This window comes from Sphaeramia orbicularis, chromosome 8 (assembly GCF_902148855.1).
Source record: "Sphaeramia orbicularis chromosome 8, fSphaOr1.1, whole genome shotgun sequence".
NCBI classification, from domain to species: Eukaryota; Metazoa; Chordata; class Actinopteri; order Kurtiformes; family Apogonidae; genus Sphaeramia; species Sphaeramia orbicularis.
The window spans coordinates 22,579,019-22,712,126 of NC_043964.1; the positions used below are offsets into that span (position 1 = coordinate 22,579,019).

A 133,108-nucleotide genomic window follows, 5' to 3' on the forward strand; every position below is an offset into this window, starting at 1 on the left:
CATATTCATAGGCCAACTCTTCACACAAACGTCTTACTGCTGTGTACCGCTGTGTGTTGGAGTGCGCGTTTGTGTGCAGAGAAGGGTTACTCGGGATGAGCGCTCTCGTTTTTAAACGTCCTGGATAATGAACAGATGCTGCAAAAATTAGGAAAGAAACATCGACTCCTCCCAGCAGTGCCACTTTGGCCCGGTGAACTGGCACACTGGCGCACACACTGGGTTGTCCTCTCCGGAGCTCCTGGTGCTGCTGCTGGGGAACATTAAGGGACTTGGCACGGCTCTCCTCCGCCAGTCTGCCAGCCTTTCTCTCTCTCTCTCTCTCTCTCTCTCTCTCTCTCTCTCTCTCTCTCTCTCTCTCTCTCTCTCTCTCTCTCTCTCTCTCTCTCCGGACTGTGGAGGAAGAGGAGGTGGTGGTGGTGCTGATGGTGGTGGTGTGGGGGGTCGGGGAGTATTTTGATAGATGCCCTCTCCCAGTGCTGGCTGGCTTCACTTTTGGACCGGCTCCTTCAGAAATGCAAGCAACTTTTTTTTTTTTTTTTTTTTTTTTTGCCTTTGCTGATGAGGCCAAAAAAGAATATAGAGGCCTAAAACTACCACAAAAGTGTAACACAGGAGCAGAGTGGGCCTCGGGGTTTCTTCGACGGTTCACTGGTCGGTATGAAACCCGCAGTCTGCACTAAACCCTGGAAGGCTGCAGGTTTGATTCCCACCAGGGACTCTCAGATTAAATGAGTGCACTTACAGGTAGCAGCGTTTGCCAAAAGAAACATGTTGTGCGTAATATATGATAGTGGTTTTATATTAAACCTGAAGGACTGGGACCCCGAGAGCTGTCAAATGGGGAAAAAAAACAGCACTTTGTTAAATTAGGTAGCATTTCGAAATATACCAATAATAATTAAATTACAATAAATATTCAAGTTTATCGCCAAATTTCCGTCATGACCCACCTGTATTGGATATTGTATCCAAAAAACGCACAGTTTTTTCAAGCGTACAACGAAAAATTGCATTATCCTAAACTTACAAATGACTCTTTTTCTTAAAAATTAATTAGAAAAAAATTAAATCTTACTTTTTTGAGAACAAGCAATAATTAAAAGACGTATTAATTACATCTTTCAGTCGTATTAAATATTATTCCAGTCACTTTGCAGTACTTTTAAAAAAAAATATATATATATATATATAAATCTTGCCCTGCAATTCCGTCGAAACATCTAATCATGCTGTTTCAATTATTGAAATGATCTTCGATTTCTATCTAAAAAATAACTTTTTAGCGTATTATAATGTATGCTCAAATCGTTAATTTAAAACTGAAACACTGAGACTCAATTATAGGGGATAAACTGTAAAAAAGAAAAAAAAAAATTGATTTCACACTTTTATCCCAGTGTTCGCGTGACTATTGTTGGCAGTTTCTGCACTTTTAATTAAATGATTGTCTCCGTGATTTATCAAACGATAAAGTTGTGGCTGTTGTTATTTGGAGTAAAGCTTATGAGATATAAAAAGTAAATAATACTAGTGTGTGAAGCGTGTATTGATGTTATTAGTGTTGATTGTAGTATTTCTATTGGTCTCATCAGTCTTCGCCCAGATCCTGTAAAGCCTGTGTGTGTCCTTACAGCAGAGAGCACCCAGGACATTTTGGGAAACATATGGGTCCCGGGGCAGCGCTCCAAACCCAGCCGGGGTGGCAACGGCTGCCCCTTACACCGAATGTGTGTGTGTGTGTCAGTGTGTGTGAGTGTGTGTATCCAGATTTTACTGACATCTGAAATGTTAAAACCCACTGTCCGTTTTAATATTACGCATGTCTCCAGTTAAGTGCGTGAGTCTGAAGTTCATAGAAACCTGCAAAACATAAAGATTTAATTCATCTAAGCAGAGCACGGTGAAAATATGAATGCGTTTTTAAAAAATGTATTGCATGAATATGAAATGTGCGTTTAGGGTTATAAGAGGTCAAGCAACGAATGGAGAAACTTCATAATTTATATGTGATGTTTAATGCATAGTTGTGCATAAAGATATACTTTCTTGTTTGTGTTTGCATTTTTTTGCAAATATCAAAGCTGAATTCTATTTTTATGTTAATTCTGATGAATTACTTATTGTATTTGCAGCTAAGAAATTATAAAATTGGAGTATTTTCGTGTATCTTTGTGACATTTTCAACAAGTAGGCCTCCTCTTAAATGATCACAGATTTTTAGGAAGAAACATAGGAAGCAGAGAAAAAAATAAATGAACTTCTAAAGGTAAAGGTGTGTTCGTGTAATTCTACATTTTTGGTACTTTAAAAAAATTAATAAGGTTTCATGATGTTGCTGGTGCATTAAGGATAACTTATAAAAAATAAAATAAAATACAGACCTGAGAAACGTGTTTGGCTTTGATAGAAATCTACAAAAACACCTCTAAATGTGTTCATCAGTTTCTAAATCACTGTGAGTTTAATGAAAAGCTCATTTTGTATTGCAGTACTGTGATATTGCCAGCAGCATGTGGGGATTATTTGGATTTTAACCAAACTTTAAAGTCAAAGCTTTTAGAAACACACCGCCAGAACCAAACAACATGGCAGATGAAGGAACTGTCCACGGTGCTGAAGGAAAACCTCACCCTCATTTCGAGTCTTAATGGTCAAGAAATGAAGCAGACCTTTATGACTCACTCTGATGACCTTGAATGAATAAAATCCTTGGCATTGGGGTGATGTGCGTTATTTGTATTTGCTAAGTGGGGTCCAGGACTTAATCAGCCGGGACATCCGCCAAATGTCCGCACCAAATCGGTTTCATCCGCAAGTGTGCGTTCCTTCTGCAACATTTCTAAACATTTTTTAACGGCTGGTTTGCAAAACTGAGCAGTGTGCCAAGATAAAAACGAAACTTTGGCCCCGTTTACTTTATAGGAAAAAAAAATGACAGCACTGCCCTCTCTCTCTTGTTGCCTGTTTAGTGAATGGAGGCCTATTGGCTCTGCAGGGAGCTGCTGCAGGTGGTGGCACTGGGCCTGGTCAGCCTCATATTATCCACAAACAACCCAGAGATGATTAAATCACACCTTAACATAGCTCCATATGAATGAAAACCACTTGGCTATTAAGTCTAAAAACGAATTTTGGATGTGAAGGCAAATCAGTAGATGATGCTTGAGGTTTTAAAGCCACGACTGTCTGATGAGAGGAAAGGAAAATCCAATTGCACAGTTAGTCTCATTTATTGTCATTTTATTTTTACCACACAGTTGGTTGAATACAAAGTTGAAAGACTTGAATTTTATGAAAAAATGCTCAGCAACACATGGGATCCCTTCAGTTCCATAGACTATTAACATTAATTACAAAAACAACACAATAAATACGTGCAATAATAATAATAATAATAATAATAATAATAATAATAATAATAATAATAATAATAATATAACTCATTTAACATGGCAGATTGCAAATCAGAAGGAAAATACAAAAGTTTAATTTAAAAAGAAAAAAAAAACAGTGCAATGGCTCACTTTAAAGAATAGGACTAATATGAATAAATAAGAGTTAAAAAAAAAAAATAAATAAGAAAAACAAATCTGATTTGTTGTATTTTGCTTCTTTCAAAAGTTAAAACATTTTGGCCAGCCCAGCCAGTGTGTGTCCATGTATGTGTGTGTGTGTATGTGTGTGCGTGTGTGTGACAGTGCTGATGAAACATACAGTGACAGTCTTTCTGGGCCTTGTTGCCTCGCACTGTGGTCTGGTTGAGTTTTGCATAGATGCGAAACGATTGATTTGCTGGAGAACAGATTCTTTTCGAACAACCCAAGCACATTTTTTTTCTACCTCTCTCTCTCTCTCTTTTTTCAGTTTATCATTTCCTGGTTTTCCTCTTAAGATTTCATCCCTTCTGAAAATCACCCCCCCCCCAACCCCAAATCTCGCGCGTAAAGGCGAGAAAATGTGATGTGTATTTGATTCCTAAATTCATAAAACCACTGATGTCAGCTGTAGGCAGCGATGTAGTGGTAAATGAAGTGGGTAAACTTTGACTTCCAGGCATCAAAATGCAAACAACCACACATAAAAACACAAATAGGATTTTTAGAAAACATTTATAGTTGGAAATTCCCTTTTCCTCATAGGTCATGATATGATTTGTTCATCACATTTTCTCTTATTGATTTCAGCCTAAAACGCTGGATAGATTCTATTGCGCAAAAATAAGACAGGTGGATTGTCCTCCACTACATCCCTGACTATAGCAAACCAAAAAAAAATATCAACTGAGTAAATTTAATGGCTAATGACAACGAGTGAAACGTTTCTCCAGGATGCCTCCGTCCTGACGGGTAAGCTTGTCAAAAAGTGTGCCGTGGATTGGTTGTTGATTGCAAGGGGACGCACTACAGGCTTTTTCTTTTCTTTTCTTTTTTTTTTTAATTGTGAAAAAACGCGTTCAGTTCATCATACATGGGGGCCCGTTCATGGTGTAAGTGCATGTCGTGGTAAGGCAGGACGTTTTCAGAGTGAATGCCGCTCCGGGCCCCTGAAGAGCCAAACACCAGGTTGTGCGCCCCGGTGGGTCTGGAGCCAGGCAGGCCGGAATAATGCATAGAGTAGTGGTACCCCTTTTCGTTGTCGGGGGACGCAGAGCCTTGGTGCTTCAGGGAAAAGTTGCCATTGATGCACAGGGGTGGGCTGAGGGGCCCCTCGTATTCGGGGCTGTTATACTCCGGGGATCCGCTCCCGCCATACAGGGAGTCATAAGCCGAACAGTAGCCGTGCGTCCTCAGCGGGTGCGAGTTCGAGCCCGGTTGGCAGTGGGGACTGGAGAGACGCGCGCACTGGTAGGGGTAGGAATGCATGGAGAAGGAGCCGGAGCCGTACCTGCCCCCGTCCTGACACTGCTGCTCAGTTAAGAAGTTACGGGAGTTCAGCTGCAGGCATCCAGCCACCAGGTTGGTCGTGGGCTGGGAGAGTCCCTTACACAAGGTCTGGACGTAGGACACAAGGTCAGGCCTTTTCCCAGAGCGCAATATCTCCGACAGGGCCCAGATATAGTTTTTGGCCAATCGCAGCGTCTCGATTTTGGACAGTTTTTGCGTTTTGGAGTAACATGGCACCACTTTACGCAGATTGTCGAGCGCAGAGTTCAGGTCGTGCATGCGGGTCCGCTCCCTTGCGTTCGCCTTTATTCGCCGCATCTTGGAGCGCTCGATCCGGGCCTGGGTCATTTTGCGCTTCTTGGGGCCCCTTTTCTTGGGCCTGTCCCCTTCTGTATCCTCTCCGTCGTCTTCCTCTTCCACCTCGTCATCGTCGTCGTCTTCCCCGGCGTGTTCGGAGTGCGTCCGGCTGCCTCCTCTCAGGTCAGACGCGTCCATGTCGTCCTGGGGGTCCTGATCCTCGTCTTTGATCTTGTTGTCCTCGTCTTCGCTGTCCTCCGCCCAGCCGGAGTATTTCTGCACGTCGGGAAGCAGCGAGGGATCACTGAAAAGCCTCGTCAACATTGTGGCTCTGTGGAAGAAAAAAGCAATAGAGGAATTAAAAGAATAGGCCTCTTGAAGCGCAGGAGACGCACATGTTGCCGTTAATAAGAAACAAAGATATTTCTTATATCAGGGAAAAAAAGCAAAACAGGTTCAACTCACTGCTGTCAGCAAACACAAGCGATGAAGATGTATTAATTTATAGGTGAAAGGTCATTAAATCTCAGTAGTTGTATTAACCAGCTGCCACCCCCACGAACGATTTTTGGATTTGAATATTATTACATCGACTGAAAACAAAAAATAATCAGAATTTTCTTCAGGATAAATAGTGTAAATATGGATGATATAAAAAATGGAGAAAGAAATCAACCCTAAAGCTGTGCTCTGGGCTACAGCCAGACGGATCCCCTTTTAATTCCCTGCTGTCATCCGTGTGCCCTGTCGCGTCCTTTCGCAGCGGGTCCCAGCGGCAGGGGCCACATTACAGGTCCCATGGGGGCCCCCACTTTCACTCCTCCTGACGCCCATATACACTTCCTGGCTACATTCCAGCACTATTCATCCACACCATACACCTCTCGTCAGAGGAGGAGGCGAAAAGGATTTTTTTTTTGTTTTTGTTTTAATGATTAAATTTATAGGCTGGAGCTGGGTTTTAAAGTCGCGCTGATTATTAAATTAAGTCTCATTGACGTATCTTTATTCATACCATAAAACAAATATCGAGGAACTATTTTAAAGGCACGTCCTGGAAGCCTGGAATCAAAATGAAAATATCAAAAACGTAAAAAAAATAAAAATAAAAAAAAAACATCAGTTGGATTAGATATACTAATGATTTAAAAAAAAAAAAATCTACAAAAAACAGCACAAAAATATTAAATGATGATAATGTTTTTAAAGATTGCGTATATTTTATGTTAAAATAGGCACATTTTTAAATATATTGCACAAAAATACCTAAAAATCACCTATAATGAGTCATATTCATATACTACATAAAAATACTAATAAAGCAATCCAAAAATAAACTGATCAGCCTACCACTTGATAAGTAAATGCAGTTCCATTCCAGAAAAAAAAGGCTACAGAGAGAGACGAGGTGATCTTTGACAGCTTCAATAAGCCTCCATTGGCTTCCTCCCTAACATGTTTCACATCCCATCTATTATTATAGTGGAGCAGGAGATAGACTCGCAGCCCATGGTTAAGGTAGGCTGTGATGGTTGGTTAATTATCTCGGGGGGTGTGCCAGGGGCAAAATCTAGTTTTTAAATCTCAGGCTCAGGAGGTTTGCTCAATTAGAAGCAAAAAAAAAAAAAAAAAAAAAAACACACACAACAACGTTTAATTAACAGACCATGCAGTTACACGAAATAGATTTCACACATAATTCAGTATGCAAGAGTGCATGATTTCAAAGCACTTTTAGCCAGCGATAACCCTTTACAGATGGAAATCGCTTGTATCCTTTTAGCCCTCGTTAAATATAAAAACACATTTCTGGAAACACAAATATCCTTTCTGGCAAATAACATCCCCCCACCACCACCACCACCACCATCACCATCAACCAAAACCATCGCGTTTGCATCACTGTCTCTGCAAGGTATATATATATTTAAAAACAAAAAAAAACATCTTATACCCAGATAGATTGTTGAAGATTAAAAAAACGCACAGAGATAAATCGTGGTGCACACTGCCTGTCACACTCAATGGCGTTGTCCCACCCTTTCATTTGCTCCGAGATTGAACGTGCAAATCATCGACAAAATCATCAATAAATCTCCCATTAAGCTCGAGGACGTCCTTCGCGCAGGCACCGGAGCTCAGATCGCAATCTTCCACCGAAATTCCCATCTGATGCTCATTGTCTTTTGTTTCTCTGAATCAAGGTCCAGACACAGGAATCTCTAAATCTAATTAGTGTCCGATATGATCTATTTACAGCTTGCTGCTGTTATAAGAGGCTACTCCACGGATCAGGTCTGCCCCCCTGTAAATTCTCCTGGAAAAGAAAACACACACACACAAATAACACACCAGCGCGAGGGGCACGCATGGCTGTTTTTGTGACTCGTGGGTAATATTTGATCTTTTTTCTTTTTTTTCAATCCAGGTAGCGTTGGATGTCAAAAGTTGAAGGGCACGACGGGAAACAGAGGGGGCGAGAGAGAGAGAGAGAGATAGAGAGAGAGAGAGGAGGGAGAGGAGACGCGTAAATCCAATAAACTGACAAAACATGGAAACACAGTAAATGTCCACGAATGACATTTTTCTCAGAGTGGGTTTCAAAGTGTGCCATCACCGGATTTAGACACTGTAAACATCCTACATGTCGTGGATCGATCCGAACATATACCCAAAGTCACAAACCCAAACAGTGGGAGTCTAAGCTATAGATTTCCATATGGATTCCTGCCAGTGCGCTTTCATTTTTACAACTATAGGCCCGTGCGTAAAAATGAGCCATAATTAAAGATCTTATTAATCTGCTTCATTAGATTAAATTTCTCCTCCATTTTGGACCTCAGCATCCACATTTTCTTTCTTTTTTTTTTTTTTTTTTTGTTGTTGTGTGTGTCTTTTCTTTTTGTGGCTGCAAGTGTTGTTTATGTTCCAACTTACCTTGGCTCGAGCTCTTCACAAGGGATGGGAGGAAGGAAGAAAAAAAAAAAGTCGCTTGAGTTTCAGACCATCTTCAGGGACCGTACCAGAGCGAACCAACGCTCCTCGTCAGCGTGTAGGTGCAGGCAAGGAAGGCAATGTAAGATGCAAAGGCAGTGCGTGGCTTCTTTTCTTTTGCTGATGGGTTTGTTTCAGTGTGGTTTCTCCGCCAGAGCGCGCGCAGGACTAACCGGAGCCTGCGAACGGTCGTGCGTCTTCTTGAGCGTCTGTGTGTATATGTGTGTGAGATGGAGTGAGTGAGTGAGTGAGTGAGAGTGGATGTAACGTATGTATGTGTGTATGTGTGTGTGTGTGTGTGTGTGTGTGTGTGTGTACGCGCGTGTGGTAAAACTGTGTGAGCTACCGGGGACGAGGGTTACATACCAGCTACGGCTGTGATGCCAGCGCCCATATGGCTGGCACGTCACCGGCAAGAGCCATCACATGAGAGCCCGGTGATTGACATGCGCCCGCATTCGGAGAGATTTGCCCTCCCGGGGGATGAGAGAGAGAGAGAGAGAGAGAGAGAGAGAGAGAGAGAGAGAGAGAGAGAGAGAGGAGGAGGTAGAGGAGGAGGTAGAGGAGGAGGAGGAGGAGGAGGAGGGCCGCGCCATCTGTCACCGTGCTAGCGCTCACACACCCAGAAAAAAAGGAGGAAAAAACAGAAGAGAGGGAGAAAATAAAATGGTGGAACAACAAAACTCATCAGTGTTGACCTGTGCTGTTGCTTCAAGGGATGCGGGGCTATTTTCTTATCAAACCTGAGAATTTCCCCAGTCATCTGCCAAAGTCACTTGTCAGCGTGTAATGCAATTTAGAAACACAGATATCCCTGCAACCACCGGGAGACCGATTGTAGTGATATTAAGTGACAAAAATAAAATTAGGAAGCCCATATGGAAATGTAATATGTGACACATACGCCCCTGCAGTAAGAGTGACGCCATATGTGATCTATAGAGGAAATACTCATAGTGGAAATTGTAATTGGTGTGACTTGAATGAATTTGTACATGTTATGTATTATACAGAAAAGAAATGGACATACACACACGTTTTATGGGCTATGCTTTATAATATATGGAATCTTTACGAGTCCTTTTAGGTTTCAGATTGAGTTTATGCACATATGTTTCATATTTGGGTACATTGTTTTATAGTATTATTTCTACAGTATTTATTTATGTGTCCATATTTACATTGACTCTGTTTTTATCCCATGACTGACGATGTTGGACGATTACATGTGTTTTCACTGAGGAGGGTGAAAAACTGATTGATTGTGATGATTGTATGCAAGACATATGGTAGAGATATTGTGTTAGTTTTGAATAGAAAATATTACAAAGGTAATATAACGCCTGTACTCAAACAATACTAATTTACAGTCATGGAAAAAATTATTAGACCACCATTGTTTTCTTCGATTTCTTGTTCATTTTAATGCCTGGTACAACTAAAGGTACATTAGTTTGGACAAATATAATGATAACAACAAAAATAGTTCATAAGAGTTTAATTTAAGAGCTGATCTATATCCATTTTCCATGGTTTTCTTGATAATAACCAAAATCACTTCAGTTCTTACATCAGTAGCTATGGCATTGTACTGCCAAAAACAGTGCTTTTAGGCATTCCATGTTTTCTTTTCTGTCTGTTTTAGTCACATGATACACACAGGAGTTAGTACTTGATTGCATAACCATTGTTTTTGATGACTTTTGATGACTGTTTCTGTAGTATTTATTTATGTGTCAATAGGTGAAATTATTACAATTTCTAATAGACTAGGGTTTTATTTTTTGTCTTTGTAGATGTTGGCACTTATGTGGTTATATTAAAAATATATAGGCCTGTAGAATGTATTGGGTATTATATGTAAACATACAGATTTGACATATATTTTTGCAAGTGATATTTACATTAACACTTTGTCATTTCATTGTACACATATTTCATGTAAGGGTATTCAATATGTGTACATTTACTGCATTTATAATAATAAAATCCATGTTAATAATATAGTGATTACCCCTTAGGCCAGCCATAAAGTGTCTAAGGATTAAAATAATGTAGCATCATATACATTAAGTGGGATAAACACTGACCTCTGGCCATGCAAGCTCTGCTGTAAAATTATGTACACAAACAATTAATTATCATCTTTAATGCAGTGTATTCTCAAGTTATCAGTTTGAGAGGATAATACCATAACACTGTATACATTTTATAATGAAATTACACTAAATAACCCCTGTGCAAATGAAAGGTGCAGGATTTACCCTCCATCACATCTCCGGTTCAGGAGAAGGGTGGGCGGAGGGGGATGGGGATGCATTATAAGTGCATTAAGGCCATGGAACAGAAGGCATATTGTTTATTTATTTACCTAATTGGATCAAATTATGCTTCGATGTATTCAGAGGAACGACAACCTAAACCAATTGTGATTTGCTCTGACTCTTGTGGGCACAACACCGGGTGCAGATGACCCACTTGCCAAAGCTGCAAATGAGTCAGATTAAAAGGTATAATATTACATAGGCTTCTGCTGCATGTATGGTGTTTGTGTGTGTGGACCCGTGCTCATGTGGTGAAGTGTGAAGATCCAGCGTTAGTGGCTGAATGTGTGAGGAGTGCCAGGCTGCTGCTGCTGATGCTGCTGATGCTGCTGGTGTTTCCACTGAGCGAGGGGCACCCGCAGGGGCAAGCATCAGAGAGAGAGGGAAAGCGACATAGAGACACAGTGAGAGACACTGACAGGGAAATTGTGTGAGACCCAGGTGTGCCAGCCCACTAGGGATGTATGAAAAATGAGGAGGAAGGAGGGGTGTAGTGGGAGATGACAGGGAATTGGTGCTGGTAGGAGCTGGCAGAGGTGCCCAAGATTTAGAAGGAGGCATGTTGGCATATCAGGGGCACAGATATGAGAATTCCTCACCAGCAGGAACCTGCTTAGGGGTCGGATCATGTGGATTTTTTTTTTTTTTTTTTTTTTTTTTGAGGGTCAATGCAGACACTACTCATTTGTAATCAAGGAGACTAATGGCTGATTTGGAAATGACAATCCGATTATTAAGTGTTGTGCTTCTGAATTAAAATCTGTTCATTTTAACTCACCTGAAACACACATGAAATCAGGTAAATTTGGCAAAAATAACAAATAGTTTAATGGTTTGACATGTTAATTTACACCCAGTTAGTGGCACATGTTTTAAGGTCAGATAGAGCTGATGTATTTTATGTTTTGTTTTAGCCACATGCTTAACACAGAAACTAAAAGAACGTATTTGGTCTCAGACATCTTCTGCTATAACCCAAACCCAAAACTGAGCCACCTTAAAAGGATAAAGTGTGAGCATCAGAAAAATAAACTACAAAATGTAACTGAACACCAGTAGTGACAACAAGGACAGAAATACAAGGCAGATGTCTCATTTTTCTCTAGGAATGACCACATGACACAACGCAACAAATCACTGATGGACATACAGTGACTGATAATGTGTAACTAAGCAGGTTTCCAAATGTCCATTGTAAGCATAGCAAAAGTCACTTATTAGTCTGTACATTATAGCCTTAGAGTAAATTCAGCACAAACTAAATAAAGTACAATTCAGTGATAAATGAACGAATATTCTTTTTTCATTTCAGTGTTGACAGACTATCACTCATGACGTGTAACCATGCCCATTGATCCGTGGGTAGGATATTAATGGTGACCACCGTGAGAGAGGTGGTTGAATCCAAGCCAAACTAGCGCATTTTTAGATTAAAGCTTCGGGAGGCACTATATTTTTGCTGTCACTGGATAGAATAACCTTTTAGCATATTATAATTCAAGGGGTGTGAGAGGAAACAAGACTTCTGCACCTTCTCTGGACTCTGTTTTCATCTCATGACAGATGATTTTGGATGATTACATGTCTTTTCACTGAGGAGGATGAAAAACTGATTGATTGTGATGATTAAATGCTATAAAGATTCAACGATATGCAAGGTACGTGGTAGAGGTAGAGATATTGTTTTGATTTTGAATAAAAAATGTTTCTCAGGTAATATATATATATAGCACCTGTACTCAAACAATACTAACACACAGCCATGGAAAAAACTAGACCACCCTTATTTTCTTCACTTTCTTGTTCATTTTAATGCCTGGTACAAATAAAGGTACATTTGTTTGGACAAATATAATGATAACAATAAAAAATAGTTCATAAAAGGTTAATTTAAGAGCTGATATCTAGACATTTTCCATGGTTTTCTTGTTAATAACCAAAATCACTTCAGTTCTTCCATCAATATCTATGGCATTGTACTGACAAAAACAGTGTTTTTAGGCATTCCATGTTTTCTTTTCTGTCTGTTTTAGTCACATGATACACACAGGAGTTAGTACTTGATTGCATAGCTATTGTTTTTGATGACTTTTGGTGGTCTAACAATTTTTTTCCGTGACTGTATACAAAATTGAAAGCAGGAATTGAGGTAGTTATTAAGTTTTAGTGCTAAACCTTGTTCATTATAGTCGAATTATTCATGGAACATTTATCCCAGTGTCAAAGTGGCAAAAACCACTTCTTTGTGCTCAAAAATTTAATTCGCTGTGCTCAAAACAACATTCCATTGTCCATCTTTATATAAATTCACACACAGGAAATGCATGAGGAAGGTGTGTATTTTCAATGTAGGCATTTTCTCTAATTAATTGAACTGGTTAAGTGGTAAAGAAGATAATGATACCAATAATTGCAATACAGCTATTGGATCCGATAATCTGCCAGGCTGATAATCTGGCAACCCCTAATCCAAACCACTTTTGTGTGTCTGCTCGCCGCATTGTGTCCATCCCAGCTCAGAGATCTCTCTATTTAGCAGACATTAGTGGAGTTAATGTGGGAGAAATGAGCATGATGACCACCAAGTCCAACTTGGCACAAGGAGACCCATCAGACTGAGGGAACAGGGACCAGGAGGCTGAGAAATAGCTGATAGAAGCTCTTCATGTCCTTGGGCCTGGATCACCCCTACATCTCCTCCGCAACCACAACTGAGGGATCATTTGGGGGGTTGCGGGGTCATCCCTGGGGTCACCAGTAGTGTGGCAGCTGTGGCTAGGGAGCCGTGATGCTGCACATTCACTAATGTGCCTCATCCCTTATGGGACGAGGGGATGGTATCCTGGCACCACCCCAAACTATGGTGGGGTGATTGTGTTTGTGTATGTGTGTGTTGAAGGGGGAAGCAGCAGGGCATCAAGCTTCACCGCCAGCCAAATTGGTGCCCTATCCTACCTTGGCTGCACTGGGGAGCGAGGGAGATGCAAGGGCTGCAGCCACGGGAGCTGCTGCTTCTCAACAAGTCCCAACCAACCTTCAGGTCACCTTGCCAAAGTAAATGCTAAATGTCAACAGCATGGCTTTAGCCAGCACCGGGCTCAAGGCAACTCCAATTTGGGAGGCTTTGATGTAATATTGAAACGCTGGAGGAGAGCTTGTTTGGAATTATGATATTTAAGAATGACTTTGCATCCTGTTTGTATGCGGATTAGTCTTAAGTAAGGGCCACCTGCTTTGCTTTTTTTTTTCCACAGGCTAAATGCATGCAATCAAAATGCAAAACCGCACTCCTTCCCCTTTAAGAAATCAAATTCTCCATCACTCTTTTTTCCTCTACAGTCAAGTGACACCCAATAGCCTCTCAAAGTCATCAAGCCACACCTCTGTATCTTTGTCATCTCCCCCCCTCCCTTCCTCTTTTTCTCACTGTCAGACATGTGAGGTGATGACCTGCACTTCACTTGTCTTTCTGGAAGAATTGCAAACTTCTGCTGGCACAAATATGAAATACAGCACACACAAAAACACACACACACACACACACACACACACACACACACACACACACTCACACATGGACCCTCCCACCCCCACCAGACTCCCGGACCCCAGCTGCACTCTCCTCTCTCCAGCCCCCTAATTGCATATGCACAAATGCAAATGCCTATTAATTAATTACTTGACTAATTAGTGCAGTGGTATTTTAGAGCGATAAATCAAGTGGAGATGGGGCCGAGGACGGAGGGGCAGGAGGAGGGCTGCGTGGAGCATCAACAATGAACCCACACCAGAGGGAGTACTCCTACTGTATAAGTCCTATGTGTGTGACTGTGTGAGAGCATGCCGTGAAGAGGATGTGGAGCTTTCTGTGAAGTGAAGCACCATTTAAAGCTGCTGAAGAGAGACGAAGAAGAAGACTGAACAAGGTGAGTACTTTCTGTCTGGGAAGCACAGAAACAGAGCAGAAGAGGAGGTAGGTTGCATATGAGATATGACTTCTGCTCTGCCAACTGTGTTGTTTCCTGGCATGTGACCAAGCTTAGATGCTCATTGCACCTATTTCCACAAAGGAGAACCCATCAGATACATACTATGACTGCTCCTACTGATGCATATTTATACTGATATTGTAAACCGTGTACAATAGTTCAATGAGCATAACAGTTGGCATTGTTTACGCAGTGATACTGATGTGATAATTGTGGCATCTGTGATTGGGAGGTGAATAATTCTGGCAGCTCTGGAAAGCTGTGTATGAGTGTGTGCGTGGGTGTGTGTATTTGCGTGTGCCTGTAGGTGTGCCAGGCCCCCACCATAGGTACCCGTGGAGATCTCCGGACTGAAATATTCATTCTTGTTTGCTCGCCCAGACAGTGTGGTCCTAATTGCAGCATCAGAAAGCTCCACCTCTCCCTCTCGTCTAAGCTTGGCTGCAGCAGAGACGAACCTCATCTGGGAGCAGGATGCCTGTGTAAGTATGTGTGTTAACCATGTGTGTGTGTGTGTGTGTGTGTGCTTGTACATCCCATCCTAGGGAGTGGAACTGCAGTCGGATGGCTCACTTTTCCCTCACTTTCTCGCTCATTCACAAATAACAGCGCACAAAAGCTCATTTTCACGCAGTCAGTCTTTCAAATCCATTCATTTCATCTTCTGGAGCGTCACGTTTGTGTGTGTGTGTATTTCAGCTTCATGCCTCATTCACTCTGCTCGAGTTTGGGGCCACTATTGATCTCTCTGTCAACATGTCTGTCTGTCTGTCTGTCTGTCGGTGGGTCTGTCTGTTGATCTGTCAGTCCGTAGGGTGTGTGTATATATGTGTGTGTGTTGTGAGGCTCTAGAGTTTTTCATCAGTTCCCGTGCCAACCCAAGCCATGCCTGGCCAAGCTGAACCATCTTGTGGGATTTTTGGCTTTTAATTATAGTAAGAGAGGATTAATTATGGCAGTGGAAACAAGGGGCCATGCATTATTGATGCTATGAGTGAAGGGCTGGAGGGGGTAGAGGGTGCTAATTAAATCACTGCCCTACTGCCACGTCCTCCTCTGTCTCTGCCTCCACCATGTCTTCCACCTGCTACATCTCCAACACCTCACCCTACTTTACTCCACCCACCCATACATATATGTATACATAGACACTCATTGTATAGTCACACAAACACACTGATCCCCGTTGATTTTGATGTATGCCTCATTAAATTTGCAAAACAAAACTCAACCATCCTTACCTTCTCCATCATCTCCATCACTTCTCCTCTTCCCTGGCCCCTTTCTGGATCCTGGTCATGCATCCATCAGAAAAGTGTCCCCTTTTTATGAGTTCTCTCCACTTTTGTCTCAGTTCACATGCAGCCCCTTCCTCCACTTGAGAGCTATACTTCATCCATCTGTTGAACGTCCCTCTGCGGTGACAGGTTTTTATATTTGCTTTCATTCTAAATGAGCACCTCAGTTTCAATTTGAGCCCGCATCAGGGAAACTCTTCTCAAGGAACACTCAATGAGCCAGTGGTGGAGGCAAATGTGTCGAAAGGCTGCCATCTATTGGAAATTACATGCAACTTTTATTATTTTTACACAACTATCTGTGTTGAGAGCGTTTGTCAAGGCTGTCTGTTACTTTGCCTTATCAAAAAAGGTCACATAAGTTGAAGGTTTTGCAAAGTTCAGTCAAGTACAAATACAATTATGCAACATATAAGTAAGATTTTTGAAGAGGGGCAACCTAGAAACCTATCTAGAGCATGAGAACCAATACACCAAGAACATTTTTATCTATTTATTTATTTACTTAGAGTCCCTATTAGGTGTTTCCTCAGTAAAAATTATATTTCCTGGGATACACACAGAAACAAGCAAGTTATTCAGACATTATTAACAACAGTTGACAATAAATGATCAAATGTAAGAGCAATATTTAGGTCATACACAGATTAATAGCACAAAAAATTAAACAAGACGTTCAAACATTTCATTAAAGACAATAACCAATAGTAAATAAATTGACATAAGGTTAAACTATATATTTCGTGCACAGTTTATTGTCACATCAGTACAAGCTTCTTCAATGAAATAAGGAACTGATTCCTGGTTCAGTGATAGTAGTTTGCAGTATTTACTTAATAAAAATAACTTTTCCAGCACAATCATATGCATCCTAAACTGATTTATATATGAATATCAGCTCTTCTTAATTACAAAGCTGCTCTTGATATCAAGACGTACGTACATGATGCAAATAAAGTGTCAAGGATCAACAATGTAAAAATACTCATTAAAAGTACTAATGGAACGATGTGAAAACACTCCATTACAAATAAAAGTTCTGGATTTAAAGCCTTATTTAAGTAAAAGTATGTATTATCAGAAAAAGCTACTTGTGTGCTGTGTTTTTGGATTCATTTTATCAATACATTTATGTCTACGTTACATTTTGTTGATGTAGATGTTTAAAAGTTATTATAGGTGTGTATTGTTGCTGTCTATCTCTAAAAGGTCAACTTTTCAGAAAATAAAAAACAAAACAAAACAGTAACTCCAATTGTGTTTTTAAAGAGTTTATTATGCTTAAGAAGGCGTTGAATTTAAGGCCAATCCATAAAGTAAATATTTCATCCTTTATTTATCACAAGAAGACAAAGTCATTGAGAAAACTGTATCTTAGCTTTCAGACAATAGTTGTGGAGTAAAAAGTACAGTATTTGTCCCTGAGATATGATGGGGTAGAAGTAAAAAGCTGCAACAAAATGGAATGGTAAAAGATTGCACCTCTTCATATGTACACAGTCTAGCCAGAAAATGTATTTAACTGCACAAAATAAAAAAAATAAAAAATCCTTCTGTAAGATAAATACAGTAGTAATTACTATATTTCAATTCTTTAATCCAAACTGATGCAATGATAATCAACCATCAGTTTGATAGAGAGCATAAAGACTGGACTGTGTTTCAGTGGAAAAAGGTCATGTGGTCTGATAAGTACAGAATGACCCTCTTCCAGAGTGATGGACTCATCAGGGTGAGAACAGTAGCATATGAAGTGATTACCCATCATGCCTAGTGTCAACAATACAAGCCTGTGGGGGCAGTGTTATGATCTGGGGTTGCCTCAGGTGGTCAGATCTGGGTTCATTAAAGTTATATGTCCAAAAAATGATGGAAATAAATGTGATACTGTATAAACTTCCTGAAATTATGCCATGGTGTTATATATTAGAGTGGACAACACTGCTTTTAACTAACACAAATACAGAACTTCAGCAGGTAGTGTAGCAAAAATACATTTAAAGTAATAAGTAATGATATGAAGTATTTATTATACACATTGTATGGACAAAAATACCAGATCACATTATATATACAGCTTGTAGGACTTCCCATTCCTGCTAAATGAAAATATTTTCATGATAAAAATGTGAAGTTAATTATCACAGCTCATTATCACAACACACCGTTTTACCATGTTAAAGTCTAATTTATTTAGTGTTTTAATCTTTACATTGTGTTTAGTTGTCTGATATGAGTCACTATTAATTTATGGCATTTATTCATTGTTTACATTGTATTTTTATTGCATTTTATTGTATTAAGTATATTATTTAATAGTGTTCAGTATATTATTTTATAGTATTCAAAAGACCAGGGACAAAGACTGCAAATTAGCTGAAGCTAGATGTCTTATATGCATCACGTTTTCCCTTTGGTGGCAATGCTGTATGTACCATCCCTGTTTAAAAATAAATAAATAAATAAATAAATGTTCATGTCACTTGTTGTCAATAATTACCACCATAAATGTAAAAAATGATGTTATTTTTTAGGCCAAAGGCGTTTCTTCTATGACACAAGACAGCGACTTGTGGCTGAAAATGATTATTTACAGTCAGAACATGACAAATATTTCAGAAATCTAGAGACAGAAATTTTAAAATAATTATAATGGCACAAAAAAAAGTCAATATTGAGTAAAAAGTAAGTAAAAAATAAATGGTGTAGATGACATTATAGACAAAATTAACTATAAAGAATAACATTTTTATTGGAAATATATTTATTGCAATAGAAACAAAACATACCATAGTATTAGAGTATATATTTATTTGCTTAATATTCAACAATATCAGCTGGAGTGGGTATCTATAATCTATTCAGCTTAGTTCTAATTTGCTCTGTCTTGACTTCAGTGAATCACACAGGAAAACCCAGATGTAATTTCACTAAAATAACAGCAGATGGCGCACATGCATCCTTCTGAGGCTAAGCAAACACCTCACTTGTATTTTACACTACATTTGCCAAGAAGTAGAGCCTTTCAGGTGTGTGTGTGACTATAGATGTCCACACTGATCAGTCCCAGGTTACTGTGTGATAGTGTGTTATATAACGGGATGAAAAGTGATGAGTGACGACTGAAATAAGGCATTGAGTGACAGGCAGCGCCTCTCTTTACCCCCTCCGCAGACTTACCAGGACACGTGCTGTGATGGCACAAAGCCTCTCTGTGATCCTGATTAATGGAATGTTTCACCTTTTACAGCGATGTTTGTCCCTGAAATCCCCTGCAAAGGTATCGGCTTATTACAGACGCAGCACCTGGCAGGTAGAGAGAATTAGGTAGCCTGGAAGGGAGGGGTTTAATATTTATTTCAGTGCACACCCAGAATGCACTGGGCCTTTACAGCAGGTCAGGTGTCATCTGTAGGAGGTCTGTGAATAGACTCCATAACAGGGAGGTTTTTGTGAGGTCATGACCGATGTCCTGATTGGGACTGGATTAAATTACACACTTTTCTCCAGTCTTTCTTTGGCGCTGACATGGAGTGTCTCTAGTTTACGTATGTGGATGTATATAGACACACATTTTGTACACCACGTCCCTGCTTGGAGCTGAGGTTTTCACTGATCCATGTTGAGCTGTTTTTTTTCTCTACTTCTACTGACATGTGGATTTAATGACGCAACTGAAACTGAATCTATAAACACAGTGATGCAGAATAAAAATAGAGGTAGACACATGTGCACGTAGACATAGATAGGTAAATAAACATAGCCAGAGACAGATACATTGTAACTGTCATTGCACAGTCATACTTTGTACAATAATAAAATGAAATTGGAGAACTGTCCCATGTCAGTGCAGAAAATACAGGCATGCAATAATGGCAATATAAAAATATAGAGAAAGTAAAATATACGATTTGTACAGTGTACATTCATTTAAATTGCACATGGTTCACTGATGCTAAATAATCTGGTTACCTGGATATCTGGTTTGATTATAGATGTAAATAATGCAGATAGAGACGGGGAGAATATGCAAAAGATGTGTCAAAAATAATAAACTGAACACTGGAGACATCGTTATTACACTGCAAAAATCCAAATCTTACCAAGTGTATTTTTCTCATTTCATGTCAGAATATCTCACCACACTTAAAATAAGACATAATCACCTAAAGAGTAGCTTGTAACTGAGATATGAGAACTTATTTTTAGACAATAGATCTTGAAAATCTTATTTCAAGAAATCTCACCAAGATAATTTTCATTTGTTTCATTGGCAGATTTTTTTTGCTTGAATTAAGCAAAAAAAAAAAAATCTTGAATTAAGCAAAAAAAATCTGCCAATGCGACAAGTGAAAATGATCTTGGTAAGATTTCTTGAAATAAGATTTTCAAGATCTATAGTCTAAACATAAGTTCTTATATCTCACTGAAAAGTTACTCTTAAGGTGATTATGTCTTATTTTAAGTGTGGTGAGATATTTTGACTAGAATTTAGGAAAAATACACTTGGTAAGATTTGGATTTTTGCAGTTCTACCTGAAATGCACATGTAAAATTAAAGTAAAAGAATGAAAAACTTTGATATGATATGTTCTTCCTAGGTCTCTTTATTTAAGTGCAAATCACGCTCCGAATCACTCGTGCTAATTTATGTATTTCACTTGCACATTATACTTACATCCATTTGGATTTTGCAGCTTTAACATAAACAACTAATAATGTTAATGTGATGCATATTTATCAGACAGACTTTAATGGAACGAGCATTATGCGCACATCTAAGTTTATTTATGTATTGTCAATAAATTCAGTCTCACATGCATAAGAAAGAGGTTTAACGTAGAAATATGTAGTTCATTAAGTTATTGAACCGTTTAATCTAAATGAATGGAAACTATACATGCAATAAAGATACATAATAAACTATTTTTGATCTAAAAGTTCGAGTTAAAGGAGTTTGATGCAATTTTGTGAATAAGACCGTGTAAATTTTGTGTTTAACTATGTCTAGCTGCGCTTTGTCAAAGCTTTGTCAGTGTCATAATCCTCACAAACCAAAGACGAGACAATCCATGTCATGTCTGAGATGTGACATTTCTTGCATTTTCACCGTTAATTGCTTTCATTGCATTGTTTGTTAAAATATTCATCTTCTGCATACTTCAGGATGCTGTCCAAGTTCACTTTTTAATCCACCCTAACCTCCGGCTGATCCTTTTGGAGCTGTCGATGATGATGCCCAGACAAAACAACTCCCTGGAGCAAATATCGTTGGATTTACCCCAACAACAGAATGTGTTGTCTGAATTTTTTAAAATCTGATTTACTGGTGTCCTAAATCTGACTTTCTGGTGCTCTAATCTAGCCAGTATGTTTTATACAGCATGTTGTTTATGCTCTTAATAGAATGTAATGCAAAGGATTTGTAAAATTGTTTTATATGCTTTAATATGGATTAAATTTAACAACGTCCAGCGCCTTTTATGTAGGTTTTTTTTTTTTATTTATTTTTTTTTTAAATTGCAATTGAATGCATCATCCTATGTGATTATATGTTTACTGTGCAAACCTTGCATTTGCTGGACCAGAAGACAATACTGATGTTTAATTGTTTCTTTCTTTCGGTCATATTTGCAGCTTCTAAGTAAAAAAACTAATAGAAGAATGTGAAATTACTCTGCTACAAGTAAAAGTTCTGCATGCATAACCTTATAATAGTATGCATTGTCAAAAAATGTACTTAACCCTTTCATGCACGAATTATGAGAACCTTAATCAAAATTTTTTCCTGAGTGTTTTTATTCCTCTTTAGGCATGGAAAAAAAACAATGTGATAGAAAATTTTCTTCTGAAAAATAAATAAAAAAATAAAATGAAATAAATAAAATAAAAATAATTTATTTTTTTTAAATACATAAAAAAAAGTAATAATGACAAAAAAAAAATTCTTATTAACCTATTTTTCATGGAGTTGCAAAAATATCCGTTCAGCTGGACACCACACGTTTAATTTTTGACACACAGAAACATGTATTTACTGATAAACTGCGTGAAAACTGTGGGGAAGGCTTGTGATTCTGGGGGTTTATCCTCAGGAGAGATCTACACAATGTTACCAATTCATGTCAGAAAAGACATGTAGTGTCTTAAAACTTTAGTAAAGAAATGTGTAAAAAAAAAAAACAACAACAAAAAAACAAAAAAACAACGAAAAGAACAACAAAATCCATGAATATACAAGAGAACAGCTGTAGAATAGCTGTCCACTGTAGTGACCACTATGCATGAAAGGGTTAAAGTATTTCAACTTTGCATTTGCTTAAACAGAAGATGACATTTGTGCATAATCTTTACTTCATTTTGGTCATATTTGCAGCTTCCAAGTAAAAATACTAATTGAACAATGTAAAATTACTTTGCTACAAGTAAAAGTTCTGCGTTCATAACCTTAAAAAATGTACTTAAAGTATTCCAACCTTGCATTTGCTTAAACAGAAGATGACATTCACGCATAATCTTCGCTTCTTTTCGGTCATATTTGCAGCTTCCAAGTAAAAAAAAAATAATAGAACAATATGAAATTACTCTGCTACAAGTAAAAGTTCTGCATTCATAACCTTATAATAGTGTGTATTTTCAAAAAATGTACTACAAGTATTCCAACTTTGCATTTGCTCGAACAGAAGATGACATTTGTGCATAATCTTTACTTCTTTTTGGTCATATTTGCAGCTTCCAAGTAAAAAAAACTAATCGGCCTATGTAAAATTACTCTGCTACGAGTGAAAGTTCTGCATTCATAACCTTAAAAAAATCACTTAAAGTATTCCAACCTTGCATTTGCTTCAACAGAAGATAACGTTTGTGCATAATCTTTACTTCTTTTTGGTTATATTTGCAGCTGCCCACTCTCTTTTTGGATTCCTTTTCCTGCAGCCTGGAGAACAGAAGCAACAGCATCATATGAAACATATCTATTCAATGGAGAATAAAGAACAAACATCTCTGATTCATAAAAAGAAACTTTTCATCACCTCCCGGTCACGTCTTTTAACAGTCAGTCAATTGACAATAAAATTACTCAATCACTCCTTTAATTAATTAAACAGTGGAGTTCTGTGGCTTTCAGATCCAGCCTCATTAAACAGAGCTTATTACACATTCCTCGTGAAATATTGTGCAACTCCTTACGAATACACTACAAGTTATGAAACCAAATTGGAATTAAATCAAATAGCAGGCAGCCACCAGAAAAGGTTTAATTTTCTTGAGAAATCCTTAGACAGTCTCCATTTTGTTGGACTTGTCAAACTTCCAGGAACCTTTCAGAGTCATGTGCAGGATGGAGTGTGACAACGGTATGTGAAGACTTTTGCACATAAACACTAGGTCAGAGTCATGCAGCTCTAAATAAATGAGAATAAATAGCATGTCAGGACTAGACTCTTAGTGGCCTGCAGGATAAATAGACTTTAATGTGTTTCTTAAATCTGTAAGTGGCAGTTTTATTCCTACATAGTCACACACACCTTGACCTTCAGCTCTATGATGCATACCAAGCCCCTCCAGACACCTTTCTCCTCCTCCTCCTCTTCCTCCTCCTTCTCTACCACCACCACCGCTGCTGCTATCTCCTTCATTTCAGCCCATGCCAAAGCTAAACTCTGCCCCGAGGCCAAATCCACTGCTTTCCACTGTCCAAATCCCTCTGCCATGTGAGTGAAATAACAGCAAGACCCTGAAAATAGCATTGGAACTGCCCTTGTCTGTCTGTTCCCTCACCTTCCCACGCACTTCCATCTATTTTAATTTCATAATCTTTTATGTTTTTTTGGGTTTTGTTGCCAACGTCCTCCTATTACCTTTTGTTTCATCCTCATTCAGCTGTTGTAATTGTCACTGACTGTTCACTTTGTAACAACTGTTCTCAAAGGTGCCATAAAAATAAAGTTCTTATTCTTATTTTTAACTCTGCTGTTGTGTTACGTTCCAGAAAGTGCACAAGAAAGTACTTTTTTCCTCAAGGATCCTGTACTGTACGCAGGTTTAAAAGTGTTTTAATGGGATTTGGCTCAGATATTGATAAATCTTCCTTGAATAAAACTCAGTGGAAGCTGTGAGCATATGACTATGACAGTGAAACTCATTGTTGAGTGTGCGGCCCCTCAGCACCATACACTCTATAAATCTACTGATGTCAGTAGCATGAGCTTAGCTGCTGGATCCCGTGTACATTTTCCCTCCATGCATCACTCCACATGTTTATCCTTCCTTGCTCTGCCTCCCTCCCTTCTCCCTCTCGCGGCATAAATCTCTCATTCACAAATAGAGGCCAAAAGAGGCTCAGCTGATGTGATGAGATTATTATTTTTTTTCTGATTACAAATCAACCTCAGCTTAGATAGACAGAAAAACACAGCCCTGTTACACCCTCCTACCCCATCCCCTTTTTCTCTCCTCCCCCTGTTAGCTGTGACTCCTCCTCTCTGTCCTCAAGTCCACGCCTCTTTCAGGATGTTAGCCCCTCCCCTCCATCTCCTACCCAGCCCACTTCTCTCTCCCTCGCAGCCAGATCAAGAGAAGTCCGTCATTCACTCCTGCTGCACAGGTTGTGAGGAAGGGGAAGGAGAGAGTGAGAGTAGAAGAGGTAGCAACTGCTGACGAAAAACCAGGACAGACACAGAAGAGGTGACAGAAGACAGAGTCCTGCTGGTGTTTCCTTTTTTTTTTTTCTTGTAAGTGAAGAAGAGTGTGCAGGACTGAGGCAGGAGAGATTCTTCAGGTTTGGGACTACCCAGCAGTGGGAGGTTCCTCCAGGGAGGTTATAGTGATCTTCAGCAGAGACCCCCTCCTCTTCAGTGGGAGCCAGACCCCCCCGGGATCCACAGCCATGGAGCCCTCCGTGTCGACCGAGGTCGAGGGGGAGGCCAAGGAGAGGAAGAAGATCCACTTTGCTGTTCCAGCCTCTGCACCCACCAACCTGGACCCCCGGCAAGTGGAGATGGTGAGCAGGCAGTGGACAGACCAAAGAGAAACACACTTTTAGAGCTCTTCACACAGCTGAAATATGTTATCAGTCAGTGGGCTTTTACACTCAATCAAAGAAGGGACCTCATTTGTTATCATGACATGTTGTATCATTTATCTCCAGCTGAAACATCCTTTCTCTGCATCACTTTTTCTACCTGCTTTGTGTCATTTTTGACACGTTTCCTATGCAGCGCTGGCTGTACTCATTCTGTGCCACATGCTTGAGAAATTATGATGACATTTCCCTCTCTCTGTTTCCTCATGAGATTAGTGCCTTGCTGTCTCATCTCATCTTGACCTGTTAGAAATGTGACATTGACATCAAAGTCATTATCTTGACTCTGAGGCAAGTTTGGGTCTTTTGTAACTCATCAGCAGCCACAAGCCCTTGACATTTTGCTGATCAGAGAGCTGCGACTGTTAATAATTACTTTTTTTTTTGTCTTTGGCTGTGTGTCACTCTCTCTGAGCGTGAGTGACCTCTGTCATCTGAGCTTTGCCGTCGAAACCCCTCACGACTGACTCAGCATGCATGTATCGTTCTGAAAAACCTACAGTTTTAGGCATGCAAATCCTTCTTATTGGCCCTAATTCTTGTGGCTCATATATTTAGAAAGTGGGCCAAAGTAGGGATCGGCTGAAGCTGAGGTATATTGAGGCCAATGGCTCGGCCCTCCTGAGAGTCTAGGAGGAGATGGGGTGAGAAAGATGTGAAATATGAAATAAAGACACAAAGAGAAAGACACACAACCTGATCTCTGGGTGCACCTCACCAGGGTCAGCCCTCGTGGTGACTGTCCTTGTTTCACAACTTGTTTTTAAGAGTTTTAATGAAGTAGAAGGTCCTGCTGTCATGCTCTGTACTTCCCTTGAGTGCTCTTCATATGCTCCCATAATAAGTGAGTGCAGGCAGAGCTGTGTGTTAAAGTATTCCCTCAAGTAAAGAAAAAAGAAAGGTAATTGCATTTTCCCCAAAGCAGTCTTTAGCTTCTTAATGGTACAATTATATTCTAATCAAACACATTTTTCTCATCATCTTTCTTACCCTATCTATCAGCATCTACTCTCTTTCTCACCAGCTTTTTTTTTTTTTTCAGTGTAAAGTTAATGAAACACTTCAGATCTTCCCTTGAACCTGTTACTGAACATATGACTGGATGTCCTGCTAAGATGTAAATGTTTTGTGAGACTTCAACTGACAGTAGTACATGAACACTTGTTCTCCCCCTCCCCCTCTTATCTTGCCCTGTCATTGCGCTCTGATCCCTATCATCTCTTCCAAGAAACCACAGGATATCAATGTACCATATGTGAACAGCTCCCTCAGTTTGTAAAATTTCACTCACTTCCTTTTTGCTTTGGGGAGGGCCTTATTTCTCAATCACTTTATGATAAAAAAGCTATATTTAGGTTGCCAGTACACCCTTGAGCTTGCTTCTCTGTGTTGTATCAGCTTGGTCCAGTCCATATCGGGTTAGTTTTCTGCATATGATGCCTACTTTCAGATGAGGATTGTTTGTATATGAGTCTGTGCAGGTGGATAAATACTGATTGATGCAACAAATGTGCAGAAGGATACATGGGAAGAAGAGTTTGTGGGTTTTTTTTGATTAGTACCAGATAACTCAGGGCTGATGGGAGTCTCTAAGGATGAGTGGGTGAAACAGGGGTAATGTTTAACAACACTCATTTCATTCCTTTCCCCTCCCACGGCAATTACATGGCCCACAAGTTTGTGTTTGCTAATGAGTTGCAGCCACTGTACCAACTATTCCTCCAATATGTTACACAACCATTTACACCATATTGTTATTTCCAATGGCATTTAAAGCGTAAAACCGCTATCGACTGAACTGCCGGGGCTTCGCTACTATGGAAACGGGCAGCACAACTATGTCACCCGGCGCTCCCCCACGGCTGGCATTCAAAAGGTCAACTTTAATGGACAGCTCCGTCTACCTTGACACTTAGGTTGTTTACATCGGAGCCTGAATATATACGTGTGAGCGCTCTTTTATGGGTTAGGTGTTAATGTGAGAGATGATAGCGTTCCTCCCACACAATGAAATATGGTGCATTGTGTGAGAAAACAAGAGAATAGCAAGTTTTGAGACATGGTTCGGCTACATTTACGTCACTTTTTTAGTCTTTTATCGAGAAAGGTCCTCTCAGTATTGTCTTCTTTTCGCTCTACCTGCTCAGAGCATCCTGTTACTCACTCTTGAATAGTGTTTTACACCCCAAAGACCTAAACAACTGCTGGCAACTAAAAGCACCTACTGATCTAAAATGTTCAAAAACCAGTAATCGTATCAATGCATGTAAATAATTCAGGCAAAATGTAGTTTCTCAGTTTTTCAGTGGCTGGACATTTAGTAATGAACTTGTAAAGGCCTTCATTTTCTGCAACACTGATTCACCAATAAAACCCTTGTAGTTCAATAATAACAGTGGTTGTAGACACTTTTTTTTGTTAATGAGTCTGAAAACCTTTGAATTTACTCTGAGCTTTAAAGAACATCTATATGATCAATAAATCATATATATAATATATATGTACTATATGTACTACCTATACTTATACCTCTATAAAAATGACAAATGCACAGAATAGCATCATAATAAATGGTAATAACCCAACAAGGAAAGGTTCAATATAGATAAAAACCCATTAGAAGGTCACCACAAAAATAGTTTCAGGTCTTTAAAGGTTAAATAATACTGTTTAGCAGAGGCGATTTCTCATAGACTGCAAGGGAAGCTCGGCTTCCCCTAAAATGACGAAAATTAAATTGTTAAATATGTTCGGTTGTGTTGACATTTCATTGACTACAAATGTGTTAGAACACGTTCATCTCAAAGACGAGTTCGTTCAGAATCAGCTTTATCTCAAATCAATGGACTCAATGTTGTTCACTTCTCATACATTCCCGTTGCGCTGTTTTCTCATACGATCTCTGCTCAGTGCATTTGCCCGTAGACGCTCAGCGTCCATGCACTTCAGTGGGACTGAGTGGACAGTTTTTTTCTTTGCCTCAAAACTGGACGGTAATTGGATAAATGCCACGATGTTGTCCCACCCCCGGACACTCGGTATCTCTGGGGGTGAATGGAGCTGTGGGCGAAGCTCGGCCGGGCTGGACACTGGGCTTCCACGTGCTGATTGGAGGATCAGTCGAAAGGCTGAATCCCGTTTGATTGACAGCTATTTTGAGATCTACTCCTTCACTTGACAGAGTTCAGTTTAATACCGTCGCGCATTCTGCTGTGAAATGGAGAGAGAAACCACTACGAAATTACTTGTTTCTTGCACTGTGAATAAAACATACTCATTGTGCTTCCTTGTTTCAATTTAACATAATTTCAACGTTTTCTTGTTTAGTTGGTACGATAAGGTCACTGACCATTTTCTTAAAAAGGAACGGAGGGACGAATTTATGTTTAAATAACTTGACTTTTTTTTTAATGTAAGCTGACAATGAGCTTCCCCTGTCTGAAAGACGAGCAGCCGCCACTTCTGTTTAGTTATATTTACATTGATACAGTGTTGGAATATGATAGGTTACAAAATAATCTAGGTTCAATAACTGCTTTAATAACTACATTGAAGCAAAGTCTGGCATTTAATTACTTTTCTAATAGGGTAAAAAACCTGAAATATTCCAAAAATACACATTTCAGTTATCAGTACAACCCCCACAACTGTACTCCCCACTGATCACTGCTGAACTTTACAATAAACTCTTAACTATAATTTGAGTTAAAGGTACAATTTGCAACATGTTAGCAGACTTCACTTTAAGCTAACTGTTGCTAGTGTTATACAGTGTTGCAAGCAAAGAACACAGGCAATGAAGAACTTGGGAGTAAAAGTTGACATTTTGGTGAAGGCACCAAGATGACCCCTTTCCTTTGAAAATACTAATGAATGAACGCAACTTGTTTGTCTTGTATTGACTAGAGCTTTGTTCAGTTTTTCTCCTAATTATAGCTTTTAAGATGGACGAATTCCTGCTGTAACAGAAATGGCTAAATTACTAAAATTCTTCAAATGTACAACATACACACCTTTTAGATTGGAATGTTTTCATTTTATGGCATGGTCAACATAAAAATGGCAAGTATGATCTTCACAAGTCAATACAAACACAATACAGTAAAAGAAAATTATACTCAAATAGACATACAGTCACAGAAAAAATTATTAAACCATCAAAAGTCATTAAAAACAATAGTTATGCAGTCAAGTACTAACTCCTGTGTATGTCATGTGACTAAAACAAACAGAAAAGAAAACGAGGAATGCCTGTTTTTGTCAGTACAATGCCATAGCTATTGATGAAAGAACTTAAGCAATTTTGGTTATTATCAAGAAAACCATGGAAAATGGCTAGATATCAGCTCTTAAATTAAAACTCTTAAGAGCTGTTTTTGTCGTTATCATTATATTTGTCCAAACAAATCTACCTTTAGCTGTACCAGGCATTAAAATGACCCAAAAAACTGAAGAAAACAAGGGGTGGTAGAATAAATTTTTCGCAACTGTACTACACATGAGCATTCCCACAAAACTGTATCGTCTTTGTAATCACCAACATTTTTACTAGTGTGTGTAATTAATTGCAATTACATTCATAAAACTGTCATATGCAACACTGTCATGTGCTAAGTTGTTGTTGTGCTCAAAACAACAATAAGAAAGCACATGGCAGTGTTTACCAACCCTGTAACCGCACTGCACACACCAATCCCACGGACTTTGCCAGTGATGTAGGGTAATGTGCATAATGGACAGAGATTAGGGTCATGGTACACACGGCAGACGTCATATCGCTGATTCCCTCCAAGTCTGCCTCCCTGTGGACTCGATAAGCACAAATCTCTCTATATCTATCCCCTCTCTGAAAAAAGTCTACTCCAGTCACTTATTACAGTTAATGAAGACAAACTGTACTAAATGGAATAACAATTGCTTCCAAATACACAGAAAATAAACTTAAGTGACAATGAATAATATAGATACAGATTTTTCTTGATGAATCACCAGGAGGAAATTCAATAATGCAGCACAAAATGGGATGAAAAGGAATTGGAGGTGAATTTTCATATTAGGCCGATCTATCTCAGTGAATACTAATGGTTCATGAAATGAATTAGCACAACAATGGTAGCTTCTAATGGTGATTTTCTCCATAATACCTGAAATATTAACACTATAATCAGTCAGTTCCTCAAAATGCAGTTGAAACTGACACTATTTATGCATTCGTAATCAAACTAAGCCAAAAACAAAAACTGAAAGAATAAGGAACATAATGATTATTTTAAGACAAAAATTAACCCATAAACACCCAGTGTTACTTTTGTGGCAGTTCCAAAATAGTTGTTTTTCTCTATATTGAACTTTGTTTAAGTGATTGTTCACGATTTATTTTAATATTATCCTCTGCATTTTGGAGTTTTTCAGCGAAATCATTTATTTTCCTTTATTTAATTTACTGATAATGTTAATGTTCATAAAAGCTCAGATTAAAGTTAAGGGTTATTATATCAGAAACAAAAATAACTGAATAAAAAAAGACACTTTTTCAGTAAAATATATCACCTGAATGTAAAAATCCACTGTCACTGATCCAACTCCATGGGATTTACTGGTGAATGAATGTTGTAGAACACAGGTGTCAAACATGCGGCCCAGGGGCCAAATCTGGTCCACCAAAGGCTTCAGTCTGGCCCGTGGGATGAATTTGTGAAATGCAAAAATTACACTGAAGATAGTAACAATCAAAGATGTTGGAATCATTTTAGCTCAATTCAATCTAGAGTGGGTCAGAATCAGTAAAATACTATCATGATAACCTATAAAAAATGAAAACTGCAAATTTTTCTCTTTGTTTTAGTGTCAAAAAGTTACATTTCACAAAAATGTTTACATTTGCAAGACTAGCCTTTTGCAAAAAATGTGAATGACCTGAAATGTCTTAATAGATGTATGTGGAATTTTGAAAATATTCTCCCTGTTATTAAATGTTGTGTGTATTTGTAGATAAACTGTGATCTGTACGTTGTGATTCACATGTATAAATGATAAACTGAGGCGTAATATTGTTAATATTGTACTGATTTTACTTAAGAATTTTCAGGTTGTTCATATTTGTTCATGTTATGTTCAAGTACAGTTCGTAGATTTGAACCTTTTCATTACAGTATTTTACTTTTTTTCACTCAAAAGTTCTTATCATATTATTTATATTATTTTTCAGGTCCAGTCCACTTTATATCATCTTAGGCTGTATGTGACCCCTGAACTAAAATGAGTTTGACACCCCTGTTGTAGAAGATGATGGTGTTTCCACGTTCACTATGGAGCCTCTGAATATCCAAATGGGTCATATCTGATGACCATGAAAAGATGATGAACTGCATTTTACAACTATTACTTACATGTATTGATAGAATTAGTGGATCAACAGGTATTAAACATTTTAGATCAGTAGATTGTTTTGGTCACTGGTGGCTGTTTGGGTCTTTATGGGTTAAACTAGACAGTGAATCAGAGACTAATGATATGAAAGGCATCCCTCTAAAATCAAGCATGCCCACATAAATATATATTAATGTGGTTATAGATGCTTTAATTTAAGAATGCCAATCCTGTCCACTCACCCCTTCCAAACCCTAAACACCCCTCCCCGCCCTCCCCTGTCACCATACCCAGTCTCTGGGTTAAACGTCAAACAGCGACCTTTGATGCAACGAGTGTTTGTGGGTAAACATTAGCAGTCTGGGGGACTGTCAACATGCACTCCCAGAAAGAACATCTTGTTGGATGGCACAAAGCATGCTGGGAGTGGGTAAGTGGGTGCAGTGATCTTTCCCTGCATGTGGACTGTCAGGAATGTCACTGTAGTGGTCTGACTCAGTCTGCCCATGACGTGATCTGTCATTTCTTTGAGAATTGATTTTTATTTTCCTTGCAAAATTGCCTGCCCAGTTTGTTTCTGTTTGTAGTGGCAAAAAACTAATTGGAAAAAAAATTATTATTTAAAAAAACAAGATGAATTGCCTTAATGGAAACCACAGATTGTAATTACATTTGGACACAATCAATGGGGCTCTGTCTTCTGTAGTTTGCATATGTGTTTATTTGTCCCTATTTTGACAGTCCAAGCATTTTGATGAATTAATGACTTTACAAAAACACAGTCCACATCTGTCATCAGCACTCGCACTCAAAAGGTCCCTTCAAGTCTACTTTGTTTTAACAGCGTCAGCGCAAAAGAAAAAAAAAAAAGGAGAGAAAAAAAAGACTCATTTAATCACTGTAATCATGTCTATTTTGTAAAAAATCATGTCAAATAATCTGCCTGTAATCTTCTGTTGGCTTCAGTGCGTATGGACTTGTGTCATGTATAAACAGTTAAAGAAAAACATAAATATTGAACATGGGCAGAGTGATGACACTGTACACAGAGAGTCGAAAATGATCCATCATACGGACGCACGGGTACTTTTGACACATCGTAAACACTCGGCCTTTATAACCGCATTAGAAAGAAGCCAAACACTCTTAAATATAATTAAACTGTCTTGGATAACGCAGCAGTAGAACAGCAGTATTACATCTGACTGAATCTGAATTGGTAATTACAGCTATGAAGCACGTATTTAACCCCCTCCCCCGTCTGAAAACACCTATGTTCAGCCAAACTCTGCATCACGGTGAAGATTTTCCACAGCCTGAAAACAGAGCCCATAGAAGTGTGTGCGTTCCTGTTTCCTGTCACACCACTTAAATTATAACACTCTGAAAGGTCATTGTGGATTTTTTTGGCATATAAAGCCAAAAAACTATCAAGCACTGGAGCTTTAAAGGTACACTATAGAATATGGAGGTGTGTACTTAGGGATAGTTTGTGTTCGAGGCAATTTTGTGTTGTGTTACGTTAGCTGACTGCATTTTAATGGAAAAAGGAGCTAGTGTTGCAGCTGTAGTTAGAACAGAAGAGAGGTATTGAAGATCTAGGGAGTGACTGTAAGGATTTTTGTGGAAAGTCCAACCCAAATCCTAGAACTCAGTATGTTGTGGATAAGACCTAAGATCTAAAATGTGTCAAAAGTGCCTTGAAGTTATAAAACCACTGAAAACCCTGACTCGCATAGACTTACACCGAACTTATCTTTAATAAATACCAAGTCAATAACTTTTTCAGGACTTACTAAAATTTTTCTGCCATTTATTAGGTCTCTCTAGGTGCAAATAGTAAGTTTTATTCAGTAAAACATATTTTTCCAGACAGACTGTAGTTGGAGTCAATAGGTTCCACAAACAAGGCTAAAGGTTTAAGTCACTTAATATCCCCATAAGGAAATGTAGTCTCTGTATCTTCCCCTTTCTAATAATACACAGAGCACCAATTATTACACTGGTCAACAACAAATTTATTGTTTAAGTTTTTTGAGCTGATTTAGGATAATTTTGGTGTGCTGAATCCAAAAATCACATTAATTTTGCTCAATCAGGTCAACTTTCTGAACTATGCTACATATTGGCTTTTTAACATTTTTGCTTACATTTATGGGCATTTTCACATCATATGATACAGAATTCTTTCATATTTCTTGCAATAAACGAGTTCTGAAGATTTTACTTTTGCCAATTTATGTTTAATGGTTTTTTTAATATTACAGGTGAATGAAATGGCTTCGACTAGAAGATCTTGCAAAAATAAGCCTGACGTATTCTGCTACATCTGCGGTGAATACACCATTGTACCTAACAGAAATCAAGTCACAAGTTTCATAAAATGTGCTTACCGATCTTATTTTGGTATTAATTATTATATTTTGTGAGAAGATCAAATTTTTCAAAATCAAATTAGCAAAAAAACCTGACCTGATTGAGAAAAACAGATGTCATTTTTGGATTTAACGGTGCAAAATGGTCCTAATTCAGTTGAAAAAACCTAGACAACTTGCAAAAAACATTTTTTTGTAACCCAGTGTTAGCATTAGCATTACCTCTTGGCACATAAAGAGGGAACTGCCATTGACGGCGCCCGGGGTTCAACTCAAGATCAACATCGGTGTAATGGTCAAAGGCACTGGTTGGAGAGGATGAATTTGTGATATATTGCACAAAAAAACCACTTTTAAGTCATTGAACTCTACCAAAGTATTGTGTCATCCTCTAAACTCACATGCTCCCATCAGCACATGCTCATCAAGGTCAAAACTGGATGTTTCACAAGATAATGAATCACATCCAGGACACAACATGTTGAAAGTGTCAAGAATTTAGTTTTGTTATATTTTTTTTAGTGTTAACAGTAACATTACAAATATGTATATTAGTTACATATTAGTTTGAGTCTGTCTTTGAAACACAAACAAATTTCCCACAGATAATAATATTTAACATTGTGTAAAATATTAAGGGTGTCTACTGCATACCTGTTTTAAATGAAACCAGTGTAATGTAGAGAGAACAAGCAAACTCAGCAAAGTAAGGCTGCGATTCCTCTGGAAATCAAACACAGAATGCACAAATTATGAGAACCTTAATCAAAATTTTTTCCTGAGTGTTTTTATTCCTCTTTAGGCATGAAAAAAACAATGTAATTAAAATTTTTCTTCTGAAAAATAAAAGAAATAAAAAACAAAACAAAAACAAAAAAAAAAAAACCATTAAAAATAATAATAAAAAAAAGTCTTATGAACCTATTTTTCATGAAGTTGCAAAAATGTCCACTTAGCCGGACACCACACGTTTAATTTTTCACGCACAGAAACATGTATTTACTGATAAATTGTGTGAAAACTATGGGGAGGGCTTGTGATTCTGGGGGTTTATGCTCAGGGGAGATCTACATAATGTTACCAATTCATGTCAGAAAAGATATGTAGTGTCTTAAAACTTTAATAAAGATATGTGTAAAAAAAAAAAAAAAAACATCAACAACAACAAAAAGAACATCAAAATCCATGAATATACAAGAGAACAGCTGTAGAATAGCTGTCCACTGGAGTGACCAGTGTACATGAAAGGGTTAAATTAGGACGCTAACACTTAGCATGTACTCACCTCTGACTCCTCAGTGTCTTGTAGTTCTGCCTCTTCTGTCCAAATATGGTCACTTTCAACTTCAAAAGTCCAACCTGTTGTAGACCAAATTACTATGGTAATGTCACGGTTCCTACATCCGCTAATTAAATACACTCTATTGGCTGAACTCATGGGTGTAGACAACTGAGACAAGCGTTAGCATAGGATAAGAGTTAGCCGATGTTAAATAAGAATCATAAGTTCAATCAGATCTGTCCACAGCCTTTGATTATAATCTGTTCATACAGTTTTCTCTATTAGTGACAGACTTTTTAGTTTGATGACCTTCAGTTTCCTAATTTAATGGCTCTGACTTTTGATCTATGACCACCAAAATCATTGCGCTTTATCCTCAAATCCAAGTGCATGTTGGTCATAAATGTGATGCCATTCTGTGGAGCTGTTCTTCAGATATCACATTAAATTCTATGGAGGCCATTAAGCAAACCTTAGATATATAGATACATCTGGAAACATCACTCTTCTAGCATCACACTCCAACACACACATGTCATGTAAGTACATAAGCACAAACACACATCAGTTATTGTGAACCTTTAATATTCTTAAACTGAGAAGTTCCTTAAAATGAGGAAATCAGTCTGATTCTCAACTGGGATTTTATGCAAACCATGACTGCTTCAGCTTGTTCCTCTTCACATGTAACTCAATATCTGCTGGAATATCATTACGAAATGAAAGTTTGATACATTTTCTTAGACAGAGCTCAGTTTTCTAATTATAGAAATGTTTTTACTTCATTAAATTCCTTTCGTGCGGGCCTGAAATGCAACACACCCCTCAGCCTCAACATTTTCACCAACAAATCCGGTTGCCAGGTGGTGTTGTTATCCCACTTATACACCCACCTGTCACTGTGTAGATCTCTTTTAATCAAATGGAGTTAGGCCATAGTCATACATAGGACACAAATCGATCCCTCCAATGCACTTTCATACACATTTTCTCTGCATGCAAACCACTTCATTTTATGACCTTGACCGAAGCCACAGCAGCAGCAGCAGCTCTATCTGTGACGAAAGGACAGGAAGGACTAGATTATTATGAGGCTGCCGAGGCACAGCAGGGGAGGAATGAGCCTGGAGGATCAGAGCTAGAGAGGCTCTGAGGCTGAAATTATTAGTCAGACACTAGTGTTGCAGCTGAGTCTTGTACTACTCTGCTTTTAGTCTGAAGGGAGTCCCCATGAAGAGCCACAGGTTGGTCAGATATTGCGAAAACCACCGAGGCGTGACTCCAAACAAATGGGATTGGTCCAGATCCTTGTTTCATCAACACAGAAAAGACGTGGCATTATGTTATTGCTCCTGCGTCGGTTGTAATCTCTGATTCCTGTCACTATGACACAGAGACGTTTTTGTTTTTTTTTTTGTTTTTTTTATCTGCCTGTAACTTAATGTGCTTGCACAGCTTTGTACATCGGGTCAAACTCAGTACGTTCATAGGCAAAAAACAAAATATCAAAGCAACACATGCCTACAGAGTCACCAGAATAAAATGTTGTGGTTTTTGTATTAATATTTATATATTAGCATTATAGTGTTTAATCAATAACATTCCTGCTTGTCTCTGTGGTTTGGGTTCTTTCCAAACTAAAAATCCATTTAATTTCAGGACTGGGTAATAAAATTCTAATCATAATTATGATGATATAATATTGAGATGTAATTTATGCACTGGGCAAGGCAAGTTTATTTCATACATAGAAGCAATTCAGTTTGTGTTACATATCTAAAAAAAAAGGGGGAAAAAAAGAAAATAATTAAAACAAAGTGCTTAAAAAGTAGAAGATTATGATATTAAAAGTATAATTATTAGAAAGTACAAAGGACATAAAATCATAATAAAGGAGAATAAAATGATCAAAAATACAGTTTCTTTAGAGATCAGCGACTGTGATTACTGGGATACAATTTTATGCTGAGATAGTTAGTCATGGCATTTTTTTGTTTTACATTGACAAATAAATACAAAATGTTTCGTAGTTTTGCTGTTCTACTTCATTCATTGAAATTTTTACATTTTCTGATGTTGATGACTATAATTGTATGTTTTGTCAGAAATGTTCTGAAGAGTTTTGGTCACAAAGAAAAGTAAAAAAAAAAATCATAAATAACTATTGGAATTCTCACATTTTTAACTGGGGTCAAATGATGACGATGTGACAATGATTGACCTTTTTATCATTTTTGATCATATCTTTCAACTGTCTAAAAGAATGTAACATGGTATTGCTTTAACTGCTTTTGCCACTTTTTGGTGTGACTGTACATGTAAATTGATCCCAGACAACGTTTAGTTTGTTTTCTATCCAAAGAACCAACTTGAGTTCCAATATCATGCAGTTGTAACAAGATTATTAAAGTTTTTTTGGTTAGGTTTATGCACTGAAAGCGCCGGATACAATACCAGCTTTAACATAGACTAATGCAAAACTCCTATAATATTGAATTTAATATTACTGAATATTATAAATGACTCACAATGTAGATTTTCACTGTACAACCATTGCAGGATCTTGTCCTAAACCTAGATCTTTTGTCAATCTGCTGTCCACTTCAACCACCTCCAGCCTATTGACAGAATGTTAAAAGTATTGGATCCTTATAATGTTGTAGTCAAGACCAACTAGACCGAGACCAAGACACTGCCGAGACCGAAGGGTATTGAGACCAAGACAAGACCTAGACCAAATGAGTCGAGTCCGTGACAAGACCAAGACCTCAGAAGACCGGTCTTCACAGCTACTGTACATCACTAGTGGACTGTGTCTGTTGAGAAAATGTATCCATTGTAACATGTTTTAACCCTTTCATGCATGAATTATGAGAACCTTAGTCAATTTTTTTTTCTTGAATGTTTTTATTCCTCCTTGGGCATGAAAAAACCAATGCAATCAAGTTTATTTTTTGTTTGTTTTTTTTTTCACTGAGTTACAAAAATGTCTGTGCATTAAATTTTTGAAGTAAAGAAACGTGTTTAAATCCCAATATCAGAAAGTGGTATGAAAACAATGAAATAAAAACATTTTTGATGCTGCTAATCTGATGTTTTCTCACATTTTAACATAGTCTAATGCTAGTTATTACTCGCTTCATGGAGATAATATGCAAAAAAAAAAAAAAGTCTAACAATTAACTGATTTACACACGTTAGTGCAGATCAGGTTTATCAAGAACAGCAAAGTTACAGTAATGGTATGAATGTCAGTGTATGAGATGATGCATACACGTCCACTGTGTTAGCTAATATGGAACTAAAACAACAAAACCCATAAATATACAACAGTTTTCAATAACTGTTCACTGTAGTGCATGAAAGGGTTAAAATAGATGCATCTGACTGGTTGCATTTGAAGAGGGTGCGTAATAAATAATGATACTATTCTGTGATGATGCGGTTTTTGTACAAATCCCATCAAGACCCCTATGTCCGAGACCAAGACAAGACCGAAACCAAGGAGAGTCAAGACCAAGACAAGACCGAGACCAAATGAGTTGAGTCCGTTAAGACCGAGACCACAAAAAATTGGTCTTGAAACTAAGATTGGTCTTGAGAACTTCATCACTAGATCCTTCATAGGCTAATTATGTTGAGATTATACACAGTTTGGCCAAAACCATCCCGTGCTGAAATTATCTTGGCAAACACCTCAGATCTTTCCATTGGATAAATACTGCAGTGACTAATATGTTTCAGCTGCACATGTTCTTTAACCGTAATGATGCAGTGAGAAGCTTCTTGTTTCTGAAGCGACCATCACTTTGTTGGAGAGCATAAAGATATGGACAATACCAGGATTCATCAGGTTCATTCAAGGAGTAAGAAATGAAGTTTTCACCACAGAGCCCAGACCTGAACCCCAGTGAGAATATTGGGATGTGATGGAGAAGACTTTACACAGGGGTTCAACTGTAATCATCAACACAAGAACTTGGTTATATCGGTTGATTATTAAATGCCATGGTGAATGAGTCTTGTAATCAGATCTATAGGTAGTTTGATGAAATATTGTGTGTGGAACTTTTTTTGTTTTTTGACCAGATAATATATTTTATCTGTCTTCCACTAAAAGAACCAACTTGTTTTACAATTTGAAGTGAAAGTGATGGCAGAATTAAAGTTTTTATGGTCATGTAAAGCAGTTGGTTGGGTTTAGGGAAAATCCCAGGATTGGGTTTAATACAGAAGTTCTCAAAGATATGATACAGTCGCAGAAAAAATTATTAGACCATCAAAAGTCATCAAAAACAAGGGTTATGCAATCCAGTACTAACTCCTGTGTGTATCATGTGACTAAAACAGACAGAAAAGAAAACATGGGATGACTAAAAGCACTGTTTTTGTCAGTACAATGCCATAGATACTGATATAAGAACTGAAGTGATTTTGGTTATTATCAAGACAAAAAAACATAGATATCAGCTCTGAAATTAAACTCTTTTGAGCTATTTTTGTTGTTGTCATTGTATTTGTCCATACAAATGTACCTTTAGTTGTACCAGGCATTAAAATGAGCAAAAAATTGAAGAAAACAAGGGTGGTTTGATATTTTTTTTTCTACGGCTGTAAAACATGACTCATAATTAATTTATTCAGAATGAAACCAAATCACATTCTCTTCCTATTGAGGAATATCACAACGACAAATCATGTTGAAATTAGATGTGGTTTGCAGAGATGAACTGATACTCATTTTACTGTAGTGAATTAATTGGTTTTAGAGGGAAAAAAAAACAAAGCACAAATATTAAAGCAGCAAAACTTTGTCTATCTCCAACAGAAATGTAATATCAGAATCAAAATCAATGGTGCTTCTATTTGCATATGCTTCTATAACTTCTAACCTTAAAATCAATGTTGAAATTAGACTCTTTGCTGAGTTTATACATACCTTTTGCATCTAAGCAGTGGCCTGTAAGCTGCATAGCAACCATCAACAGTAACCTATTTTTCATTTTATCACCTGTGGGTACATGTGACGTTACCGATGAGTAACTATAGCTACTCCGTCCTTGTTTGTACCTGCTTGTTGACCTCTGAAACTGCTCTTTGTCAGCTGTACCATTACCATATGAGCGACTGAACAAGAACAACACCATATTCTCTGCATTTGCATGATTCAGGCGATGCTCTCGTCTCTGTGACAGCTTTGATTGGCACAGTCGCTGTTGTCGCCTCGCCCTGTGTGCTGCTCCGGTGTACGCTGTGGCCTGGCAGGTGGCTTCCTGTCGCTCATCAGCCACTGGCATGTTACCACCGTTGTGTTGCAATGGTAAACTTTTCTTCCAACAGACTCTGGAAACTACCCACAACTAATTACAGCTACCAGCAACTAATTACATAAATGCTGGGGGGCACTGTGAGACACAGGAGAAGGAGACAGATTATGATATCATTCTGCCAGCGGGTGCGGAGTAATTATATTTCTTATTTGGTTGTTATTGGAGAGCCCCTCCAGATGCTTTCTCCAGCCCATCTGTTTATTTAGTTAGCCAGTGGTGGGGTCAAAGATCAGCTCAAATGTGCATATGTGAATGTAGAAAAGCAACATGAAGCAGCCTCTCTGACTTTTGGGAATTCAGCGGTGGCGTTTACTTGAATAGAAATGAGTACACAACACACACCTGACACACCCTGTCCCTCTGTGAGCTGCTGTTGGGGGTGTAATTTGCGCTGCCATGTCCTTGACCTTCTTTTAAACTCCACAGTGAAGTCTTGTGGAAGGTGCCTGGAAGTGCTGTCTGGTCTGGTGGTGACTGAGTGTAGCCCGAATACGTCTGACTGAGCCGTTTGTCACGTGATAGATCTGATCACTGGCCTTTGGTTGTGTATCCGTCATGCTTATGGAAACATTTTGTCAGCCAGCTTGGTACAAAGGGCTACACTGACCTGCTTTTCATTGTCGGTGTAGGTTTAATCCGCCCGCAGTGTGTAAGATTATTTGTGCAAAACCTAAAATATCAGATTCCAATGAGAATATTGTCACAAAACAGGGCAGCTTATCAAGTGTTATGATTGTCTTTGCTCTATCCAAGAGAAAACAAATCTTGGCTGTTGTTGGCTTTTTTGCTATTTTCTGATCTAATCTATTTTAATGTAATGAGATTAGTCAATGATGAAGCCAAACACAGTCCGCAAGCAAACCAGATAAGAATCAGCCAGCATGCAAAACACATCCTCTGTATGTTTTTAAATGAACACATCATAGATTTTAGGACTGGTTAAGCCAAAAATATCAAACATGCGGCCTGTGGGCCCAAACCTGCCCTCCAAAGGGTTGAATCCGGTCCATGCAAGGTGCAAAAATGATACTGAATATATTAACCAAGGTCAACGGTATCAAAATCCTTTTAGTTCAGGGGTCACATTCAGTCCTATTTGATCTCAAGTTTTCTGATTTTAGTGATTTATTCCAAACATGCAATGAAATTTAACATATATGCACTTGCAAAACATACAAAATACTACAAATATCAAAAATCATAACAATCTAGTCAGAAGAAAAGCACAATAATTCCATTTACATGCCCGAAAAGGGGTGGGAAGAAGTACAACTTATTTAATCCCACCCCCTCTCCCTACAATATTATTAATAATATAAATGTCCCTCTACCTTTTACATTACTCTTCTATATTTATATATCTATTCACACACACACAAGCACACATACACACACACTCATTCATCCATATACACATATATACGTTTATACATATACACACATACATACAAATACACATATAATCTTTTACCAATGCCTTTCTTAGTTGTGTTAGTGAATAAATAAACATATAATAACTAACTCAAGGAAGGAAATATATACATAAACAACAGTGAACATATGGTGACAATTAATAACCCTCTTCCCTATATCTTGTGAAAAACACATTCTTAAAAGTGTTTTTGAATTGTCTTATGGTTGAAGTGGATGAGATGATTGAAATAACAACATAATAACCTAAAAATAATGACAACTCCTAACTTTTCTCAATGTTTTAGAGTGAAATAAGTAAAATTACATGATGAAAATCTAAACATTTGCCAACTATCCTTCACAAAAAATGCGAATAATCTAAACAACCATCAACAACCTGGAAATTCTTGAGAGAAATAATTGGAATTTTCACAATATTTTGCTGTTACTAAATGTTTTGTGCTTTGGTAGATCCACTGCGAGCCATAAGTTGTAATGTACATACATTAATGAGAAGATGAGGTATAATATTGTTAAAATTGCACTTATCTTTCTTGAGAAATTTCAGGTTCCTCATAGCTGTTCATATTTTTTAAAGGATAGTTTGTAGAAATAAGTAAAATTACAGGATGAAAATGTTTACATCTACAAACTATCCTTTAAAAAAATGTGAACAACCATGAAGAAGCTGAAATTTCTCAAGAAAAATAAGTGCAATTTTAACAATATTATGCCTCACCTTCTCACTAACATGTGCATTACAACTTACAGCTCACAGTGGATCTACCAAAGCACAAAACATTTAGTAACAGCAAAATATTGAGAAAATTCCACTTATTTTTTTTAAAGAAATTTCAGGTTGTTAATGGTTGTTTAGATTGTTCACTTTTTTTGAGAAGGATAGTTGGCAAATGTAAACATTTTCATCATGTAATTTTACTTATTTCACTCTAAAACAGGGGTCTCAAACATACGGCCCGGGGACCAAATGCGGCCCGCCAAAGGTTCCAATGCGGCCCGTGGGATGAATTTGTGAAGAGCAAAAATTCCACAGTCAAGCCTGTTGAACTCATTTTAGTTCAGGTTCAATATGATCTCAAGTAAAATAATAATAACCTGCAAGAAATAAGGACTCCATATTTTTTTCTCGGTTTGATATGAAAAAAATAATATTACATTATGACTATAAATAATGACAACTTCACATTTTTTGTCTTTGTTTTGGTGCAGAAAATAACATTAAATTATGAAAATATTTACATTTACAAACTATCCTGTAACATTAAAATGTCAATAATCTGAACAAATATGTACAACCTGAAATGTCTAAAGAAAATTAAGCACAATTTTAACTATTTTCTGCCTGTTACTAAGTGTTTAGTGATCCATAATGCACATGTAGAAATGATAAGTTGAGGCATAATATTGTTAAAATTGCACATATTTTTCTTAAAAAACTTCAGTTTTTTCAGGTTGTTCACATATTTTTTGATTGCATAGTTTATAAAAGTAAGTATTTTCATAATTTAATGGGGTTTTTTGCACTAAAACACAGACAAAAATCTGGAGTTGTCATTATTTATAGGTTATTATGCTATTATTTTACTTGTCCGGCCCACTGGAGATAAAATCGAACTGAATGTGGCCCCTGAAACACAATGAGCTTGAGACCCCTGCTCTAAAACATAGAGAAAAGTCAGGAGTTGTCATGATTTATAGGTTGTTACGTTATTATTTTCCTGGTCTGACCCACTTGGTTCATATTGGGCAGTATGTGGCCCCTGAACTAAAATGAGACTGACACCCCTGGGTTAAACAATAATTTGCTCATACACTAGATGGAATATATCTTAGTTGTCAAGGATAAGTCACAAATATACAAAAATAAAGGCATCACAAGCCAGGATGGGTCATTTCCATTCCTTTTATGCTACTGAACTGATACTGTATTGAGAACACCACAAGGGGTTCAGCTAAAACGCTCACTGGGAGGCATGAGTCTGAGAAAAGGTTCACGCCATGGCTTTGTTTAATTGAGCAGCAAAAGATCACGACAGCGGTGACACCGAGGTAGACTGAGCTGAGATGGGAATAAATCATTCAGGAGGACCACCGCAGGAACTGAAAGATGAACAAAGATGTTCAATGAGGATGAAAATGCAGGAGGTGACGTGTGTTGTGTGACTGAATGTACTGAATTTCAGCAGTTCACTAAGAAACCAGGAGCAGGCTCATCGATCAGAAGTGAGCACAGGGAATGAAATGTGGAGATAATTCCCCATTTGCATGTTTAGTAAATGTCACACGAACAGCATAAACAGCACAAACGCAAAGAGCATTAAAGGAGTGATATTTTGCTTCATAAAAAAAAAAAAAAAAATGGAATTGTGCATTAAAAAAAAAAAAAAAATCCCCGTGGTCTACATAAGCTGTAAATGCTATGGTAGGGTCTGAATACTTCATTAATTCAACTCCACAGGTCCATCTTCAACCCTATTTTCGAGTAATGACACCAGAAAGGTCCTTTTGAGCACTGGCCCTTTAAATGCACAAGAGCCACTTCATGCCCCCCCTACCCCTGCAGGTTGTTGGCTGTGCTGCTCTGTCCCATTAAACCAACAACTGAACATTTTAGGTAATCGGCTCGAAGTTTGGACATATTCTCAGTATGGACTACAACCGCTGCGGCTGACAAACAATTATGTCGTACTCGAAAAAATGTTTATCAGAACTCTTGACCTTATATGTGCAAATGCCATGACATAACTAGTTATAGACCTAACAAATTAAGCAGGAATTAAAATGGGTTGTAGAAATCCACTCGATTTTTGCCAAAATGAATATAAAGATAGGTTTGCAGCACCCGGAGGGTTCAAATTCAAACTTTATGAACCATTAGGGTCCAAATACACAAATAAATGTACCAAAGACTAATAAAAGTGGGTTTAGCAAAATGTGACCCCTTTAACAAAGAGATTAATTTTGTTTTGCAAATTGAAAATTTACCGTGTCAGAAGCAGAATAATACAACATTCTTTCCAATGCAGAACTGTGAATCTTATTTGGGGAAAAAAAACAGATGCTAGGACCATGGTTCCTCAAAGAAAGCCAATGCAGAGGTTTTTTAAAATCCTAATACCACTGATGACCACTGGGGTTGGTGTCAAAGTCAAAGTCAGACATTTAAAGGCACTGAAAAAACTTTACAGTCTAACCCAGAGTGCAAGTCATGAACACATATATACACATATTCAAATACTCAATTTTAAAAAGTTACAAATTATTCAAAAATCTAAAAACATAGTTACCAGTGTAATACAGGGTGGGGAAGCAAAATTTACAATGAACATTTAGTTGTTTTTTCTCAGCAGGCACTACGTCAATTGTTTTGAAACCAAACATATATTGATGTCATAATCATACCTAACACTATTATCCATACCTTTTCAGAAACTTTTGCCCATATGAGTAATCAGGAAAGCAAACGTCAAAGAGTGTGTGATTTGCTGAATGCACTCATCACACCAAAGGAGATTTCAAAAATAGTTGGAGTGTCCATAAAGACTGTTTATAATGGAAAGAAGAGAATGACTAGGAGCAAAACTATTACGAGAAAGTCTGGAAGTGGAGGAAGCAACAAAAAATGTACCAAAGCTTTTATTAAAGCTCTCAAATCCAAAATCCTAGAGGATCCAACCAAATCCATGAGAACAATGGCAATTGAAGTTGAGGTAGACAACAAGACCGTTAGAAATGCAGTAAAATATGATTTGAAGATTTAAATTCTCATGACTTTCAATAAACTAATTGGTCATACACTGTCTTTCAATCCCTGCCTCAAAATATTGTAAATTTTGCTTCCCCACCCTGTATTGTCTCTATATACATTCCACTATTAACAATAAAATAAAAAGCCCTGGCTCACATAGACTTACATTGAACTTCTCTCTGAACTAGTCGGTATTTTTTCCGTAACTCATTCTGTTAATTTTTTTGGGAAGGCTAATAAGTATTTTGGTCCATCTTTAAGTTTTTCATCTGTCAATCAGATTTTAAGTTGAATAGAAGGTTTTGCTGTTGGGCTTTAATTGACAGGTCCGTATGACACCTGCCAGAGGAAGTCAGATGATCGGAATTACTTTTTATTCAATAAATCATATTTTTTCCACTCTAGCTGTGGTTAATAGGCTCCACAAACAAGACTGTAAATTGACTTTATTACTCAGTGCTTGATAAAGTGAGAATCTATAAGCTATTTACATTAGCTGACCTTTGACCCCTTGGGCTCCTTAAATATATGTTCATTTTTGGCTCCAAAAATCTAATTTTAAACAGTCTATGGCAAAAACACATCATGACTTTGGCCATAACAGCTGTTGTAGAACACTGTTATTGTTTCGTTTTTGTAAAATATGCTGGATTTTTTTCTTTGTATTAGAAATGTGTTGTATATTTGCTTGATGGGTACATTTTGCATTTGTAAAACAAAGTTCATTACTCTTTAATTCTGATTTGTATTCCCATGACTTACTGTGTTTGATAGTGTATCATATTCATAGAGCACTTCCAAAACATTGTTTTGTTGTTATGTTTTGGCATAAAATTAGCTCACTACTCAAGAACCATCTATGATTATCCTCAGTCATTCAGGTCATGTGGGGGCCAAAGAGCTTTGCAAAAGGTCATTGGACATGGTTGAGGTTCGTGAAGATGGTTCATTCTCAAAAGAACTGTTTTTAATTGAAAATGTGTGTACTTACTAATAATAGCTTTGTTATTGTTGGTATGTTTATTTCTTTTTGTGTTGATTTGTATTTATTTAATGCACAGTTTCACATCTGAAATGCTTCTGGCTGAACTTTATTTATTTGTTCAACTTTTATTTGAAAGGTACAATACATACAGACCTTACTGCATCCACTGTCTGCAGCAGTTTCTGGCTGTAGCTGCTTTTCAGATATTGCCCTTGGGGAGGCTTTTAAGAAACCACACTTATAAAAAACACAAAGACTAAATGTATGACACAACACCAATAATAGGTTTGTTATTGTTGGTATGTTTATTTCTTTCTGTGTTGATTTGTATTTATTTAATGCACAGTTTAACATCTGAAATGCTTCTGACTGAACTTTATTCATTTATTCAACTTTTATTTGAAAGGTACAAGACATATAGACCTTACTGCATCCACTGTCTGCAGCAGTTTCTGGCTGTAGCTGCTTTTCAGATATCGCCCCCGGGGAGGCTTTTAAGAAACCACACTTATAAAAGCACAAAGACTAAATGTATGACACAACACTGCGCTCCCTCTGTGTACTGTATGTGATGCACATACTCATGTTCTGATTTCTGAGTGACGTAGCAGCAGCCTGTGGGCAGATGCCATATCTGCAAATCAATCTTCTAAAAATCCATATCTGTCCATCTGGAGCTCGGTTCTACTGAGGACATCTGACCGAGAGAGCAAAAGTCAGAGCAACTTCCTATGGACTTCCTTTCGCCTCCACCAGAGAGACGCACAAGGCTGTTCAGGATCGACCAACGTAATGATGTGTTATTGAACACAAGGGACGGTCACTGACATGGATGGACTTATGAAGTGTTTTCAGTCTACATTGTCTTTGTGTTGAGGCCAGATCTGCACAGCTGACTCCCGTTGATGTGAGAGAGTGTTAACGCTGTGCGGAGTGTTTGAGCCTTGTGTGTCTCATCTCACAGAACCCCCAGAGACCCCTCCGATCTAGTTTATGCTGTCCTACTGCTGCAGCTTTTTATAGGCCCAGCTATGAGAGCACCAGCTTAGAGGATGGCCACTGGGGAGCAGACCCATATCAGCCGATCTGCACCCAGCCTGCTACGTACGACTGTGCAGACCCACCACACACACATACCTGTGCACACACAGACACGTGCAAAGTCAACATTTACCAATGACTCATGTACCCCATGCAACAGGGAGACGCAACTGAGGCCAGTACTGCAGTCATGTGATCCGTATTTGCCTTCAGTTCAAGTCTTACCATCAAAACCTTAAAAAAATATGTAAATGTACTTGTGAGACATTTTGTGTTTGTTATTTTTACCACACTCATAGATGAGCATCTTTCTGGTGACAATCCCAATTCCAAACAAGTGTTCAGAGAATGCAAACCTCCGCCAAGTACCCCAAACGGTGTGCATGTGTGGATCGACTGTTTCTTTGGATGTGCAAAATAACTTTCATACTGATATTTCACAAATTGCATTTTGTATGATTTTTTGAAAATGGTGCACAAAAAATAACAAAAGTCAACAGAGCGAAACGGAAAACAAATGGAGCGGAACGATATTTCATACAAAGTTGAAGCTTGGTACCAGTCATGTGTATGTCAAATTATATTCAGTTCCAATCAATATTTGTTGACTTATAATGAAAAATGTGTGGTAAATGGGATTTTCAATGTTAAATTGAAATGTCCACAGAGTCCACATTCCACAGTGGATGTGGACAATTTTGTGCCAGATACAAGATATTGTTATAAGCTACGGGTGTATCAAATTGGAGGCTAATCAGAGTCGTTTTGAATTTTTTATGAATTTTCGAAAATTGCTCAGTGATGAGAGATAGGAAAATTTGAGATTTTTTGACCTTGCTGTGACCTTGAACTTTGGCCTACTTGGCCCAAATATCATGGGTTCGTCCCAGGACCTAGGCCTATCTGTGGGTAAAATTTGGTAAAGATGGTTGTAATAGTTTTCCTATAAAGTTGCTAACAAACAACCACGCAAACAAACACACAAAGCAAAGTGATCACAATACCTCCTGGTGGAGGGAAAAAGCTGAGACATTGTGTAAAATATAAATACATTCAAACTGCAGTTTTGCAAATTTGTCATTTATTTACGATAGGTGATGAGAAAATGTAAAAGAAAGAAAAAATAAGGTAATTTTGAAATAGATGGTTGCAACATATCTCAAAAAAAAGTTGGAGTAGGAGTGAAAAAAAAGAGCTGTAAAAATAAGTGGCACAAAAAGGAAGTAGATGGAGGAACATTAAAAGTCAACAGGTCAGAAACAAGATTAGAAATAAAAAGAGCATCTTCAACAGGCATTATCACTCAGAATTAAACATGTGGAGAGGTTCACAAATCTGCGATCAGCTCTTTCTACAGAATTGTGTTCCACAGCGTTCCTCAAATTACAGACTCTTAATATTTCAGCCTTTACAGCACATAATATAATCAAACAGTTCTGAGAACGTGTAAATCTGTATGCGCAAAGCACAAGGCTGAAAATCAATACTGGATATGTTTGATCTTTGGGCTCTCAGGAGGAACGGCATCAAAACTAGACATGATTCTGACATGAAAACTCACAGGAACACTTCCATCACTGTCTGTGAACACCCTTCACCTTGTCATCCACAAATACAGGTTAAAGCTCTTTCATGCAAAACTGAAGTCATATGTGAACGTGATCCGGAAACACCAATGTCTCATCTGAACCTAAGCTCATTTAAATAGACTGAAGCAAAGTGGAAAACTGTTCTTTGGTCAGATTATTTTGGGGAAACCAGTGGATGCTGCACTCTCCAGACTAAAGAGGAGAGGAACTGTCTGGTTTGTTATGATGGAATGGGCAGCTTGTACACCAGAAAGGCACCAGTAATGCTGAACAATATAGGGTTATTCAAAAAGAATGAACCGATTTCATTATGCAATATTTTAATAAGGAAAAGCAATAGAAAACTCCAGCCAAGTCACAAGTATTCCACTCACAATCAACTTTTATTTCCTGTCTAATAAGTGTTCAACGTGTCCACCACCTGCAGCACAGACAACATCGATGCGATAAGAGAATTTCTCCCAGACGCATATCAGCATATCACGATCCACTGAGTTGATCGCTGTTGTTATTCGATGTTTAAGGTCATCGAAGCAGCCATTCAAAACTTAGAAAACTCCTCCTTCAAATGGTCACTGACCCATTCCATGACGATGCTTGAGAACTGAAGCAATGCGTCATGAAATCGGTTAGACCAGGGGTGTCAAACTCATTTTAGTTCAGGGGCCACATCCAGCCTAATATGATACAAAGTGGGCCGGACCAGTAAAGTAATATAAACAACAGGATAAGAACTTTTGAGTGAAAAAAGTAAACTCCGTAAAAAAAAAAAATACACTTAAATATGCTTGAATATCCTACAATACACACAAAAATACACTTAATTATGCTTAAATTTCCTACAATACACACAAAAATACACTTACATATGCTTAAATATCTTACCATACATGCAAAAATACACTTAAAATTCCGTAATTAAAATGTTTACATCTACTAATTGTACTTGAACATAACATGAACAAACATGAACAACCTGAAAATTCTTCAGTAAAATAAGTGCAATGTTAACAATATTACGCCTTAGTTTATCATTTATACATGTGAATCACAACTTAGAGATCACAGTGGATTTACAAATACACCAAACATTAAATAACAGGGAGAATATTATTAAAATTCCACATACTTCTCTTAAGACATTTCGGATATTCACTTTTTTTTTTTTTTTTGTAAAAGACCTGTCTGTAAATGTGAACATTTTTGTGTAATTTTACATTTTTTACACTAAAACAAAGAGACACATTTATAGTTTTCATTATTTATAGTTTATTATGATAGTATTTTACTGTTCTGATCCACTTTAGAATTAACTGACCTAAAATTATTTTTAACATCCTTGATTGTTAATATTTTCAGTGTAATTTTTGTATTTCACAAATTCATCCCACAGGCCGGATTGAACCCTTTGGCGGGCTGGATTTGGCCCCCGGGCTGCATGTTTGACACCCCTGGGTTAGACTTTTGGAATAACCCTGTATACAGATTTTAGAGTAGCATAAGCTCCTGTCCAGCTGATGTCTTTTTCAGGGATGTTATTGCATATTTCTGTAAGACAGCACTAAACTGTGAACTGCATTTATATCAAAAGCATGGCTTCATAGGACAAGAGTCTAGATTCTGAAGTGCCCTACAGTCCATACTTTTCACAATCTGAAGACATTTAATGCATCTTGAGACAAACAATACAAAAAAAGAGGATCCAAGACTGTTGAGTAGCTTGAATCCCAAACATTTATTATTTTCTTTGTTCTAGTTTGAATAAAGTACTGGTTTATGAGATTAGCATTTTACACAATATTCCAATTTTTATTGAAATTGGGATTATATTCACATTTTGTTTCAATGAAAAAGCTTCAAGTGATGTTAAATGACTTACGATGCCATTAACAGATGAGTTTATTACATCACTGTTGGAAACATTTGATATAATGTAAAACATAAATCAAAAAGACATCAATAGAGGCTTAATAATTTTCAGATATTTTAACCCAGGAATGTCACATATTGTAAATTTAACTGAACAGATCATGTGAATCTCCATCAAGCAGATCAAATTATTTTCTATGTAATACATGTAATGTAATGGTATAATATAAGTATAGAAGATTTATTTTGTTGTTGCATATTTTAATGCAGAAATACACATAATGCAGCTAAAGGCCATGTTATGAAAACAGTACTGAAAATATCAAAACCACCTTTCATATGATTTTAATTCCATGTTTGGTTTCAACACACACATTGAAATGGCTTTAAACTGTTTGAAAAAATCACCAGTTAATCAATAAAATATGTTATGAAAAGAACAGCATGATCATTGAAGCTTATTGAAGCTGCTAGCTTCAATATTTCCCAGCGACTATATTTAAACAACTACAGAAATGCAGATCATTTGACTTTTAGCTCATTGTTTGGTTTTCCATTCCACAAATTTATTCCTTTTCCCTGCTTTCATATCATTGATTTTGGCCACAGCAGGTGGTCATTCTCAGCATAAAAGCTTTAAAATCCACTGACGTTTCTTACCCAACAGCAGACACGCAAAGTAAGCAGAAAGCTGGTGAATATGGTGCAATATTTAGCAGCTTAAGATGCAGTTATTTACCTCAGACTGAGTGAAGAACCAAAACAGGACAAAAATGAGTGATAAGAATGGACTTGGTGTGCTAGAAGCTGCTTGGTTTACATTGGTTTTCTGCTGCCCTTAAACAGGAGAACCAATAAAGAGTAAAAGGTCTTCATCTGTGCATTACTGTGGTTTAAAACTATATTGAATCTTTCAGTTTTTGGCATTTTCCTAAATTGTGTTGTGTTTTGCTACCTGCTGTCAAATATAATCCATATTAACCCAGTTTAAAAATATGGACATTTATTCCTATAACCTCCAATGGTTAAAATTTACCCTAAAATAAAATAAAAATGACATTTAGAGTTTATAGGCAATGACATTTGTATGTAATCTGAAAAAAGGATGCAAAGCATTTTCAACATTTGCAAGGATTTCTGATCCACACAAGTATGCAAATATTTTCTCCTAATACCCATTTTTAGTGTCCCTCTAGACAGATTTGCACTGACGTCCAAGTAACGTGATTAGAGTCCATAAAAGTACTTTAATTAGAAAAGCACATGACTAAAACACTGCTGATGAACAGACTCACATCAGGACTTGAGACATTTTTGTAGAGAATGACTCAGTTCAGTAACAGAATATTTTGTGGACTTAAATGGTGCATGAGTAAATTTTACCCACTTACAGATTTATGTAAATATTGGCCCCTGGTGATTGTATCTTAAGGCACATTTTAAATAAACTGAATGTAATTGGACAACTTTTTAGTGCAAAATTTAATAGTAATTTCAAGAAAGTTAAAAAGTCTTGTTTCAGAGAAATTACTCTAATTTTTGTCTTACAAGAATAAGAATATAATCTTCAGAGACTTTTTTATTATTATGAAAGCAAATACATTTTTAGAAGCTCAGTAACAGCATGGTATTAGTTTGATAATGTGTAATAATATATTATTGCCCTGTTATGAACTTCACTAATAACTATATAATAACTCTTGCAATAACCAATGGAAATGGAACATAAAATAGGCAATTTTCATCTTATAATGCTGCGTGGGCGTGGGACACAAGCTGGGGGCTAATCACCCTGTAGTTGGCCCCCTCCGGGGAGGGTATATAGTATGAATGGCCGAAACACCCTCTGATACGGAGGAACACTACTGATGATGCAGCCCCCCCTGTTTGCCCTGGAGGGATGTCCTGTTCCCTGGGTTGGGCCTGGGCTGGACGCAAGCCTCCTGGTTGTGGTTCAACTTTCTGACATTCACCAATGAACTTTTATACGTGCACAAGGCTATCAACATCTTATCTTGTGTTTTGGAATCCAATTCATCCATTGAATATAGTTTTGTCTAATATGATCCTGAATTTTTTTTATTTTTTACCCTGATTTATGATTATTACATAGAAAGTACCATATAATTCTATGTAGTGAGTCACAGCACTGAACATAATATTTACAGGATTGCCTCCAATAAATTTTGTAACAAAAATATGTATTTTAAAATGGCAATTATCACATCCACGTGTTATTGAAAGAGTTACATGATTATTAATTTGGTAATTACATACTACTACAGTATTAACCATGATTACCTCTGCCAGGAGGTATTGTGATCACTCTGCTTTGTGTGTTTGCGTGTTTGTTTGTTTATTTGTTTGTTTGTTTGTTAGCAAGATAACTCAAAAAGTTATGGACGGATTTTCATGAAGTTTTAAGGAAATGTTGACACTGGCAAAAGAAAGAAATCATTAAATTTTGGTGGTGATCGGGGGGGGGGGGGGGGGGGGGGGGGGGGTCTTTCTTGGTGGAGGTCTGCGCTCTCTGAGTGCTTTTCTTGTTTGTCAAATTATTACCACACTATTACCATGTTATTACCAAGCTGCAATGTAAAGAACTACTTGTCTTAATAAAGATTAGATTTAACCAGTAACAAGCTTAAGCAATGGTTTGTATAAAATCCCAACAGAGGAGTAAGATGGTTTTCCTTATTTTAAGAATGGGACAACTTGTTAATCAGAATCAGAAGAAGAAACAGAATCATCTTTAGTCATCAAGTACGTAAACACATACGAGAAATTCTTTGATTGTCGACATTGTCTCTCTAGTAAATTATAAATACAACAAATACAGTCACAGAAAAAATTATTAGACCACCCTTGTTTTCTTCAATTTCTTGTTCACTTTAATGCCTGGTACAACTAAAGGTGTATTTGTTTGGACAAATATAATGATAACAAAAATAGCTCCTAAGAGTTTAATTTAAGAGGTGATATCTAGACATTTTCCATGGTTTTCTTGATAATAACCAAAACCACTTCAGTTCTTACATCAATATCTATGGCACTGTACTGCCAAAAACAGTGCTTTTAGGCATTCTATGTTTTCTTTTCTGTCTATTTAAGTCACATGATACACACAGGAGTTAATACTTGATTGCATAACCATTTTTTTATGACTTTTGATGGTCTAATAATTTTTTCTGCTCCTGCACAATAAAAAATGTAAGAAATGTAAAATAAGAGAAAAAAAAAAAAACTCTATATACACAAAAACACAGAGTCAGCTTATATACAGTTAAAGTGCAAGTTTAATGCAGTATTTTATCAATCATAGAGTGCTAACTCTTCATTAAAGTGACTTAATGAACTTGCTTTTGGCCATTTTTCCCATTTTGGCCATGATCATCATAAAGCCAAGCAGAATGTCCTTAGCCCATTTCCAGATTGTTTTTTGCTTAAGAAAAGACAATCTGATTATATTTAAGAATAGTCATCTTCTTTGTGTCTGTTTTTGTTTATACGGTGTATCTGTATTCAATGAACGAAGAGGTTCCACTCTGTCTACCTCCTACTTCTTTCACACAGCACTCAGTCAGCGCATTATTCATGTTCACTCATCAGCTCTGTAAACTGATGCATCTCCTTTCTATACTGTGATGTACAAGCCAAAATCTTCTTGTGAAATTCAGAGAAGCGCTGGTGCCTCTCAGCGAAGCCTGCAGGCGTGCACCTGTGGAGTGGTTTAAAGGCCACGGCAGCAGCCAGGAAAGACCCACTCAGTGCATGTCCCCAACAGATCTACTGATCCTGGTACAAAAACAATGAGTGCCAGCGCAGGGGGAAGGTTTTGGAGATTGAGGGCAGGGGGTATAGAGACGCAGAGGAAGGAGGGGTGGAGGGATAAAGCGTGGCAGGAGTAATCTCACTCGCTGTGCCCCAGTGTTGGCGTAAATGAGGAAGTGACATATGATATTATGTAACTTGGACAGAGTGGGCTGGTTTTAAGGCTGGAAAATTACTCGAGTCACCGTGTGTGTTTATGTCATTTGTACATCAGCACGCCACCGCCATCATCCCTTTGTGCGCATGAAAGGACCACTGTCTTTTACTGCTGGAAGAGGTCACGTCTTGGCATTTATAAAACCACAATCAATAAAACTCAACCCAAACACACGTGCAAACACAAACACTGACTGTAAACTCACACCAAGACAAATAGAACATCAGATGATGCTTCTCAGGGACCTCAATTATCCCAAACAACCACTTATCTCACCTTCTCTATTTTTATCTCTACGTGACTAAGTGAATCTCAGGTCAAATCTGAATCTATTATGCTGCAAATCTTTTAGATGCTATTTTTAACTTTCTGCTTCAGTTCACAGGGAAATTAGAAAAGCAGTGTTGGCACATGAGGCACGACTGCATTATAGTTTCTCACCCTTTCTGAAAACCACAAATGCAGGAAATGAAACATGAAGATAAAGGTGTGGTGTTTTATGTGTATGTTTGAGACAGAAATATACATGTAAAATACGGAGAGTTGCATTTTACATCGATTAGCCATAACTTTGTAACCACTGACAGGAGAAGGGTTAGTAATATTGATTATTTCATTACAATGGAATATGTCACTGGGTTGGATCGATCAGGCAGCAAAAGAACATTTAGTCCTCGAAGCTGATGTTTTGGAAAAATGAGCAATGTACAGAACTGAGTGACTTTGACCTGGTCCATATTGTAATGGTGATGACTGGGTCAGAACATCTCCACAACTGTAGGTCTTATTGGGTGTTCCTGGTCTGCAGCAAGGTTATTATCGTTAATGAAAACTAACGAAATGATGAAAACTAGAATCGAAAAAACATTTTCATTAACTGTAAAAAAATAAAAACTATATTTAAAAGAAAAAAATGATAATTAACTGAAACTGTATTGTGTGCTTACAAAACTAACTAAAACAGATAAAAATTATGAATAAAATTCCCTTCGTTTTTGTCTTTGTCAGTGTCGGATTGATACGAAATCGATTTATTTCCCTCAAGCAATTTTAGCTGTTGGCACCAAATGATATTTAACGGTCCGTCACTTCTTGTCACTTGTCGTTTAGAGTCATCTTCTCGTCCCCACTCTACCTGGAAACATGGAGACTAAAGTTGGGAAAAAGCAGCAGAGTCCTGTACGGGATTTATTTGAATTCGACGGCAAAAAAGATAAAACATATAAAAAAACATAAAACTAAACTAAAACTAAGCATTTAGAAAATAACAAAAACTAATAAAAACTGGCAAACCTGCTCTAAAACTAATTAAATTAACTGAATTAGAGAAAAAAAGTTAAAACTAAATAAAACTGAACTATAATGAAAAATCCAAAACTATTACAACCTTGGTTGAGATCCCATTGTTGTTGGTTTTTTGTTGTTGTTTTTTTAGATACTTTTGGTAGGTACTGACTACTATGAGAATGAACAAGGTCTAGAGATGCTCAGACCCAATGATGTGACGTCACAATTTTGCCCTGAAAAAGTGGCTCAGATCCCTACTCTTGCCCATTTTTAACACATCACCTTCAAGGGCTAAATGTCGACTTGCTGCCTAATATATCCAATCCACTGACAAATTTCATTTTAATGAGATAATCAAAATTAATACCACTTTGCCTGTCAGTGGTCATAATGTTATGGCTGATTGATGTAAATGCTATGCTATAAAACTTGGTTATTATGTAGTTTATACAAAGAAAACCTGTAAGAATACAATGACACGAGGTTTTCATTGTTCAAAATTATGTAAGATTTTATACAGTATATATAGTACATAAATATTATTGTTATTATCAGTCACAGTGGTCCCGAAAGGAATAAAAATAAAACAGTTTTTGGTTGAACACATGATTTATTGTAATAAAAATTAGAAACCTTTCTTCAGTGGATGTATGTGTTATGTGTGCATCTACAGTTTGAATGAAATACATTAGTATCTGAACAAATCCACTTTTTTAGCTTAAATGAGAGAGAAAAAGAAGAAAATGAGCAGAAGTCGGTGTGGCAGCATTTCCTCTGAATACTGTACTGTAGAAAACCAAATGTACTTTTCTTTTTTAACTGTTATTTAACCTGGAAAATTCCATTGAGATTAAGAAATTCTTTTTCAAGGGTGTCCTGGCCAAGATAGACATCAGCAATACAAAACAAAGTTCTGAAATTGCACAAGTAAATGTTTGGATTTGAAAGCACTTAATGAAATTAAATCTGTTTCCAGTCTTTCTGCAAAATATTCCATGAATAATATGCAGAGTGGACAAAAGCCCTTATATCCAGTTCAGTATAGGCATATGAAACAGAAAGGAACTGATGATCTTGATGATTGTTCCATGACGTGATAACCATCTTTTAGTGAAACTGTACAGCTACTGCAACCTCAGACTGTCGACACACAACTCACCTCTCACATCCTTCTCTTAAGTCCCCATGAAACATTCAGTGGAGTACTAATAGCTTTTGCATATTTACATGTTTCCTGTAAAAACAGGAATCTAGAGCGACCCTCCCAAAAGCCTCAGCTGTTCTGATTGGTCAACTCTACTTGAAACGACACATGACCCATAATTACTCGTACATACAGCAGGACCCCAACAGGAAACATTAAAATCTATTTTTGCTGGATGCAAAAGGAGTAAGTGCAGGATGAATTATCCCATTTTTATTGTTCTCTAGATTGTCATGAACTCTTACATGTCATGGTTGGGTGGAATACTTACATACACCTGATACACAGAGGTGGGTAATCCCAGCTCCATAGCGTAAAAGTCCTGCCATGTATTTGTTCCAACCACTCATTGAAACAGCCCATTTTGATGAGCACAACTCCTCATCCAGGTAGATGGGATCATTAGTGGAATCAGCTGTGATAAGTGAACAGATAGAACCAAGGTTCAATGTTACTTTATTTGTACCCGTGGGTAGATTTGTTTTGCGGTCAAGGTGATTGCTTTGGCATTACAGCAAGACACTGAACATGTTAGACAGGTACTAGATCGAGCTTACAGACAGGACAAAGAGACGGGACAAAAAGTGCTCAGTGTTCCACCATTCATCAGTATAGCAGCATGGATAAGTAAAAGAATAAAATAAATAAATAAGATCAAATAAATAAAAACAAGATGCAATAAAACAAAATAAAAACCCAGAGAAGATAAAAACAGTCTGGGATAAAAAAAAAATCAGGATAAGAACATAAAATTAAAAAATTTGAAGTCACAATAATAATAAATAGAGCAAAGAAATAGAATAAATAACTAAAATAAATAAATAAATAAAGTGCAATGTCACTATTTCTTATTGAGCTCAGTGACGGCGACAGGAACAAAGCTGTTTTTATAATGGTGTGTCCGCTGTGAACCAATACATGGCAGGACTTTTACTCTATGGAGCTGGGATTAGCCACCTCTGCTGACACAACACAAGACCAGTGTTGTAGAAAGTACTGGAAAGTCACAGCTGAGTAGAAGTACAGGTATCCTACCGAACAATGACTTTGGTAGAAGTTCAAGTCACCAACTGAAATACTAAATCCAGTTAAAGTCTTAAAATATCTAGTATTTACTGTACATAAATATAGCAAGTAATCTACATTTAAATGTACTCAGGTAATTAAAGCAAAAGTACAAGTAAATGTTAATAACAGCTAAAGGCAGTCAGAATGTTGAAAATTGTGAAGTTTATCCAGGATTTTAAAACATGGTTAAGTAAAAGACAAGCATTTAAAATACTGAACATGATGCCAACATGATCATACACTTCAAAAACAAGGTTTCAAAAACCTAAACAGGAATAGGCTACTGCTGTTATTATGAATGTCAGAATTAAAGAAAAAAGAAAAGGAAAGGAAACTATGAAGCTTATATGGCACCTCAAAACATGGTGCCTACATTACACTTCGTAAACAAGGAATCCAAAGTCTGAACTCTAAACCTGTGATTCTAAAATGGTGGAACACGATCCAAAAGTGGGTCACAAACCCATTTTCAGTGGGTCACGGGCCTTTACCTGGGCAAAAATTAATGTTAAGAAACCAATCCTGTGTTTTATTTTTTATGGAGTGGAGCGCTGTCCAGTCACACTCCCCAACAGTAGGCGGCGATAATGCGCTGTAATGCTAATTAAAACCAGATATTTCACAGCACAAAAAACCCCCCAAAAATTTCTATTACCATGGCACAACTCAGGTATGACAACGACTACATCAGATATGGTTTTACCTGCACTGAGGACAAAAAACTCTGTGTGTTTAATGCTTGAACTGAATGCACTTTTAATTTTTGCACTTTTTAGTTCAGTTAAAATATACTTACTGTATTGTTAAAGGGAATATTTCCCTCTTTAGCATCACCACCTGCTGGTCAGTTTGATTTATCATTCATCTTATCTTCTGTGTTGGCATGCTGTGGCATTCTGTATTATCTCATGTTCAAAACACACCATCTTGTCATGAAATGCATTTGAGAAGTTTAACTTTTATCATTGTGGGTCACAGCTTGTCATTGAGGGGTGATGGCGGGTCCTGAAGCCAGACCAGTTGAGAACTGCTGGTCTAAACAATTTAGGCCCGACAATAAATCAGCTTCCTGACTTTGTTGCAGTCATTGGTAATCTCAGCGGTAAAAACACCAAATTTCCTTTAATTTATTTTTTGTAACAAGTAACAATACTGTGCATTAAAAATATATCAGTGTAGAAGTATGCAATTGAATTAGGAATAAAAGTGACAGTTAACAGAATAAAAAACACCCAGTGAAGTACGAATTCTCCCGAAACCTACTTGAGTACAGTAGTGAAGTATTAGTACTTTGTTACTATACGACACTGCACAAATACATTACAGTACAGTATATAAAATCATTCTAACGTCAAAATTGGTTTCATGGGGACTTTAAAAATGCAAAACAAATGTGAACACGTCTTGAATGCCAAAGAGGAAGCGGCCCCTCTGTGCAGTAGTGGCGCAGGACTCACTCTTATAGGCTCGGTCATGGCAACATCTGGTGTTTGCTCTCTCGTGGGTCTCTGTGTGTCACCTCAGGCGGCCCTGGAAGGCTGATAGCAGGTGTGATTCAGCCAGAGGAAGCAGGGTTCATGGAGCTCCACACCCCCACACCTTATCCAGCAAAATGTGAGAGACAGAGGGGGGGCCGGAAGCAGAGCCCTGTGAAATAGAAAAAAAAGGGGAGATCAATGGATGACAGGGATGGACAGCAGAGAAAAGGATGATAATGATTTCAAGTACACTGTAAAAAAAAATCTGTAATTTAACAGAATTTTCACAGTTTATTACAGTTTAGTTTACAGATTTTTCCTGTATTTTTAAAATACAGGAAAATATCAATGAAATGACAAAAATAAACTGTGATTTTACATGTCAAATGTAAAAAAAAACACGAAAAAACTGTAACTGTGAAAAACCAAACAATTTCAATCTTTTTAAAAGAATTTTTTTTCTTTTTTCACAGAAAAATACAGTTAAAATACATTTGCAAATGTATCGTAATTTCACAAATATTTCTTTTCTATTTATGAGATTAAACTGTTAATTTAAAGTTTAATACTGTAAAAAAAAAAAAAAAAAAAGATTAAAACCAGATAAAATTACTGACAATTAACCATAAAAGAAGTAATTGTTCTGTAAGTTTAACAAGACTTGTTTGTTAATTGACAAATATCTTGTGTAATTACAGTAGGTTTCACAACAAAAATGTTGAATAAATGTGTTTTTGTGAATGTATAACATATATAAGCACTGATAAACTGTCCAAATACAGTTTTCATCAGTGGATTGTACAACTTAGTCTCATTGAAAATTATTTATATATATATTTATAGGTAACTTGATTGTTTTAATACATGTAAATATTCTTTATTAAACATTAAAAAGCAAAAAAAAAAAAAAAAAGCAAAATGTCATGTAAAGTTAGGGCAAAAAACTGTATTTTAATTATAGAAAATTATCGTATTTTTATGAGATGGTTATTTTCTGTTATTTTACAGTATTTTTTCAGCACCCCTGCTGCTGGAATATTACTATTTTTTTAACAGTGTTTTTTGTTTGTTTGTTTTTTTACAGTATAGAGTGTATGAGTCACTTTGGTGATAGAGAGGAGGAAGAAAGAGAATGAAAGATGGTAGGGTAGTAAACAAGGAGACAGAAACAAGAGGACAGACAGATAGTGTGAGAGGTTCAGGGGAGTCAGGAAAGCCGGAAGTTGGGTGATGAGATTAAAATGAAAATAAGAAAACCAGAGTCAGGTCAGTTTAGTTTGTCTTCGTTCTCTCCAGGAGTTCACAGAAAAGGTCTCAAATGTCCCTGGACTTTACTTCTTATGGTGTAGCTTATTTTTTTCCAAAGCCAGAAGATTACAGTTAATCACACTTAACTGCAGTAAAATTACAGTAACAGTTTACATATTGAGTAAATGTTTTCCCTTGTGCAATCCTTAAAAGCTAAACACAAAGCCAAACTCCTGCCTCATACAGTTGTTCATTTCAAGACGTATTGCAGTCAACGGTAAGAGAAAAGTAAGTTTTTGATCCTGTTTGATTATGCTGTCACACACATATAATATCTGAGAGTATAAAAGATGATTGTACAAGTCAAAGAAGTGGAAATACGTAAAGACTTCATAACCAAACACTGACTATGTCTTTACAACTATCTCTGTTCACAACCTGTTCAGAGTCGCTGAGGATGTCTCTGTAGCTTCAGCATAACTAGACTGTAATGATTTTCACGTCTTTTAATACTTTTCACCTCGTTCTCGAAGACAGGGCATAAAATAAAATACCAATTTAAATGTAATTTCATTGCACAACTGGAGTAATGACAATAAAGCCTATTCTATTCTATTCTATTCTATTCTATTCTATTCTATTCTATTCTATTCTATTCTTCTTCTAACGACTGTTTGGTGTAGGTGACGTGTATCATATGTAATGAAAGATGCAGTCTACTGAGCCTTTTCACTCAATACTGGATGTTACTTTATTACTTTATGTTACTTTACACAAATTTTAATTTTCTTCACTTTTAAAATGACTTTTTAAACTGATATTTGTCCGTTTAAAAGATGATTTACAAGTCAAGGATGTTAAAATGCATAAAGACTACACATCCAAAAGTCATGGGGGTGATGTTTTTGTAACTATCTCTTTCCATAATCTGTTCACAATCATTGAATATGTCTCTGCAGCTTCAACGTGACCAGAGTGTCATGATTTTCACTTCTTTTAATACATTTTCCCCTCGCTGTCGAAGAAATGGGTGAAATATTCCAAAGTAACAACTATTTGGTGTTGTTGACGTGTATCATATGCAACTAGCATGTTGACCCATGGGGATCCTTAGGTTGTAGATATGGTAGTTTTTCTGCTGTTGTGTATTCATGCATGCTGTACCACATTTGTCCAGCAGTCACCGCCAAAGCGTTCTGGCCATAATAACGTGATTGTAAGGCTATTGTATTCCAAAATTACTAATATCTCCCAAAATATTGGTCCTATCAACTTACTGTTTTCACTAGTCTGTTCCTCAATGAAAAATATACAAGTGTGCCAAACTGCAGCAGTTAGCTCTTTCCGGATTTTGTGGGAATCCCGAGACACATACACACATGCACACAGAGGCCACTTGGCTTTTATAATATAGATGAGAGATGCAGTCCACTGAGCCATTTCACACAAAACTAGATGTTACTTTACTACTTTACATACATTTCTTTACACAAACTTCAATTTTCTTGACTTGTAAAAAGATTTTTTAAACAGATGTTTGTCAGTATAAAAGATTATTTTACAAGTAGAGGAAGTGAAAATCCATAAAGGCTACATATCCAAAAAGTCATGGGGGTGATGTGTTTTGTAACTATCACTTTCCACAATCTGTTTAAAGTCACTGAATATGCTGCAGCTTCAGCATGACCAGACTGTCCACTGGAAAAAATCGATATCTTACCAAGTGTATTTTTCCTCAATTCTGCTCAAAGTATCTCATGACGCTTAAAATAAGACATAATCAACTAAAGAGTAACTTTTCAGTGAGATATAAGTATATATAACTTATTTTTAGACAATAGATCTTGAAAATCTTATTTCAAAAAACCTTACCAAGATAATTTTCTATTGTTCCATTGGCAGATTTTTTGCTTAATTCAAGCAAAAATATCATTATTATATATGGGGTTTTTTGGGGTTTTTTTTAACTTGTTTTTAGAGGGGCATTTTTTTTCCAGTGTAGTGATTTTCATGTCTTTTCATACATTTTCACCAAACTCTCAAAGAAAGGGGTAAAATATTCCAAGGTAATGACCACTTGGTGTTGGTGACATCTGTCATATGCAATGAGAGATGCAGTCCACTAAGCCATTTCACACAAAACTACATGTTACTTTACTATCTTTTACACAACTTTCTTGACTTGTAAAATTATCTTTTCAACCAGATCAAAAATTTATGTGGTGATTTTCACTTGTTTTAATATATTTTCACTTTGCTCTCGAAAAAAAAAGAGGTGAAATACTCCAAGGTAACGACCGTTTGGTGTTGGTGACGTGTAAGATGGAAGTTGCGTGATGAGATTAAAATGCATCTCCAGTGTCGTAAATAAGGGTTAAATCCACACTCGATTACTCTGTGTTGTGGGGTTTGACAGACAGAGTTGGGCTCAGCAAGCCTCTGCTTTGGCAACATGTGGCTGACAGCGATGACGCACACTTTGACACACACCTCAGTTAACAAGACAGGGGGGAAGCAAACACAAATACACCTCTCAGTAAGCAGCAGTTTTAAAAGAAAATAGAGCCAGGCTACTTAAGTTTTTTCCTGTGATGTTATGTGCTGCTGTAAACACCAAAGCCAAGGTTCATGTCATGGCCAAGGTTGGCCCGCTTCACAGAAGACACTTCAATACTACATTTGTTTGACCTGCCAAGTCCACTTTAGTGCAAATCATTAGCATTTTTTCCAGAGGGGCATTTTGTAGAAGTCAGCTGTTTTAAATGGTCAAATTATCACTTGTTTATTGCATGTAAGGTAAACACATGTAACAGAGCATGTTTTAAAATGATGACGCCTGTTTATTAAAGTGAAAGTCCACTCAGGAGCTATCATTCACAAATCAGTTACTCATTTCCTGTTTGCTTTGAAATGATTATCTTAGGTTTGCAGTTTGTTCCTTCACTAAGAGCAGTGTGTCCACTCAACATTAAGCCTCATCATACTAAGTTAACATACTGTATGTCACAGGTGTCAAACATAGGGCTTGGGGGCCAAAACCGGCCCGCTAAGGGGTTCAATCCGGCCCGTGGGATGAATTTGCAAAGTGCAAGTTAGGGCATCAAAGTCAAAAGTAGTATCATAATAACCTATAAATAATGAAAACACCATTTTTTTCTCTTTGATTTAGCGCAAAAAACATTAAATTATGAAAATATTTACATTTACAAACTATCCTTTAACAATAAAATGTGAATAACCTGAACAAATATGAACAACCTGAAATGTCTAAAGAGAATTACATAAGTGGAATTTCAACAATTTTCTGCCTGTTACTAAATGTTTTGTGCCTTTGTAGATCTGATCTGTAATGCATATGTATAAATTATAAGTCGAGGCATAATATTGATAAAATTGTACTTATATTTCTTAAGAAATTCCATTTTTTTCAGGTTATTCACATCCTTTTTGTTTGAATAGTTTGTAAATGTAAATATTGGCAAAACTGAATGTTATTTTTTGCACTAAAACAATTTGGAGTTGTCATTATTTATTGGCTATCATGCTATTATTTTACTGGTCCGGCCCACTTCAGAATAAATTGGGCTGAATGTGGCTCCCGGAAGAAAATTAGTTTGACACCCCTGTTGTATGTGGACCACGGGCTGCTTAAAAGTGGATTTAAAGCTGCCTTTATGAAGCAAAGAATAAAAAAAAAAAAAAAAAAAAAAAAAAATAGTTATAACTTGATTCCTTTAGGAAAATTACACTCTTTATTGCATTTCTACCGAAGCACTTTACATTCGGTGAAGGGAAAAAAGGAAGATCCACTATCTTGTAAGCATGAAATGTGGATCTCAAACTCTTTATCAATTATCAGATATAGCTGTGCTGATCAGAGAGAACCATGGGAAATAGTATCCAGTACTAGTGCAGTGAGAAACCATATCCAAGTAGTCTGAGGAAGACTGCAGATGTAGTCCAAACATGTCAACAAGCTAAAACACACATCCTAACTAACTTTTCAGAAAAAAGAATTGCTAATCTAATATAAGAAAAATTACAAAATTAACATTATCTATCTATATCCAAGTAGATCAGAGTGCCCCCCCCCCCCCCCCCCCCCCCATGAACCATCCCAGTGACCCGGAATGGCTACGTAATGATTTCTCCTGTTTTGACTGGTTGCCAAAAACTGATTTTGTATGTATGTATCTTTATTTAGGTGGGACAGTCCACATCAATGAACACATTTATACATTCCATTTCAGTATAAACACGTAAATATGCTGGAGTTAGCGGCAATACTAATTTTCATCCACAGTCCCCACATAATAAATAACAGAGATCTGTGCAAAACAAAACAAAACAAAACAAAGCAAAGCAAAGCAAAGCAAAGCAAAGCAAAGCAAAGCAAAGCAAAGCAAAGCAAAACAAAACAAAACAAAACAGTGTAATAAGTGCAGTACAGAGCAAGACAGTGCAATACATTGCAAAACAGTACAGTTCAATACACTACAATATAGTACATGTCAAGAACTAAAATGAACATTTACTACTTAAGGGACAGTACACTACGTGTCAGAGATTAAAATAAACATTCAGATATCTCTATAAAATGTTAGTGTCACATGTTTGGTTGTTTCTTAGCCATGCTTTAATCTGGCTTTTGAAAGCGAGGTGTTTCTAATCATTTAACGTCTGCCTAAGCCTATTCACTCTCAACATAATTCACAGTCAGCTGACTTAAAATTAGCCTCATTGTTTGTATTTTCTGCATTATGAATGATGACTGAATAAACATAAACCTGAAACCTGAATGTTAACTAATATTAACCCCATCCTCACTAAGAAACATTAATATTTCCCTATGTGTCAGTCCAAGAAAGAAATAACAGCAGATTAAATCCAACAATGCCATATTTTCTATTGTCTGTAGAATGGGAGGGATTATTGAAAATTACTGAAATGACTTGACTTTTCTTGTAATTACAATATGCAGTGTCTCAAAATGAATAGATCCAAACTGCAAGAAAACATCTTGTAATTACAAGATAAATACTTTTCTTCAGTGAACACAATGCATTGCTCTAAATTTCATCAAAATACCAAAAAGAAAAGATGAGAAAAAAAAAACATGCTACTCGAAGAAAAATAGCTGCTTCCATTTAGTTTATCACTGTTCTCTTTGCTGAAAAGGTTTCAAATGTCCCACAACTTTATTTCTTATGGTGTAGCTTTTTCTTTTTTTCCAAAACCAGAAGATTACAGATAATCACATGTAACTGATGGTAAAATTACAGTTACAGTTTTGTGAAAAAGTTTTCCCTTATACAAATTGCAGCTTTTGTAATCCTTGAAAGCTAAACATAGAAACAGAGTCCTGCCCCTTACAGTTGGACCCCATGACGCCTCATTTCAAGATGTGTTACAGTCAATAGCAAAAGAGAAGCAATTTTTTTTAAACCCTGTTTGATTATACCATCATTTACAAACATGATGTGTGTCAGTTTTAAAGATGATTTTACAAGTCAAACAAGTGGAAATACGTAAAGAATACACAACCAAAAGTTGCAGAGACTTTCCATGATCTGTTCAGAGTTGCTGAATATGTCTCTGCAGCTTCAACATGACCAGACTGTTGTGATTTTCACTTCTTTTAAATATTTTTCACCTCATGCTTGAAGAAATTTGTTAAAAATACCAAAGTAATGACTGTTTGTTGTTGGTGATATCGGTCATATGCAATGAGAGATGCAGTCCACTCAGCCATTTCACACAAAACAACAGGTTACTTTACTATCTTTTACACAAACTAAATTTTTTTTTACATGTAAAATTATCTTGTAAACTGGATAAAAAAATTATTTTCAATGACTGCCATTTTCAAAAGTTAGGTTCTACGCAGCACAATGAAAGGGGGGACTTTTTTTGAGATTCTATGTAGTTATTATTATGTAGTTTTCCATGATTTCAAGTAAATATTGCATGCTATATTGTTATACATGTACATATAACATGAACTCAATGATTACTCCTAAGCCTGACTGGAATGATAGAATAAAGCACCTGCGAGATAAGACACGACATATATCCTAGTTGATAGGATTTAGTTGAATTTGTGTTTGTTGGAATTGATTCAGCGCCTGTGACGACTTCATATAGTGGAAAATGTGCAAAAACACAGAGAAATGCACCAGCTTTACATTTTTTCATTCAGTAATGACAGTATAATGAATAGTCCAGCGCAATTCAGTGATGACCATGTTACAAAAAGAAGCAAAGAGCAATACATGGATGTTCTGGTGTCTGTGGATATTCATTTTATAGAGAAAAAAATACAAATATGAACAGATCTCCATGTCATGTGCTGTGTAACATTTCAAGTAAAAGACAAACTGTAGCTCTGATGAAGACATGAATGAGTTAAACATTTTTATATATTTGATGCTTCCTGTTTAACCCATAGAGACCCAAACAGCCACCAGTGACGCAAACCATCTACAGATTTAAACTGATATAAACAGATATAAACTCTAATCCCTGTTGAGCCACCGATCCTATCAATCCATGCAAATAATTGGTGTAAAATGCAGTTTGTCATCTTTTTATGGTCATCAGATATGACCCATTTGGATGTTCAGAGGCTCCGTAGTGAACGTAGAAACACCGTCATCTTCTACAACATTGATTCACCAGTAAAATCCATAGAGTTGGATCAATGACAGTGGATGGAGACACTTGTTTTTACATTCAGTTAGCAATATCTTTGCTGAAACAGTTACATCTTGTTCATTTTTCTCTATTTTGATATAATTAACTTAGAATTTACTCTGAATTTTCATGAACATCTACATGACCTGTGAATTAAATATAGGAATATACATGATTTACACCAAAAAATGCAAAATACAGAGGGTAATATTATAAAAAAATATATATATGGTGATAAGTCAGTTAGGAAAAAGTCATTTAGGAACTGCCACAAAAGTAGCACTGGGTCTTTATGGGTTAATATTACTCCTCTGGATTGCAAGGTTTTCTTTTGTTTTTTCTGTCCATTTCCTGTTTGTCAAAGATCATGCACCCCACTGTTAAAGAGAATAACCTTTGGCTTCAAATAAAGAGAGACACTACTGATATGAAAAATGACACAACAAATAAAATCTTTCAAACCCGGCCCACCGAAGGGTTCAATCTGGCCCGTGGGAAAAATTTTCAATGTGTAAAAATTACACAGAATATATTAACCCATAAAATACCAGTGCTATTTTTATGTCAGTTGCCAAATGAATTTAATCTTTCTTAAGTGATTTATCACCATTTGTTACAATTTTACACACTGTATTTTATGTTTTTTTAGTGAAAATCAGGTATTTTCCTTTATTTAATTTTCTGACCATGTAGATGTTCATAAAAGCTCAAGTTAAAGTTGATTGTTATTATATCAGAAACAGAGAAAACTGAAGAAAAGTGATTTTTTTCAGCAAAATATTTCATTAACTAAGCAGAAAAACAAGTTTCTCCATCCACTGTCATTGATCAAACTCCATTGGTTTTACTGGTGAATCAATGTTGTAGAAGATGACAGTGTTGACATGGTAACTATGGAGCCTCTGAACGTCCAAATGGATCATATCCGATGACCATGAAAAGATGACAAACTGCATTTTATGCCAATTATTTACATGTATTCATAGGATTAATGGATCATCAGGTATTTAACATTTTATCAGTCGATGGTTTTGGTCTTTAGTGGCTGTTTGGACTTCACGGGTTAATTGCTTCTTTTTTTTCTCAGTTCAGTATACCTGTTACTAAATATTTTGTGTCTTTATAGATCTACTGTGATCTCTAAGTTGTAATGCACATATTTAAATGCTAAGCTTAGGCATAGTAATGTTAAAATACATTTATTTTCCTAAGATATTTCTGGTTGTTTGTGGATTTTGAGGTTATTCACATATTTTGTGAAAGGACAGTTTCATCATGTAATTTTACTTTTTTCTGCACTGAAACAAAAAGAAAACGTTGGATTTGTCATTATTTATAGCAGTGGTTCCCAACCGTTTTTGGCTCATGACCCCATTTTAACATCACAAATTTCTGGCGACCCCAGACATTCAAAACTGAGACATTTTTTTTGGGCTAAAGTTAATTTGTTTTTGATCATGTAATAGTTTGCTATACTATGTTGCAAATAGACGTTAATTTTAGACAACATTTCGACTACATAATGTAAATTTTTAACACTAAGTTTTAATTTTCAACTTTTTTTTTATATAAATTATTTGAAATTTCAGGCGACCCCAGACATTCAAAACAGAGACATTTTATTTGCTAAAATTAATTTGTTTTTGATCGTGTAATAGTTTACTATAATATGTTGCAAATAAACATACATTTTTGGCAACATTTAGACTACATAATGTAAATTTTTATTAGTATGTTTGAAATTTTTTAGCAATGACCAGAAATTCCAGGCAACCCCATTTGAATTCCTGGCGACCCCATGTGGGGTCCTGACCCTAAGGTTGAAAAACACTAATTTATAGGTTGTTATGCTGTTATTTTACTAGTCTGGCCCGTTTGAGATCAAATTGGGTCATATGTGGCCCCTGAACTAAAATGAGTTTGACCCCAGGCTCTAAAGAACTTCTCACAGCTCCCTTTCAAGTCTATAAGAGTTTAGTGTTGAGTATCAAATGAATCAGCTCCTGTTTGCTTTTTCCAGTGCTGCTGTTGAACTCAGTACCAGACTGTACGGGCAGCGGCAGAGGGTACGATCCGGGTGAGCTGCAGGGTTTATGGGCACAGCTGGACGGTTGTTCCAGAGGACAGAGACGTCCCTGTCCAGACCCACAGTCTGTCTGGCAACACGTCTGCTCTCAGGTTCAACAACCTGTCTTGAGTGCAGTGCATTATGGGGGGTGGCGTCCGGCCTCATTCCTGGGTCTCATTTGGTCTCTTGTTCTGTTGGCGACTTAATTTCAAGATGCATGTGACGTTAAATAGTGGCATGCTTTAACATTTTGTGCAGCATAAGGAGGTCGTTCATCTTGATTAAATCCTGCAACCGAAAGCTTTAATGAGGGATCGTCAGCGTCAGTGTACTTACTGTTCCAACACAACACGCTTTTCACTGTATCTGTCTGTAAAATCTTACATAATGAGACTCCCTCTGCTCCACTGGCTGCAGTTTGTGCTCTGACCCCACCAGCGCCCAGGGCAGAAACTTGCCCTGTTGGCGGATGTTGACTGCCAAAGTGTGCCCTTAAACTGTCATTATTTTCCATTTGATTGAAAAATGTTTGTGCTGACTGTTATTAATAGCACTGTGTGTCATTAATAATACATATCTGCTCAGTGTTTTCATTTATTTATTTATTGCTGCCCTTTGTTTCTAGATCCGGCGCAGGAGGCCAACGCCTGCCACACTGTTTAGAGTAGCCGACCAGTCTTCTCCTGAGGATGATCAGTCCACCCATCAGGTAAAGGTGAAGTCAAAACAATTTTCTATACTAAGTGTCTGTGCACCTGTGTTCCCCTGTGTTCTCCTGCCAATGGTGGAAGAAGAATTTAAATTATTTATGTGAGTAAAAGGACAAATGCTGCACTACAAGTAAACATTCACCATTCAGAACCTTAGTTAAGTAAAAGTTGTGGAAAAAATTATTAGACCACCCTTGTTTTCTTCAATTTCTTGTTCATTTTAATGCCTGGTACAACTAAAGGTACATTTGTTTGGACAAATATAATGATAGCAATAAAAATAGCTCATAAGAGTTTAATCTAAGAGTTGATATCTAGCCATTTTCCAAGATTTTCTTGATAATAACCAAAATCACTTTTTATAAGGAACAAGACTTTGAATTTAATATTTCAAGAGTTACATTTTATATGCAAATATAATGTAAACAGTTAATTTTCATGATTTTTTATTTTTTATTTTTTATTTTTTATCATATTGCCTCAATGTAAAATTCAGTTTTTCCATGAAACTGTAGTCTAGTACCAACACCACATGGACAAAAGTATTTGGACACTGATTAATTTTGTGTGTATTCATATAGTTGTAGAAAAAACTAGACCACCCTTGTTTTCTTCAATTTCTTGTTCATTTTAATGCCTGGTACAACTAAAGGTACATTTGTTTGGACAAATATAATGAGAACAACAAAAATAGCTCATAAGAGTTTAATTTAAAAGCTGATATCTAGGCATTTTCCATGTTTTTTTTTTTTTTTATAATAATCAAAATCACTTCAGCTCTTCAATAGCTATGGTATTGTACTGACAAAAACAGTGCTTTTAGGCGGTCCATGTTTTCTTTTCTGTCTGTTTTAGTCACATGATACACACAGAAGTTAGTGCTTGATTGCATAACCTTTGTTTTTGATTACTTTTGATGGTCTAATAATTTTTTCCATGACTGTATTGTTAAAAACAGATATTTAAAGTATAAAACGTAGAACTAGTCATTTATTCTTACTAGAGTGTAACGGGGGCTCAGTTTGTAATCACTGCATCACTGGTTAAAGGTGATTACTGATGTGTACAGTTGTGCTCATAAGTTTACATACCCTAGCAGAAATTATGATTCTTTGGCCATTTTTCAGAGAATATGAATGATAATACAAAAACTTTTCTTTCACTTGTGGCTAGTGGTTGGGTGACGCCATTTATTATCAAACAAATGTGTTTGCTCTTTTTTAAATCATACTGACAACAGAAACTATCCAAATGACCCTGATCTAAAGTGTACATAATCCTGTGTACTGGCCCCTTAACATCAATGACAACTTGAAGTCTTTTGTGGTAGTTCTGGATGAGGCACTTTATTTTCTCAAATGGTAAAGCTGCCCATTCTTCTCGGAAAAACACCTTCTGTTCCTTTAAGATTTTGGGTTTTCGCTGAACACAAAGAAAATGAATCACTGTCATCTGAAAAGTAACTAAAGCTGTTAGATTAATGGAGCTGAGTAAAAAGTCTAACATTTGTCTCTGAGTAAAAGTACATTTCTGATCCATTCCACACTGGCTTCCACATCCTATCATTGTGCTGTTGTCAGTTTGTTGTTTCACACTATTTAGCCATAGAAATCCAACGTCCATGTCCATCAACATTACAACTCCACCTTTTTTTTTTATCATTTACAAATCTGCTGAACTCTCGCTATATCATTTCATCTGCAGTTAGTGTTCAATCATTGTTCCAGATTTAAACATTTTCACTTTAGTTTCATTTGGACCCAGAATCAGCAGAAAGGTGATGGATGAACCTCAGAGATCAGTCCAACTTTACAGCTTCTGTTGAAATGACACTTACTATCAGAATTATTCTGAAGTGTACATCAACATTCACACTGCGAATATACAGTATCAGCATAAACTTCATGAATACAAATATGTACATAGTTCAGAATGCAGGTATTTAGTGAATTAACCCTATAATATTGAACATATCATATTTGATACATGAGTTTTGAAGCCCCCTCCATGATTTTTTTTTTTTTCTTGAAAAACCTGATGTATACAATTAGATACATGCAATACACAGATAATCCACCAGGGGGAGGAACTCATTCACCAGAGGCCTTTCCTGTGACACTACAAGACTGTCATTAATGAGGAAGGAGGCAGAACTTTGCCAATTTTGGAAAGAAATTACCAATTTGTTAGACATGTTTGTGTTACATTTGGTTTTTGTTTGTTAAAAATAATCATATTTGAGCACTGAGACCCGATGTATCAAATATGATACAAAACTGAAACCCATACATGTAAATTGATATTTGAAAAACATTTTTTTTTGGTTGTTCAGAAGCATCAATAAAGGCTCCAGTTTCAAAGAACTGGAATTTGCTGTCAGTGATTTAATGGTTCAGGCTTTACAGGGTTAAAGACAGTATATAAATAAATATTGAATACATGGGTTGAATGGATAAACTTGGCCTTTGAACTTTACACATAGTAAGCTACTTTTACTAATGTACTGTAATTGCACACTCATTTTATAAGAATCTCTAGGATTTCCTCCTAAGGCTTCCTTTTTGCCTCTCCTATTTCCTTCTTTTATTGTGTTTTTTTATGTTATTTATTGTGCATTTAAAGTGTTTTCTATGTGAAACTGTTTGTTGTTAATATTTTGACCAGGACTTTCTGGAAGAAGTGGTTTTCCAGGATAAATAATCATCTTACACAGTAGTTTCAAGGGCTGTGAATCCTTAAACTCCTGACTGTGGATGCTGATGTTTCTCTCTCTGCCTGGTCACAGTGGGTTGTGGGAGAAAACGGAGTGCTCAAACCAAAACGTGTCAATCCAAATGTGTACCAGCCTCCATCACTCAAAGGTCAGTGCCTGTTGCGTTCTTTTGAAAAAGTGGCGGTTGCGTGTGTTGTGATTCTTCCTTGTGTTCACGTCCTTTTTTTTTGTTTTACCTTGCTTCGCTGCAATCGATTCCCTTCTTGCTTCCCATGCTTCATGATAGCAGACAAGGGTGACAATGCATGTGACAGATGGGTAGATATGCAATAACATCCTTTATTTATTTATTTATTTATTTACTCGTGCTTTTTTCTTCTTCTGTGCATGCGCATGTGTGATATGCATAATTTTGCTTGTGTGTTTCTGATCTCTAAACAGAAGGGTCTATATATTTGTATGTGACAGATAGATAAAGGAGGAGAGATTAGAGTGGAACAGCTGTGAGACACTGAGAGTGAGTCTAGGAAAGTCTGGATGATCCAGGATTACAGTCAGTTGTGTACAGCTGTGGCAAACACACACAGGGACACACACATTTGAGCACAATAGAAATACGTGTATGAAGGCAGACATGTACGTATTCGAGTGTTTGTGCGGCTTCTGCTTGGTGCATGTGTTCATTAAAGGAAAAGAAGATGCTTGAACTCAGTGGAGCTTGAGTCGAAGGGGATTTCAGGCTATTGAGCAAAGATATTTGTTTTGGAAATTTCATTAGTTCTTATTTTTAAGTCTTTCAGTTTGCTTTTTAATTTTAGTTTAGTTTTGGAAGTACGTAAGTGAGTTTATATTCATTTCAGTTTTGGATAATTCATCAAATTAGTTCGTGTTTGTCTAATTTTAGTGTAAATGTTAGGTTTTATGAGGAATAGTGCATTTATAGAAGTTTACATTGATAGGATGAAAAAATGTGTGACACCAAATATGATTTACAAAACAAATATTTACCATTATGATTATAAAGTATAGGTTTTTTTTTTTTTTTTTTTTAGCCTATACAGTAATGTTTCTGGAGACCTACTAAATAAAAAACATCATGACCCAGTTCACATGAAGTCTTGAAGAGCAAATTTGTGCATAACTTCTTGTTAATTTCAATTGCTGATTATCTGCAACAGGAAACTATTCACTTCAAGAGATGCATACAGATTATTTTTTTTAAAAATCACATGCACATCATTATAAATGAGACAAGAAACAGTATATATTTTAATTTAGTTAGAGTTTACAGCCTCCCCATTTTCATCTCATCATCAGCCTTTCATTTGAGATTCAATGTTATAAGTATAAATATTAGAAAAGTTATTTAGAAAGGCTTTAAATGCATGGCTAACAAAAGTAAAATATTATTTTCCTCAACAACGTTAAGCTTCATTTTGAGCAAACTTGGCATCTCATAACTGGTCAACAATGACTGTTTCCAGAAGACAAATACCTACTATCACTTTAAATACCTGAAGTTTACATGAAAATGTTTTTTATTTTTTTTTATTTTACCAAAATCAGATTCACTGATTCCAAATCTGAAAACTGAATTTCTCCAGCATGTCAAGGTTAAGTCAATATACATGAGTAACATGTCACACACCAGCATGTTATTTATATAAACTGTAAGTGGTTCAAATGATACCTGATAATAATAATGATGATAATACCTGAAAGAAAAATGTGGTGCAAAGCTGAAAGATGGAATTTTCCTTTCAGCCTAAATTGGAGAAGTTATTGCTGTTCCTGTTTTCCCTGCAAAGCTCAGATCACAAGATTAATTTGTGCAACTATTACAATATTTTCTGGTCATCCATAGAGACCCAAAGTATGACCAACTAGTTCAGGACATTAAAAGTATGAACATATTGGTTGCAGAATCTCACTCCAAATTAATTTCCTCCACTTGCACCAGTTGGGTGATGTAAGTGTTAAACTGGTGAAGGATCTCATCTAGATATTACTGAAATGGAAACCTGGTTCAAGGCTTCAACTAAAATATGACAGTGATTAATGTTGGTCATAACCCACAAGGAAAACAGATAGTGTCTGGAACATTTTGAAACAATTCAGAGCCAAACCCAATGACCCTGTACTTAGGTTTAGGATTCATAGGGCTTGATGTTCATATCTATGAGCAAATTTGACTCTGATTGTTAATACATATAAAAGGCATTGGGATAACATTGGGAAATTACTGTTTTTCTGGATAAATCCTGATTTTAGATTTGGAAACAGCATGCCTAGTTTAGTCAAGGTCAGATCTTTTTCCCTCAGTAACAGATGATGAACTTTTTTTTGTCATCCAGTGATATCAATTACTACATTCTGGGTGGTGATAAAACTCATGATTCACATATCTGATTCACATATCCTCTTATTTGATGGTGACATGACAAATACAAAACATGGCACAGACAATCAGACTGTGCAGTACAGCTTTAAGCAATAGAGGAAAATAGTAGTTACTGAATGTACCTCCAGTTCACAGAGTACAGAGAGCATAGTGAATTTGCAAAATGCAAAAATTTCACTGATGATATTAACAGTTAAGGGTGTTAAACTCATTTTAGCCCAATTTGAACTCAAGTGGTCAGACCAGTAAAATAAAATCATTATACCTCTAAATAATGACAAGTCCTATTCCCAAACATCAACATTTTAACAAAAATAAATAAATTAAGTTAATAAATGTTTGTAAATGGTAAAATTAGGCATAATATTGTTAAAATTGCACTTATTTTTCTGAAGAAATTTCATGTTATTCATATTTGTTCAGGTTATTTACTTTTTTTATGAAAGGATCATATGTAAATGTAAACATTTTCGTAATTTAATTTTACGTATTTGCACTAAAAAAGGGGAGAAATTTGGAATTGTCATTATTTATAAGTTATTCAATTATTTTACTGGTTCAGCCTACTTGACATCATATTTTATGTGGCCCCTCAACTAAAATGAGTTTGATACCCCTGGTTTACGTCATCTAAAGCACAAAGCCTGATAAGATAATGTGAACAAGGTCACACAGATATAACTCAGTACAGTTCAGTCCAATTAGAACTTGAGTTGGGTCCAGTCTTTAGGAATGGAGAAAAAAATAGAGCTGTTTTTATCTGTTTTAGTTCATGATCAGGTAGCTTTTAGTTACTTATCATTTATTTCCTTCAACAAAATATCTTTTCCGCTGCTAGTTTCACTTTTACATTTCATTTCCTATAATAACCCTGATGTTGAATGATGACATAATGGAGCAGGATGTTGTGTTCCTGAAGCAGAAATCTGTCCTTCACCAGCTCAGATACGGTAAAAACTAAATAACCTACCTGAAGCTACAATGAGTGACCCTCCTCAGTGTCGCACTGTGCATTTGAGAGTGAAAACAAGTGGCAGTGGGAGGCCAAAGTGACCCAGAGGAAGTGAAGATGGGGTAACATCGCAAAGGAAAAGACAGCACAAAGGGAGAGGGAGTGGAGTGTGAGTCAGCATGGCTGGTAGTCGAGGAAAAAGATGTGGGCAAAAACAAACAGATGGGAGAACAGGGTGAGAGGGGATAAAAAAAAAAAAAAAAAAACGAGGGCTCTACTGTAAGAAAAAATCAGTGTGTGATACCGTTTTGCAGTTGCTTGCCTGTCTGTCTGTCAGTGCATGTGTTTAACTGGATTCCTGCCTGCATGGCTTATAGTCAAAAAAGAGAAAAAAAAAAAAAAACAAACCCTGTGACGCTTGATAAAAACTGACCGTGTTGAAGCGTGGTAAACCAAAACAACATATCCCTCTATCCCTGTGTCTGCGTCCATGTGTTTGTGTGGCCGTCTCCCTGTGTGTGTTGTGTTTACCTGTGTGTGTGTGTGTGTGTGTAGCTGTGCAGAAGATGGCTGAAGCACATATGCAGAACCTAGGTGTCTACCCTCCTTTGGAAGACCCTTGTGAGGGGGAGGAGGATGAGGACGACTGGCAGGGGGATGAGGGAGAGGACACATCTCCCACCAAAGCTGCTGGTGAGAGGGAGGCTTACTGTCAACTGGCTGGGACAACCACAACACTGCACACAGTGGCAGCAAAGATAACACTGTTGTTTTTATTCTTTAAAGGAACAGTACACCCTGCAGCTGCTAAAAACACAACTGATGGCACTGAGCCTTGTTTGGTTGTTTGCAGATACTATTTGTTCTTATCTCCTTCGAAAATTGGCTGAACACAAACATGGTGGTATGAGTTTGAGAAACACCCAGCACAGGTTGAAAATAACTCCAAAATATAAATAGGTTTGTAATAGAAGACACTGGCTGTGGTTACATGGACAGTATTTCTGCAGCCTGATTGAAATCATTGAGAGCAACTAAAAGGGGTTATATGCAGTATTTCTACATATTAATATTTGATGAATGATCTAAAATCATCATTAGAATGTTTAGAATAAAGATTTATGAAGTGCTGCTAATGACGCCAATGTATTGGATTGTAGATAATTGAAGGTACTAGCTGCATTGTACCCGTAGCGCCATTGTACGATAGCATAAGAGGCTAAAACGCCCTTCTGTGGTGCAATAGCGGCATTGTACCCGTAGCGCCATTGTACGATAGCACGAGAGGCTAAAATCTCCCAGAATACCTCACAACATTTGAATAAGGACATAAAATTGTGCCTAGTAGATAGTCAGGTACTGTTTCTATTCATTTGGCGAGTTTGGCAGCAATCGGACCTGTGAAGGCTGAGGAAAATTCGTACAAACGCCCTCCCGTGCTGCAACATCAATCGGACGGACAACGTGCATTATGTAATCGGATTCACGTAAGCAGATTAATGTGACCGCTAGAGGGAGTAGTGAGTCACTCTGGGCAGAATGTGACAAATAGTTTCTAAATCTATTAATAAAAAATAAAGAGTAATTAAGTTAAAAAAAAAAAAAAAGCAACAACTTTGTAACAGTTTGTAACCCATGATAATATAAAATAAATTAACAATATTTATGATAATATGAATTGCAACATAAAATCTTGTCATGGCATTTCTTGGTATAGTTTTGTAGCCTGTCTTCTGTTAGCAGTAAAATGTATTCCAATAAATTCAATACAGTCATGACTGAAAATTTGGGAAATGACACAAATTTGCTACAAAAGTTTTATTTATTTATCTTTTTTTTTTTTCTATGTGTTTCTGGGGTACACTGAAGCACAGTTAGACATATTATATAGTTTTCAATTACTTTATTGATAAATATTGACTTTGCATTCAAGCAAAGAATTTATGTGTTATTCCCACAACTTTTCGCCACAATTGTATAAATCTCTTTATAAGGCAGTGGTTCTCAATTGTTTTCTGTTGGGCCTTCCTTTGGAGGACAAAAAATCTCCAGGCCCCCCCAAACCCCAACAACACTGTAACAGTGGTGCATTTATAACTTTAAATGAAAGAAACATCAATATTGTAACGATACTTTTGCTTTTCCTTTATAACTTTGATTTTTGCTTGAATTATACAAATAAACTCAACAAGACCCTGAGACAATATTTTTCCAAATAAAAATAGGAAATGTGCAATTATCTTACAACTATGACAATAAAGTTACTTTATTTAGTACAACAAACACATTTCAGTAAGAAAGATGAACATTTTAACAATATCAGTGGCTGTTTGCATTGCATGTCTCAGAACATTACAGTGCAAACTGTACAAACTGCAAAAACAGAAACATTGTACATTTTTCTTTTCCAGTCAAATCCTTGTCCATTCTCCAAATCTAAACTCTTCATCTAGTCTAGTGACAGATCACCATGGCAGTACATTTGTTTGTTGTACATCCCTAAAATGAGCCCAGGATAGTCCAACGCTAAAACAATAGTTCCACCTGCTACATGTTCTAACCTGAAGAAAAAAAATAACACCCAGGAGTGTTCCAACATCCCGCCTGGCAAGCCCTCACACCTCCCCTAGGGGGCCTGCCCCACAGTTTGAGAACCACCGTTCTAAGGTAACAAAAACATGATTCTTAATTTCAGGTGATAATATACTAATGAAACCATAGAGCATTTTGACCCTTTAATCTGAACCAATGTGTTAAAACACTAAAATCACACAATAAGAGCTGATTTAGGCAGCATGAGACAGGAAACTCCTGTGTTTTGGGGGGTAAAATGGACATTTTTGTCAAAAGAGTCTGTTAGCTTTAAACAGAGCAATGTAATGGCTTCAGTTCTCAGTCAGAAATAACTCTCTGATGGCAAAGTAAAGCAATAAACACACTGATTATTTTAAGTCGGCCCTTTTTTTAGTAGACTATGAACAGCAGTAGATTGCTCAGCTTCTCTGCCAGGACAGTCTTCATCTCCAAACTGGGTGCTGTGTGCCAACTGTCATCTGCAGGAGGTAATAAGTACCTCATACAATCCCCACTGTAGAAACTGGGCTAGCCCTTTAAAAGCTGGAAACGAATGCCTACCACGAATAAAATCTAAGTCAGTCTATAATTAGCTTTTACAGTTTATTAAAGCAAAGGCAGGTGAGACAGACTCGGAGTCGGCCATGGAAGAATATGAAGGGTTTAGTTTTTCCTCCACTTCTGTGTGCAGTTTTTGTTTTGTTCCTTTCCTTCATATTTATCCAAGTATCCTGTGAACCTTTAGCATAATTTTACACTTCCCTCCTCAATGTTGTTCCAATTTAATTAGTCATTGCTAGAATTTGTGCTTGAAGTGTGTTATGATAAATAATATGTAACAACAAAACCCCAGATTAGCCTTAAACTTAGGAAATAGGTCTTTTCAGGTGCAACTGATATGTAATTACAATCACTCAGCAAAAATCTACAACAGAAGCAAATCATGGTTATAGGAGCTATATGAGGTATTTATACTTTTAATTATGAAAAAAGGGCCTAAAAGTATCATTAGTGTGTTTACATATTATTATGACAAAGACGTCAGTGAACTAGTTTGCAGAGATATGAACTGAATATATGTAGAGCCATGGGTTATATGGACTTATGTGACCACTAGAAGAAGTAGTGAACCACCAAAGTATCAGAAAGTGATCAGATGGGATGAGAACCACCAAGAAACAACATTTAGAATCAAAGATAGTAACAAAATGACCAAATCTAGAAGCATTGTTGTTCTTTTCACCACTGGACACAGCTCTAAATAAAAAGAATGGACTTTGATGCTGAAATGGCAGTGTTTCTTCTATAAGGGTGAGTTTGATTATGAGGCTTATGAAGGTATAAAATTATTATGGGATGTTATTATCTTTGTTAAGTTGTCATTTGTTGATCCGCGGTTCAGACTAAACTGTGACAGTTTTGACCTTGTTTGGATGATTCCAAACAGATCTTTAATGCAGCTATAGACAACACAAACCATACAGAAAACAGAGGTGATCTGTGGTTTTACTGTGGCTGTTTTCTGTCTAAAAACAGAGCTAAGCTATCAGAGCTATAATGTAAACTATCAGCACGATACAGCACTTGAAGATTATTATACAGTATTATTTCGACAGTCAATGAGTTAGGGCCGGACATATCGATCTAAACATCGATAGTATTGATACCAAGATGGGTTTCGGATCGATATTAGCGTGATGAGATTGATACTTTTGTTGCGGTTTCTCTTCTAATTCTCTTCTAAGCAAATTACTTGAATTTCCTTACAGAGTTCATGTGAGCACAGCTTCTCTCCAAATCTGTGCGTCTGTGCAAACAGTGCACCTCTCTCTCTCTCTGCTGCTCTCTCTCAGCCCCCCCCCACACACACACACACACACACACACTCTGCCGTAGAGTGGAGAGTCAGAGCACTGACTGAGAGCAGCCCGTGATGGCAGAGAGAAAGAGAAGTGTTGTGTGGAGTTTATTCACTGTAGCTGACAGGAAAACTGCCACATGTGATGTGTGCAATAAAGTAATTTGCCACTGTAGTAACACCACAAATTTGAAAGGAGAATTATTTTATTATTTTTATACTGTTAAATTGTTTAATATTGTAGTTAGTTAATACAAAAAAAACATGTTTATTTGCCTAAAATGTTTGTCCTGTGTTTCATTAGAATCATAATCAACTAACTAAAAGCAAAATCAGAAAATAATTCAATAATCATGACATTTCAAGTAAAAAGTATCAGTATCGGCGATACTAGCCTTGTATTTACTTGGCATCAGACTGATACCAAAATTCCCAGTATCACCCACCCTTTACACAGATGTGTTTAAACAATTATCTTTATTCTTTATTTGGTGAGTGATACAGTCTGTGGATACATAGTGGTTTTGATCCTAAATGTGATCTGGTTCATTACCTCCTTCACTGGAATATCAATACTACATATAACCCCTTTAAGATTTCAATAATGATTTCGATGAATGTCATTATAAAAGCAGACGATCCACGATGGCTGAAAAAACTTGGCACGGAAACTATGAGGATTTAAGGCCTTTGAGTGCTAACACCTCCAGTGTCCAGACAGACAGATATGATCAATCAGAGCCAAAACTTTGATATTTCCGACAATGAGTTGCATCTGAACATCTGCGAATTGAAAACCTGCTCCATAAACTCCCCTATTATCTTTGGTTTGGTGCAGAAAATTATGGGTTTTTAATCTCCATTATGTCACATGAGAACAGTTGCATTTCATTCAGAATTATTGCTCTGTCAACCCAGATGACAGGCTCTCTGAATAAATCCCTTTGTGGCATCCTGGTGAAATACAAAGTACCCAGAACAGGATGTTGAAAGATCTTGATTGGGTCTTTTGATTACAGCTCAAATGCTCTTTCAGTCGAGCAACGCAGTTCAGTGCGATGACACCGAAAACTACAGAAAAACAAAAGCTTAATCAGGTCGTTTGTCACAAAATTGGTATCTGATGGAAACCTTTAGTGCCTTAAAAGTATCAGGTAACACATGGTTGAAACTGAACCTGGGTGTTATGGTTTTATCCGCCTTTAACGCCGCTTTTTGTCTCCTCAGATCACCAAGAAACAGCGACCACTGAGCAGTCAGACAGGTTTTCCAGCATGAGAGAGACATCCAAGCAGATTCCAGCAGCACAGGAGGAAGAGGAGGAGGAAGATGAGGAGAAGGAGGAGAGGGTGGACAAAATCAAGGAAACGACAGAGGAGAACAATCGGGGGAGTAACTGAGACATGGGGGGAGGAGATGGGGAGAGTAAAGGGTTTTTTTGGTCAAATGGTTAAAATCTGCAGAACTTGTGAACAGGTGATGAAATTGGTTTGTTGTTTTGTTAAAGTTGAGAACGAGCGAGCAAAGGTTTCTGTACTTTCACCTCCAAACAGACGGATTAAAGGGAGGACAGAGGGGAGTGTGTGTTAGTGCTTTATGAGGAGGTGAGGAGTGATGTACCGACAGAGCAGACTACAGACGCCACTTTGGCCCTAATGTTCCTTTGTTTATCATAAGACTGGAGGGCTCAAGGTCAACATTGGCCCAAACCTGCGCCCCCCCCTCCCCCCTCCCCCCTCCCCTTCTACCTTCATGCTTCTGCACAGAGCTAAATGTTCCTTAAAAGAGGCTAATACTTGCCAGACAAACACAATCACACCCAAGGCACACATTAAATAAAAACTTTCTTTTATGACCCTCTTAAAGTACTTGAAAGTCCTTAGATTATGTGTTTTGGTAAATGTCAAGTCACATTCTGATTTGCAACATTGTCATTGTAGAGTCCTTTAGTTTAATATGCATTTACTGCCCTCTAGTGGCAAAAAGATGAAATTACATGTATGAAGTTGCACTCCAGTCAAAGATCTATGGACATCAAATATTTGCAGCTTAAAAATGACAGATGAGAACAGAAGATGTGTTTAAAGACCCCCCCCCCAACATTTTTTTTTTCTAAATTTATCCTTTATTTTATCAGTTTCTTACAGACACAACCAAAGCAGTTAGTCAGATAACATTAAATTATCTGCACAATCAATTTGCGACAGGCATTTTTCAGCAATTTAGTTTTTCATTAACTGTAATATTTGACTGACATTGTGCAGAATAATGTCAGTGTACATTTTCTCACATTTATTTACTGAAAAGATAAATTTTTCCAGCAAAAATCTGAATTTAGGACCTAATTTACGGTCAGATCCTGATTTACTCTTTAAAGACCCCCTTCCCAACATTTCTTTTGTCTACATTTACCCTTTATTTTATCAGTTTCTTACAAAAACAATAAACAATCAGACAGAACCAAAGCAGTCAGTCAGATTACATTAAATTATCTGCCGTATCAATTTGCGATGGGCATTTTTCATGAGTTTGTGAACATTTATTAGGTTTTCATTAACTTGTCATTGTGCAGAATAATGTCAGTGTAGGTTTTCTCACATTTATCTACTGAAAACAGAAATTTTTCCAGCTAAAATCTAAATTTAGGACCTAATTTACAATCAGATCCTATTTTTTTCTTTAAAGACTCCCTTCCTAACATTTCTTTTATCTGAATTTATCCTTTATTTTATCAGTTTCATACAAAAACAAACAATCAGAACCAAAGCAGTCAGTCAGATTACATTAAATTATCTGCAGAATCAATTTACAATGGGCATTTTTCATCAATTTGTGAACATTTATTAGTTTTCATTAACTTGTCAGGGAGCAGAATAACATTAGTGCAGGTTTTCTCACATTTATCAACTGAAAAGAGACATTTTCTCAGCAAAAATCTGAATTTAGGACCTAATTTATAATTGGAGGTGAAGTTATTGAGACACATGACTTAAGTTCAGCCACAATTTTTAGGACTCCAGACCTACTTGACAAACACTGATGAAAACCCAGACTGAAATTTGACTTAACTTGACGTCATCCTGCTTAGAAACACATTGAGTCTTCAGTATTTATGGCATTAAAACCACAGGAGAAGTTCAAAGACATGTTATAGTAAAGACAAGTGATTGGAGAAGTTTCACATCAATTGTCTCAGTAAAAGTATTAATACAAACAATGAAAATACTCCACTGTAATAAAAGTACTGCATTCCAAAACTTTTTCAATTAAAAGTAGACTATATATATTATGTTTAATCAGGCAGCTGTAGTTAAAGAGTCAAAAAGTAAAGGGTTCATAGTGAAATAACTTAAATTCCACCCCTGTAACTAATGCAGATGTTTTAAGGTACTATTCAGTTTGTTTTAACTGTGATATTCTTATTCAAAGTGTCACTCCCTTTGGGGTTCATGCTCATAAATAATGCTTTCATTTTTCATGTAGGACCGACCAACCATCAGAGCTTCATTTTTTTTTTTTTTTATTAGGCGTTTTTAAGTTATGTTAAAACACAAAAACAAAGGCTCAGATGTGTGTAATAATTAATTAATTAATTAATTAATTAATTAATTAAGTAGCCAGTCCTTACTTAAAGGGGTTATATTTTGCTAAACCCACAAGTTTGAATTTGAACTACAGAACTACAACTACTGAAGATATTTCGCCTTTGTTTTTTTATAACAATTTTGCACCAGTATCATGTTTTTTTACTCCTTTCTTTATCTGATTTAAACCTGCATTTGCTTATTGGTTTTAATTTGAGACTAAATGATGCATTTGATGTCCTTAGAGTTTTGACTGGTCGTGTACACTCATCAGATATTTTTAACGGAATCAAAAAAAAAAAATCACTTTTTGTCAAAATAATTGTGTGTATTTTGTTCAAATCCTCGAGCACAGTGGGTGCATGTGTGTGGTTACTGCATTAAAATTTCAATTAGGACTTTCTGTAGTTTCAGGATGTCTTCAAATTCACATTTAAAGGGTGACGCTACCTCTATCGTCTTAAAATATCACAGACGTTTCCTCCACACACTTTGAACTGACACAGGGAATCACAGTTTTAATTTTCAATCTTTCCAATATTATCGACTCGTTTGGGATTCCCTAGATTCCCTTTTATACGTTAACTCTTTTCTATTGTTGTTATCTTTGTAATTGTTCGCTCATGATTTGTACGTCATGAATCTGTTGTAAAAGCTATTTTTCTATCCAAGGGCCAGTGTATGAGTAGCTCAGCTCTATCCTGTTTCTACTGTTGTTATTTGAGTCTAAAATTACACAAAAGCCTGCATTTTACAGGCAGCTCATGAAACCAGGTCCTGTAGTTACTGTTCGACTGACATTTGAGCCAAACAGTCACTACACGGCCTCTCTGTAGTGTTTTTAAGACAGTTGATCTCTTTTCATGGAAGTCAACAATCATCTGAACTATTTCCAGTCTGTCTACTTACTTCGTTTCCAGTTTAGATTTAGAGACAGATTCTGATGCTTATCTATTAAGGTTGTGCCACAGGATGAATAAATCTCTCTGTTTGTATGTAACGGTGATACATCTGTCCAAATTAGGGGGTGACAGACGGACAGGTTTGTTTGTCCTCCTTCTCTGCTCTCTGTCTAACCTCCCAAGAAGAAAAACAACCATGGAAAGACATGTACGAACTTTTATGCTTAACTGTCTTTATTTTTTTCTTTTATTTTTCCATTCTCTTGTTTCTAAATGTGATGTGGTTGTTTTAAAGCAATGATAACAAAAATAAACATTTTTCCTTTTCCCACCTTGAAACATGTTTGAATATATGTGTGTTGACTATTTTATTTTAATTTTTAAAATTTTAATTCCAAGCCTTGTGCAAAAACTAAATAAAAAAATCTTATTTTCTGGATTGCACAGCATCTGCTTTTTAAATTAATTGACTTTTATTTTTACTTGAATGTATGTTAAAAAAAAAAAAAAAAAAAAAAAAAAAAAAGAAATAATTGTTTAAAAGTAAACCCATTTTTTCATGCAATTAGGCCTGTGTGAAATTAGAAAAAAAAATACATAATATATCATTTGTTCAATTAAATAGCCATTTCTGAATATTATAGCCAAAACAATCTGTTTTCAAGTTCTTTTAATCATAATTAGTTCGGGTTTATTTTCTCTCCAAAACCTCAAGTTATTACAGATTATTCTCTTGTATCATTGGTAGTTGAGACAGTCGTGTGATATTATTGGATGTGTTAATTAGAAGCGTCGATGCACAATCAATGATATTTTTCTTCCTTTTGAAATAGAGGCGTTAGATACAAACTCCTTTATCAAAAGACAAATTTACACTGTTAAAGTTTGTTCTGAAAGTCTATAAAGTGTTGATTGTGTTTAGTTTTTGTGCTGATGCATCAGTGTAAATATCTTTATTTTATTTCATTATTTTATTTTGTTTTATCTCTAATAGCCTGATAATATTTAGTCTCTTCTACCTTCATTGACTTCATCTGCAGGTATTCACCTCCATATCTTTGGAGAAATGCATATTTATGATCTAAAAGGTTTGAGATGAAGTGCATTTCTTTTTTCTAGTAATGTTTACCTGTAACTGGATACACTCTGATGTATTTCAGATTATTTCTGTTTTGAATCAGCTGCATTTCATACCTGTACTTGATAGAAGGAGGCAAGGCAAGTTTATTTATATGTCTTATTTTGTGCCAAAACGCAGTTTAATGAGCTTTAGGCTACAAAAATAAAATGAACCTCCAGAGGTAAAAGTTCTTAAACAATAAAAGGTCAAACTATTAAAAAAAAATCTAAATACAATAAAAAATAGGACTGGGTACACAAAATCATAATAGAGAAGAATAAAAGTATTATAAAATAAATCTATATAAAAACTATTAAAAGAATAGAAAAATAGCAGGAAAAAAAGAGTAAAAGAGTGAAGCAGTGTAGAGAAATAACAATACTTACTAAAAAGCCTAAAACTAACAGTGAAGAAAAAAGGAATAAATCAAAGAAGACAAGATAAGATGGTTTATCATATTTAAACATAGCATACAAAGAAAATCTGGTTTGCATTAAAACGTACATTAAACAACACATGAGTAATGACATACAGTATATGTGCAAAACAACATGTGACAAAATAATACAGGCTATGATATAAAACACAAAAAGATGGAAGTCAAGTTGGGCCCTAGGAGTGACTAAAATCTTTGGGAATCCCACCCTGAACCCCAAACATATAGGCATGGACCGTGAGGATTATATAAAAACCACTTTATTCATTTAAGTTTGGTTAATAATGTGCAACTAAAGACATATAACAAAATATTATCTAGAAAATATAAAAACTTGACAATCAAAAATGTAATAAAGACTTACGTGAACCCTATACACAAATCAAGATATTCACTTAAAGAAATAAATTTAAAACATAAGAAAAATAAAACATAACACAACAAGAACAACACTGTTTGAATATTTGGAAATACTTTTTTATTTTAGCTCGTGCAAATGCAATAATCAGTAAGTAAAAACACAACAGTTCATGTTCTTTCAGATGTTGTGCTAGCTTCTTCCACGCACAATAACCACGACTGCTTAGAGAATTATCTCACCTGACAAAAAGAAAGCAGGAAAAAAGAAAAACAGCATCTGTGCTCTGTGAATACACCAGCCATAACCATTTTTCATGGTTATTACGTAACTGTCTTTTGTAAATCTCCCTGGGGGGGTGGGGGGCATTTCTGAATTTTGAGGAAAATCAAAGTCCATGATTTGAACTTTTTTTTTTTACGTTGACACTGGGTGCTGTCATCAGTCAGGTTTGGCCACAGTGTAGGATCATCAGCGACACCTGGAGGACCTTCCTTTGATGATAATTCAGGTGCAGGTAAGGTAGAGGTGGAGGGAAGAATTGGAGTGTCCTCAGTTGTTTGGGAAGTGCTGGGTGGGACATCCTCCTCAGTTTCCTCAAAGGACTGATCATTATGGTCTTATTCAACATAGATCATGGGGAGCTATGATCTTTGTTGAATAAGACCGTAATGATCAGCCTAATAATTACAACTGAAATGATCCAAATTAGACATTATATTAGACTAGAGACATACTTTTTAAATCCCAAACTGGTAAACACGTGTAAATGTGCATAAATGGCTCATTGCACTGAAAGTCACTGACTGTCTGATATCATTCAACTGGAATTTCTGCTTCCATACACATATTTAGGTATGTTCTTATGTTGTTCTTAGCTTACTATGTGTATTCTTTACACAACTGCATTTCCCTTTTTTATAATTTCAATCGGATAGATATTTCTTGGGGGGGCTCAAGCTCAGGGCCCTAGTTTTCCTACCATGTTGTAGCAGCTGTGAAAGTATGCACAGAGAATTAGCTTTTTTAAAAAAAAAAAAAAAAAAAAAAAACTTCCTTGTTTTTATTTGGTATATTCATTTTATGTACACAATGTCCAACAAGTTCAATTTAAGACGTCATATTGTAACAAAAATTAACATCATATTCCTGCTCAGAGAGAGTTCAGCTCCGTGTTTTTAGTTAGGGTGAGTCAGTGGTTTAAAATTTCCAGATAATGGAATTTAAGTGGGAAAAAAAAGTAAAAAATACAGACTTTCGTTTTAACTTACTGCATGGCTCCGTGACCGTCACGTGACTCGAGGCAGTGAATCATCTTGTCGGAATCTTCGTCTTTGATTGGACGAAACTGATTCCTCCCGGAAGTAGCCGCAGAGCGAGGATGATGAGGATGATGATGGTGATGATGATGCGGTAAATCAAGTGAGTTTACTGCTGCAAATTTGGGTTTTCCTGACATGATAGTCTGTGTATAAGGTTAACTTCACTGTGTTGCTGCGTAATGTAACTTATCGCCGCGCTTCGCTGAAGGTATGAGGTTTTATGTCCTTTTTTCTTCACGGTGTAACAGTTAGCAAGTGAGAGTAACTTTAGTTAGCCGGTCTAAGCTAACTGGGGCAACCTGCTAATAACTAGGGTTAGTTAGTTAGATTATCCTCAACTGGTCAGCTGTTGTTTACAAAGTCTTATCTACATTTATGAATGCTATCACTGCGTCTATCTTGATTGAATTAACGCCGTCTGACTGGTAAATTAGCATGCTTAGCTAGCCTCATAGATGGAACTCCACTCTCGATAGATTGTTATTGTTATGAAGAAAAGAAATGTTACATAATCTGACAACACAACAGCTGTAATAATCGAAAACTTGAAACCAGAACATCAATTCCTAACCCTGGTATACATGTTGTTTCAGTTTTGTAAAGAAGGTACATTTGAAGGGCTTTGTTTATGAATTGCCCCATAGACTGATGGTGATTCACTGATCAGACAAAGGTCCAATGGTCGAAATAAAAAAAAAAAAAAACACCGAAAAACTAGTGTCACAGGGCAAAGATCCCTCTCTAAATTTACATGTATTGACTGGTTTCTAAAAGCCCTATTGCAGGCTTAATTCATGCCAGCTTTATTTATGTAGAACAAAACCACAAATCTGTTTAAAGGTGTTTACAGTATGTACAGTATACAGCAAATTCTGTCCTAAAAACTCAGCTCAAACTAGGAAAAACTCAATATAAACAAATCTTAAAGGGGGAAAAAAATCAACTGTATTTCATCCAGAACTGACAGATATTTAATGTGTCACAAATACAGTTAGTAAATATAGTAAACATATTGATCGGATTGTTAAAAAAATGTTCAATACTGGTTCCAAAACAATGCAGTTTCCCATTATAACGCTTTACTGTAGAAATCTTTTCAGACTCTTAAAGCACCTATCAAGACATATTTAAGGTGTATACTCTATTCTATTAACATATAAGTAATGCGTCTACTATTTTTGCATCAGAAGTATCTCAGCTATAAGAAACTCCTTGCCCTTTTTCATGAAATAGCTAAGAAAAAAAAAAAAAATACTAAACTTGTTGGTGCTCAAGTGATCTCATAGAGATGTAAATATTGATTTTTTTATTCTATTTTTTTTTTTATGTAAACCTTACCAGCATCATGGGATTTACTCTTTAGGCAATGAAATTACATATCAAGCAATACCAAATAATACATAAACAATTCAATCAGTGCTATCAACATATTGAAGTTTGGTCCTAAAAAGTATAAGGAAAGAGAAAGATAAAGAATCATCTACACAGAATAAATAAATCTATAATTCCAAGACTGACAAACAGCCTTTCTGGATGTTGATTCCTTAGGTGTTTCATAATAGACAATGTAGATAGAATAGAATTAACATAAATTTCAGTGTTTACGATGAACTCAGAGACAACACTCACTGCAGACGTTGGTGATTCACTGAGTGGACAGAAGCCCAATAGTCAAACCAGAAACAGACTCTTATTCTGTCTAAAATCTGATGTCATAGAGGAAATATCCTTCTAAAAGTTTAACGTGTAGGTAGATGGATAGACAGAAAATAGAGGGATACTTCATTTGATGTCATTTACAATGCAACAGACGCAGGTAGTTTGCTTATTTATTATATTCATCGCTTATTTAAGGAACTTGTGGAACAAATGACAATGTGGGTCAGACTTTAGTGAATAGAGGCCGGGTGGTATCACTGCCCAGATGGCAACAATCTAGATGAAGAGGCAGGAATGTTATTTACTTCCTTCATTTCATCCCTGTGGATGCATTCCGTACTTGGTAACATAATCCTTACCGCTTTATGGCTGTTGATTCTTTTTCAAGTACAGTTTTTGCTCAGATGTGTTTCTGCTTCACTGGTCTCAGCTCAGTGGCATTTGTGTAATCGACATGATTTAACATTGTTTTGACAGCGAGTAAGTCAGTAAAAAATTAGCATATTACAGTGGTTCTTTCTTTTTTTTGGAGCTGAAATCTGGCTTTTATGTCTTGAGCTTAGAAACTTTGTGATTTTCTGTGTTCAAGGACTGCAACTTTAAAACAAAACCAAAAAAAAAAAAAAAAATCAATAAACATTTCTATGTTTTAGCGGACTTAAGGAGATGGTTTCCACTGTCAGACCAGGATATTCCTCGTGAAAAGTCCAGTCTGGTCCTGGTAGTTTGTAAGCAGACACACACATACTGTTTTTCTGTCTGTATAAGAGCTGAGAGATAACACTGTAACACACTTTCCAAAGCTGACACAGATACATGCAACACCTTGTGTAAATGAAGTAGCCATAAATGTCTTATCTACCGGTACCTGTAAAACTGTACCAGTATAACAGATGTTTTATAAGAATATTTTAAGTCTTACAGTTTACTATATGTCAGTAAATCATAAAAATGGCCTGTGGTCAGTTGAGGAAAGTCATGAGACTTCACGCTAAGCAGTGACAGAAGTGGAGGGTGTTATCCTCTATGTCTGGGTTCCTGTTCCTTATAGGGTTTTTTCTAAGCTTGTGCAACGTTTATTAGCTCTGATAGCCTGTGTTGTTGCTATATTCTCGTGAGACCCAGAAAAGTGCAAGTTTTGGCTCTTTTACATTTAAATAATTGCTTTGATTTGAAACAGCATAATGCAAGTTTTTTTAGATACACATTTTTATGGAATGTCCTTTGCAGTGAACAGGTTTTTTTGTTTTTTGTGTTAAGTAAAGCTGTGAAACTCTTTTCCCCTGCAGAGGATCAATAGGCTTTGCTGGGTCTCAGGAGGATATGACTAAAAACTATATGTTTATGTAATTCTGGACTGACGATATGACAATATTTACAAAGAAACTCAACATGTGACTTAGCAGCTCAAGTCAAGTTAAATCTGCTTGAAATTCCTTTTTTTTTTTTTTGGCCTTTTCAAGTTAATATATATCTTTTCTCTCTTGAATATGAGAGTAATCTAAGCAGAGTGTGTCTGTTTCTTGACCTTAAGTGTTACATAGGAGCTAAGTTTTAATTTTAATAATTTTATTTAACCTTTATTTAAACAGGAAGAATCCCACTTAGATTAAGAACCTCTTTTACAAGGGAGTCCTGGCCAAGCAAATACAACACACAGTTACCAGATTACACAGTTAAAACACATGTAACGGACACATTTAACAATAAAGAAGTCAGTAAAATAACATTTACAAGCAGATTGAGAAAAAGAAGTACAAGTTAAGTGTTTTAATGGTAGTAAAAAATGTATTGTGTAAAAGTGAATTCTATTCTTCAGCAATGCAATTTTGTCAAGAATTCAGAGCTTTACTTAAAAAACAAACAAATACTGTCTACTGCAAAGGATATTCCATGCATTTTAAAAAATATATATGTCTGAAATAGGGTCAAAACACAGTAATGTCCCGTCAGAGAGCGAACTTTAATTAATTGCCATTTCAACATTTATTTCAATATAAGTAGCTCCTTGTTTTGGATAATCCCTTATGGTCCAGCTAAAGCAAAAATGAATTTAAAAGTAAAAAAGTGGGTCATTTAGCAACACTAATCTGTCAAATTGTCTCTAAAATGTCCAGTCAGAGAGATTTCGAATACCGTGTTTTGACCCAATAACTGTTAGCCTACATCATGCTGATTCCAATCAAGGCAATTATTAAATGTAAAAAAGCCTGGGTCTCAGGAGGGTGTCGTTATATGTTTTGAGGTGAGATAATTTTATACACTTCCAGGAGTTTTAGTGTCATGTGCATAATCTGCTGTACTTGATCCTCATCTTTTCCTTTAGTTTTGTTGTGTTAATAAATACATAGTCATACATATGTCAGCATTGAGCTTTCCAGTTCAGAAATGCCCTCAATAATCCGTAATTCGCAGAGAATGAATGTCCCTTCTACTGTAAGATAAGATAAGATATTCCTTTATTACTCCCACGAGGGGAAATTCTAGATTTACAGCAGCAACAGTGGAACACAAACAAAGCACACAAGAGCAAAAAAGAGCAAAATCAAAAATGAAGAGAAATCAAAAAAGCTATAAATACTATTTACAGCTGTGCATATGCTGATCATGCCACAGGTTGGATAGGGGAGATACTCATACGTACACCTATACACACATATCTACACACATAATTATATATGAGACGTGTATACAGATAAAAACATATGAGTGTGGTTTATTTCACGGTTTATTGCACATTAGCGTACTGCAGTCAAAGTGAAACTGAACTTGAGTTTTTGTGTGCATACGTGGTGCACTCGGTACACATTTTTTTCATTTTTATGCATAGTCTACTCATGATTTGGAAACTCTAGTAATGACTCCACTGTCTCTCTGTTGTTTTTCAGGGGGAGTTTCCTGTGTCGCCGCAGGAATGCCGGGTGGAGAATATGGGGAGCTTGGGGGCAGCCTCCCCGCCATCGCCTCCCTCAATGCCTCCTACTCGACCACGCTGTCCCTGCCGTCCCCGTACCTGTTCTTACCACCCACAGAACGCAAGGCCATTTCTGACGTCCGCCGTACCTTCTGTCTGTTCGTGACCTTTGACCTCCTCTTCATTTCCCTGCTGTGGATTATTGAGTTGAATGTGAGTATTCAGTCAGTCAAATAGATGCTCATTTAAGTATTTAATTTATTAATTTCAGGTATTTATTATTTATTTAATCTCATAGTCACCAAATGCTGATTTTTAAAAAAAAAAATTTTTTTAACTAGAATAGATTTAAACATGGTTTTCTGAGGAAGATGACAATAACTACATACTTTTTCACCCAATAACAAATCTAATCCCTGGTAGTTTCCGGGTTCTTGCAGCAAAGATTTTGGTTCTGTGCAGTACTGTATTTCCTAAAAACAAAAACCACTGCTAATGTCATGATCTCTGTTGCATGTACTCTGCTTTGCTTTGTATTTTCTTCCTCTTTTTATGGTTTGAATTTATTTTCATTTGGCCCATGGGTTTGGAATGAGAGGGGGAGGGGGGGTTGGGTGCAATCCGAACTGCTATTGCTGTTATTGATGCTGTGAACTGTATATGAAAAATGTCAGTAAATAAATTGTAAAAAAATAAAAACCGGGAGTCAGTTACAAACTGGGTCTCTAATGATAGCCAATGTGAAGGCTGACACAAAAATAAACAAGTGGTGCCAGGCACAACAACCCCCTGCCCCGCACATATTTCACCCATTGTAAGTACATGGGAAGATTTTAAAAACGAATAAAAAATATTTTTAACTTTGAACTACTGTTCCTAAAATGTAATGAGATCCATTCAGGGTCACTGGCAGTCTATAAAGTTAATTTGATATGAATTCAACCAATAGTTTTGCTGCTACATACATGTGAAATTTCACCCATTATAAGTAAAATGCATTGACATCTGTCCTGGGTCACTGGCAATCTATAAACCAAATGTTGTATGAATTCACCTAAAAAGTTTTGCTGCTACAGACATTTGAAATTTGGCCCATTTTAAGTAAATGGGGAAAAAAAAGTTTTTAAAAGTTCATAAAAAATTTTAACTTTGACTTACTTTTACCAAAATGTAATGAGATCTATTCTGGGTCACTGGCAATGTAGAAACCAAATTTGGTATGAATTCAACCAACAGTTTTGCTGCTAGAGTGCTAACAAACAAACAAACAAACCAAACCAAAAACAATACCCCTTGCCTCCCTTTCGGGGACGGGGTAATAAATAAATAAAAGCTAATTCTCAGTTTATACAGCAACAAAAAAAAACCAGTTTGAATACATTTCTGGTTCCTGTCATGTAACGTGCTGCCAGTTAAACATAATGTACATGTGGACATGCAACAATATAACTCAACTACGTTCAACACATAATAACACTCAGCTCAAGTGTCTGTTTTCAGTCACTGCAGGTGTATGTCTTTTGTGGAAATTGACAAGTTCTACACAAAGGCATGGATTGTTAACACAATAGAAGCTCTATTCAGCAGTGAATTTCTTCTATGCACTGAAACGCTTGAGAACATTTAGGTTGTAATAGTTAAGGAAGTGTGTGTGTAGAAATATGTGTTGCAGTACTTGTAATATCACTAACAGGAGTGGATGAAAACAAGGATATGACTATTTCTACTTATTAAATAGAGGAAATTATCAATAAAGATCTGCCTTTAATACAGACCTTCATCAAATAAAGGCCTGGTATGTTCTACATCTGACAAATAAAGGCCCGGGTCAAAGTCCTTCTGTCATTTCTCAACATTATTTAGGCTTTAATATAAAAAATAACTTCCACAGATGTAAAAAAAAAAAAAAAAAAAAAAAAAAAAACTGACACATTTTTTCCAATACAGACTGAAACTTGAAAATCTACAAGACAGTGTGACAGACAATGTCACATAAATCTGAATTTTTGATGTTACGACTCTTTCATCACCACATAATTTCTTGAAAACACTCACGTTTTTAACTTAGGAAGTAAATGAAGAGGAAGAAACTTCAAATGGAGTTTAGAAGTATTAGGTGTTCAATTTGGGGTTTCCCTAAAGGTGTTTTCATGTCAGTGTTCTGCAGAAAATCCATCACATGACCTAGGAAAAGGTCTGAATTGAGGATGAACTGGTGTTGACAGGGTTCCTGCGGGGTGTTAATAAGTCTTAAAAGTCTTGGATTTACAATAATCTGCATTTAATACCTTAAAAAAGTTTTTAAAAGATATTAAATTTGATATGGTAGGTCTTAAAGGGGTCATATTTTGCTAAACCCACTTTTATTAGTCCTTGGTACATTTATTTGTGCATTTGGACCCTAATAGTTCAAAAAGTTTGAATTTGAACCCTCCAGGTGCTGCAAAGCTATCTTTATATTCATTTTGGCAAAAATCAAGTGGATTTCTACAACCTGTTGCAATTCCTGCTTAATTTGTTATGTTTTATAACTAGTTATGTAACAACATTTGCACAAGGTCAAGACTTCCGACGAATATTTCTCCGAGTATGCCATAATTGTTTGTCAGCAGCAGCGGTTGTAGTAAAAACTGAAAATATGTCCAAACTTTGAACCAGTTACCTTAAATGTTCAGTTGTTAGCTGTATTAACGAACACAAGTGGCTGAACGGGACAGAAAGCCCGGTCAACAACCGGGAGAGGGTGGGGCGTGAAGTTGTTCATTTGCATTTAAAGGGCCAGCGCTCAAAATGACCTTTCTGGTGTCAATACTCAGAAATAGGGTTGAAGATGGACCTGTGGAGTTGAATTAATGAAGAATTCAGACCCAAGCATAGCATTTACAGTTTATGTAGACCACAGGGAAATGTTTTAAAATGTGTAATTCCATTTAAAAAAAAGCAAAATATCACTCCTTTAAATGTGTCTGTTAAATGTCCAAGCTGCAAAGACAGTAACATTAGTCAACTCAGTTCCAACCTGAGACTTTATATTGAAGCTAGGAACTGATTATCGCTAACTTTACAGCCTCTGTGAGAAATAACTCAAAACAGTGGGAATCAAGACGTTGGAGTAAATACATACATTTTCCTAAATTCTAGGAGTCACGAATTTCTGCCAGTATGGCGGTGACATAGGCTGTGAAATGGGCATTAAATTCAGTTCTAAGTAATCTTAAAACGTCTTAAATTGAACTTTTGGAACCCTGTGTTGAGTCATCATTTTATGCATGTGTACTTTTGCCATCATGTGAACTGTGCTTTGTTCTCTACAGATCTCCAACACAATCTGGGAAAACCTAGAAAAGGAAGTCGTCCTTTATAACTTCAAGTCTTCCTTTTTTGACATATTAGTAAGTTTTTCTCACTATTATACATTTAAATACATTGTGTAGGAGATAATAACCATGATATCTGCTGTTTTTCTACATGTTTTAGAGATTGTCTTGTGACCTCAATTATCCTGCTGAAATTACCTCCATTTATTGACACACACAAAGACTGTAAACTCGAAATGTCTGGACCGTGTGATAACATAAAAGCCTGAGGTCATTTTATTTGGTTCCTCCTTCTCTCAGCTCCTTGCCGTGTTTCGTTTCCTGTGTCTACAAGTGGGTTATGCTGCTTTTAAGTTGAAGCATTGGTGGGTTATTGCGGTAAGCCAGCGCAGTCACAGGAAAGCACACATCAGAAAAAAAGTCCACTCTTACACTTTTGGTTTTCAATCAGAACACATATTTCTTTCTTCCTTCCTCCACAGATCACCACTCTAGTGACCAGCGCCTTCCTTGTCGCAAAGGTCATCGTGTCTAACGTAAGTCGTGTCTTCTGCTACAACACAGCATTGTGAAAACACATTTTTTTCACTTCTGCATAATGTCAGTAATCAGTCATCTGACAAAACAACAGTGAGACATAATCGGTTTTATGGTATGAGGGTTTCATCAATCAAATACAACTTCATCTGCACTTTGTCCTCTGTTTAGTAACAACAATGGGGAAGTAAAAAAAAATCAAAACCACCATCAGAACCACCATCTTTCATGGGGAGAGGGAACAGTTTCAGTTGTACACTTTAGCAGCTTAAACAAAGATAGACTAAAGATAACAGAATCCAGTGTTTCCTGTTTTACAGTCAGTGTAAATATAATATCTAATCTGCCTTTAATTAGGTCACGTCTCCACTCCATCGTTCACTGTGAACCAATCATATCAGGTCCCTCATGCCACAGAAATGTTTTACTAATGTTTTACGTCAAGTTTCATTGTTCAGCAAAGAGGATTTCCGAGCCATGATGGTAGAGATTAGTGGTGTGTTTGGTGAATTTGGTATTTGGTTTATCTTTGGTTTTAATCGTAAAGGAGAACTGCTCAGTAAAATATGTGTATTTAGTTCATGGTTCCGTATATGACAAACTGAGCTGCAGTAAATGAGCCTCAAACTGTCACAAAAAAACAATAGATCTAGATAAAATACATATTATCAGCTGCTTTTGTAAGTATCTAGTCTATAGATAAGATGTTAAAGATCATCACACACATCGTTTTCACTAAATGGTTGTTTATTCAGGGAACTGAGTCTCTTCTGTCATTGGATTTACCTCAAACAGATCAGCCTCTGCTCTGGGTTTGAACAAAAAACCAAGGCTGTGACATGCTCACACCTGAAGTTTGAGATTTTCATTTATTAGTCAAAGTATCATTGGCTTCAACTGCAATAGCTAGCAGCAACATCAGTGTAAATTTAGTCTTTAATTATGATGTTTAAGACAAATTCAAGGTACTAACTGAGGTCTGTTGTCCTTTTTGATATCTTGTGAATATATGATCTTAAAATTGGATGGAAGTTTCCTAGAAAAAGGTTTAGTTTTGTTTATTTCAGACACAAACATAATACAAAACAATACAAAAAATAGAATAATAGAAAATGGAACGGCTATTGTGCCTGAAAGGGAGTATTAAGAAGCCATTGCTTATCCAGTCCTACCCACCGATTCTAGTCCTCATACCGTTAGTGCGTAATCACGTTATACAACATAAGATTATGATTATCCATAAACACACCCCTACAAACCTGCACACCCATACACATATAGTCACATACACATATACATACACACCAAATTATATCTACATCTGTACACCAACCAACATCCGCACACCCATGTATATACACACACACCATACAATATAACAACCTGACAATGCAAGTAACGATCACACCCTTCCTTTAGGTCTAAAAAGTCTTATATTTACCGCTATGAAACCTGCACGTTCCCCACTTACAGCAATACATCCTATAAACCACATACCTCCAGAAAGTCAGCAGGTCATAAATTCAAGAAAATCCTTCTCAGTTTAGTGACAATACGTTTTCCAAGAGGAGTTTTAAAAGCATTTGTTTGTTTTCAGAATGAGAAGAATTTTCTCAACTCATAAATTAGCCTTTAAACCTTCAGTTTAACACAAATATCCAACATAAAAACATCTACAGCTATGATTTTCACTGCACTGATAATAATCCAGCTGTCAGACAAATGAGGTACAGAAAAAAGTTCAATTTTTGTTTCTGATATTGAAGAAAAAGTTGTGTAAAATGGAGATATATCCAGTAAAAATGCACCTCATTCTGGAAAAGTACTTCTTGTCCTTTTCATACCCTCGGCTCCAGGGTGATATGGTGTCTTTCTTTACAGCAGCTCCTCACCCAGAATGCATTTGGCTACGTGTTACCCATCACATCCTTCGTGGTGGCCTGGCTGGAGACCTGGTTTCTGGACTTTAAGGTTCTCACTCAGGAGGCAGAGGACGAGAGAGGTACTAGTGTGATAATAGACAAACATGAACATAATTCCACAGACATCTACTTCACCTTTTCAACACATTACCGCTGTTTTCAGCCTATTTAGCTGCTGTGAATGCAGCCTGTGAACGGGCTCCCATGATCTACCCCCGCGCTGTTTCAGACGGACAGTTCTACTCTCCACCCGAATCTGTTGCAGGTGCAGAACATCTATCACACGTTTCTAAACATACTTTCTTCTCATACAGCGTTGGTAAACTTTTGTTTGCTTACTTGGCCTGTTTTGACCCTGATTTTTGTCTGCAGGCTCTGAGGAAGATCTAGATGAGGAGGGTCTCGGTCGCAGAGCTGTCACTGCTCAGGTATCGTCATCAGTCTGCAGAAACATTCTTCTAGGAGCTGTTTTGAACCTGACCATCGATGGCTCAACGCTTTTGCTCTCATCTGTTTCAATACAGGAGAAAGAGTACGTCAGACAGGGCAAGGAGGCCATGTCAGTGGTGGAGCAGATCCTATCGCAGGAGGACAACTGGAAATATGAAAAGAACAATGTGAGTCAGTGTGGATTTGAGTGTGGAATTCACCTAGTGAACATGGACAAGACTCTTTAGAACACACTGGTGTTTGTTTAAAGCTCAGTTCATACCAAAGATTCACAATGAGATGAGACAGTGGACTACCGTGACAACTCTTTGTACACGTTGTGGGTGGTTATAATTTAAAGTAAATTAATATAAAATATGGATGAGGATATTTACTGCAGCTCCATTTTGATAATTCTGGAATATTGAGACCAAATGTGGATTTACCAGGGAAAGGCAATGAATGCACCGTTTGCAAGATTCCTGGCTGATACCAACATCAATATTTAAAATGACATTTTAGCTGATAGCAGATATAATACAGATGATACTTTGTGTTTCTTTAATTTGTTTTAGTTGTTATTTTTTATTATAAGTTTAATAAAGTATATAATAAATCAGGATTTTATAGTATGTCAGCCTTTCATCACATTATCATTGAATGAACACATAAATTTATGTAAAAAAAGCTCAAAAGCTAATCAATGAAAAGACATATTTTATATATGTTGTTGAGTTGAGACGTTACTTCCTACTTCCAGGTGTAATCCTGTTCATTCTACCGTATTCAATCTTCTGCAGTACTATTTCACAGCGTCCATAAAACACATACATTTTTCATTTCAATGCCATAGGTAAATAAAGTAATGATTTATGTCAGTGAAGTGATACACTGCTGTAAACAAAGCAGGAGCTTCAACAGTTTGTAAGACACTTAAAACGGTCATCAACTGCAAGTAAAAAATGGACTGTGGAAAAGTGTGTTAAGAACTGTTATTGTGGTTAAACAAAGGAATTTAGCCCCTTCTCACCCTCGCTGGTGCCTCAGTAAATATAGAAGTTATAGTAAATGAACATATAGGCAGCTGTTATAGACTGTTTCAACCCAGAAATGTGATGTCTGACTTCTGATGTCCAACTAATATTTTAGTGCTTTCCTGAAACATCTGATAGTAACATGTCAGTAAAGCACATATTACATATCGGCGCTGTTGAGCGGGAACCTCTTAAGTCCATTTTTTGTCTTTTTTTTTTTTTTTGGTCATAAAATGATTCTATTGGTCAGTCTTCACATTGACCTGACAGTTTTAGAAATATTTAACCAATAAAACATATTGAAAATGGCTTGTGACTACATCTCTTAACTCCATTTATTTCCAGTTCCTGATAAATAACCATTTTGACATAAGAGGTTTCCACTTGACAGCGATGATATGTCAAATAACTCAGTTAATTACAGTTTGTTTTTGTTTTTTTAAGATTTGTTTTTATTAACAGAAGCTTTAACAGTAAGTTAAAGCACATTTTACAAAGAGTTAATCACAGTTTTGCTTTATGGAAATCATTAGAAAAAATACAATCTTAAAGCTTAAAGCCCAGTTCAGTCAAAACAATGCAAGCTGAAACTTGCAACAACTTTTCCAGTTTGTCATTTTCAAAAAAAAAAAAAAAAACTTAACCAGTTCACATTATTACAAGATGAGACACTTTTGACTCTGCATTTCCATTCTAACTGCCAGTTTTAATGTAAAGTATATTCATAGTGTCTTAAAATATGAATGAGGATTTTGATACAGAGTCATTGACATTGCATTGATGTAATAACGGAAACTTAAAAAACAGATATCTAGGATTTCTCCATCCATTCTTGGAGCAACTCTGTCCTTTAGAGGAAAAAACACTGTCCATAGAGACAGTTTTTCACCAGAGGAGTGACTCAAGGTAACCCTGTGCCTTTTGGTATGCTACTATGCATAGGAAACAAAAAACAAAACCAAAACTAGTTCCTGGCAGTTTCACCCTCTGACTTACAGGGTCAGTTCACACACACAGCCATGTCCTAAAACAGTGTTTCTTATCATGAATGTTTGATGTGAACTGCCTTCACATGCTCATATAGTGATGGTAAACATAGTCTCTCTCCTTTTGTTGAATGAAATAAGTCATTGTTTGCTTGAAATGAGGAAACAAAACACAAATATTCAAAACTAAAATTATATACAGAAAGGTCACATTTTTCTAATGTTGTCTTAATGTTTCATTGTTCTACAAGAAAATAAACTTAAGAGATTTGCTACAATCTGATCTCCATGAAATCTAATATCATAAAAACTCCAAGTATGAGCCAATACTGTCCCGCCTTCTGAAAAACACAACTAGTCATACCACATTGTTTACTGCAGTGATGGTTTCGGTGTATTTGTTTCTCAACCTCTTATTGAAGACGTGAAATATTAATCTTGTGTCACACTTAATTCCTTGTGAAGTTGTACAAGAACAAAATAAAAAAAAAGATATTGATACTGATGGTGGTTTTATTTTTCTCAGGACATGGGAGACTCTGTTTATACTCTGGAGATCCCCTTCCATGGAAAGACTTTCATTCTCAAGGTACAACAGCCCTTTGTGTATTTATTGTGCAATATCACAAACACACACCTTAGTATGGACAAAAAAGACCATAATTTTGTATTTTATCATATTAAGCTCTAAATGGTCTAATTTTTTTGCACGTTTATAACCCATAACTTAGTCCTCTCTCACTTCAACACAAAATGACACGACATTTTATACTTAATGTATGTTACATGATTATCTGTGTTACAGTCTGGCTTTGAGTTTTTTTCCACTTCTAAACATACATACAGTATTTGACCTCTAGAGTGTGCTGTGGTAAAATAAGTGAGACGAATGGGGCGTTAAATCAGATCATACCTCAAGTCAGAAGAGACTTCCTGTTACTGTCACAGTCACTTTAAAGTAACTGGAGTCATGACACAAACAGACGGATTTATCATATATAATGTCCATAAAGGAATGCAGAGGATGCTTTCTATTTAAAGGATGTTTCCATAACTAAAGGCTCTGCTCTTCAGTGGTTTAAGGCTTAAGCTTTTTGCTTTTTTCAGTGATGTTAAAGGGTCAACCAGCCCCAGACTTAACATAATTTAGACACACCTCTGTATCAAATGGCCCGAGTGATGATAGGGTAAGATTGTTTTTAGGCTTTATTTGTTGATTTTAGTCCTGTTTACTTCTTGTTTGGAATTTTAGGAAACCTATCTTGCATAAAAAAAAAATAATAATAAAGAGGTTGCATGGGCTTAGAACATTTTACATGTGTTAGCATTAGCATCTTAAAGATCAGGATAGTTCAACACTTGTCATATTTTCAGAGCGAGTAAAATGTGTTAAAACCGTCTGTTCAAGGGTTAAACCAATATCAGGTGAAGAATGATGGGAAGTGAAGTAGTGGAATCTACACACAAAGAGAGAAACAAAAGCAAAAGTCAGGCAGTAATAGGTGCCAGGAAGTAGATCTAGCCCTAAGACGTTATTTCAATGAAATGAGCTGCTTGGAATTTGCAGTGTTTCATTGTCATAAAAGCTACTGTGAGTATGCGCTAGTGTTCCTTCAGGGGTTTTGTTTTACTGTGTGTCAAAACAGGGTGAAATTACAGAAAAAGACTAGAGCAATTGAAGTTTTACAGGTTTTTTGACACTCAGAATGTACATCAATAAGAGATTTAGGATGTTTAATATGAACTGTGAACTGGAACATACTGAAGAACAGGTATTTGAATTTTGGACCAATAGTTTTTGTTTAGGGCCTCTGTTTTCTAAATCAGTTGAGCTGGTTGAACTCCAAAAAGTAGTGACACAGTCAAAACTCAGTAAAAACACAGTAAAAAAAGATAAAGGAAAATCATGACAACACTGGAAAATGGTGTAAGAAATAGCCCAAACCATCTATTTTTATAGCGAGTTGGTCTCAATGCTCTGTGTTTTATTTTGCCCCCATTACACAGGCGATGGGGGGTGCTCTGAGCATGCTCAGATGTCTATGGAAAGAACAATGTCTATTCCTCAGTACGTTTTGAAATTTTACCTATTTAGCAAACGGTTGAATATATGAAATAAATCATACAGAAAGAGCACAACAGACACATCAGGGGTTAAAGGGTTACCTTTTTAGTATAAACATTCACTTTATGTTATTCTTCTTTGAATCTTTAAAAAGTCTAAAAGACAATCATAAATCAGACTTCAAATTTATTTATTTTTTAATATTAATGAGATCTATGGACATTTAGATTGCATTTGTGGTGTAGTTAAAAAAAAAACAGAACATTATTTATGTTGTTAGAAACCACCTCCAAGCATTTGTGCAAACACTTTCCAAACTTAAACAGTGGATTCCTTGTAAAGATGTGGCAGAAACCATAACGTAGTGGGATTTTCCAGTAGAATTATGTCTGTAAACTCACTGAAGTTGTGGTTTAAAGTGAAATGGGAATTTCATGCAGCAGTTGGGCCTTTTAAGTTTCATGTCAAATGTTCAGGAAATCATGTGAACGAAGCAGAAAACCAGCAGCTTTAGTTCAGCGTGTGTCACCTCTGACATAAGTGGAAGCAGGAGATTTAACTCTATATGAGGGTTTTTTGTTTTTTATTACCTCCGCCAAGAGGCATTGTGATTGCTTTGCTTTGTGTGTTTGCATGCTTGTTTGTTTGTTTGTTTGTTTGTTAGCAGGATAACTCAAATAGTTATGGATGTATTTTCATGAAACTTTGAGTAAATGTTCACAAGGAAGAAATGATTAAATTTTGGTGGTAAGGTGGGTGGGGGGGCCACAGATCTGTCTTGGCAGAGGTCAGCGCTCTCCAAGTGCTTTTCTTGTTATCTATGTTGTGTCTTTCCCTCTTTTGTCCTTTTCGATGCTGTAGCTGTTGACACATCTGTTTGTTGTGTGTGTTCTTCAGGCCTTCATGCAGTGTCCCGCCGAGCTTGTGTATCAAGAAGTGATTTTGCAACCAGAGAAGATGGTCCTCTGGAACAAAACCGTCTCCGTCTGCCAGGTGACCACTTCCTCTTACTCATACTGCTTCCTTTGTAAGCATCTCTCCTTCATTGTAAAGGTGCCAAAGTTGAACAATACTTCCTTCGTTTCTCCACAGATCCTCCAGAGGGTTGATGATAACACTATGGTATCGTATGATGTCTCTTCTGGGGCGGCGGGGGGAGTCGTGTCTGCCAGGTTTGTCATAAAGACCTTCCTTTTCTGATCTGTCACCTTTTCTTCCAACCTTTTGTCTTTTTATCTGTGTCTTTTTTTGGCCTGGAGGTCTGAAATGAGGTGAATTGACTAAAGCATTGATTTTTCATCCTTCAGGGACTTTGTTAATGTTCGGCGAGTGGAGCGCAAACGGGACTGCTACCTGTCTGCTGGCATGGCAACCGACCACGATGCCAAACCTCCAAGCGGTCGCTACGTCAGGTCAGACAGTACCTTCAGCTCGGTTGTGTCACCAGTGAATCGGAACAAATTAATATGAGGAAAGGGCAGCTGTGTGAGTTTTGTGTCTCTAACTTCTCTGACCTACCTTTCTTAGAGGGGAGAACGGTCCTGGAGGGTTTGTGGTTCTCAAATCCAGCAGTAACCCATCTGTCTGCACCTTCATCTGGGTTTTGAACACGGACCTGAAGGTGAGAACATGCACACGCAACATTTTTTTAGTCTATCTGAGCTAAAATTGCTTATCTTTATCCTAAAGACAGGGTGCCCACGGGTCTTAAAAAGCTTAAAAGTCTTGAGTTTTCAAATCTGCATTTATTAACTTAAAAAAGTCTTTAAAAGTTATTACATTTGATATGGTAGGTCTTAAGTTATGTTGTCATAAACATGTTCGCTGCATTGTGTTTAAATATGTCAGGGAAATGTCCATGCTGCAAAGAAGGTAACATTAGTCTTCTCACTTCTACTCAATCCAACCCCACAATTTATACTGAAATTAGGAACCAATTACCGCTAACTTTGCAGCTTCCAGTGAGGAATGATGTCAGAACATTCGGCCCAACACACATGCAGCCATTAGTTGCCTGAGAAAGCCGAATTATGGAACTTTAAGGGACTGCTCGCAAGTGAAAAGTAATCATGAGGAAGTGCAAATTTAATAATGCCTGGTTGGAGAAACAATCATTCTCAACCTGGTTGACAGGAGTGGAGGGGAATGGCTGTGAAATGGGCATTAAATTCTGTTCTAAGTAGTCTTAAAAGTTTTAAATTTAACTGGTAGAAACCTTGTAGGAACCCTATAAAGATGAAAAAACTCCAGTGAGTTTTAATTGTCTGTTTCCGCAAGTCTTTGTGAAGCCTAAATTCCAGCAATCTGAATGAATTTAAGGCATTAAAACGTCTTAAAATATCCATATCTTAATACTTGTACTTGCCTGTACCATTTGTATGTATATATTAATGATTTTCGTAGATTAATTTTTTTCCCACGGTGCATCTCTGCCACAAACATCACCATCCACTTTTCATTAGTAAACCTTCTGATTGGCTGAACACAGATCAGCTGACAAACTCCTATGTACTTTTTTGCCTTTAAGAATGTGAAATATGCTTGAAATTACATTCACTGTTACTTTAAGTTTAAGTAGATCATAGTTTTGTTGCTATAAAAAGTGACAAGATGGTGCAGAAGACTGGAACAATAAGAAAAGAGCAAAAATAAACAACAGTCCATTAATACAGTTGTCGGCTAGTAAATTAATCTGAAACTATCTTGAAAAATAGTTATTTTTGTTAAGAAAAGTAAGTCTGAATCCTTGATTTGACCTTAACTTTGGGTATTTAATCGTTTCTTTACTCCTGCTTAGGAGTTATTTGGGTTGGGTTTTGGACCAAATGTGTCAACTTGGGCTATGAGAAACAGAATGACCTTTTTTACAAATCAAACAACTAATTGATTATTTGATAAACTGACATCTACTGCACTGACCCATGAAGATCCACAGGTTCTAGATGAGGTAGTTTTTATGCTGTTGTGTATTCGTGCATGCTGTACTGCATTTGTCCAGCCTTCACCACCAAAGCATTTTGGCCATAGCAACGTGATCCAAAATTACTAATATCTCCCAAAATATCAGTCCTATCAACTTGCTGTTTTTGCTAGTCTCTTCCTTGACCAAAAATACAGAAATATGCCAAATTTCAGCAATCACCTCTTTCTGGATTTTGTGTGAATCCCCAGACACACACACAAAGAGGCCGCCTGGCTTTTATAATATAGACATTAATTGTTGTCGTCCAGCTGGGATCAGATCTGGTCATATAAGAAGATAAGCCCTTTTTTGTTCAGTTTAAGCTTTTTTTTTGTTGAGTCTAAGGTTTTTTTGTTCAGCTTTTACTTCTTTCTAAAGTGCTTTGCCGTCAGGTTAAGGTTAAAAAAAATTAGAAAATAAAGAACAAATAGTTTTTCTTTATTTTTTGGTAAATGTTGAATTGCAGCTGTAAGTGACAGCAGATATTATATTAGGAGGTTGTCTTTCTGCTCCTTTCCATTCATATTGTGGTCAATTTTGCTGACATGTAAAAGCAAATTTTCGTTTTATTTGATCTCATGAATGAAACAAACTAAACTAAACAGCAGTAGTAGAATGAAAAAACCCACTAACTGGTGTTTTGTGTTTGGCGTCCAGGGTCGACTGCCGCGCTACCTCATCCACCAGAGCCTCGCCGCCACCATGTTTGAATTCATGACCCATTTACGCCAACGGATCGCCGACCTACCCTCTGTCCGATCCCACCTCCACACCTAAGTCACCCGGGTGGGAGCCGTTACTACTGTGTTATAATTTTATTTCTCCCTCGTGATGCGCTTCAGCTGAAGAGATGAGGAAACATGGGAGACGTGACCATGTTTATCGCGTTTCACTGATACGAGGAGGAGGATTATGGATATCGCAGACAATGTCATCCTTAAACTGAAGGAGAAAAAAATGTAAGCTTCATTACATGCGTACTTTTGTGTGGGCCTGAAACTGTTTGCTGTGTGAGAACCTGTTGAAGCGTCCTAAGTCAAGATGGATGTTAAAAAAACAAGAAGACATGATGATTTTTCACTGTGTGGACACTTGTTACAGAGGAACTGATGCAATAGCATGACTGAATTCTTGTTCTACAAGCAGCTGTCTCTCTGAGCCTTAACTTACTGCACATTCGTAGTTGATTTGCTGATTTTTGTTTGGTATGTTGTTGATTTTTTTTTTGGTGCACCTGCTCTCAAACAGACCCACATTCAGTTTCTTCTACATGGTTTCACTGTTAATAGATGGGGAAAGTCAGTCACTACGCTGTAATCACCACTGGAGGGAGACACCACTGATCTAAGCGGTTAAAGCCTCTACGTTCGACATCATTACTTGTATCAGGGTGCAAATATTTGGTTCATTCTGCCTTTTGTTTTTACACTTCAAATTAGCCAGAACAGTAAAACCAAGACTCAGATCAGAAAGACATCGACTCATGTTGGAAAGGTTCAAAACGAGGGTGAATTAGGATAAAAAATAAATAAATAACTGTCTCTGTGCCAATAACCTCAAGTGGCCTTGTGGTAAAACAGCCGAACATTTGTCATCAATAGTCGTACTGCTGTCATCGTCATTAGTTCCGGCCTCCCCTCAGGCTCTGAAAAGTGCCACTGAATGAGGTTTTTCTGTCATTTCTTGCATGTTTTTTTTTTTAAATCACTGAGAACGTTCACTACCAGCATGTTTTACATTTGGTCCAGACTGTGCATCTCAGTGTTACAGTTTACCTCAAGAAAATGACGATTTAATTTTATGTGATGGAAACTGACAAGAAGCGGGGGTCGTTGGTTATTGGTTCAAGTTACTGCCCTTAACCAAAGGGAGAGAATTAATCCTCCTCGCGTCTATTTAAAGCTCTGAACGAACACATTATGGAGTGTAACCGTGGTGCCGCAACTGTGATTCACCACAGCTCGATCACAACAAGGACACATGTAAACAACTCAATGCTTTTTACTTCGATTCCCACATATTTGAGGATCCAGTTTTCTCATGAAGTTCTAAAATGTGCAGTTATTAGATTTTTTTTTTTAATCATCTTTTTTCTTGCTGTAAAGTCTGAATATGAAAGTAATAACAATATGGACATTTTGGTGCCTTTAACAGATGACGTTTCAGCCTTTTCTTTGGCTTTGCTTTAGTTTTGGCTAAACCATACCTTCAGCTGTTCGCTTTTAAAGCTCGACTAAAACACTTCAAGTCTTGTTTTCTTCAATAACAGTTTCTGAATGTATGTGTCATGACTATAGATCATTTATAAAATTTGTTAATTTAAAGCCATTACATGACCAACTGTTTTCATTAAGTCTTAACCAGATTCTTATGTCAAATAAAATGTTTACCCTCCCTTCTTACTTCTACTTACTTTTCAGGCAGAAAATCAGTCTCTTGATTTGCTCAGGTTCTACATGATCATTTCATTTTTTTTTTAACAATATGTATGGATTTTGGAATTTGCAGAATAGTTTGCATGTCAGATGAACTATTTCCCAACGTGTTATACACCAGGTGTGTCCAATCCTGGTCCTCGAGGGCCGGTATCCTGCATGTTTTAGATGTATCACAGCTGATTCACATGATAAGCCTATCATCAAGCTCTGCAGAAGCCCGATAATGACCGTCAGGTGTGATGGAAGAGGGAAACATCTAAAACATGCAAGATACTGGCCCTTGAGGACCAGGATTGGACACCCCTGTTGTAAAGAAAGCAAAGAGTCTTGATTAAAACTTTTAACATTATCACAGGTCAATAAAGGCAATTATTGTTTAAAAAAAACTGCATTATTTCACTGGTATTATGAGTGTTGTAGAAACTTAAAAGGGCCCCAAAATTTCAAGTAGACATTACAGTTAAGCTGTAATCAGGAAAAATACAAAAACAAGCCCCACATCTTGCACATATTGTATTATTTTGGCATCGATCCAGGTGATGTCAGCATATCAATTGCCTCTATATATGTGCCAAGTATGAAATACATTGAAACAAAATGTATGTTTTTACAGACATTTGAAATTTTGCCCATTGTAAGTAAATAAAAAAAAAGATTTCAAAAATTCCTAAAAAATTTGAACTTTGATCAACTTTTCCCAAAATGAGGCCACGTCTTTTTTGGGTCACTGACAATCTATAAACCCAATTTGGTATGAATTCAACTAATAGTTTTGCTGCTAAAGACATTTGAAATTTTGCCCATTATAAGTAAATGGGGGGGGGGGGGGGGTTAATTAACTAAAGATTGAAACTTTGACATATGTTTCCCAAAATGTAAGGACATCTGTTCTGGGTCACTGGCAATCTATAAACGCAATCTGGTATGAATTCAGCCAATAGTTTTGCTGCTAGAGTGTTAACAAAGAAACCAACCAAACCAAAAACAATACCCCTTGCCTGCCCTTTTGGGGGCGGGGTTATAAAACAGTATTACACCGTGTGACATGAGCCTATGTCACATGTGTGACTGTCTTTCATTGCAGAGAGGCCTCAGCTGAAATCACAAGGTTTGAACTAACTTTGAGGAAACCAGCCCCTTCCTCATCATCATTATAATCCCATAGCATCAAAAAATTCTCAATGCTTTCCTGTTCGTATTAAAATATCATGTTAAATCCTGACCGTCAACTACTTCTACACAGATTCATGGTTATTCAGCTATATGTAATGGAATTAAATAATCCTAAAATCAATGCAGCCATGGTAGATTGGATCCAGAGTGCGTAATTAGAGCCGGTGTTGAAGAAATGTGTTGTCCTCAGGGCAAAACACAACACTGAGGACAAGAGATGGAGCAGCTCACATGATTGTGCTGTGACTGTCTTCTGAGGCTATGGGTGGATGAATATGTGTGTTTTTGAACCAGTGAGAGATCCTGCATCTCACTGTTCCCATTGTCCTCTGCATAAGGCTGAGGAGAAGCACCCGTCCCAGGAGGTTTAGAGGACGAAAACTTCTGCTTGTGGAGCTTCAGCGAGTTACAGGAAAATGGGAAGCTGAAATGAGGTATGGTTGGGGATCGTTCAGTCGCTTTCTGCTGATGACTTAGACACTAAGAGGACCAAAAATAGTATTATCTCAAAACATTCCCAGGCTGTGAATGAGATCTGTGGAGGCCGGACTCAGCCCTGTTTCCTGAAGATCTAAAGACGCTCTTCTGCACTTCGAAGACCTCAAACTCAGCATCTCCCTGGATTACTTTTTCACACCGTGACCTCCCACCATCTGCTGATCCTTTTCTTAATAGATGGGTTCAGGTTTTAGGAAATTCTGCCTGCAGTTCTGCTGCTGCTGCTGCGCCAGAGACGAGGACGACGAAGATGAAAAGCAGCCTTTAGTGCCGTAAGACCTCTAGAAACCACAGCTACTGCTCTTGAATGTGTTGTAAGAGTCGCTTGTGTCGTCTGTTTGTATAATCACTGCATGGTTGTTTGTGTTTGTGTTGGTCGACCACAGTCAAGATCCATTGGAGTATTTCAACCGTGAAGTGCAGAAGCGTCGGGATGAGGAGACCAACCTGTGGAGTACTCCAGGAGACCCCAGCCACTCAGAAAGAGATGACGACCGGACCCTCTATACCCTTATCCAGGCCAGAAATAAGACCCGCATGGGATCCACGGTAAGTAGGGGATGAACCGGCATAGAAAATGAATCAAAATGAAGGTTAGTGACACACAATAGTAGCTGTAGAAGATAAAAATGGATCTATTCTTCATTATTTCTACAAGACTATCTTCAGTTTTCTTTTTCTTTTTTTTTGGTCCTTTTCCTTTTCTTCCCCAGGGCTATCGCCGTCTGAGTGTCGACATCGAAGCCATGAGAGATACACGTCGAGAAGTCAGAGACAAATGGAAGACCATCTTGGAGAACTTAGGTGATTCTGAACAGATGAGATTTAACAACTGCTGTCCTGACCCTGATGCGTACAATGACTACAGGTTCATGTTACTGTCATCTTCTTGCAGGTTTCATGGCCGAGGCCGACTCGTTGCTGACAGTATCAGCCGGTGCGTCACATGACCGCATGCGTAACGCTCCAGCAGCACGCGCCATGCTGACAGCCCTCCACTCCGAGACATCCATCTTCAACAGCAAAGAGCCGCCACCGGAAAGATACCTGTTCATCCTGGTGAGCAGAAGGAAACGCAGTGTCAGTGAACTTTGAACCTTTAAAAGTGTCTTACATGTGACCTGGACCTGAAGATCCTTTCAGGTGGTGTAAGGTGTCATACTTGCCTCTTTCAGTTGTTCCTCATGAGACTTTGTTACACAAAAAATTTGTATTATAGGCAATGGAGAGACTAAAGTAATGTCTCGATTCTGTCTAGACTCTGCTGTCATTTACACATATAATGTTGGACAATTTAAAAGCCTGGAAATACTACACACCTGAAAGTCTCCAAGCTGATGTCATCAAAACTGAGTAATCTGTTCAGAGTTATTGAAGTTGTCTCTGCAGATTCAACAAGACCAGATTGGAGTGATTTTCACCCGTTTTAGTTTATTTTTATTTTTTTCAATTTGCTCTCAAAGACTGAGGAAAAATATCCCAAAGAAGTGGCTTTTCTGTTGTTGGTGATGTGTATCACATCTGATGAGGGACACAGTCCATTTAACTGTTAAACACAAAAATATTTGCTTCAAACTGTGACACATGAGTAAATGGTGGCACAATTCATTCTCTCATCACTGACACACAATTCATACTGAACTTAAGTTCATATTTTTACGAGGTTAGGTCCCATGGAGCACAGAGGAAGGACTTCAACTCTATAAGAAACGTCCAAGTTTAACATCGAAAGTTGAAGTTTTTCTGGACCTTATTTAAAAAGAAAAAAGATGTTAATAATGAAATCAGAAAAAATTGAATTGAAACTAATGCAAGGATAAAAACATAACATCAGGCCATGGAAGTCAGGTTAAAGCTGCAATACAATACATTATCTTAAAGGAGATACAGAAGTATTCAAATTAAACCTTAAAATGATCATCAAAGTGTTTAGAATAAAGAACTCTGAAGTTATGGCAACGACACCAATGTGTTGGATTGTAAAGATATGAATTTATTTACACTGATGGGCCAGAGGATTTATGTGACCACTAGAGGGAGTAGTGAGTCACTTTGTTGGTCTCTCATGATGAGGAAAACTAACACCACTGGGGCCTTTGACCAGTGTATCAGAAAGTGACCAGATGGGATGAGAACCATTAGGAAACAATATTTAGAGTCAAAGACAGTGCTGTAAATGAAAAGAAAGGAGTTTGGAATGACAGCATTTCTTTTACACAGGTGAGTTTGATTATGAGACTTATGAAGGTATAAAGTTATTATGTTATGTTATTATCTTTGCTAAGTTGTTGTTTGTTAATCTACAGTTCAGACCAAACTGTGACAGTTCTGACCTTGTTTGGATGATTCCAAACAGATCTTTAGTTCCGCTTTTGACAACACAAACCGTTCAGAAAACAGAGGTGATTTGTAGTTTTACTTTGTCTGTTTTCTGTTTAAAAACAGAGCTAAGCTAACAGAGCTATGATGTAAACTATTGGCTGATGAGTGACTGTCAAAATAAGCAGCAATGCAGTTTTAGTTTCATGAGGAAAACTTGATGATACCATAAAACAAATGTGTGAAAACAATGAGTCTGTGGATATATAGCATTGATTCTCTGGTGGTTTTTGGTAGTCTACGCCCCCCTGCTATAAGATATATAACCCATTTTAGGAGCTTGAGTAAGTAAAAAAAAAAATATTTGTGTTGAAATTTTCTGAGAAACTAAGTCATACAGTACTTTACAAGAGTTACTTTTTTTTTTTTTTAATTAATTAAAAGCAATAAAAGGACAAAAAATACACCTTATGCTGATATTAACAATATAAGAAAGAATCAAAAATACACGATAAACATCACACTGACTGAAACGCACAAGATAAGGTTGAGTCTTTATCAAAGAAAACATACACGTAAATATGTCAATGAATGGAGAAAATGTGATGAAAATATTGTCAATTATTGTTGTGTTTTTTATTCTTTGTTAACCCTTTCATGCATGAATTATGAGAACCTTAGTCGAGATTTTTTTCCTGTTTTTATTCTTTAGACATGAAAAAACAATGTAATTGATTTTTTTTATAAACCTGTTTTTTATGAAGGCAGATTTGTTTCTTTATTGCTTTAACTAAAAAAAATAATAATTCTGTAAAAAAAAAAAAAGTGTTTGAATGCAAAAACAAAATTGACGATCCAAAAAATTCCACACTTTTTTCTTTGATTGAAGTGATTTATTGTTTGTTTGATTTTTTTATGATTTTTTTTTTTTTTTTTTGATTAAAGCAATAAAGAAACAAATCTACCTTCATAATTTTTTGTGGAGTTCCAAAAATGTCCTCTCCGCTGGACACCATGTGTTTAATTTTTGAAAATCAGAAAGTGATATACAACATCAAAACATTTTTAATGCAGCTAATGTGATGTTTTCTCACATTTATCATATGCGCAATTTTTATTAGCAAATGATTTACACTCAAACATTTTACTGCAGATCAGGTTTATCAACAACAGCAAAGTTATAGTAATGGTATGAATGTCAGTCTATGGATGGTGCAAAAGTGTCCACTGTCTTCACTCATATCGAACTAAAACAACAAAACCCATGAATATATTAGAGAACAGATGTAGAAGAGCTGTCCACTGTAGTGACCAATATGCATGAAAGGGTTACGTGGTTAAAAGAAAAAATGTCTCCAGATGATGGTAACAGCAGAACTCCTTGTTTCATTCATGCATTAATCTCCTTTTTCCACTCCATTTCTTCTACTTCTTCTCAGGATCGTCTCATTTATCTAGATATAGCTGAGGATTTTATGGCAAAGGCCAGACGCTTCTACCCTCCGAGGGACGACTCTGATGAGGAGATGTCGCCCCTGGGCATCAACCTGCCACTGCTTCTGGCCCGGGTAGAGGCCATGAACGGAGGGGGCGATGAGGACGACGACAGCGACGCCTCCGGAAACTTGAGTGACAGGTCCTAAGGTCGACCGGTTGCAGTGATGGCAGATGCGAGGCAGGGGGCAGTAGTCCTCAACCTTGAAGACTTGGATGTCAGGAGCGTGTACCTTCAAGTCTCACCTTCAAGTTCTGCTGCTGTTTGTTGGAAGTTTTAGGCTGAACATTTTCTCCTTTCTCCCCCTCAAATGCACAGCTTCAATTTTATTGTCCTCTACTGGTCAAACTTCAAAAGGGCTTCGCTGATTTTCAGTCCCAAAAGTGTGGATCTGTGTCTTCTTTTTTTTTAGTTTTATCAACTTCTTGGCCTGTTTATTGTTGAGCTGTTTATGAACCTTCAGGGTAGCGCTGTTCCTTTAACCGGAGCCTCTTTATTTTCGTCCTATGATTATCAGCACTCACTTCATTCAATCACATGATCGGTAATAACACTGAATAAATAGCCCAGATTTTTCTTAAAGTTTCACAAGAATGCGTGTTTGTTTGTGTGTTTCATGCTTTTAACTCTTTACAGTCTGCATTTGGCTTCAGAAGATGGGAAAGGAAACGGAAATGCAGTGGTGTTAGGACGGCGTGTTGAATGTTTAAAGGGTTGTTTAAAGGTTTCTGAACTCATGTGGGCTGTTTGTGGATGTGTTCTGGTGTCTGGTTCATGATGAAATAAAGTTGCAGCCTAAAGCCTGTTGCGTGTGCGGAATCAGATGTTGGTACGATGACTTGGATGGTATGTAGATTCCCTGAAGCGTCACAGGGAGCATCGAGAGGTCCAAGTCACTTTGATATCAGACACAAGACAAAGAATTACAGGAGGGTTTGCACGGCTGTCAGCATATATACCCTTTACAGTGTGAACGTTAGCATTGGATATTAACCAAGTACAAATTCTGAACTTGTACGTTTATTTTCCTGACAATTTGTTGTACTTTTTACTCCTTACACTTTCAAAACTGGCTCATTATTTTCATTTTAATGCATTTAAGGGATATTATTAACTATTTTTCTTTTGTCTGTCCATATAATTGTTTCTTATTTTGTCTCTCTTTTTTTTGCTTAATCTATTTGACAGGGACTTTAACCCTTTAAGACCTTGAACTATTTTTGTGGTGATTTCCAAAAAGATTTTTTCCCTACATTTTACCCTTCCTAAGTTTAACATCTACTGTACATTTTTCAGTGAAAATCTGGTATTTTCCTGGATAAACTCGACACAAAGTGACTTTTTTCAGCAAAATATATGATTAACTGAGCATAAAAACAAACACCTACAATGGCATTTCCATGTTCACTACGGATTCTCTGAGTGTCCAAATGCGTCATGTCTGATGACCATGACAAGCTGAGAAACTGCATTTAAAACAAGATTTTATCTGAATTATTTACAGATATTGATATGATTATTGGACCAAAAGTTGCTGAACATTTTAGTTCAGTAGATGTTTTTGATCACTGACATCAGTTTACGTCTTTCATTTTGTCTTGCTATAAATGCACCTGAATTAGTACATCCTGAGACCAATCTCAACTAAATGAATGGAACAATAACACACATAATGACACCACTGGTGAATATCACGCAAGAGAAACTAGACAGAAATGATGTAACGAGGTGAAACAGAAGCTGTCATAATGTTTGTAGGTCTGCTGTACGATGTAGGTTTTTTGGATGGATGGATGGATGGATGGATGATGGATGGATGGATGGATGGATGGATGGATGGATGGATGGATGGATGGATAGATAGATAGATAGATAGATAGATAGATAGATAGATAGATAGATAGATAGATAGATAGATAGATAGATAGATAGATAGATAGATAGATAGATAGATAGATAGATAGATAGATAGATAGATAGATAGATAGATAGAGGCCAAGTGCACAAGTAAAAAAATATACAAATTGCCAGAATTTTAACTACATAAGTCTATGATTTCTGTGTGAAAACAGCGCTGTGTGCCTGCGTGTACATGTTCCACCATTTGCTGCCACATCTACGAACTGTTAACAACCACAGTCTCAACCAGCACTTAAGTAAAGACTCTGTTCTTTGGTGAAAGTCAAGTTAAGAGCTGAGAATTGTTTCCACAGAAACAGACACTATAACACCGAGAGCAGATTCTTTCTAAGTCAAGTACAAAACATAAGGGTCTCATCTTCATCCTGGACCGCTGCCCTCACGTGGCCTGGCCTGCAGTACCCCCGTGCCTGGCCCGGCTTCCTCTGTGATCCGCAGACATGTCACGAATACTGGTCCCGGTCTGGTCTGTCCGGCGTCTGACCATCCCACTGGGACATGGCACATGGGATGGAAGATGGACGATGCCGATGGTGGTGTTTAGGTGATCAGCTGTTTGTTGTTGTTGTTGTTGTTATGTAAGAGAGACTCTGGTGAGGCCACATGTCTGAACAGCCTGTTGGCGCACCAACACAGACACACAAATAGCTGGTAACACTTGACCCTGAGCTGACGATTAGATGAACTATATGAGGCTCAGTGATGGAAAGTACCTTCCTTCAGTATTTCCATTTTATGTATCTTTATACACCTTTATTATTTTTTTTTTTTAATTTATTTAACCTTTATTTACGCAGGCAAGCAATTAAGAACAGATTCTTATTTACAAATGCAGCCTGATCAAAGAGCAATGGCTCCTTGAGGGGTAGTGGGTGAGGGGGCTAAAAGTAAAAACAAGGTTAAACAATAACAGAAACAAACAGTTAATAAACAAATACATTACAACAATAACAGTGAGACATGTAAAAGACAAGTACTCAACAGGTGCAACAGTCAACTGTCTTAAATATTGTGCATTTGTGTGACAGCCTTAGTTGTTTTTAACAGGAGTTAGCACGATGGATAACCTAACAAACTTTTAAAGATTAATAAAGTTGTTTTCAACAATTTTCTGCACACCGTAAAAAAAAATTTGTAATTTAACAGAATTTTCGCTGTTTATTTTACAGATTTTTCCTGTATTTTTAAGATACAGGAAAATATCAATGAAATTACAAAAACAGACTGTGATTTTACATATCAAATGTAAAATAACATGAAAAAACTGTGACTGTATAACCAAAAAATTTCAGTTTTTTAAAAGAAATGTTTTCTTTTTTCACAGAAAAATGCAGTTAAAATACATTTGCAAATGTATTATAAATCACAAATATTTCTTTTCTGTTTATGAGATTAAACTGTTAATTTAAAGTTTAATACTGTAGAAAAATAAATAAATAAATTGAGATAAAATTACTGACAATTAACTGTAAAAGAAGTATTTGTTCTGTAAGTTTAACAAGACTTGTTTGTTAATTGACAAATATCTTGTGTAATTACAGGAGGTTTCACAACAAAAATGTTGAATAAATGTATTTTTGTGAATGTATAACATGTATAAGCACTGTTAAACTGTCTAAATACAGTTTTTATCAGTGGATTGTACAACTTAGTGTCACTGAAAATTATTTCTATATGTATTTATAGGTAATTCGATTGTTTTAATACATGTAAATATTCTTTATTAAACATTAAAAAGTCAAAATATATGCAAAATCTCATGTAAAGTTAAGGTAAAAAACGGTATTTTAATTATGGAAAATTACCGTATTTTTATGAGATGGTTATTTTCCGTTATTTTACAATATTTTTTCGGCACCCCTGCTGCCGGAATAATACTGTTGTTTTACTGTTTTGTTTTTTTTACAGTGCAGTGTGTAGTTTGTGGGATTCACAAATGTTTTCTCATCCATTTTCTTCTGATCTCATCATATACATTACCACTGTTGTGTTGTCTCTGTTCCTGTAACACCAGTGCTAACACTCTGGAAGATGACGTTTCCTCTGATTTGATTTCAAAGTGTTTCACTCTACCAAAGTCCTTCTTTTTCTTACTGCCCTTCATAGGTGGAAGCTCTGAAATTGCTGACCCAAAGACTGCTGTTTGCTGCCCCTATATGGTGTTTAGTGGGAGTGGTCACACATGCTAATTGCAAACAATCAGCCACACCCGTGCCATTTATGATCAGGTGAGATTCCACATTCATGACACCTGTGGAAGAGCAGATATGGACGGTAAGAACATTTGGTGCATCTGGAGTTTATTGAGAAAATATATAAAAATATTTCAAATATGTTGCTGCATGAGTTTATGAAGTTATTAATTTTTAATTTATTCATGGTAGACACATGAAACTCTACAGGTAACTCTACTTGAACAAACTGCCCGAAATGTGTTGGCAGAGATGTTCAGAGTCATTCAGAGCTGCAGATGGGTTCATTGCATTAAAATTTTAATCTGCGTTAACTTGTTAATTTTGACAGCCCTAATATAGATAGATAGATAGATAGATAGATAGATAGATAGATAGATAGATAGATAGATAGATAGATAGATAGATAGATAGATAGATAGATAGAATTACTCAAGTAAAGTACAAGTACCTCAAAATACTTATTAGTTATTTTTCTTTTGTCCATCCATATAATTCTTTTTTATTTTGTCTCATTTTTTTATTTTTACTTACTCTGTTTGACTGGGACGGTGCACTTTAACCCTTTAAGACCTTGAATCATTTTTGTGGTGATTCCCGGAAAGATTTTTTCCCTACATTTTACCCTTCCTATGTTTAACATGCATTTTTTGGTGAAAATCTGGTATTTTCCTGGATAAACTCGACACAAAGTGACTTTTTTCAGCAAAATATATGATTAACTGAACATAAAAAAACAAACACCTACAATGACATTTCCATGTTCTCTACGGATTCTCTGAGCGTCCAAATGCGTCATGTCAGATGACAATGAAAAGCTGAGAAACTGCATTTAAAACAAGATTTTATCTGAATTATTTACAGGTATTGATATGATTAGTGGACCAAAAGTTGCTAAACATTTTAGTTCAGTAGATGTTTTAGATCACTGACATCAGTTTAGGTCTTTCATTTTGTCTTGCTGTAAATACACCTGAATTAGTACATGCTGAGACCAATCTCAACAAAATGAATGGAACAATAACACACATAATGACACCACTGGTGAATATCACGCAAGAGAAACTAGACAGAAATGATGTAACGAGGTGAAACAGAAGCTGTCATAATGTTTGTAGGTCTGCTGTATGATGTAGGTTTGATGGATGGATGGATGGATGGATGGATGGATGGATGGATGGATGGATAGATAGATAGATAGATAGATAGATAGATAGATAGATAGATAGATAGATAGATAGATAGATAGATAGATAGATAGATAGATAGATAGATAGATAGATAGATAGATAGATAGATAGATAGATAGATAGAATTACTCAAGTAAAGTACAAGTACCTCAAAATACTTATATTCCACTGGAGATTGAGTGTACAAATTCACAGTAGAACGCAACTGAAAGTTAACTTTCCCTTAGATTCCTCTTACTGCTAAGCAAGCACTTTATGTCAGGTTAACCTGTGTAGGAGGGCCGTCTCTGTCCACCCAAATCTTGTCACTTGTCAGGAAAAGAATCTAACTTACACAAAGCTGCACTCTCTCAATATTTTGCCTTATTTACCATCTTCTGACAGGCCCGGGCTGTACCCAGCTATTGCCCTCCCTCTGCCTCCCACTCCCCATCTCTTTCTCGATGACAGCTCATTTAAATGTCACTTCCCAGCAGCTGTGGCAGAACTGTTACGCAACACGCACCGCATCCTGGCACGTCGGGAGGGATCAGGACAAGGATAGGCTCTATAACAGCTCATCACTGTTCACCTTTACCAACCCTCTAGACCTCCTGGCTTCATTAGCATTGTATGACTCATCTAAAAGCATCTAAGGCAGATGTGTTAAACATACAGCCCCTGGACCAAAACTGGCCCGTTAAAGGGTCCAATCTGGTCCATGGGGTAAATATGTGAAATGCAAATATTACACTGAAGTTATTATTAGTGGTAATAGTAGTAGTAGTAGTAGTATTTTTTTTAAATCAATAATAATAATAATAATAATAATAATAATAATAATAATGATGATGATGATGATGATGATGATGATGATAATAATAATAATAATAATAATAATAATAATAATAATAATAATAATAATAATAATAAAAGGACAGGATGCACAAAATCAAATACATTAACACTCAAGGGTTTCAAAATAATTTTAGTTCAGGGGCCAAATACAGACCAATCCAATCTCAAGTGGGTCAAACCAGTAAAATACCATCATAATAGCCTATAAATAATGACAACTCCAAATTTGTGCCTTTGTTTTAGTGTAATAAAGTAAAATTACAGCAAATATATTTACATTTACAAACTCTCCTCTCACATAAAATGTAAATATCCTGAACAAATATGAACAACATAAAATGTCTTAAGAGAAGTAAGTGCAATTTTAACAATATTATGCCTGTTACTAAGTGTTTTGTGCGTTTGTGGATCCACTGTGGGCGTAATAGTATTAAAATTGCACTTACTTCTTTGAACTTTGTTCATGTTATTCACATTTTTTTGAAGGATATTTTGTAGATGTAACTATTCTCATAATATAATTTGACTTTTCTCACTATTATTATTTTACTGGTCCAACCCACTTGAGATCATACCAGGCTGTATGTGGCCCCTGAACTAGAATGAGGATGACACCCCTGATCTAAGGGGTGGAATTTAATAGATGTGCTACTGAATTTTTCAGCTTTTACACATGCAAATTAAACCAAAAGTACAAATTAATATGATTGCTCAGTGCTTAGTGTCAAGAGGATTCCAAAGGGGTATCATTTCAGCTTTTAGATTCCGTAAATACTGACTTACTAGGTGTCTGAGATGGCATTTTGCAGTTGCTATGGTGACATAACACAAGTGTACGCATGACCTGGGGGTTGAGCACTGTCATTTTTGTCACTTGCAGACATGTATCATATGCAATGTCACTGCGCTGAGGAGTTGGAGACAGGAAAGCACTCAACAAGCAGAGGGGAAATTCAACTGTTACATCAGATACACGTCAAGCTGACGGAAGGGAAACTTATGAGATCGTACTTGTGCCAGAATTACAGTATGTTCATATACTGACGAGTCAGGTTTCAACTTTAATCTGGACTTGTGTCATCTCTCTGCACTCCCTGTTGTTGGACGGTGTTGTTATGAAAGTCATCCCACTAAGATGTTCTCCCTGTCATTTAAGTGTGCAATTAATGTCAGTGTGTTGTCTTTGTGTAATTATTATATCATTATCTTGTTGACATGCAAAACAACACAGTCAGATGACAGATTACAGAGAGCTGACAGGAGTACAAAAAGAAGATGTATTTCCATTAAATGTCTGGTAAAATTGAAGAAAACAAGAAAGAGGCTGTACGTTATATGTGTTTCTGTCAAACTCAGTCAAGTAGTGTCATTAGGAGTTGGAAGTACAGATACCTGTTTAAAATATTCTAGTAAAAGTAGAAGTATTGATTCAACTACTACTACTAGTACACACATACAAGCTCTAAAAGGTACTCAATGAGTAAATGTGACTGTAGTTTAATAAGAACAGGAACATCTTGAAGTCTTTAATTGTTATGTTTGACTAAAGCAGTTTTTTTCAACCTTGGGGCTGCGACCCCACATGGGGTCGCCTGGGCTCGCCTGAGATTTGTAGTAATTGATTAAAAAATTTAAATAAAATTACTAATAAAAAAATATATAGTGAGTTGAGAGAGACAATTATAATACATAAGACAAACTCTGAAGCTGAAGCAAAAGCACTGTGGTTCTGTTTATCTTTTAAATGTTCATTGTGGTCGGTTTCAGATGCTGCAGCTCTTTCATAATTCATAGTTTGAGTTATTGTTTGTTCAGTATTAATTGTCAGCCTTGTAAATCCAAGCTGGACTGACTGTACATATCCTGACCAAGGAAAATAAAATTCTCACTTTGTGCAGTAATCTACACCTGGCTTTACTGCCTCCGTCCATAATAATATACATTATATAGACTAAATGTCATCTAAAATGAATCTATATTTACAAACTATTACATGATCAAACACATTAATTTTAGCAACAAATGTCTCCGTTTTGAATGTCTGGGGTCACCAGAAATTTGTGATGATAAAATGGGGTCATGAGCCAAAAAAGGTTGGAAACCACTGGACTAAAGTGTCCCTGCAGGTTTTTTCCCGTGAAGACAGTATTAGCCCATAAAGACCCAAACATTCACCAGCGACCAAAATCATTTACTGATATGAAAAGTTAAATACCTGTTGATCCACTAATCCTATCAGTACATGTAAATAATTGGTGTAAAATACAGTTTGTCATCTTTTCATGGTCATCAGATATGACCCATTTGGACGTTCAGAGGCTCCGTAGTGAACATGGAAACGCCGTCATCTTCTACAACATTGATTCACCAGTAAAACCCATGGAGTTTAATCAATAACAGTGGACGGACACACTTGGTTTATGTTTCGTTAATTGTAAATTTTACTAAAAAAAGTCACATTTTCTTCAGTTTTCTCTGTTTCAAATATAATAACCTTCAACTTTAATCAGAGCAATTATGAACTGCATGATCAGTGAAATAATATAAGAAAATACCCGATTTTCACTTAAAAATGCAAAATACAGAGAACAATATTAGAATAAATGGTGAGAAAAAGAAAAGATTAAAAAGAGAGAAAAATTCATTTGGGAATTGCCACAAAAGTACCACTGGGTCTTTCTGGGTACTTGCAGGACTCAAACTCACACTCCACTTGGCAAACCCATGACCTATCCCCTAGATCATCAGTCAGCTGCCACTTTAGTGTCCTCAGTGACCTCTGTCAGTAAAGATCCATGTGGTGTTTGGTCTAAAACTCTGTTAAACTAAAGTCCTTGTTTTAAACCTAGAGGTGGAGAAACTAAATGTTTGACAAGCTGAATCGGACAACACTTTGTTAACAGTGACATTTGGTCATCATCTATCTCCCTCAAGGTGACTTTTACAACCTGACAAAAATCATCCAATCACCTTTTGGGCAAAAAATAAAAACTATTCTGATTGGCTATGGGTGCGAAAAAATGCGACCCTGGGGTGAATCTAAAATTTTCTTTGAGACCACAGCATCAAGTTTCAAAGCCTCACTAATTTTACCAGCACCTCAGGACAAGAAAGTGACCATATTCACACAAACTTTAATTTAACCCATAAAGACCTTCAACTACTTTTGTGGCAAAAAATAAAAATAAACAAAATCACCTGTCCTGATTGATTGATTGATTGATTGATTACAATTTATTGTGATATTATCCTCTGTATTTTCCATTTTTTAATTCACTGATCATGTAGTTGTCCATAAAAGCTCAGAGACAATTTTAACATTATTATATCAGAACATAAAAAGTGACTTTTTCAAGAAAATGTATGATTAATTGAACATAAAATCATCATGTACGACCAATGTCATTTGTCAAACTACTCAGGTTTTACTGGTGAATCAATGTTGTAGAAGGTGACGGTGTTTCCACCTTTAATACGGAGCCTCTGAACATCCAAATAGTTCATATGTGATGACCATGAAAAGCTAAGAAACTGCATTTTACCTGAATTATTTACATATATTGATAGAATTATTGTTTTTTCAAGTTATTCAACATTTTATATCAGTAGATGACTCTGGTCTCCAGTAGTTATTTAGGTCTTTGAGTGTTAATACAGTTAAGAACAACTTCAGTAAATATTGATATGAACAATAGGACAAACATTATATCATAATAATTCAAAGACAGACATATTTGGTTAAATGAATGAGCTTAAACAGCTCTTCTTCTTCAAGTAATTTTAAGTGGGATAGATGGGCTGCCAATGCAAAGGATGCCAAAATGTAAGTCAAAAATAAATAACCTTAACCCCGTTCTGGAAATGTAGAGTAGAAGGTACAAATACTTCTACAGGTCAAGAACTCCATCAGCTGAAACACATTGGTCTATATTTAGAGTTCTTCTCTACAACAACTGCAGCAGGAGATCTGGACTTGTTGGCTATGTTACACACAACTGCAAATACAAAGAACATGTAGGAGTAGGATCGTTTTCCATCTAAAATGTCACTGAAGTCTTTATTTTATATAATTAAGGGGTACTTTTGTCTTCTCTTCAGTCCACATTTCCCTGTTTTTCTAACAATACCTACATGTTTAATGCTTTATCCAGAATGATGTGGTCATTTGATTAGTCCCATTAATGTTACATATTTAGTACAGAAAAATGTGTTTAACTCCTCTCCACAAAACATAGAATAGAATAGAATAGAATAGAATAGAATAGAATAGAATAGAATAGAATAGAATAGAAAATCTTTATTGTCATTGTAACAAGTACAACGAGATTCAAAAGTACCATTCAATCAGTACATCCAGTGTTGGAGAAGCTACTTTGCAAGCATAGTTTCTAAAACTACCAGTAGTTCATCATGGCAGTAGTTCAAACAAACTACATTTCTACCCCTGGAGAAATGTAGCTCATAAAACTACAGCTAGAAAAAGTATTTTTAGCAGCTACTTTATATTTTCAGCTTTAAATTGAGAATGTACATGTGGTGTATATGAAACAAAATGTGGCCATGGTTGGGGTGGCACGTCGCTATTGGGGGTGGCGCTGGCAGGAGGGTTGTCCATGGTGGTGATGACCACACGGTGTTAGTAATGATCGTACATCTGCAAAGTATTCAAGTGCTGCCAGGGCAAGCCAATCAGAGGCAGGGTTAGCTGTGATGTCATGACATGATCATGCCTTCAAAGCAATTCAGGATGAAAGAAAAAGGGACTGTCTGTGTTCAATAGTGAAATACAGTTTATATTACCAAAAATAAAAATCTAAAAAACCCTTTAATTTTATGATGTTGCGCAAAATTGTAGTTTACAAATTGAGTAGTTAAACTATAAAAAATGTACCTAAAAAGTACTTGAACTACTTGACTCAGCACAAAATAGGACTGTAGTTTAACTACCAGCAAGTTACAGCAAAATGTAGTTGAACTACATAGTTCAACAACATGTAGTTTAAGTCTCCCCAACACCGTGTACATCATATATAAAACATACAAATAAAAGCAGTTAAAATAAGCAGGTATAAAAGAAGTAGAAGTTTATCACTCACACACAAGCGTACATTTAGTTATTGCACTGATCCGTTATAAAACATATTGCACATCAGATGTGTTTTTCAGTATTGCATCTGGTGACTGCGGTTGGATAAAAACTGCTTTTAAATCTGTTTGTCCTTGTCTTAATTGTTCTGTATTGTCTGCCTGACAAACACGAAACCCACACCGACCTTTTGATGATATTTTGATAAAAAACTTTTCCGTGATACCTTAAATCACAGCTCAGTCAACACCAACAGTGTGTATGTGAACATAATCTTACCACAACTGTGACCTCGGACAAACAGTCATTTATTCTTGTCAAGTGAATATTATTATTAGCATGTACGGACTCGGCACATGCTTGTCTCATTATTACATTACTTAAGATTTAAGAGCCAAAACTCCCATGGCAGTGTTATTGATCAGGCTTCTTGTCAGTGGACTCATCACATTTCCTGCTCTGTGTGTGATATGTTATGTGTGTTATGATGATATCAGCTCCTGAAGGGGATGAATGAGTCACACACGGGGACTGGTAGTAACATCATCGTCCTGATAGGAATCTGTCAGAGGTGAGTGTGTACGCCCATGTGTGCATTTCACAGCCTGTAACCTGAGTTGATGATGACTTGTATGGTTCAGACTCAGGGTAATGAATCACTCGGGAAGGAGCTACCGTGAGCGGAGCAGTCGCAGTTGCAGTGTAATGGTATTTAATGAGGCAGTTTGATGCTACAAACTCCCTCTATGAACAAAAAGAAAAAACAAGTTATCTGAATGTGATGAAAATACCTCATCAAGTTGTGTTCCTTTTTCAATTGTTGCCTCCAAGTGACAGATGTGTTGAATGTGAGCTGTATATTTAGATGCCACACATATCCTTTGTTTATAAAGAACAGCTGTGTTATTCCTCTTTCCATATTGTACCCCCTGAGTACATCAAGACCAAATCCTTATCAACATTCCGCTCAAAACCTGTTGTGTGTGTCTGTCTACATCAGGGGTGTCAAACTCATTTTAGATCAGGGCCACATCCAGCCTAATATAATCTCAATAATAACATAATAACCTATAAATAATCTCAACTCCAGACTTTTATCTATGTTTTAAAGTGAAAAATAGTAACATTACATTATAAAAATATTTACATCTATAAATTATCCTTTAAAAATTGTGAAAAACATGAACAAGCTGAAATTTCTTAAGAAAAATAAGTACACTTTTAACAGTATTATGCCTCAGATTATGCCCTGAGATGAACTGGTGACATATCCAGGGTGTGTCCTGCCTTTGCCCATAAGTAGCTGGGATAGGCTCCAGTGACCCCCATGACCCTAGTGAGGATAAAACGGGTTCAGATAATGAATGAATGAATGCCTCAGATTATCATCTGCATATGTGCATTGCAATTTACAGATCACAGTGGATCTACAAAGATACAAAACATTTAGTAACTGCTATAATATTGTTAAATTGCTCTTATTTCTCTCAAGATAATTCATGTTGTTCATATTTGTTCAGGTTATTCACATTTTTTAAAGGAGAGTTTGTAGGTTTATACATTTTTCACAATGTAATTTGACTTTTTCACTCTAAAATATAGAGAAAATTTGTTGTTGACATTATTTATAGGGTATTATGTACGTATTTCACTGTTCCAGGCTGGTGGAAGGCAGAACACTGATTGTTTTTATTGTCAGTGTATTTTTGCATTTCACAAATTAATCCCACAGGCCCTTTGGCGGGCCGATTGTTTGACACCCCAGGTCTGCATGTTTATTTAATCTCCACACACTCTGTGTTTCCATGATACTTTCTACGCAGCAATCACAGCTGAAGTGGAAAGTGTTGGACTAAGTGATTATAGCAGTGCTTGGCCATACAATTTGAGAATCAGGGGATTTTCAGCCCAATTACCCCTAACCCCTCCTCAGAGCAGCTTCCAGCTCGCGGGGAATGAGACACGGCGCTCTCAGTGTCGGATGTCAGCACACACTGATTGTAGAGTGACAACATAGATCAAAAATAGCAACAGAACCTCTATAAAAGTCATGGACAGACTGGAGTCCAGACATAGCAGCACAAAAGCACAGAGAGGCAGCAGACGCCTGGAGGTACAGCCAACGGAAGCATCAGCGGTTCCCCCCCTGAAAACATCAGCACCACAGCCACGAGATCAGACCAGACTGACCAAAGAGCTTCAGAGGGCACTCAGAGGAGATAAGACAAAAGAGACAAAGATGCCTTTCTGCACCGTCCTGGAAAAGCGTAATGGTGTGGTGGTGGGAGCCGAGCTGGTCTGCAGCGTACGAGAGGAGAACAAGGCTCAGAGGGAGAGTTACAGCGCCGACTGGCACAGCATCAGCCTCAAAACCCAACCTGAGGACAGGTAAGACCACAACAGCCCCACCAGGGTCCACCCAGGGGTCTGAGCCTCCACCAAATGAACAAGGACAATGGTGTTAAATAGAAGAGCAGATCTGACCAAACATCTCACATTTGTGTTTACTGATGTAGACAGAAATATTATACAGTTATTTTTAATTTTTTAGATGCAAAATAATCCTGTTAAGTTTAGCTTACATGACTGCAAAACACAGCAAGTATCATCTCAACGCTCTTAATAGCACCATGATCTGAACTATTATAGCAATAAAATGATATCTTACTGAAATTGTATAGTTTGTTTACAAAACGAACTAAAATGGACAAAAATGACAGAGAAATTTCAGCGTATTTCATGTACGTCTTGATTTTTAAGGAGACATGAAATCAATTCCACAATTTTTTTGTTTACTTCAGGATTTTTGTCAGACTTTTGTTGCAGAATACTTTTTTTTCCCCCCCATTCTTAAAAACTTATTCTTATAAATTAACCTTTCTTATTATTACTATTATGAAAACTAAACAAAAACCAAGCAACTTCAGAAACTAAAACGAAAATTTAACCAGAAAAACTAATTAAAACTTAACTGAAAATGCTAAAAAAAAGAAAATAGTGAACATTGAAGTATAAATTAAAGTGTCTACTCTTAACGAGGTACACATAACATCCTGCTTTAATTTAACGTCTTCATCACAACATAATTTGATACTTGAACATCTACTTAGCGCTTCTTTATATAACTGCTCTAATACTCCGAAGCCATTAATGAAGTAACTAAGTAAGGTCTTCTACTGTTTCTCACTTTAACTCTTCTTTTTCCTGCAGACAGACAATGACAATGAAGGACGAGTCTCGTAGGGAGACCCTGTCCCGGCAGTGGTGGTCCCGTCCTCTGGTCCAAACCTGTCCCTCTGGGGTCTACAGAGTGGGCACTTTGGAAAGAGGTGTGAGGGAACATCAGCTTCTGCCCAAGAGGAACACCCTCCCCCTGCCTATCTTCACCCCCAGAGAGCTGGGCGTCAGGCTGGGACGTGGAGACCCCCACACCGAGGAGGACCTGCGACCCGTCCCCCCGCCCGTCAAGAGGAGCGTGGTCGAGATCACCAGAGACCTCCCTCCGGTCAAGCCCATCCTCATGGAATTCGCCAAAGACCCCAAAACTCTGGGCCGGTCCGTGTCCCAGGAGGCCCAGAGAGGGTGAAAAACAAGAGGGAGTGGGGATGTTAGGGAGAGACGAGAGGGACGATAGACCGGACAGAGTAAGAAAAGAGCACAGATTGTTGGGGAAGAGCATGACAAGACAAATATACAGGGTTTCTGCAGGTTTCAACAAGTAACATTAAGACTTTTCAGGACTTATTTAACACTAGTGCTTCATGGCAAAAACAAAACAAAGGATATGAAGGAAAATCTGTGTTCTAGAAAGTAAATGAATGAGCTGAACATCTACAAGTACATATTTTTTTGTCATTTCAGCCCACACTCTACATCATTAATGCTCATCTGTATTGTTAGAACATAATGAACACTGAGGTTCATGTCAAAACTATACAGTATTAACCTCCTGAGACTCGGAAAAGTAAAGGTTTTGGCTTTTTTACACTAAATAATAATCTTGACTGGAAACAACATTTTTTCCAGATACATTTTAATTTTTTTATGGAATGTCCTCTGCAATGGACACTTTTTTGGTGTAAATCTGTGAAACTCAAAACAAAAATGCATTGCCAGGTCTCAATAGGAACCTGCTGAAACCCTGATATAGATTTAGTCCTAGTTCCATTCTTCATAACTCCTACTGTAGTTTCATAGCTCTATTTGTGTTTCTTGTCAAGCTCAGCACCAGCTAAATGCCACACTTTATCATTGTTGGCATTTACTGGCCAAAGACTGGAAATGTGTATGTGAAGGCATTCTGTTGAGGCGGTTTGTGAGTTTTCAGAGGCTGCTCATCTATCAGTCAGTACTAAAAAAAATCCTCATAAAGGTAAAGGAAAGTTTTATTTAGATTCATGGGGTTTACCTGTAAGAGTTGGCAAAACAGAAGGTGACAGAACAGGAAAGTGCATAAGAAAGCATCGTGAGTAAAGAAGAGGATTGGAAACAGAGCTAGGAGGGGGCGGGGCTATGGGGTGACAAGCCTTGAAGCTGGTCACGCTCCGGTGTCTGATCTCGGTGAAGAGCACATAATGCCCAGGCATGATCACACGCTTCAGCTGTACATACGCCTGTTGACACCTCGCATCATGAGGACTGAGCTGTTCTTTACTGCCTATTAGCCAAGACTTACATACTTGATAGACAGACAGATACTTTGTTAGCTGAGTACCTTGAACTTGCTGTGTAAAAGATTTTTAAATGTGTGAGATAATGTTATATTTTTTCATAGATATGATATTTATTAAATTTAATAAATTTGCTAATAAAAGCCTATTTGTCTCCTTGTTTTTTCTCTTACAGTCACTATAGGTTTTGGTAAATCAAGTGTATATAAGACAGTGTTTTTCAACCGTGGGGTCGCCTGGAATTTCTAGTAATTAATAAAAAAATGTTTTTAAAAAACTTACTACTTACTTATTACTTACTACAAAAAATATGCTGAGTTGAGACAGACTCAATACACAATCACAATACATAAAAGACATGACAAACTAAAGCTGAAACTGAAGCACTGTGGTACTGTTTATCTTTTAAATGTTCATTGTGGTCGGTTTCAGATGCTGCAGCTCTTTCATAATTCATAGTTTGAGTTATTGTTTGAGTTATTGTTCGTTCAGTACTAATTGTCAGCCTTGTTAATCCAAGCTGGACTGACTGTACATATCCTGACCAAGGAAAATAAAATTCTCACTTTGTGCAGTAATCTACACCTGGCTTTACTGCCTCCGTCCATAATAATATACATTATATAGACTAAATGTCATCTAAAATTAATGTTTATTTGCAACATCAAAAACAAATTAATTTTAGCAAAAAAAAAAAAAAAAAAAAAGCCTCCGTTTTGAGTGTCTGGGGTTGCCAGAAATTTGTGATGGTAAAATGGAGTCACGAACCAAAAAAGGTTGGGGACCACTGATGAAAGACTAAATAAGGAGCTAATTTCAAAGTTTAACCCTTAAGACACTAAACATCCTCCAGCAACTAAAAGCATCTCCTGATCTAAAATGTTTAATAACTGATGAACCACTAAGCTTATCACCGCATGTAAATAATTCAGATAAAATGCAGTTTCTCAGTTTTCAGTGTCGTCAGATATGACCCATTTGGACGTTCAGAGGCTCCATAGTGAACATGCAAACAACACCATTTTCTGCAACATTTATTAACCAGTAAAACCCATGTAGTTTGATAAATGACAGTGATTGTAGACACTTGTTTTATGTTCACTTAAAGATGCAGAATGCAGAGGATAACATTATAATAAACTTCACTGAGAAAAGGCTAAATGTAGAGGGAAAAAAATATTAAAAATATATTTTCCTCTACAAGCCACTTTTTCTTCAGTTTTCTGTCTTCTGATATAATAACCTTTGAATAAACTCTTGGCTTTTATGAACATCTACATGAAAAGAATAATATGACAAATGGTAAATCATCAAGGGAAGGTTAAACGTAGAGAAAAATTCATTTGGAAGATGCCACAAAAAAAAAATTCTAAGTCTATCATGGTTAATATTTCATCATTCATCAGTAATTTCCACTCTGAACCAACATTAGTGCTGAAAATGATCAAACATTCATTCATCTTCACAATTTTAACCCTTTAAATCCCTGTAATTTAGCTGACGCTGCTATGTTTCTAAATATAAAACTAATCTAAATGTAATCTCTCTCTTGCTAACTGCACACACACATACATCATTTACACGTCAAACATAGCCCTCATTTCTCCACAACTGAGGAGCAGTGCCCTGGAAAATAGCATATATTTTCTCTAATGAGCAAAAAGGAAACTGAAAATCTACTTTTGAACACCTGCCTGATATCATAGCTTGTATTTTGTCATGCAGATTTAGTGACTGAGCGCTGAGTGATAGGTTTTTTTCTGCCACTTGGTGTTTTTGATAGAATTATTACTGGAGCTGAGGTTGAACTGAAATATGATGTTATAATGTTTGTTGCTGTTCAGACTAAATTGTGACAGTTCTGACCTTGTTTGGACGATTCCAAGCAGATCTTTAGTGCCAATGTTGACAACACAAACTGTACAGAAAACTGAGGTGATTTATAGTTTTAGTGAGCGAGTTATAACTAAACAGACCGAAGGTATCTGTGTATGTACAGGAACAACACTACAAGAAATCTACATATATGACAGAAGAAAGAAAATTAATCAGTAACAGCATTTGTAAGAAAAAAAAAATAGCAGCAGCTTTAAATGAATGAGGAAGATGTGGTATATAGTGCACTATGATACACTGCAAAAAATGTAAATCGTACCGAGTGTATTTCTCTCATTTCTAGTCAAAATATCTCATTACACTTAAAATCAGATATAATCAGCAAAGAACTTATTTTTAGACAATGGATCTGGAAAATCTTATTTCAAGAAATCCACCCAAGATAATTTTCACTTGTTCCATTGGCAGATTTTTTTTTTTTTTTTTTTTTTTTTTTGCTTAATTCAAGCTTTTTTTTTTTCCTTAACCCTTTCATGCATGAATTATGAGAAACTTAATCAAGATTTTTTTTCCTGAGCGTTTTTATTCATCTGTAAGCATGAAAAAATAAGGTGATTGAATTTTTAATTTTTTTTTTATGAACCTATTTTTCATGACGCTACAAAACTGTCCACTGTTGTTTAATTTTTGAAGCAAAGAAACATGCATTTACTGACAAACTGTGTGAAAACTATGAAATAAGAGCATTTTTAAGCTCCTGAGACCAAGCG

The 133,108-nt window shown here is 36.6% G+C and overlaps 5 protein-coding genes across 14 annotated transcripts; 4 read left to right on the forward strand and 1 right to left on the reverse strand.

Moving 5' to 3' along the window:
* Positions 1 to 3,226: 3,226 nt before the first annotated feature.
* On the reverse strand, positions 3,227 to 8,545 carry LOC115424710 (neurogenic differentiation factor 2-like). 3 transcript variants are annotated; one of them, XM_030142108.1, is made up of 2 exons: positions 8,121 to 8,545; positions 3,227 to 5,514 (listed from the first exon to the last, which is right to left on the reverse strand). In XM_030142108.1, exon 2 carries the CDS (start codon positions 5,505 to 5,507, stop codon positions 4,437 to 4,439), a length of 1,071 nt encoding a protein of 356 aa, XP_029997968.1. In that variant the 5' UTR covers positions 5,508 to 5,514; positions 8,121 to 8,545; the 3' UTR covers positions 3,227 to 4,436. The 3 variants fall into 3 exon arrangements, with proteins under 3 accessions (XP_029997968.1, XP_029997967.1, XP_029997969.1); XM_030142107.1 differs by lacking the exon at positions 8,121 to 8,545 and adding an exon at positions 7,223 to 8,045; XM_030142109.1 differs by lacking the exon at positions 8,121 to 8,545 and adding an exon at positions 6,534 to 7,087.
* A 15,800-nt stretch (positions 8,546 to 24,345) lies between these two features.
* ppp1r1b (protein phosphatase 1, regulatory (inhibitor) subunit 1B) lies at positions 24,346 to 85,965 on the forward strand. Of its 5 annotated transcripts, XR_003936045.1 has the most exons (6): positions 24,347 to 24,792; positions 70,555 to 70,644; positions 73,425 to 73,500; positions 77,261 to 77,398; positions 82,365 to 83,725; positions 84,026 to 85,965. XR_003936045.1 is itself a non-coding variant. In XM_030141142.1 (5 exons), exons 1-5 carry the CDS (start codon positions 24,679 to 24,681, stop codon positions 82,535 to 82,537), a joined length of 591 nt encoding a protein of 196 aa, XP_029997002.1. In that variant the 5' UTR covers positions 24,347 to 24,678; the 3' UTR covers positions 82,538 to 85,965. The 5 variants fall into 5 exon arrangements, 4 of the variants coding, with proteins under 4 accessions (XP_029997004.1, XP_029997002.1, XP_029997003.1 ...); XM_030141142.1 differs by having other exon boundaries at positions 82,365 to 85,965; XM_030141143.1 differs by having other exon boundaries at positions 70,555 to 70,638; positions 82,365 to 85,965.
* A 2,920-nt stretch (positions 85,966 to 88,885) lies between these two features.
* stard3 (StAR related lipid transfer domain containing 3) lies at positions 88,886 to 109,079 on the forward strand. Of its 3 annotated transcripts, none has more exons than XM_030141927.1 (15): positions 88,886 to 88,959; positions 93,407 to 93,645; positions 96,747 to 96,824; positions 97,050 to 97,127; positions 97,232 to 97,285; positions 99,168 to 99,288; positions 99,372 to 99,473; positions 99,581 to 99,636; positions 99,733 to 99,825; positions 102,184 to 102,246; positions 104,620 to 104,715; positions 104,815 to 104,894; positions 105,030 to 105,134; positions 105,250 to 105,343; positions 107,342 to 109,079. In XM_030141927.1, the coding sequence occupies exons 2-15, from the start codon at positions 93,433 to 93,435 to the stop codon at positions 107,459 to 107,461; spliced, it is 1,353 nt and encodes a 450-aa protein (XP_029997787.1). In that variant the 5' UTR covers positions 88,886 to 88,959; positions 93,407 to 93,432; the 3' UTR covers positions 107,462 to 109,079. The 3 variants fall into 3 exon arrangements, with proteins under 3 accessions (XP_029997787.1, XP_029997786.1, XP_029997789.1); XM_030141926.1 differs by having other exon boundaries at positions 88,916 to 89,067; XM_030141929.1 differs by having other exon boundaries at positions 88,916 to 89,067; positions 99,171 to 99,288.
* A 934-nt stretch (positions 109,080 to 110,013) lies between these two features.
* LOC115423387 (melanoregulin) lies at positions 110,014 to 115,410 on the forward strand. Of its 2 annotated transcripts, XM_030140148.1 has the most exons (6): positions 110,014 to 110,729; positions 110,817 to 111,065; positions 111,180 to 111,342; positions 111,507 to 111,597; positions 111,689 to 111,852; positions 114,552 to 115,410. In XM_030140148.1, the coding sequence occupies exons 2-6, from the start codon at positions 110,971 to 110,973 to the stop codon at positions 114,753 to 114,755; spliced, it is 717 nt and encodes a 238-aa protein (XP_029996008.1). In that variant the 5' UTR covers positions 110,014 to 110,729; positions 110,817 to 110,970; the 3' UTR covers positions 114,756 to 115,410. The 2 variants fall into 2 exon arrangements, with proteins under 2 accessions (XP_029996008.1, XP_029996007.1); XM_030140147.1 differs by having other exon boundaries at positions 110,014 to 111,065.
* Positions 115,411 to 127,895: 12,485 nt separating this feature from the next.
* Positions 127,896 to 130,656, forward strand: tcap (titin-cap (telethonin)). The gene is made up of 2 exons (XM_030140108.1): positions 127,896 to 128,220; positions 129,043 to 130,656. The coding sequence occupies exons 1-2, from the start codon at positions 128,072 to 128,074 to the stop codon at positions 129,416 to 129,418; spliced, it is 525 nt and encodes a 174-aa protein (XP_029995968.1). The 5' UTR covers positions 127,896 to 128,071; the 3' UTR covers positions 129,419 to 130,656.
* Positions 130,657 to 133,108: the final 2,452 nt, after the last annotated feature.

Excerpts from the sequence above, each read along its gene's own strand:
- LOC115423387 (XM_030140147.1), top strand. The coding sequence starts at position 110,971 with ATGGGTTCAGGTTTTAGGAAATTCTGCCTGCAGTTCTGCTGCTGCTGC. Across the intron at positions 111,343-111,506 it reads AGACCCGCATGGGATCCACG|GGCTATCGCCGTCTGAGTGT; the intron begins GTAAGTAGGGGA and ends TTTCTTCCCCAG. Across the intron at positions 111,853-114,551 it reads AAAGATACCTGTTCATCCTG|GATCGTCTCATTTATCTAGA; the intron begins GTGAGCAGAAGG and ends ACTTCTTCTCAG.
- stard3 (XM_030141927.1), top strand. The coding sequence starts at position 93,433 with ATGCCGGGTGGAGAATATGGGGAGCTTGGGGGCAGCCTCCCCGCCATC. Across the intron at positions 99,474-99,580 it reads TCCACCCGAATCTGTTGCAG|GCTCTGAGGAAGATCTAGAT; the intron begins GTGCAGAACATC and ends TTTTGTCTGCAG. Across the intron at positions 104,895-105,029 it reads GGGGGAGTCGTGTCTGCCAG|GGACTTTGTTAATGTTCGGC; the intron begins GTTTGTCATAAA and ends TTCATCCTTCAG.
- tcap (XM_030140108.1), top strand. The coding sequence starts at position 128,072 with ATGCCTTTCTGCACCGTCCTGGAAAAGCGTAATGGTGTGGTGGTGGGA. Across the intron at positions 128,221-129,042 it reads AAAACCCAACCTGAGGACAG|ACAGACAATGACAATGAAGG; the intron begins GTAAGACCACAA and ends TTTTTCCTGCAG.
- ppp1r1b (XM_030141142.1), top strand. The coding sequence starts at position 24,679 with ATGGAGCCCTCCGTGTCGACCGAGGTCGAGGGGGAGGCCAAGGAGAGG. Across the intron at positions 70,645-73,424 it reads AGTCCACCCATCAGGTAAAG|TGGGTTGTGGGAGAAAACGG; the intron begins GTGAAGTCAAAA and ends GCCTGGTCACAG. Across the intron at positions 77,399-82,364 it reads ATCTCCCACCAAAGCTGCTG|ATCACCAAGAAACAGCGACC; the intron begins GTGAGAGGGAGG and ends TTGTCTCCTCAG.